Source organism: Arachis ipaensis, chromosome B9 (assembly GCF_059453495.1).
Source record: "Arachis ipaensis isolate K30076 ecotype BB chromosome B9, ASM5945349v1, whole genome shotgun sequence".
NCBI classification, from domain to species: domain Eukaryota; kingdom Viridiplantae; phylum Streptophyta; class Magnoliopsida; order Fabales; family Fabaceae; genus Arachis; species Arachis ipaensis.
The window spans coordinates 26,824,445-26,968,623 of NC_142444.1; the positions used below are offsets into that span (position 1 = coordinate 26,824,445).

General features: G+C 35.6%; 6 protein-coding genes, 1 long non-coding RNA gene, 2 other non-coding genes and 1 pseudogene across 10 annotated transcripts in view; 7 read left to right on the forward strand and 3 right to left on the reverse strand.

Moving 5' to 3' along the window:
• LOC107617680 (uncharacterized) overlaps positions 1 to 491 on the forward strand; it is a 5,913-nt gene extending 5,422 nt beyond the window's left edge. Inside the window, exon 3 of the transcript XR_001615031.3 lies at positions 131 to 491. The gene's annotated coding sequence lies outside the window, so the exon portion shown is untranslated. The remainder of the gene's footprint in view (positions 1 to 130) is intronic.
• A 6,277-nt stretch (positions 492 to 6,768) lies between these two features.
• On the forward strand, positions 6,769 to 9,796 carry LOC107617682 (germin-like protein subfamily 2 member 4). Of its 2 annotated transcripts, XR_015899027.1 has the most exons (3): positions 6,769 to 7,213; positions 8,915 to 9,650; positions 9,754 to 9,796. XR_015899027.1 is itself a non-coding variant. In XM_016319508.3 (2 exons), the coding sequence occupies exons 1-2, from the start codon at positions 7,096 to 7,098 to the stop codon at positions 9,460 to 9,462; spliced, it is 666 nt and encodes a 221-aa protein (XP_016174994.1). In that variant the 5' UTR covers positions 6,769 to 7,095; the 3' UTR covers positions 9,463 to 9,796. The 2 variants fall into 2 exon arrangements, 1 of the variants encoding a protein (XP_016174994.1); XM_016319508.3 differs by having other exon boundaries at positions 8,915 to 9,796.
• Positions 9,797 to 14,080: 4,284 nt separating this feature from the next.
• On the forward strand, positions 14,081 to 18,715 carry LOC107617905 (integrator complex subunit-like protein). The gene is made up of 7 exons (XM_016319783.3): positions 14,081 to 14,491; positions 15,882 to 16,030; positions 16,180 to 16,395; positions 16,673 to 16,796; positions 16,954 to 17,027; positions 17,756 to 17,913; positions 18,079 to 18,715. Exons 2-7 carry the CDS (start codon positions 15,912 to 15,914, stop codon positions 18,246 to 18,248), a joined length of 861 nt encoding a protein of 286 aa, XP_016175269.1. The 5' UTR covers positions 14,081 to 14,491; positions 15,882 to 15,911; the 3' UTR covers positions 18,249 to 18,715.
• Positions 18,716 to 20,652: 1,937 nt separating this feature from the next.
• On the reverse strand, positions 20,653 to 22,938 carry EXPA17 (expansin A17). The gene is made up of 3 exons (XM_016319784.3): positions 22,761 to 22,938; positions 21,831 to 22,152; positions 20,653 to 21,170 (listed from the first exon to the last, which is right to left on the reverse strand). Exons 1-3 carry the CDS (start codon positions 22,894 to 22,896, stop codon positions 20,861 to 20,863), a joined length of 768 nt encoding a protein of 255 aa, XP_016175270.1. The 5' UTR covers positions 22,897 to 22,938; the 3' UTR covers positions 20,653 to 20,860.
• Positions 22,939 to 27,160: 4,222 nt separating this feature from the next.
• On the forward strand, positions 27,161 to 28,021 carry LOC107617908 (putative serine/threonine-protein kinase At1g01540; annotated as a pseudogene).
• A 384-nt stretch (positions 28,022 to 28,405) lies between these two features.
• On the reverse strand, positions 28,406 to 31,446 carry LOC110266679 (uncharacterized). The gene is made up of 4 exons (XR_002354158.2): positions 30,936 to 31,446; positions 29,314 to 29,514; positions 28,903 to 29,013; positions 28,406 to 28,767 (listed from the first exon to the last, which is right to left on the reverse strand). It is a non-coding gene; the product is annotated as an uncharacterized LOC110266679 (long non-coding RNA).
• A 2,134-nt stretch (positions 31,447 to 33,580) lies between these two features.
• On the forward strand, positions 33,581 to 40,686 carry LOC148544087 (uncharacterized). Its single transcript, XM_088498860.1, has 8 exons — positions 33,581 to 33,617; positions 37,430 to 37,569; positions 39,377 to 39,520; positions 39,609 to 39,615; positions 39,958 to 40,054; positions 40,161 to 40,288; positions 40,382 to 40,466; positions 40,548 to 40,686. Exons 1-8 carry the CDS (start codon positions 33,581 to 33,583, stop codon positions 40,684 to 40,686), a joined length of 777 nt encoding a protein of 258 aa, XP_088354986.1.
• Positions 40,687 to 71,770: 31,084 nt separating this feature from the next.
• Positions 71,771 to 71,878, reverse strand: LOC148544088 (small nucleolar RNA R71). Its single transcript, XR_015900547.1, has one exon. It is a non-coding gene; the product is annotated as a small nucleolar RNA R71 (small nucleolar RNA).
• An 8,566-nt stretch (positions 71,879 to 80,444) lies between these two features.
• On the forward strand, positions 80,445 to 80,552 carry LOC148544089 (small nucleolar RNA R71). Its single transcript, XR_015900394.1, has one exon. It is a non-coding gene; the product is annotated as a small nucleolar RNA R71 (small nucleolar RNA).
• Positions 80,553 to 120,227: 39,675 nt separating this feature from the next.
• LOC107615242 (uncharacterized) lies at positions 120,228 to 123,597 on the forward strand. The gene is made up of 7 exons (XM_016317340.1): positions 120,228 to 120,699; positions 120,807 to 121,786; positions 121,961 to 122,024; positions 122,132 to 122,227; positions 122,441 to 122,564; positions 122,983 to 123,427; positions 123,547 to 123,597. Exons 1-7 carry the CDS (start codon positions 120,228 to 120,230, stop codon positions 123,595 to 123,597), a joined length of 2,232 nt encoding a protein of 743 aa, XP_016172826.1.
• Positions 123,598 to 144,179: the final 20,582 nt, after the last annotated feature.

Below are 144,179 nucleotides of genomic sequence, written 5' to 3' on the forward strand. Positions count from 1 at the left end.
CTCCCTTGTATGCTTACAAATCATGCTCTTTTGTTATTCTATCTTGCTTTCTAATTTCTGCAGAATTCTGGTTTTCAAATTTGTTATTGCATTGACCTTCTTTGGTTAATTGTTTGATACCTTTTTTCAGGTTAATGGTTTGAAACTTGTTGATCTTTGGTTCCGCCTGATTTATTGAACCACGTTGTATTGTGCACTTGTTTCTATTTTCTATATTCTGCCGTATAGCAAGGTTTAGTTTGTTGTTCTTTCTACGTTCTGCTGTATTGGGTTGAATATCAATTCCATATTTGAATATTTCAACTCTGCATCATGAAGTTTCTTTATACTGTGATGTGCAATGTTATTTTACTGTTAATGTAACAAAATCTTCAGCATTATTACGAAGACTTTGATGCTGAGGGTCTAATGTGTTGCTTTTCTAAAGCATAATGTTTCTTGATTAGGAACCAAAGTTGCTGCTACAAGCAATGTTCATTGTTCTTCTTTCAGCCATGTGTATTTTTGTTTATTTAATTTCAAGTAATTGAGTATATTGTCTTGCTGCTAAAGGGCGTGCCTGGTGCTCTGTGAAAGTTACTATCTCGTCTCCCCATCTTCCTGAAGACCTAGAAATTGCTTTTCGAGAGGGGAATAGGATTAAATTTAAGTGTTTAAAAATGTGATGAATTTAAATGTATAAATAATATTATGCTACTTATATATATAAGAAAGCAATGGTATAATTATACATTATTTCTCTCAACAAACCTCACCTCCTACTGTATAAGATCGTGTTTGAAGATTATAAGATACTAGATTGTTCTCATGTCAGCCTGTCACATTTTCATTGTTTTCAGTTTTTCTTAAAACATACATTCTCATTGTTTTGTTGTATTTTCAACAATAATTTAGAAAATATATAAAATCTCAGACTAGACAGGATATACATCATTGAAAGTAACAATCGAACTGAAGCGGTGGTGTCACCGCTTGATTGTTCAGATAGTCAGATTTAGTAGTTGATGTCAACCATTAGGAGTCACCCTAATTCTCATTTAGAGAAAAATTCTACAATCAAACAAAATAATTACTCAAGTTCAACCAAGTTATTAACTTGTTTCATATTCCACACGGCATCCTCTTTTTACTTTTTTTTTTGTCTTTGTATGCTGCTGCTGCTTCTTACATACATCATTATTGCTGTGGTTATTTCTTTTTCTTCTTTTCTTTTTTTTTTTTAACTATGATTGTCGTTGTCACTACCACTACCACCTCTTCTTCTTCATTTTTAATTTGAATTTTTTCTTTTTCTTCCTTTTTCTCCTCCACATCTTCCATCTTCTTCATCATCATTATCATCATTATTATCGATATTGTCGTCATCGATGTCTTCTTCTTATAAGTAAATAACATTGTTCATTCTCTTTTTAATTTTTACACCTGTTCTGTTTACTTTCACTACTTATCTACAAGTATTTTCACTTGTTTTTATTTTTATCAAAATTTATAAATCTGCAAATAAAATCTTCATGAGATAAATTCTTAACTCTATCACATCATTTAGTTGAAAATTTTAGTGTTAGAATGAAGATATTTAGGTGTTATTTTTTAAAAATTTATGTATTATTTTATATATCAGATATACTGTTCATTATTTTTCGAAATTTTTCGTTTGTTCTGCTTAATTTCGCTGCTTTATTTACAGATTTTTTTCACTTATTCTCTTATTCTATTAAAATTTGTAAATCTGTAACTCAAGTCTTCATGAAATAAATTTAGTTCTATCACATTATTTAGTTGAAATTTTCGGTATTAAAGTGAAGAGATTTCGATATTAGAGTGAAGACATTTCGGTGTTATTTTTTAGGAATTTATGTGTTATTTTATATATCAGATACGTTATCTTTTTCTTATACGTAAATGGCATTGTTCATTTTCTTTCGAATTGTTGTACTTGTTCTACTTAATTTCGATGCGTTATATAATAAATTTCTATGCTATTTTTGTTTCTAGCAAGAATTTAATCCAATAAGTGTGAACCTACATTTATCAACTAAATAAGATTGCAAAACAATATAGACCTGTTTATTCAAGTCTAATATAAGAAACAATTCACCTAAAAGAAGAACTAAGAGCAACAAAAAAAAAAAGAAAGAAAGAAGAATAAGAAGTAAACAAATTTCTGTGTTTTGTAGCAAAATTTCAGTGTCAAAATTAAGTAATTTCTGTGTTATTGTTAAGAAATTTCGGTGTTATTTTTCTGATAATTTCTGCAGAATTCAAAACTCTTCCTCTTTCTCCTTATGACATATTCTGCTTCTTCTTCTTTTTCGTCATTTTCTTCCTCGTCTTCTTATTTCATTTTCTCATAATTCTTCTTGTTTTACTTTCTTAAAAGGAATAAAATCAAGAAAAAGAGAAAAAAAAAAATCAAAATGACTATAATAACGCATGAGGAAGAGGATACAAAGAAATAAATAAATAAAAAAAGCAGCAAAAACAACACCAATAAAAGAAGGAGCAGACGACAGAAATAACGCTAGAAAAAACATACACAAAAAAGCGGTATAAATAACGCGCAAAAAAAAAGAGATATGAAGAAAAAAAGAATTTACTAGTTGTGTGAGTGAGTTTTGTTGAATTTGTACCAATTTAATTAGACTTAATTATAAAAAAGACTTGAATATATAGTGAGAGGTTTTATTTATTTCATCGATGAGTCATTGTATTTGTTTGGGCGCCATTATTTTGATAAAAAAATATATTTTTCAATGAAAAAAGATCTTTTTTTTAATTATTTTTTAGTGTGTTTGGCAAATTTCTAGTAGTAAAAATAAAAGTACTAGAAAAATAAAAAAACATCTTTTTTGAGAAATTGTAATTTACATCTTTTTTTAAAAGATCTTTTTTTTTAAAAAAAATATTTTTTATGTAATAAATAAACAAAAAAAAAGTACTTTTATATTGTTATATCCAAACATAATTGATAAATAAAAATATCTTTTTACATGAGATACCTAAACATAAAATTATTTTTATTTTTCCATAAGATTTTTAAAAAAAAAAATAACTCGAACAAAGATATATTTTTAGAAATTCATCCAAACAAGCCATTATCTTTTTTTAAAGTAATATCTATGATGCATCGCTCGCTAAAAATTTTCACTCTGGATAAAGATAACGTGCAATTCAATTATATTGATTTTGTATGTGTTATTTTTTTTGGTATGAGACTATGTAATTGGACCGTCTGATTATTTTATAAGAAAATTTTTAATATTAAATTAAAGGGTTTGTTTTGTTTGTTATAATTTTTTATTTTAAAGTTCATAAATTGGATGGTCCAACTTTTATCTTTAAAAAATTGAAAAGTTTCATTTTTGTTTTTTATAAACTTGGTGGATCTGATTTTTACACTTTAAATTTGTGATCATGAAAAACACCATCCTCATTTCGATATAAAAAATAAGGGTTAAGTACGATTTTGATTTTTAAGGTATAGATCGAAAATTTTTTCGTCCTCAACTTTTTTTTTTATACAAAATCGTCCCTAATGTTTAACTTGGTTTTAAAATTGTCCTTACCTTAGCGACCAAAATCGTATGGAGGTGACGAAAGAAACAGAAATAAAGGTGGATCGTGTACAATTTCTTCTTCTTCACTTCCCGCTTCTTCTTTCCTTCCCCCCTTCACAAGAGGAGAAACATTTTCTCTCTCTTATTTTTTCTTTTTTTTATTTTGTAATTTTTTTGTTAGGGTAATTTGGTCTAACATTTTAATATTTAAGTAAAAAAAATAATTTTAAATATTGGTTTTAAACTTTAGGAATAATTTGTATACAAAAAAAGATTGGAGACGAAAAAAATTTTTTACCTATACTTTAGGATTAAAATCGTACTTAATCCTAAAAAATAATTTGCGCCATGGACACAACATGACACGGGATACACGAATTTAAAATTCTTATAAGATACAGAGACATGAGATATATATAAAATATAAAGTATTTTTTAGATAAATTATAATAATATTTTAGTATTTTATTGATCTGAAAATATAAATAAATTTTTTAATTATTTTTAATTATATAAAATATTTAAAATATTTTTTGTTGTAACAATTAAGAATATATATTATTTTTAAACTCATTTCAATAATATATGTTGAGAATAAGACTAGACACACTGACACGTGATGATATTTAGGTGTGTCCAAGCGTATCCGGAGAAGAATTTTTTATTTTTTATTAAGATATGATTGAATACAAAAAACATCCGTGTTAAATGAGTGTTTGAAATGTGTTCGATACACGGTACAACAAATCAGAAAAATATTTATACTTCATAAATAATAATTGAACTTGATAATTCATACAAATAGATTTTCTCATTTTTTTTAATTGAAGGTGTAAAGTATAATTTTTTATTTTTTAATATTTTTTTTATTTTTTATTTTTTGAAAGGAAGAGCTCAACACAACAAATGGAGCATAGAAGACAAACCAAAACTACAATTATAAAAGAGTACGCTATAAACGATTAAATGATACCCCCTGTCATCTTCGGCATTGCCATCAACAACAGAAGGGATCTACACCTATCCATTCCTTATAGTTCATGGATGACTGGTAGATGATATCGTCAACCCCTTTTCTTGCATTCTGAAAAAATCCGCCTATTCCTTTCCAACCAGACATTCCAGATAATGGTACAGAAACATATCATCCACATCTTCCGCTCCTGTTTACTAGTTGAAAACTCAGTCCAGCTTTGGAAGTGCTCCTTTAGCGTTCCCGGGCAGGACCATTACCTTCCAACAAACGACAGCCATGCACACCACACCTGCCAAGAAAATCGACAACCAAGAAACAAGTGATATCCAGATTCAACACTATTATTACACAACACACAGACAACATCCTCCTGGTTAACCACTCCCAGTCGACTCAGCCTCTTTTTCGTATTGACCCTCCCAGTCAAGACAAACCATATGAACAATTCAACTCTAGGTGGGACTAAATCCTTCCAAACTGTCCTAGTAAAGCTGTAACTCGCCATATTCTCTGGAAGCATTTCCACCTGCATAACCTGCACAAAGGAGTTGGTAGAAAATACACCCTGTTTATCAAATTTTCACACAACTTTGTCCTCTATCCCATATACTAGATTGACCAGTCTTAGTGTTTCATGCAACTGGTTCACTAAATTCAACTCCCATTGGAATAGCTCTCGCCTGCATTGGAAGTTTCATCTCCACTCTAGTCCGTCCCAAAACCCACAATCCCCTATGACGGATCCTCTTTGGTTTGAAACTGAGAAGAGCCTTGGAAAAAGATCTTTCAGGGTCCCCTCACGCAGCCATACATCCTCCCAGAATCGGGTTCTTCTCCCGTCGCCAATCTCCATAGCCATTCCATTAATCATTTTCTGTTTTAGGCGTTGATCCTTGAACTGCAGCGGGTATATATCCTTCCATGGCCCTCCCGAGTAGGCAGGACCTGGGATGACAGCATCACATTGGGGGTGAGGTTGTTGCAAGAGCATACCAACTTCTTTCATAAGGGGCAATCCTCCTTCGAAAACCGCCACCACCATTTAAAGAAAAGGGCTGTGTTGCACACCATGGCATCTCCGACACCTAGCCCCCTAACTTTTTAGGGGTCTGCACCACCTCCCATCTAACCATTGCCATACCAAGTCTACCATCTTCCTTATTCCATATTTTTTTAGTCTATCTTATAAAAATATATAATAAAAAATAATATTTTATATCCTTAGTGAGAAAAAAAATTAAGAGAATCTGATTTTCTAATTCATCTTTCTATTAGTCATTATTGATCTCCAAACAACAAAACCAAGAAAAAAATTGATTTTTTTATTAAATGATTTGCTATTTTTTCTCCCTGAAATCGGTAAGAATAAAGTTCATTCATTTATAACATAAAATGAATTATTCAATAATTTCTTTTCCACTAACCTGTTCTTAATAATTTTTTATACCCATTTGAATGTTTTGATTTCTAAAAAGATTAAAACAATGTTTTTTTTTTTTTAAGAATTCTTTGAAGAAGTAACATTATTTATGTTTAAATGTGAAAATTATTTGAGTTGCGTAACAATCTGAAATATATTCTTTTATTTTTAAATTTTGTTTATGATACAACGTGTTTTAGAAAAGCTAATAACTTATCTTCTCCAAAAAATGCTATAATTCTAGAAAAAAAAAATCAAAAACATACTAAAAGAATTCAAAGCTCTTTTTTTTTAATCATCAAAATAATTAAGGACACTCTAACAAGCACTTGTATAGAGATTTCAAACTAAAAGTAACTTGGCCAAACTTAAGAAAATAGAAGATATTACAAAAAAAATATTCTCTAAAGGAGTGGAGTAAATAAATAAAAAAAACTTAGATTTTTTAAAGCAAAAAAATTGATAAAACGATAAAATGAGAAATTAATCACTATCAGTTCTGTAATTTTTATCATATATGAGTTCCATTATCTGAATTTAAGAATAATTACTTTTTTATTTTATTAATTTATTAAATTTTTTAATTTTCGAGAAACTTGTTAAAAAAAAAAAGGAATTGTTGGCTACCTCTTTGGTCAGTCATTGAATATGTATGTATCATGTTATGGTCCACCTATCAATCTATCATCTTCAATCTTCCACCAACCATACCTTTCTTCATTGGACAGTTAATAATGTTTCCAACTTCCCATCAATCAACAAATTAATCTCCACTTTGATGTCCATTTAATGACCATTTTCCCTTTTATAGTAAAGGGTAAAGACTCAAAAAAAAAAAAAAGAAAAAAAAAGAGTACAAAGAAGAAAACAAAATGCAAATTAATACTAATACAAATTGAATTCCCATGAGACCTATTTGTTTCTTCTTCCTTTTCTACAATTGCTTTGAATTTAAGTTGAAGGATTTGTTCCTAATGCTTTAGCATCATATCAGTTCCCATCTACTCTGCCCCATAACCATTGCTTGATTACAAATAATTATGCTTATATAAGGAGCACAATGGCACATTTTTTACCATCCAATTCAAACTTCTAATTTTCCATTCATCATTACAGTTAACAATTATATATCTTCCAAAATCATGTCTACTACAAAAGTTTTCTTAATCTTGGTCATTTTAACCGGTGCCATTATTTCTTTTGCCTTGGCTTCTGATCCTGAACCACTACAAGACCTTTGTGTTGCTCTTCCCAATTCAGGTAATGCACATTACCAAGTTCATTTCTCTTCTTTCTCTCTATTCTACCATTTGATTTTCTCTTTGTGGCAGCAACTAAATTATGTCTATAAAATTTGTGTATAAGAATGTGCAGCTGTTAATTTAGGTAACATACATCATCAAATGTAAAAATGATGAATTATTCTAGTGAATGCATAAATACTTCCATTTTTGTCACACAACATATATATATGCCTCAGACACTGCTAACTAATTGTCATATTATGAAAATTCTTAGGTATTGTGAGAGCAAGTCATTTCTCTTACTCTAATCCATTAATTGCCATCTTCTACAGTATTATGGTTCCATTATTATTTTTAATTTAAATGTTAGAAAATTAATAAAATAGAAACTAATTTTAGACGTAACTCATATTGCTGAGATAGAATAAAATGAATGGTGTAAAGCAAGAACATTCATTTACTCTCAAGAGCACACAAGACATTATTGTCATTATTATGTATACCACTTAGTGATAGATATTAAGGTTTTGTTTGATAAATCTTTTTTAAAGAGGTGTGGGTATTTTTTAAAAGTATAAAGACTTCATTTTATATGTGATAAATAAAAAAATTATGTATTTATACTTGTAGTTTTTAAATATTAGAGATATTTTTAAAAATATTTTAATTTTTTTTTTAAAGTTGATTAACTTAACAAAATTAAAAAATTTAATATAACTTCATATTTTAATATGAGAAATATTTAAGAGCCAATAATTTTAGTTTATATTGATTAGCATTTTTAGTCAGTAGTCTAAAATGTTTAGCCCAATAGTCCAATATCATACTTTTAACTAATACTTTTAAAATATTACTGCTGGCCAAAAAAAAAAATTTATGCTAGTCCTCTAAGGCTCTAACATTATTCTTTTAATAAATATCTAAATTTACTTCTATGTTTATGTCAATTATGATGTTTTTAAATTTTAAAGTTATTTTATCAAACAAAATTATTATTATTTATATTTATTAAAAATTATTTTTAATTTAATTTATCAAACATATACAATTTTTTAGAAGATTACGTTTCAATAAACTATTTAAAAAAAGAAAAGTCTAGGGGAAGCAACTTTGTTAAATTTTGGCCAACATATAACCAGCAAAGAAAAGTGAGCCATTGGATAAAATCTCACACCAATCTCACACCATTAAAACCATCATTGATGGCTATTTGATGGCTACAAATTACAAAAGTTGTTAGCCCCTAACATTCTTCTTTAAAAAAGATAAAAACTAAATAATTATATTTGTATCAGTGCAACAAAGTGTGTATGAATAATGAAATATTAGAAAACCATTAAAATTTATTATTTTTAGTCATCATTTGATCAGCAATAATTTATACCCATATTTACAGGTATTTATACATAAGAATCAATACAAATTGCACTCATATTTATTTGTATATATAAATTAATATAATTTACACTTATATTTTACAGAGTTTGTACACATAATTTTGGGCTAGCACTTAACGGCAATAGTTTGCACTCATAGTTACAAGTGTTTACACACAAGAAATATATAATTTGTACATATAAATCAATACAATTTGCATTCATATTTTTTAAAATTTATACACATAAATAATAAATTTAATATTTATGATGACTAAATAATAGTCAAAATTATAAAAAATTGATGGCCGCATAGAGTTTCTGTTTAATTTAAAGTGCAGGTGTGAGGGTGAATGGATTTGCATGCAAGGCAGAGTCAAATGTAACAGAATCTGATTTCTTCTTTAGTGGCATAGGGAAGCCTGGTGTGATCAACAACACAGTGGGGTCTCTAGTTACCACAGCAAATGTAGACAAGATTCCAGGCCTCAACACATTGGGTGTGTCTCTTGCAAGAATAGACTACAAGCCCGGCGGTATTAACCCTCCGCACACGCACCCACGCGCCACCGAGGTTGTGTTTGTTTTGGAAGGTGAGTTAGATGTGGCTTTCATCACCACATCAAACAAGCTCATCTCAAAGAAAATAAAGAAAGGTGAAGTGTTTGTGTTCCCAATTGGGCTGGTTCATTACCAGAAGAACAATGGGGACACGCTTGCGTCCGTGATCGCTGCATTTAACAGCCAACTACCTGGCGCATTGTCTGTTGCTTCCGCCCTCTTCTCGTCAAAACCGGCTGTGCCTGATGATGTTCTTGCAAAGACTTTTCAGATTGATGCCACGGTGGTTGAAACAATTAAGACTAAGTTTGCTCCTAAGACGGGTTAAAAATTCAAAATAATTTGAGTATAGCCGAATGATATATTACATATTAATACTATAAGAGGAGAAAGAAGATTATTTTGGATTTTATAACTTCTTCTCACGGTTATGAACTTATGAGATCAATGTTATTGCTTATGATGAAGTTGAATTTTGACTCTTGTTTTCAAATAATTGTGTTCCAAATCAGAATTGTAGTACTTTTTTTTTACCAAAGATAAGAGATTCGAATCCACAACCTCTTAAATGAGTGAGGGGAGACTATGCCATTTGAGCTATAACTCATTAGCAAATCAGAATTGTAGTACTTGTTTGGAAATAAAGCACAAAGTTAATTGTATTTTACACTCCTAAACTTTAGGTAATGTGAACTTTAATTTTTAAACTTTCATAAATATATGCAATAAAAAATGTTATTTGCACAAAATAATTATTTTACCAAATTAAAAATTATATATTTGTGTATAAATATATGTAATATTTAATTTATTTTTAATATATATTTTATATTTTAACATATATTTTATACAAAAGATTGATTTTATAACTGATTTTTAGTGTTCACGTGGTCTGCATAAGTGACCTATTATAAAAATAGGTGTGCATGCCGTTGTCTTGTATGAGATCTAACTATACATTTATATCAACATTTGAGAACTTTGAAAATCTATATGGAGAATGAAAACTATATAAACTCCTCTGAACATCAACATCAGACTAATAATTATTATGGGGAGTGAAATGAATTGTAAATAATGAGTTCGAAAAATTAAATATAGCATGTCGGTCGATATTATTAACCAAAAAAATGTGTTTTGACAATCTAAATTTTGATAAATTTTAGGTTATTTTTGCTAATAATTGATTAAAAAAGAGGTTTAATGGATCAATATGCACATTTGACAGATTAAGGGATCAATCTATACATTTTTAAAGGTCGAAAAAGCTACAATACACATGGCATAGAAGAAGTAAATTACAATTAACGCTTTTTTTTCGATTAGTTCTAGCAACTCTCGACCACCAAACAGTGGGAGAAAAACAAGTTCAAAATCTTAGTACAAACCGTGACGACCAATAAATACCTAAAAGTCAAGGTGAAAATTCAGATGCTGTTAATTTAATGTAAAGTTCATAGCTAATAGTTATTAGATGATAATTTAGTCAAATCTTTTAAATCATTTAATAATTTTCAACTATCAACTTCACATGAAATTAATTGTACCTGAGTTTTCACCTTAAATAAAACATCCCCGCAAATTTTGTGCTCTTATAAATGAACATATCCAGCAAAGAACTAAATTATCATCAAGTATAAAGCCAAGCCTCCTATAAGAGCTATAAGAGCACCAAGTATAAAGCCAAGCCTCCTACTTTCGAAATTGCTAACAAGGAGCCACTAAATTTTGCCACAAAGAACTATAAGAGCACCAATGAACATATCCAGCAAATTAAACCCAAAGAACTCTATTACAATTGTCCCTGCTGCAAGAAGTTTTTCATTCTATTCCTTTCAAAATTTAGTCTCCACATTGAGCCTCCATCTCCCTTTGTCCAGTTTAAAAAGCATGAGTCATTGGTAATAAACACCATCTGTTCTAACGGAATTGGACAGCAACTTCAACGCCTTTCACTAGAGCTCCCGTTCTTAAACCTACATTCATCAGCTCACACAAAAAAGCCACTAACATATTATTTTTTCTGTATATACTCAACAAAATCCACCAAGATATTTTCTTATGGATCGATGTAGTTGGGATATAATTATTGGCTGCCCCACACACTACACATATTAAACAAATGGTTTCCCAAGCTTCATCCACATGAGTCTTTTTATGTTCAAAAGTTTTTTGGTTTCTAATTTTCCAAGTTACCCAAATAATTGCAAACCAAATATTCAACCACCTTCTCCTACCACACCTCATACCCTCTTGCAATCTATACAGAGTACGAAGCTTTCACTGTCGCCTTTTGTGTGTTGTTCTGTTCTTGGTTATGTGGTTCATTAGTAGTGTAAACACTGAGCAAAGATTAGAACATTCCCATTGCACTTTCTCTTTCATGTTGGTAAGTTGTTACATCAGTATGGTGAGATAAAGATATCTTAAACTTGGAGGGTCCATCATTATGGTAACTGGTGTCTGGTAAGCAAAAGATAGCTATAATTAGAGGTCATCAATCATTTGGTGGAAAATGTGTTTGATTATTAAAGTCCATATCAATGTCAAAAGAGCATTTAGTTGATGGCTTTAGATAGAAAAGAATATTCGGGCACAATAATAAGTAGAATAATTTAATAAAAAATAAAAAAACAAATAAATAAAATAATTTTTTCAAAAAAATGAGTGAAATGTATATTATCATATAAAAAAAGTACATAGTCACCCAAAAAAAATATAAAAAAATGTACATAATTGAGAGATGTGAGAGTTGGAAGGCGAAGCCCGTGACAAAAAAGAGATTACCAAACCTAACCCACTTTATTTTTTGGACTTGGAACCTATCCCACTTAATCCATGGACTTGTTGGACGGGTTGTCCTAGCGAGCCAATATCATTGTTACATGTTTTTGTTTCTTAAGTGTATTTTATTTTTTGCTGGTGTGTTTGTTTATGTCTAAACAGAAAAGGCTTTTAGTCCAAAAAAAAAAGAAGAAAAGGCTTGAATAAATAGAAACTTATGTTTCTGCCAAAACCCCCTTTTATTTTGTTCTTGGTTTTATACTTGGCTGATAAGTGAAAACTAGGAGGCTTCTTCCATGGTGAAAGTATCTTGAGGACTTTTAAGGTCCAGGAAACATTTATAATTAATGAATATTTTAGTTCTTGGTTCATAAATATTTTAAAATGAAAAGAAGCATATTTCTGACAACTAAGTGTCTTAGTTTATGATTTCTTACTTTTCATCATTTCTTTTCTTTTAATAATAAAAATTTTCATCCTTAAAATTGACTTTCTAGTTTCTATAATATTATTTTATGAATATTTTTAAACATTTATATATTTTGTACTATAAACCTTGATTCACCTATTTTTTTCTTTTCTAAAAAAAATTATTTTACAACAAAATTCATTTACTACAATTTTTTTTTTCTTTCAAAATAATATTTGTTCAAACGGAGAAAAAAAATTCGGTTAGCTTTACTCTTCATTTTTTAAGCAATAATCGATTCAAATTAGAAAAATATTATTTGGCTCACTTTTTTTTTTACTTCAAATTAAAAAAAATAATTGCTATTAATTTGATATTTTTTCTCTTCTAATAATTTGACTTTTTTTTTAAATTGTTTATAGTGGTTGAAGCTAAGTTGACAAGTCATCATCATTATTTTTCAAAGAAATAAATTTGAAGCAGAAAAAATATGAATTCACCTCAAACTTTTTATTCTTTAAAAATAATATTTTCATTAAAAAATATCATTATTTCACTTCGATTTTTCCTTCACACAATTATTTTTTGTTAAAATCTTTTTATTTAAATAATTTTATAAAATAATTATTAATTATATACTAAATTTTGTTCTCACTAAATAAATGTAGTCATTATTTTAAAAATTTAATCTTTTAGACTTTTTTCTTTGAATTATAAAAATATTCTTATTCTAAGGAGTAGTATTCTTCAACTATTCATATTTATATTAATGTAATTACTATTATTAGTATTATATTAGGAATTATTACTATTATTATTTTAATATTCACTACGATTATTCTTATTCACATTTTTCTGATAATTATGATCATTTCTTTTTTTATTACGATTGTAATAATAATACTAACTATTATCATTACCATTTATATTTTTTTTGGTGACTATTACCATTTATATTGTTAGTATTCTCAGGATAACAATTGTTATTAATTATTATTAAGTAAAAAATAATTAAATTAAGACAAATAAATATATCAATTTCACATATTTTTTTTGTTTACGGTAAATCGGATCAACTTAATTAATCGAATGTGTCCACTTAAATAATCTACAAATATTTTATCAAGAAAAAATAATCTATAAATAGTCCAGCTACATATAAAAAGCATTACCTCTTATATCATGCTTAGGTCACAAAGTCCAATAAAACCCAACCACTAACTTCTTTTGCAACTAAACCGTTCTCATTTTTCACATTCTCTTTAATCCGATTTGTAATTACATAAATTCTGGGCCAAACATAGTAAAATTATTTTCAACGGTACGGTGCCATTTCTAACCATATATTTCGAATATTTTAATCAGGTGCTTTAAAGATCAGAACCAACTTTCTTTACCATAGACAATTCCTAAAAAGTAATGTTCATGTATACTGGCAAATGTACCAAAATTCAAGTAAAATATCAGAATAAATGGTCTTCTTATGAGAATTAACAAACTGAGACAAGCAACGTCTAATTAAATCTCTAATTAGTTTCATCAAACCTTAGATTATGGAATGTGGATTTTGAAGAAAAGAAAGAACGGTGAAGAAGAGAATGAGAGAATACTTTGAAGTTGGACCATTAATCAGAAAACCGGTGAAAAACTGTTGAACCGGCCGAGAACCGTCCGATCGGACCAAACCGGAACCCAGCCGGTTTACCAAAAACGGAAGCTCCTTCGTTTCTTTCTCCCTTTCTCCCTTTCTTTCTTTCATTCAGAAAGAAATCACACAAACCCAGCCAAAAAAACCCTAGCACTGTAAGCGTACACCACCGCCGCAAGGAGTGGCATACTGCCGCCGTCCGTCGCACTTAAAGTTCGCCATCCGTCCGTCTATCTAGCTTCCCTCGTGCTCCAAGTCTTCAACCCCTGTTCGCTGTCACCGATCGCTTTGTCTTCCCTCGAGCTCGGCGTCCGTCGTCTTTGTCTGCTCAGCCGCGCTTCCGTCGCCGTTTGTTTGCCGTTCACGTTCGCTCGGCGTTCACCGTTCGCGTTCACTCGCTGTTCACTGTTCGAGTTCGCATTCGCGTTCGTCTCGAAGCCACGTTGCTCTGCTTCAAACTCTGCGACCAACCCGCGCGCTCCACCTAGCCTCGAACTGCTCTCTTTTGTCGCCGCCGTGAGTTCCCTAAACCCGCCACCAGACAATACACTCACACAACACCAATACTCTGCATCAAACTCTGCAACTTCTGATTTCTATTACAATAAGTAACTATTTGATTTGGTAGTGGTTTGGATTTTTTCATAGACTGAATTAAAGTTACAATAGTCATGTTCTCTTCTCTATCACATTGATATTAAGCTTTGAATTATCTTATTTCGTTTTGATTTTACCGCACTCAACATGTTTGATGAAATGCTTTAACCATATTTCTGGTTGGTTTTATAATTTCTAGCTTTTAGAAACTTAGTGAGTTGATTGCATGTGAAATTAGAATAACTGGATCTTAGTAATTAGGAAATTTTAGCTGCACAAATAGCATCTTTGCAGAAAACATATTAGCATGATGATTCCACTTGCATTAGTGTTCTTGTAAATTTTAACTGTTATTGTGAACTTGTTAATTTGCTAATTGTTCTTGCGTTGTTGTTCTGTTGTTCTTCTGTTACTTTTAATTTTTTTGTTTTTGTTGTGATTTTTTGTTCTTGAACTTGTTAAGTTGATAATTTGCTAAATTGTTGGGCTGCTGTTGTTTTAATTTGCTAAATTGTTAGGTTGTTGTAATTTAATTTTGTTGGATTTTCTATTTAGGTCTTGTTCTTGTTTATTTGCTAAATTGTTGTTGTGTATTTATTGTTGTCTTTGAGATTATTGCTGGATATTGGTGATCATTGATTTATTATATGCTTCATGTTTTCATTGTTTTCTTTTTCTGAAGGAAAAATATTCTGTTTTCATTGTTTTGTTGATTGTTTCTTTTGTTTCAGAAATCAATTTTTTGTGATCAATGCTCAAACTTTGAATGTTGTTCTGCTGTTTTTGTTTTGTTTTAGAAATCAATTTTTTGTGATCAATGCTCAAACTCTGAATGTCGTTATGTTTTGTTTTAAGGCTGTGTTTGGAAGAGGTGATGATTTCTGAGTGTTGTTTTGTTGTTTTGTTGTTGTTTTAAGGCTGTGTGTTGTGTTCAATTTTCATTTTGTAGGAAATTCTAAGGTATATAAGAATTAAGAAGGAAGACTATTTCAACATTATTACTCTGTTGATTCTGGTCAGCTACAAGCTTGAACATAGAATTGAAGAGAGAAACCCTTTATTATTTCATCATTGGCCTATTTTTGGCATTGCATATCGTTATAGTTTGTTTATTCATAGAACTAGTTGTTTATGATCCCCTTTTGAAGTTAAAAAATGCAGTAGAAGAGTGTTTAGAACCAGTTGCCCTATTCATTGAATTTTTATAAGGTGTTTATTATAAAACGGTTTTTCCGGTTGAACTACGGTTAAACCGGTTGAACGAATGAACCAATAACTAAAGCGGTTTGATAACCGGTCCGGTTTTCAGAACCTTAAGTGCCGCTCAAGAACAGAAACTATGGAGGAACAGCAGCAGCAGCGAAAGAAGAACTACCGGAAGAGGAGTGCTCCAATCGAAGAAGACGAACCCCAACAATCCGAAAACAACAATGAATCCGACGATGAACGAGAAAGAAGGTCATCTTTTCCATTTTTCCTTTTTAACTTTTTCCGTTTAAAAGAAAAACAATATTTTTTTCCCATTATGATTGGTTTAACTCTTGATAGTGTCTCCTCTCAGCGGTTTCAATTATACTGATGAAAGTTTTAAAAAAATGGTGGAACAGAATGGCGCTGGAAGAGATTAAGCTCCTCCAGAAGCAGAGAGAAAGAAAATCTGGAATTCCTGCAAACCCTAGTTTGCAGGTGCAGACCGAAATTGGAAACGGTTTAGCTGCGAAATCTGCCGAAAAGAATGACGGAGATGGCGGCGACAAGGACGAGCTTGTTCTTCAGGATACCTTTGCTCAAGAGACTGCTGTTATGGTTGAAGATCCTAATATGTATGTGTACATTTTTCTATTTATTTATTCAATGTGTTTAATGTGTTATGTATCATGTTGTGTTGTTATTATGTTTGATGTGTTTTTCAAATTTGATTTGGAGGTAGCTGGTTGGTCTTTAGTGCAATTTGATATTAAGGGAAATGTTACACTTTTAACGTAAAGAAAAGTGAATAATTGGTTAGTGTTGGCTCAAATGTAAGGCAAATACAAGAGAAAATGTTAGTAAGTTATTTAACATTTCTCTGATATTGATGAGATTTGGCTAATTGAATAGGGTAAAGTATATTGAGCAAGAATTAGCAAAGAAGAGGGGCAGGAAAATTGATGAAGCTGATCAAGTTGAGAATGAATTGAAACGTGCAGAAGATGAACTGTACAAAATCCCTGAGCATCTGAAAGTGAGTTGCTGCAACGTCCCTTTATTCGGCAATATGCAATGTCCCCATTTTTTGGCTTTGGTTTATTGCAGCTGCAATTATCAAATCGCTTTCATTTAGTGTCTGAACTCCGAATATCTTAATAACAATAACAATTGCAAATATTATTTCTTGTCAGGTTAAAAGGCGAAATTCAGAAGAAAGTTCTACTCAGTGGACTACTGGTATTGCTGAGGTTCAGCTTCCAATCGAGTATGCTTTTTCTCGTATCTATTGCAATCATGAGTGTTTTTGGTGGCTTTGTTATTTTACACATTTCACTAAATAGTGGGTATGCATGATTTATTTATTTAATTGTTTTTGGATAGAAAGTATGCATGATATATCTGCATAATAATTTGATTTTATGAACCTATAGTTGGCATCACATTTTATAACATTGGCTTCGCGATTGGAACTTCCTTTCCTCATGACATATTCCAGATGATCATCTTTGTTCCTTGCTTTTTTAATTGTAAAATGTCTTTTAGTCGTGCTTGGCAGCCTGAATTATACTTGCCAAATGTGTGAATTGTGATCATTGTTTATATGATAAAGAGAGATAAAACTGCACATCAGTGAGAAAATATGAAACTGGCAATAAATGCACTACGTGTGGAGTGGCCATAACAAAGCAATAGCTTCTCTCCTTTTTAGTATATGTTGTTAGTGGCTACTAGGCATAGGAATTGATTCTCTCAATTGTTATTCGCACTTGACTTGTCAAGTGTAATCCCTGACCATACAATCTCTTCTCTCATATATTTCTTCTCTCATATTTTTTCTTTTGGTTCCACTTAAAAGTTGTATGGTGAGATCGCACTTGACCTAGTAGAAATTGAGAGGATCCACTCCCATCTCGCATGTCTTAATGTTTAGTCTATGAATAATTAAGAAAAATAGGTGATGTATGTCTTAATGGCTCGATCTTGTGTTTACAGATATAAGTTAAAAAATATTGAAGAAACAGAGGCTGCCAAAAAGCTTTTGCAGGAGAAAAGGCTCATGGGTCGGACAAAATCAGAATTCAGTATTCCCTCAAGCTACAGTGCTGATTATTTCCAGCGTGGCAGGGATTATGCTGAAAAACTCAGAAGAGGTAGCATTTCAATGTTTCTCAATACATGACTATTTGGTGTCATTTCGGCCTTCATTTTGGTGTCAAAGAATTTGTTTTGAATCCTTTAGTTGATAGAGACAGTCGATTTCCTTTGTATTGCCGAGTTATTTCAGTTTCTGACCAAAAAAGTTGTCTACTTTACAGAACACCCAGAGCTGTACAAAGATAGAACTACACAGGTTGATAGTTCTGGGTCCAAACAAAATGATTCGGGCAATGAAGCTGCAGGAGCAGGACAGAGGCAAGCTGCAACAGATGAATTCATGCTAGAGCGCTTCAGGAAACGAGAACGCCATCGTGTAATGCGGAGATAACACGTGATAATATCAGTGGTGCCATATATATTTTTATAGCAGCATTAATATCAAGAAATTTAAAAGTCCTGCCATGCCATCGATCTGCATTAGTTCCTTGTTGACTCGGTGACAGAAGATCCACCAGCTGTTCATGTTTTCTTATATGCTGCTTCACAATATATTTTTTTTATCCAGAAAAATCGTCAAGAGGTGACGAAATGTATAACCTAGCTACTGCCAGCATCATGTGTCTAAAATCTTACAGCGGCCCATGTTAAGAGTTTGAAGAAGAATTGTGATATTTGGCTTTTCACATTTCTGGTTGGTTGTCCATACCTAGCTTGTTTGTAACAATTAACTGGTGAATGAGTTTGTAGCAATCGACATAAATGATAACGGTGCTAAGAAGTTTAGGCACCTTATTAGTACATCTACTATACTGATTTTCAATTTGTTTTTCATTTGAAAAGTTGCATATTGATCAAGCTGCTGTGTCAAACCTCAGAGCTACTTTATTTTTTGTTTCTATCCTCATAGTAGACATGAGGCATGTTACTTATGTCAGTGTTAATTTGGTGGGTGTTCTTAGGGTTAAGGCTAATTTTTTTATATTGATTAAATATGTGTGTAATACCTTGTTGGAAGTTTGTTTTTTTTGTTTTTTGTTTGATATGGAGTTAATTTTTTTTAAACTGATATTAATCAAATTCGACGATCTGATTTGTTTGAAGAGGAAAAACAAGCTACAAATCGGAGGACGGTCTGATTTGTTTGAAGAGGAAAAACAAGCTACAAATCGGAGGAGGGTCCGATTTGTATTTTTAAATTTTTTATTTTTGAAAACAAAAATCAGGGAGTCCAAATTCAATGATAATTTTTTTTATAAATAATGCTATATATCCAAGTGTTTTTTGTTAATTAAGTCCAACTATGTTGGTTTAATATTAACAAAAATCAATTATAGATAACATTATTCTAAATCTTATTGTTTAATTTGGTTGAACTTGATTCATAAAAAGACTTAGATGTATAGTATTATTCATTTTTTATTTTAAAAAAATATAAATCGGATGATCTAATTTGTGGTTTTTTTTAACACTTTGTTTGGATAGAAGATGGAAAATAAAAGGAAAGAAAATGGGAGGAAAGAAAATGAAAAGAAAAGTTAATTTTTTTTTTTATGTTGTTTGGATGGAGAGAAAATGAATGGAAAGAAAGTTAGAGAAATTTTTTGTTTGGATGGAAAAAAAAGTAAAAAGAGAAAAAATGTGAAATTACATTAACATCCTTATCTATTTTATATATAAATTATAATATATTAATGTATTTAAATTATTTTTTTAACAAAAAAAGTGATTCTAATTGTATTTCAGAATTTTAATGTATTATTTTTGTTAATAATATATTTTTTTAATTTATCTTTTTCTGATGTATTTTAAAGGGCAAATTTTTTTAATGTATTTTTAATTATATTGAAAGGGCAAATTTGTATTTTTACTTAAGTTACCATTCCAATATTAATTTTCTTCGCTACTTTACACATTGTTTGGATTGAGGGATTTTGAAGGGAAAGAAAATGAGAGAAAAGAAAATGAATAGAAAAATAAGTTTTTTATTGTTTGGATGAGAAGAGAAAATAGGGAGGAAAGAAAATATTAGTGTGGGACCCACTAAATTATTTTCTCTCCACAAATGAAAAGAAAATGAAGAGAAATAAAGACAATATGAATAAAATTACACATTTACCCCTTGTCATTAATAACTTATAATTTGCATATAATATATATAAGGGTATTAATGTAATTTTATATTATCATGATTTTCTTTCTTCTCACTTTTCTTTCTATCCAAACAAAAGAAAATTTTCTCTTTATTTTCTTTCCATCCATTTTCTCTTAATCCAAACAACATACAAATAACTCTATTTTTCCTTCTATTTTTTTTTCATTCATTTTCTTTCCTCCTATTTTCTTTCCTCCCATCTTCTTTTCTATATCCAAACAAAGCATTAAAGAGAAAACTTTAAGTTGGGCCCACATGCACTTTTGCATTTTCCATCTAATTTCATCTTTGATCCAAACGAAGGAAAATCACATTTCCTATCCATTTTCTCCTTCCCTATTTTCTTTCCGTCCAAATTCATCAAATCCAAACAAAGTGTAAAAGAAGTTAAACAACATAAATGATTTTTCGAGTCACTGTGCAACTAACCAAGAAACCCGAGGCACCCGTTTCTTTTCTCCATACTATTGAAAAATACATCTCCTAACACATGCTTTTGTGTTACACACTACCATAGAAAAAATAATAAGCGTAGGGTTAAAGCAGAAAAAATTGAACATGGAATATTTGAATAAGTATATTTCATTGTCCAGAAGATATGGCAGAGAGGGATACATGGAATCATGGAATCAGCAAAATATTTCACAATCTTCAATCTTTGGGACAACATAAAAGTGTTTCCCAAGTTCATTTAGCAACCATAAAAACAAAAGAAAATTAATCAGCCAAGTCAATGAGCTTCACAACACCTAAAATTGCTTGCCCATGTGAAGTCACACACTAACCTTAAAACATTCCTTTGAACAAACAGATTAGCACTTAAAATGGATTACATAATTACACAAGATTTAGAACTGAATGTTGCTGGTGAAAGACTGGCCAAAGTTCCAATTTGATGGTGCCACATTGTATGCTGTGCGAATCCTTCCATTGCTGAGTTGGATTTTGAATGACAAGCTCTGGCCATTGAGGTAGCTCAAGCTTTGCCAGTTAGAGCCCCAATTTCTTGACATGGTTTCCCAGTTGTTCATTTTGGACCCTTTGATCCAAACTTTAGAGATATCTCCTGCCCCACCCACGTTGCTTATTAGCACTAGCTCAAAGTAGTCTATTCCATTAATGGTGAATCTAATGCCTCCAGTTCTTTTGCACCCAACTCTGCATAGATGCAGCATAAAATTTGCACTATACTAGTTAGCTTGCTGTGCTCATTAGTGTGACTACTTTGAATAAGTTTAAGGATAAAAGATAAACAATATTAATGCTCATTTGGTGATATTATACATCGATATCAGAAGATGCTAATGTATATTCCTAAATATAAAAATATAATGTTAAACACATTAAACCCATTGATACTCAACAATACTTAGCATATATAGAAAAATATTAGTTAAAAACCTAATAGAAGAAAAAGATAAAGGTTTTATATGTAATATTATCCGACTTTAGTAATTTGCATTAAATTCATCAATAACTACCACATCTAAAAAGATATAACAATTTTTTAGCTGAAAAAATAACAATGGTAATCAAAGAACTAACTATCAACGTCGTATGCTGCTTTATAATAGTAAAATTAACAAAAATGTTTCGTGCACATAGAAAATCACCGACCATATTAATCATTATGTATTTATATATAAATATATATATTTTATTTAACTTATTTTTATTGTATATATTATATTGAACATGTATTTTATACATGTAGCTGATTTGATGACTGATTTTTGACATACACTTGATATGATTGTAAAATTAATGCAAAATCTGGGTTCTGGAACAATTTTGTTTCAATAGTAATGGTTAATATACCTTCTGTAGAAAATAGGAACAATTCCAGCCTTGTACTTGGCAATCTTCTCAAAGGCAGGTTGAGACATGTCAAAGTGGGGCCTTGGAGGATTACACCAACCACCATTGTCATTAGGGAGTGCATAGTTTGGAGGACAGAAATTTGTGGCAGTAATTGTGATGGCAGTGCCCTTTAGGCACCATTGTGGCACTTTTGTTGCATCACAAACTATCTGATAGCAACCACCACATGCCTTGCCATCGTTGAACAAAGCAGTACTCAATGCAGCTGTTTTAACTCCATAACCATCAGTGTATAGATTTCCATACCCACATGCTCCACCTAGTAACAAAACAACACAAATTGAATTACTCATTTCTTTTTATAAGGTATTTATGCTCTTATTTTGTACTTTAATCCAATGTCCTCTAATAGTCTAATTCATGCATTGCCTAATATTAAAGTTGTTATTTGTTTAATGTTATGCACATCTAAAAAAAATGATTCTAATACCTATATTTTTCATTTCTCTATCTCAGTGTCTTGTCTCGTCATATTTTTGTTCTGTTTTTTTTATAGTTCATTTAAGAATCTTGATCCCACATGCAGAGTAGTTTTATGGCACGCTACAATCCCAAAACAATATAACTCACAAAAATACTATGGCCTTTATAAATATAATCACCCACATTCCTAATCCATGAGACACCATAAACAAATGCAATCGTCTCAACAACGAAATTATCTTTCGTCATTGCCACCAAAACAATCAATTGTTATGATGAATATCATGCAATTACAACACTAAACATATCATATAATAGCACCTAATTACATGTATCTCGTTCTAAACACAGTTTAAAGACCAAATCTTATTAGATTATAATGTAAAAATCAAACTGAAAACATAAATAATAAAATAAAATGTAGATGTATTATTATATTGATACCCATTGTATCTGAGGCATCACTTCCACCATAGAATGTTGCATGAGCTTGTTGCCACGATGAGGATGCTACTACTTTATGCTGTGTGGTTAATAAACTCAAAAGCAATATTACAACACTGAAGATTAATTTTTCCATCTCTTACACTCTGTGTCGGCGCAAGAATTAGTTAGTTGCTTAGTTTGCTGCTGAAGATTATGGAAAGCTCCTAAGGGTTATTTATAAGTGTAGTTAACTAACTCATTTTCAAAATATGGACTAAAATATGGAGTTGACCGAAAATTTCTCTTGTTATAAAATGAACCATTATGTGACACATCATAATATCGTATCATATGTGAATATTTTAAGGAAACAAGCAATGGGGTGAGACAAGTGTGAAAAATACTCAACCCTTCCAAATAATGTAACGTTGGGTAGTTGAATCTCAACACTGCCGTCTTGGAAGTTGGCACATATAATCTATAATTAATATTCATCTTCAATAGACTAAAAAATAATCAATAAAACTAAACTTTGTTAAATTTAGATGGTACGATATATGACACTACTATATATATAAAATATGTACTAATAACACTATATTAAAAAAAGGAAAAACCCTTTCATGATTCGCTTTATTGTTAGGTTATAATTAAGAAAAAATCTAAAACCTGAAAAAAATAAATTTAATTCGTACGAAATTTTAGTATAAATTTAAATATTGTTTTGATGGTATTATAAATTCATAACACTACTTTTACACTTTTAGCGGATATAATATAAAAAAAATTTTAAGTGTACGGGTGTACCAAGTATACTCATGTTTCAATAATTTTAACCATTAATTTTAATTATAAAAAATATAATAATATATCTTAATTATAAAAAATATATATAATATATCTTAATTAAATTTAACGGTTAAAATTACTTAAACAATACATTTGAAAACTTTTATATAATATAACTATAAAGTATAAACTCAAATAAATTCCAAATTCTAACATGAAAGATTAATGCTGGTCTTTCTCTAGAAGGAGAAATGCGTGATTCACGAAATGTCATTATGCAGCGAAGAACATGCTTCGTCAATTTTATGATCCGTGGTACGTTAGTGGTACATAATAAACTACAAGTGAAATGTGAATGCAATTTGCACTTCCTGCATTTCCGTATAAGCTAAGTATTAATATAATTCGGTTTAAAATAATTATTATTTTAGCTTTTTAATATATTAAAGGATGATATATTGGGATATAAAATATTTTTAAATATATATTAATTTTTTAATATATCAAGAAAAACAATATGACAATTATTTTAAAACAATAGAGTATTTATTTTGTTAGAATATATTCTATTTGAATGCTTGACTAACCAACCTGACAGATAAGAATATTATAATGTGATATATGTAATGCTAGAAAAAAAAAAAAAGACATCAATTTTTTAAACCAAATTAATGGAATGAGGCTGTTCTAAAATGAGCTGCACTGTCTATTATTATTAGATCAATAAAGTATATCAAAGTTATGGGTTATTAACTACTTAAATAAGTTTTTTATTCTTCTATAAAATATTTATTTTTATTTATATATTTTTTTAATTTGTTACATCAGAATTAAACTTATCACATCAATACTTAACTGAAAAATTTACAAGAATAAAAATAAGAACTCTTTGAACTATAATAGACGAAAACCGAAAAAATATAGAAATTGAATCCAAAAAATTTATTTAAACATTTATTACCTCACTGATGGGTGATGAATACCTCTCCCATTCTGGCATTCTTGGATCATAGGTGAGCTCATCTTAAATAATTCTTCTCTTAAAATTTGTAGTCAATTAGTATAAAATATTAAAACTCTATTAAAGAGTCTGAAGATATTGATTTTGATAGAGTGATTAATATCAAGAATTTGTTTGGGTGTCATTTTTGAAAAAGATTTTTTTAATAATATTTTTTTAAAAGATCTTTTATAAAAGTAAAAGTGATTTTATGTTTGGATAACTCATATAAAAAGATATTTTTATTTATCAAATTATGTTTGGGTAAAATAAGATAAAAATATTTTTTGTTATTTATTATGTGAAAAATATTTTTTTAAAAAAAATCTTTTAAAAAAATGTAAATTATAATTTCTCAAAAAAAAATATTTTTTTGATTTATCTAGTACTTTTATTTTTATTATTAGAAATTTGCCAAACATACTAAAAAATAAAAAAAAATTTTATCGATTTAATAATGTCCAAACAAATACCAAACTTATTTAATTTATACCAAAAAAAAGAAAAAGAAAGAGTAAAAATTGTAATCCTATGCAAAAATTCAATTTTAAGTTGCCACTATATTTGTCAGGGATAAATCAGAAGGACAATTCGTACACGCAAGAGAATTATGAAAATGTATAAAACCATTTGCTTTAATTTAGTGGTAGTTGTATGTTGTAACATGCTATACCTTAATATGTGGAGTGCTTTAGCCTTGATTATAAAGAAATGAAGAGTATTATTATATATTTGATTGTTTGCAATAATCAAATTGATAATCACTAATAAGTCATAAGTCATGTATATAAAAGTACTCATGAATAGATGGCATACATTATGCCACATCTAATGGAACTTCCACAAATATAGCACATGGCTGGTGACATAGTCAAGCGAAACCAACTACTACCTCACCCGTAACTAACACATTGTTCCTAGTTGAATGGGTACTACATAATTTTTCATATATAGAACTTTTTTTAAAAAAGAATAACATAAATAAAAAAATTTCAGGACTGAAAATCTTCTAATGTTCTAAAGATACTGAAATAGCATAGCCTGTTGTTATAATGGTAATTGTATAATGGGCTGTACAAAAAGATGTTTAACGGGTACGATTTTGGGTACGATTTTTTGCTGAATGTGTTTTTTGGGAATTTAAATCCTCTAAATTTTAAATTTTTATTTTAGAAGATAAATTTAAATCTTTTATTATTAAATATTTTTTCTTTCATATTTTTTTGATTCTACCTATAAAATTAATGGTGATAGATCATACTTTACTCTTTAAAATAAATTTTAAAATTGAGAGGAAATCTATTTCTTGGTATGGTATTCAAAAGATGGGTTTGAATAAATTTGAATTCGTTAGGTTAAGGCTTAGGCTTGGTTTGGTAAAATTTTTTGAAGAGGTATTTGTATTTTTTAAAAGCTCAAATTTCTTATTTTGTGTTTGGTAAATAAAAAAGACCATATGTTTAAAAGTTTAAACTCTTTATTTTGTGTTTTGGAGTTTGGTAAATCAAAAAGACCATATGATTAAAAGCTACTCTTTATTTTGTATTTGGTAAATTAAAAAGACCATATACTTATGCTTGCAGTTTTTAAAAGACTTTTACTTTTTAAAAGTAACTTATAAAAACTAATTTTTAAAAGATGTTTTTTTAAAAGTTGTAGCATTATGTTTAGTAAATCAAATTAAAAATAGTTTTCAATAAACACAAGTAACAACAGTTGTATTTGGTAAAATAGCTTTTAAATTTTAAAAATACTATAATAAACATAAATGTAAGCATTAAATTTAAAAATTAGTTAACATGGCCAAGGATTTCTTACTCCTAACTTTATATAGGAGTACGATTCACCATCAGTAAAATATTTACAAAATAAACCCCTTTTTTATTTTTGAAAGAATTAATAATTAAACATTTGCCCTTTGCCTTTTTTTGTTTTACACATTCCTCTTGTTTTTTTTTTTAATCTGAGTTTCAAAGAGGAGATTCCAGAGCTCTGCTAGGGCTTTTGCCTTTCTCTCTGCATCTCATCAACGTCGCCCGTTCCTTATTCCTCCCCCTCCGCGGTAGCTCGCTTCTGATCCTTTCCCTGCGCCGTGGTCGTTCTCTGATCCTCTCCATCTGCGGGATTGCTTGTTCTCCCCTGTATGGTGCTTGTTCTCTGATCGTCGACGCCGCAACACGCTGCCGCCGCCACCGCTACACTCGGGTCCACCACTTCATTGTTTTCTATCGCCTCTCTGTTCCTCTTCTTCACCAGTGACTCTGATCTCTGTCCTTCTCCATCCACCTCTGCCTCTGCCTCTGCAACCTACTCCTTTAAGGTTCCATTTTGTTTTTATTTTTATTGTACTTTATTTTCTTTTTTATGAAAATTTTATGTGAATTTGAATGTTCTTCGTTTGCCAGAGTATTGAATGTTGTTTTTATTTCAAAAGAATTTGATAATAAATCAGTGAAAAGTTTCAAAATGGATTAGGAGTCCTTGATTATACTTGAATGATTGAATTTGATTGTTGTGATTTGGTTGGTAGTAACTCTTTTGATTTCTAATTGAAGAAGGCTCCTACCTTTTTGTGGAAGTAGGGCAATGATTGTGAAGAACTAAAATACAATACATGGTGTCTTGTATGATGGGGACATTTGGGTTAGTATGAGTTAACCAAACATTTTCCCTTATCAATTAGGTTCACTTTCTATACTCAAATATTTCAGGCTTCAAAGTTCATATTCTCTCTTTTCTTGTTCTGTAGTTATGTTGCACCGGAGTATGCATGCACTGGAATGTTGACTGAGAAGAGTGATGTGTATAGCTTTGGGATACTTATTATGGAAATAATTACCAGAAGAAGTCCCGTTGATTATAGTAAACCCCAAGGAGAGGTTAGAGGCTATAACCAATAATAGTATACAGTTTTGGTTTTAATCTTCTTACATTGTTCTATGCTGATTATTTTCTCTCTTTTTCTGTTTTTCTAACTAGAATTTGGTATATTTGCAGGTTAATTTAATTGAGTGGTTGAAAGCTATGGTTGGAAATAGAAAATCAGAGGAACTCATTGATCCGAACCTTTCTGAAAAGTCATTTTCAAAGGCTCTTAAGCTTTGCTCTGTTGGTTGCTCTTAAATGTGTTGATCCAGATGCCACAAAGAGACCTAAAATCGGACACATAATCCACATGCTTGAGGCCGACGAGATACTATTCGGTGATGTTTGTTCTTTCTCTTTCTTGAACTCTGTATTATACATAACTAGAGAGCAAAAGCAAGATGATTCAACATTGCTATAATCTGATTCTCATTTATCACTATTTTATCATTCTTTCATGTAGGAACGGAGGACTGGAGGGGAATCGTTGCGATCCCATGGCAATTATCATCATGAGCAAAAGGACTCTAGCAGAGATAGAAAGCGAATAGGTAGAGAGATCACTGATCGAAGTGAAAATGATAATAGCAGTAAAAATCTTGTCCATCCCACTAGGTTGAGATGATAGTTGTTAAATGGTAAATGTAGCTATGTATTTATTATTTTTGGTTTTACTAGTTTGCCTATATTAATTTCTACCTCAATCTAGACAACATGCAATGAGTGTATTTTTGCTACATAATTTCCCCTCCACCATAATTTGGGATTCATTGTATACTCATTCATTATTACTAAAAATAAAAATTTTGATGTCGTCCTTCTGATTTATAAGACAAAAGTAGCTCAAGTGTTTTACAAAAAATAATAATATTTTCAAGTTGCTCAAACTGTAATATTAAACTACCGTTGTCTCATTCTGGTCCCATCATAAATTAAGTGCTTGTCATTTTATGAGTGTAGTTGTTATAAACACTAAACCTCCCAATGCGAGAGATAAAAAAAAACCCACGGCAAGGTAAAAATTTTCACTATTTTCCAAATCAAAGTTACAAACAAGTCTCAAAAGTAAAAACTTACAAGCACTACTAAGTATACATGCAGAATTCTTGTACAAGAACATAAACGCATAAACTAATTGGTGAAATCAATGATACAATAGAAGGCCGTTGCTTACGAATTTTTTGGCTAGAGAGCTCGGATTGCAATCACACCTCAAAGTTGAAGGACTATGAGTGAAGAACTCTAGGTAAACTAGAAAAGAATTTAACCATCCGATCATTCATTCGTTCAGGTTAATACACTAATTGTGATATAGAGGGACTCTGCAAAAAGTGTTTGCTTGGGCCTCACACAAAGGAAAATGATCATAACCTGTTTGATAAATACACAATGATGTATTATTCCTTTTTAGCTTCAAAAGCAGAACCGAAAGGGACAAATTTAGCTTGAGAAAAGATTGACACAAAATAATAATACCACAATGCAAAATTTTACAAAAGTATTTACATGCTCACCAAGTTGCAACTGCTACACAAGCTGCCTAATGCACGTTTTAATGGTTGAATCCAGAAAGAAAGTAGATTCTCGACTATAGCAATTATCTATTTCTTGATGTCCCTGAAAAATCTATTTGAGTTGGTATTCATATGAAATGATATGAGATAGAGTAGCTTCAAAGGGGAAAAAACTAAAAATCTATTTATAAATGATTTGCAAATTTTGAAAAAGATAATAACTTTCTAAGGGAAAAAAACTAAAAATATAACTAAACTTATACATTCTCAATCAGAGGCTTCAAAACTCAAGAAAGGGAGCAAATTGAGTTTATAGAATTTCTAAGATCATTCCAACTATCGAGTACCAATGCTATATCCTATGGTGCATGGAATATAAGTGATAGTTCGAAGGGTTACTTACAGAATGTTGAATATGGATAATCATGATAGTAAGTACACTTCATTCCTTCATCTTCTCTATAAGGAGGTGAAAGAATGTCTAGCACAGCACAAGGTGTTATTGCTGTGAAACAGTACAGATTTCCACCATACTTTGGATATAAAATTGATATCTCGCATGGTGCAGTCATGACCTTATCAACAGCTAGCTTAGCCAGTCTAACTACAACAAAGATAAATTACAACAAAATCATTTTAAAACATAGATGCAAAATAGAAAGTTTTATAAGCCACTAAATATGATATCATATTGTTTAATAATATTGATAAAAAGATTTCCTGAATGAGATATACAATTATGTAATTTTAAGTCCTCAACATAGTAGCAATTAGCCATAGGAAATTCTATAGAAAATGATTAATCTCCCTAATACTCTTATTAATAATTCCCCCTAACTAATAGATTTAGAAAATCTTGAATGCTTTTTTTGTATATATATATTTACAAGGCATTGAATACCTTTACTTTTTCACTTAATACTTTTTTTTAATTTAATATTAGAAGGACTATTAGGAGTACATGTTAAGAAGATGTATCATTACTCAGTGCTTTTTATATTTACATGCTCTCATACAAAAGTGTGGGACAAAACAAAAATGTGCTACAGCTACAAATTAGCAAAAAAAAAATCTATTGTTCATAAGATTGAGAGTGCAATTCAACTTTGACCTGTTGATTTTATGTTTATTGTATTTTTGCTTTTATGGAAGAATTGTTGGTCATTTTTTGTTTAATTGATCTGCATATATTTTATACTAAAGGCTTCATCTTACTGAGTATATCAAAAAAGGAAATTGGAATAAGTATGAATTTGGTAGTGTACTATTACATGTAAGTGGCAATTATCTGCCTTTGATTTTGCTACTAATCGAAATTCTTTGTTCCTTTAATTGATTATATCATACAGTAGCAATAAGAAAAAGGGAGGTCAACGGGCAGTTGGACCTGATAAAAGTGGCAGAGGGCTCCATCAATTTAGTATGAAAGGTTTTTTATCTATCTTCTTTGATTGATTTGTTCTTCAACAAATTGATTCCAATTAACAATAACCTAGCAATAAAATCAAAATATTTCTGAAGTTTTAACTAACAAGTTTTACAAAATACATCATGAGGCAAAATCAATCAAATCTCTTCGCTTAGTCATCCTTATTTAATTTTATTTTACCCAATAAATCAGCATAATTGGAAACATTATTGACTTCTTAATGATATAATATCTGAAATTTACTCCTAATCGAATGAGTTCCCTCATGCAAGACACCATGTATTGTATTTTAGTTTTTCACAATCATTGCCCTACTTCCACAATAGAGGTTAAACTTCAAACAAGAAAAAAGTAGGAACCTTATTCAATTAGAAATCAAAAGAGTTACTACCAACCAAATCACAACAATCAAATTCAATCATTCAAGCATAATCAAGGACTCCTAATCTATTTTAAAACTTTTCACTGGTTTATTATCAAATTCTTTTGAAATAAAAACAACATTCAATACTCTGGCAAACGAAGAACATTCAAATTCACATAAAATTTCATAGAAAAGAAAATAAAGTACAATAAAAATAAAAACAAAATGGAACCTTAAAGGAGTAGGTCGCAGAGGCAGAGGTGGAGGGAGAAAGACAGAGATCAGAGTTGCTGGTGAAGAAGAAGAACAGAGAGGCGACAGAAAACAATGAAGTGGTGGACCCGAGTGTAGCAGCGGCGGTGGCAGCGTGTTGCGACGTTGACGATCAGAGAACAAGCACCATACAAGGGAGAATGAGCAATCCCACGGATGGAGAGGATCAGAGAATGACCACGGCGCAGGGAGAGGATCAGAGAGCGAGCTACCGTGGAGGGGGAAGAATAAGGAACGGGCGACGTTGATCGGAAGCAGAGAGAAGGGCAAAAGCCCTAGCAGAGCTCTGGACTCTCCTCTTTGAAACTCAGATTAAAAAAAAAACAGGAGAAATGTGTAAAACAAAAAAAGCAGAGGGCAAATGTTTAATTATTAATTCTTTCAAAAATAAAAAAATGGGGCTTATTTTGTAAATATTTTACTGACGGTGAATCATACTCCTATACAAAGTTAGGAGTAAGAAATCCGTGGTCTAGTTAACATATGAAATTATATTAGACTTTTAAATTTTAAAAAGCACAAGCCAACTTTAAAAAGCTCTACCTTAGATACTTTCAAAAGTACACCGATCTTTTAAAAGTTACAAATACAAATTGATTAAAATGTTTTTTATATTTTACTATTTTAAATTGGTTAACGCCTAAAAAATCAAATTGATTTAACCTGTTTATCTATTTTTTAAATGGTTTCTCAATTTTTGACGGCACAATCGACTTTTACTATGATTTTCATGGACAAATATTGCCACTAAATCTCTTGTGATCTCAAATGACATGCCAAACACCAAGGTACGCAGAATGTTCATTGACCAAGGAAGCTTAACAAACATCATCTTCTTGCCAATGTTGTGAGAATACAATATGAGTTTTGATATACTTTGTCGAGTTAAACTCCAAAATGATTCTTGAGATTGGCGTCGTGCACTAAAATTGTTTTTGAGATTCTAATTGCACTAATTACATCTCTGAGATTGATAAAAATGCACTATGTTAGTCTTTGACCTATTTTTCATTAACGACGTGATGACATGAACTGTTAGTGGCACGTGTCACTCCATGGTTTGGCCACGTGTAATGATATGATGATGTGGTGACCAGTGACATGTGGCATGCTGATGTGGATCGTTGTGCCACGTGTCACAATGCTATTTGGCCACGTATCTGTTTGTGCCACGTGTCGCAACATTATTTGTCCATTGTGTCATCATTGTAGATGCACCAAATTAATCCCTCACTTTGTATTAAGTGACTCATTTTAATCTCTGAAATTGAATGTCGTACACCAAACTAGTCCCTTCACCAGTTTTTTTTTCATTTTTGTAAAATTTAAAATTTTCAATATCTTGGATGCACTAATTTCAGTTATATTTTTTCACATATCGTTTAAATACGAGTACTTTCTAAAAATTTTCAAGATTTTAGTTTTAATTATATAATTTTTTCTATCATAATTTAACATTGGTAAATTTTGTAATATATAAGTATGTTATTATAAAAAAAGAATTATATGATTGATTAGACACAATTTTCATAAAAAAAAACGTATTTTTAACAAGAAATCAATAATTAAAACAAACGTTTTTTTGTTCTTATGAAATACACGTTTCTGTTGTGTGTAAATGGGTTAGATTGAAGGCACTTCAAGCACCCTCACTACCATCTCCGACCTCTTTAGTTTAGACGAAAGAGGTCGGAGATGGTAGTGAGGGCGCTTAAAATGCCTTCACGTCAACTTCAAGACGGCAGTTAGGGGTATCTGCAAGAGAAAAAATATTTTATAAAAGCACTGAAAGAGGTCGGAGATGTTAGTGAGAGTACTTGAAATGCCTTCACATCAACTCCAAGACGGTAGTTAGGGATATCCTCAAGAGAAAAATATTTTATAAAAGCACTTTTATTTGAATAACATGTGAAAAAATAGAATTGAAATTAATGCATTCAAAGATATTAAGAATTTTGAATTTATAGAAAAAAAAGAAGAAAAAACTGGTGAAGGGACTAGTTTGGTGCACGACATTCAATTTCAGAGACTAAAATGAGTCACTTAATGCAAATCGATGGGCTAATTTGGTATATTTACAATGATGACACAATGGATGACATGTGAACGAATAATGTTGCAATACGTGGCACAACCATCCACATCAGCATGCCACGTGTTACTGGTCACTACATCATCATACCATTATACGTGGTCAAACCATGGAGTGACATGTGTCACTAACAGCCCACGTCACAAGCCATGTCATCACATCGTTAATGGAAAATGGGTTAAGGATTAATATGGTGCACTTTTGCTAATCTTAGAGACATAATTGGTGCAATTGAAATTTCAGGGATAATTTTAATGCACAACACTAATTTCAGAGACCATTTTGAGGTTTAACTCATACTTTATCAAGTTACAATTTAATTTGTAGTAAAAAATTCATCAAGTAAAAAAATAATGCTTATGCATGTTATCAAATTGGAATTTGATAGAAGGCGCTACTATTTATCTAAGAAAAGCAAAAATAAATCTGATTTTGACTTGAGTAAAAAAAAAAAAAATAATAAGGGCTTATTATAGACAATACTTACAGGTCAAAATAATAAGTGCTTATTGATGGAAGGTGCTAGTGCTAGTGCTACTATGTTACCTGGTATGCATGTTGCCAACATATGCATACAACTTGCAATTTATGGACAGAGTACAAGTTGAAAATGTGCAACTATTATAAAGCTTAGCTAAGATTTTTTTTCATGTTAACCGCCACTACCTTTATATAGATAGTTGGCTGTAGGTTCATGTTTTGTAAAATTTGAGTGAGTGAAAATTAAGATAAAAAATAATAAGTTTTTTTTATATATTGTAATCTCTTTATATAAGTGTTATTTTCATAATATATAAGAAATTATTATAAATTTTTTTTTATATTTTGAGAAATTATCACCATAAAAAAAACGTTGAGTACCATCAGAATTATCGTCGGATTTAGCGTTGATCTGTACTAGTGGATTTATCATCAGTTTTTCCGACAAAAAGGAGAAAAAATTTGTGGCCATAAATAATTACCGTCAGAACAGATTTTTTGTCGCTAAAGCCAATGGTAATTATTGACGTGAAAATATAACTCACCAGCACTAATGTTATCGTGAGATTTTTCGTTGGTATATTCCACCGATATCACAGTTTAATGAAACACATCGTTTTGGTGATTTAATCCGACGGTAAAATTGGGTTAAAATACAGGTGCAAAAGATGATATTTGCATTTTGATGACGTCAACTTAGTCCAAGTCTTGAAGACCTAGAGTGTCTTTCCCTCATTTTTGTAGCCTAGAGAGCGTAGGGAAGTATAGAGTTTAGGCTAGTTCGAGTGTCAGATTAAAAACTTTTTTGATAGATCAGGACCTGGGATATATATATATATATATATATTAACTAGCTACTTTTAGAAGTGTCATAACTGAGTTCTGTATGCTGCTAAGGATTAGATGACTGAATATTGTTAAATGATACGAGATGTATATATGTGTGTGGTTGCTTATAGGACGGATTTACATTTAAGCATGTGGGGGCAAGTGCCCCATTGAATTTTTATAAAGTTTCATGTAGAATATATAAAAAAATATATTTGCCCCCATTCAAAAAATAAATGACTCCAGTAAATTTTTTTTCTTAGTTCACACACTTCTCAATGTATAAGAATGGAAAAAAAAATTCAAAACATAAACATTATTCAATAATGAATATATAAAAACACCAATTCGAAGTATATTAATTCAATTTTAATAGATAAATCTATTGTCATTAAAAATTGATACACTACAGATGATGTTAAAATAAAATTATTTTTTATTTGTTAATTTGGTGCTTAACAAATTAAAAAAATTAAATAAATGTAACGAAGAGCCAAAATTTGACTCTATTAAATATTTTTTTATTATAAAAGATTAAAAATTTATTCATGAAAAATATATTTAATTTGCTTAATATTAATTAAAAATTAATATCTAAATTATTTGAATATTTAAGAATGATTTTAAATTTTTGATATGTTTATCTAATCAATTGTTGAAGAAAGACAAAAAAAAAGAATAAATTAAAAAAAATGTTGTCTAAAATCAAATGGTTTAGTTTCTAAAATAAAAAAAAATATTGTTACAGAGAGATTTGAAAGAATATTATTTTTTTATTAGTGTTTTTTTAAAAATAGTTTTAGGTTTGCCAATAACAACAACAATAGTGGAAGAAACTTCTTTAGCTATAAATATTATAAAGAGTCGATTTCGTAATCATATGGAAGATAAATTTTTAAATAATTATTCAATAACATATATAGAAAGAAAAATATTTGATTGTATTGACAATTGAAAGAAAATTAAAACCTATTTAAATTACTATTTTAGTGTTTAAATTTATTCGTTAGACAATTTGAAAATTAATTATATTTTACAATAACAAAATATAATTATAAAAATTATGGTCATATTATATATACATTGTCTCCACTGACAATTTTTTGAATCCGTCACTGCTTATAACTTTTTGTCTATTATTATTTATGATTTTGTCTGTGTATATTATGTTTGTCAAACATTTTTTTTTAAAAAATTATTCTGCAAAGTAACTATATTTTAACAATAAATCAAGCTCATATATTAAATAACAGTTAATAATGCTTAATCCTGTAACATTCTTATAAAGCAAGGTTTTGAAGTTAGTGGAATTTCAGCGTGTCAATGCTCTCAACTATGAATGTACTATTCATGATATGTATATCATCCAACTCATGTCATGCAATGATTCATACATATATTCTCATTGGCTTATTGGCTTATACCATCCATTACATGCCATGTTTCAGTTGATTCATATACCTTCCTTTTGTATTTACTCTTTTATTTTTTTTCTCTTGCCTTTTTTATTTCTATTAGATTGTAAATTTTTTTTTATTAAATATGTAACTTTTTTATTAAATATGTTGCTTTTATATTTTTTTGTATTTACAAATATCCCTTTATCATTAACTATAATTCACTTTTAAATTCTACCAGATTTTAAATGTCATGTTTAATAAAAAATAAATAACTATATTAGGTGAATACTAACAAGAGTAGCTACATAATTTATCTTAGTTAAAAGGATATTTATAGTAGATACAATTTCTTCTTTGCTGAGAATTATGCAAGCTTGAGTATATTTGCAAAGTAAGGAGAATGTCTGAGTATAAATTTTATTACAGTTATATGAACCATTTACTTATTTCATGTATTGATCCCAATCACACGTGAATAAACTTTTTATCCGGTCATTATATTCATTCCAAGTACTTCATGTACACTGAACCATATAATTTTAAAATTTCATACACGTCTCAGTGTTATCATTTTTAAACTTTTGTCATATTCTCACTTTTGCTTTGCCAATTGGCTACTGTTTTTTCACTTACATTGCAATTAATTTTCTGTTTGTCATGATTGCTCATGTTGATCAATGTCCAATCATCGTTGCTTGCTTTATATTGTTAACATAATTAATTTTCTAGATTGTATGACACTTTCATTGGTTTGTTATTGTAATTTAATTTTTTAATTTTTTAAATATTTGGTTTGATTTTTATTTTCAATACAGAGTAAGTATTTCCATTTAGCCATTTTTTCTATTTATACTACCATACCCTCTCATAGTTCTTTACTGATCAGCGTATTTTTAGTTAATTTTAGTTCCTTTTCACTCCACCATCACATCCTTTTCTTATTATTTACGTTTAGCTCTTCTATCCAGAATGAAGTTTCATGATCAAGGCCCATTATTTTTTCATGGAAGTTAATCCTGTATCAATTGAATAATCTCTTTATTTTAGTTCTTTTTTAACTTTTATTTGTTAAGTCATCTTCATCTTTGGTTTGTTTACGCTGACATAATAAATCATAATTTTTGTTTTACAACAGGAGATGGGTGAATTGCCATCTATTTTTACAAGAGATTCAACGATGAATTATCCACCAACTTATCCTTTTATGATTTCTCTGGCAATGAGCTCCAAGTTATCATTGAGAAGGGTCACCGTACCGCAATAATTGTTGCTGGTTACAGCAATTTTTACATGTTGTATGGGCTTAAACAAGGTGGTTGGTTGAGCATTTGTTATGCCGGGAAGGACAAGTTTCTTATTCTTGAAGTTAAGGACCACAATATGCGTTTTAAAGAGCCCTATTTTCCCCAATTAAGCTTTCTGGTGATATTAAGCCATCTATTTCTGTTAAGGATGTCATAGATCTTTCCGAGTCTACTGATGTTCTTAATTCTGTTTTACACTCTGTAAACTTTCCAAATATAAATGTCTCCCTTAATGAATCTAATCAAAGTTCTTTTCATAACTCATCACCTCTTGAATCACCATTTTCTGTTCATGTTGTTCATTATTTTTTACATAAAGAACTCCCTGTTTATTCTGATTGCATTGCAGATCACATCCAAGACAGTGTTACGGACAACCATATTTCATGTGAAATGGTTATTGGTCCTGCAAATATTTCTGATCCTTTTAAACAAGTTTTGTCATTGGAGGAAGTTTCTTCTTCTTCAATTTGTCCTAATCCTTTGAATGTTAGTTTTTCCAGTTGCTATCATGTATCTAATGATCAACATTCCCTCTCCATATATTCCCACTTATTGCCTGATATCCAGCAACCTATTTCTACTCTGTAGTTTTCTCTTTACCATCAGTTAATATTACTGTTGAACCACCTTCTCCTGTTTTTCCTGTTGTGTACACTTTGAAGAAGCCTGTATCTGCTTCTTATTCTTCAAACTACTCTATGATAATAACATTGCATATTACTCTATTCAAGTTGCTGTTTGTTTATCATCATTATGATTGTATTCATTTTTTTCTAGTTTTTATTTTTTTGAATAAATTTTTTATTCAGCTTTGACTTCAAGATTTCAGGCATTCCCATCTCGATTTGATCATGTTAATGTCATCCAACCTGATAGACCAAATGTTGTGATGAAATTACGCTAGAGAAGCTCAACATCCTCTGAGTCTTTTCTTACAAAAGGCTGGCGTAGATTTTCCTTGAAACATGGACTTGAGGCTGGAAGTCTTCTTTGTTTTACTGTTTCTTCTGATGATGAGATCACCATGTCAATTTCAACTATTAGTATTTAATTTTGTTGCCAATATCATAGTTTAGTTGTTGCCGTCTGAGTTTATGTTATGATTTTCTCTTAATTGTAATGTTTTATTATGTCAACTATGGCTATATTGTAATTTCATCTTCATTATATTAATGCCAAATTTCCTTTTGACTTACTTTAATTTTATGACAACATTCTTTACACTCATTGTATATTTGTATCATACCTCAAGATTGACTTTATTAATCCTTATTTCATCTGAAGTATATGAATACTAAATTTTGCTCTATTTCTTTAATTTCCCATTCCATTTCGAATAATATTATTATTCTACTTAAGCTAATGTAATCAATCCTATTCAAGCCCATGTATTTCTCATAGCAGTTGTTTTAATTATTTGAAAATCACACAATTTGTATCAGAAAAGATGTTGTTAAATTTCTTTGTTACATCTAATATTTTTTTATTGGTTCATTTCATATAATTCAGACATTTAACAATTTTCTTTCTTACTTGATCATACTTTCTAGACAATGAATCCCATATGAAATATGATTTTCAGAAAAGTCTTATCTTAGCTAATATTTAGTCTTATTATGTACTCAGTATATTGGTCTTTCAAATGAAATGCTTAATTAATTATTGATCATGTATCATACTTCAACGTTCTTTTTATTCTGACCAGGTATTCATCCAAAGTATAATTTTGTTTTAAGTATTTCAGGTACACTTGAACAAAAAATAAAAAAATTATTAAGTCATGAATTTCTTTTTATAATGTTGTCATGTAGTCAACAAAACTTAACTTTATACATTTAATTTTTCAGTTGTACTTCATAAGCATACAAGTACAGTTTTCTATCTTTCGTTCACTATCGCTGTCTTTTTCGATGTTTCTAAACTTCAAAATTAATTAATAATGTACATGATCTATTTTTTTTATATAAGATAACATACACTTTTCTCATGCATTATGACTTCATTGAACATAGTTTACAATTACTCTTCATCCACTTCTACAGATTTTTGTCTTTGTCTGATTCATGCACTACTATTTTCTAACATGTTCATCACTTCTTCCTGTCTGATTACTACTGTCCATTTATGGTGTCCTCTTGCCAATTTCTAAGCAGTCACGTTCCAACCTCTATATATTTTGCTTTCTAGGCACTCCCTATACCTCACATCCAACTTATATCCCACTCTTGATTAGTTTTCTAACTCTCTTTTTTCCTGTTCTTTAATTATTTTCTCACTTGAAATGGCATCATAGTTTACTCTCTTGAAGGATATAGACCCCTCAACTGAAAATCAGGTCTATAAAATCAAAGTAAGGCTCATTAAGTCTTGGTTGCTAACTTATTCTGAGCTTAAGTATCAGAAATCGATGATAGAACTGGCCGTGATGGATGAAATGGTTTGTATAGTTTCCTAATTTTCATATAAGATATTTTAGTAGATCACAAAGAATTTGTTATTAACTTTATATCTTTATGCTTTTTTAGGGAGATCGTATTTAACGTACTATAAGGAATCCTCTCAGGAGACTATTTGAGGGTGACTTATCTGATGGCAAAGTATACACAATATCCAACTTCTCATTGTCACTGAATGATCAGAAGTACAAACCAACAACTCATTCTCATCGTATATATTTCAAGAGAGAAACTCAGCTTAGGATTGTTCATGAGCCTGGCTTCATTGATCATAGTTTCCATTTCGTATCTAATGAACTGATACTCAAGCATTCCAACCCTCAGTCCCACTTAATTGGTATAAATTATTTGAACTTTTAAGATCAATTTTTTTTATATTATCCAGCTTTTGTACATGTAATTTTCTATTTTTTGTTAGATGTTATTGGCTTGATTACTGGGAAGGGTGACACAATTGAGTTTACAAGGAATGACAAGAGTTGTGTATACATTGTGGTTGAACTTGATGATATGAAGTATTCCCGACCATTATATATGTTGTTAAACTCTGTTATTTATATTTTATAATTTCATTACTCTTTTTCACCGTCATTAAATTTTTGTTATATGCTTTTTAAATAGGGGTAATGGTAAAACTAGGTGTACTCTGTGGGAAGAGTATGCAAAGATGTTAGTTAAGCATATTGAGGATCAACCCACTTCTGAGTATATAATAATAATTCAATTTGCAAAGTTCAATCTCTTCAAGGGTTAGTATAAATGTTCTATCCAAATCTGCTAATCAACATGTAAAATTTTTACTTTCTTATTTACATTATTATATTTTTTATATCAAATTTTAGGCTCAATGGGTGTATCTAATACAAATTGCAATTCCATTTTGTACATCAACACTGACTTTCCAGAGGTGAAGGATTTTAGAAAGAGGCAACGTTGATTAATTTATATTTTTTCAATCATTATTATTTATTCAAAGCTGATTTTTTTGTTGTTTTATAATTGTTACAGTGTTATAATGGTTGGGGTTCCACCTGCAAACCAGTTGTCTCAATTATCTGATGGATCATCATACTCTCTTGAGGATGATCTTATTAACCAAACAAGTTTCAAGAACATATGTGATGTTAAGGAATCCTCTGAGATTTAATTTTTCTATTTCTCTTATATATATATATATTTCAAATGATCTTAAATCCATTTTTTTTCTAGAATGGTACCTGTCACATATGGGACTGTTGTTGCTATTGACTACAAGAGTGGCTGGTGGTACAAGAGTTGCAAGCATTGTTTCCATGCTCTAAAGGAATCTGAGAATTCATTCCATTGTGTTACCTGTGACACATTCCCAAATTCTCATGTTCCTAGGTATATAGTTCTACATTTATAATTATTTTTTGTTAACCTTCATCAATGCCAAATCTTTTGTTTATTAACTCAAACATGTTCAGTTTCAGTATAAATTTAAGAGTTGCTGATGAATTAGATACCGCCTCCTTTATACTATATGACAAAGAAGCTAGCAAATACCTTGGTGTATCTGCTTCTGATATGCGCATGTCTCATGTCAACAAGGTTGTATCTGATTTTTTAAATCTTTCTCTATTTTCTAATTTATTTTTTTGTTATTAATATGCCAATTTCTGCCTCATTAATTCAATTCATATGTTACATTTTAATCAGGGAAGTTTGAAGGATGAATATCATTATCCTCAGGAGCTCAATGCTTTCGTTGACAAGAATTTCATATTTAAGATTTCAGTTAAGATGGAAGATATCAATGCTTTCCAACCATGCAGAATTGTTGTTCTTAAACTTTGTGCTGATAATTCAATCATCTCAAAATTTCTTGATAAACACAAGATATATAATGCATGTTTACGAAGATTTCAAGTTTCTTTAAATCTATATTATTGGTTCATTCTATATATATTTTTGAATTTTATTTCAGGAAAATTTGGTCCATGAAAATTCTGAACTTATTACTATTCTCTCCGACTCTACTGAAACTCCCAAGGTTACAAATTCTTAATTCCTCATTTTTCCTTACCATTTTAGGCTACTATAATTAACTATATAATTTAACTGCAATTTTGCATTCTATACAGCAAACAGGTTCGCCTTCCATTGAGATAATTGGTGATGATAATACTGATTCATTTTCGACTCCAAAAAGGGGACTCATCGAGGCCGCTTCATGTACCAAAAGTCTTATTGATGTTTATCCAGATACTGAGAACCAGTCCTCTACTAAGTCTCGAAAGATTACCGTTGAAGAAGTTCATAATGTTGCAAAGCTTCATGAAGAATAGCTTTTCAAGAACCTTGCTTATATTTTTGTAGTTTCGTTTTGATTCCTAAATAATGTCTGTTGTGATTTAATCACATCAAGGTTATGTTTTAAGTTAGTCTGAGTGTGTCTTTTATTCCAATAAGAATGTTAGTGCTATGCACACAATTCATAGTCCTTCTATTATAGTAAGTTGTAGACAAATTTCTATGTCATATGTAACTCATGCTTGGTTCTTATGTATTAACTCAATTTTATATATTTAAATTAGGTTTATTATCTTTATTGATTTCATTATTCCTTTATTTACAATTTGTATTCACTCCTTTTTTAAATCTTAATACAATGAGTACTTTTATTTGACATCTTTTTGACAAAATGTCATGTAAATACCTTTTTTTTATTAATTAATAAAATCTAATTACACTTATTTCACAGCTGATGTCAACCAATTCGTACATGGACTAACATATCACAGTTAAAATTGTGTATTAAAAACCCCTAAGTTCTATATATTCTTCTTAATGTATAACCTCTTATTAATCTATATTTATATTCATATTATATTTATATTCTCTTTTTTCTTATCTACCAAACAGTTCTTTATACCATACCTCCTTCTAATTTAATGACTAAAAATTTAATCTTTTTTATTTATTTTTTTATTCCCGTACTAATTTATTATGCAATGAATACACATACAACTATTCTCACTAGACTTGATTCTTTAAGACATTACCCTGACACATTGATATTTTACAAAATGCACTACTTACTATAGCCATTACCATTTTCAAAAAGACTATTACATCTATATAAAGTACATCCACCATTTGCAATTCATTGCCTTTTTTCCAGAGATATTTCAACAACTAATAGGTTCTTCCTCCTTCTTAAGTTTATAGTTTCTTTCTTCTTCGAATTCAATACTGTCTCTTCAATATCATATCTTTTACACAAAGTCAGTTTTTTATACCATTATACGTTTAAATTTGCTTCTTATTTTTGTTAGTTACCAATATCAGAAATGGATACTACTCATTTCATGCCTCCCAAATTTAACCATGATAGAATTTTCTACATGCAAGTGGATCTTCTTGGGGTAATATTCTTAAATGATTGCTCATCAACTTATCTATTGATCAATATTTTGTACTTTTTCAATAATTATTTTGTATATTAGTATCTAAACACTTTTTTATGTATTAGATAATGCATGAGTTGTCTTCAATTTTTTATCGCACCTACAAAGATCATCTCAAGGAGATGATGTTATTTGTTGATCTCAATGATAATCAAATAGAACTGCGTTTGGGGAAAGGCAAAACTTCTGGTTATATTCTATCTGGTTTGGAAAATTTACTGAAGTTCTAGCTACTCTCTTAAGAAAGGTGGTTGGTTGAAGTTAATGTATGTTGGTGAAGATGTATTTGTCTTGCTAAAGGTCAAAGACAATAATATGTGTAAGATGATTGTAGACCACCCTACTGGAGATTTAAACACTGAGTCAGTTGCAAATATCCTTCAAGATATACCATATTCGTTACCTCAAAATACAAACCCTGCTTACTCTTATACTCACATTTCTCACATTATTTCAACTCGACATAGTAACACTAATGGTTCTTTTCCTACACAGAAGGTTGATATTGGTGCTAGCTTTTCTGCTTTTACTCAATATAATGTTCACAACCAGCTAATGACAACAAATCCAAATGCAAACAGCTCTTATCAATTCCAACACTATGAGGATTCATTTCGTTATGGTTCAGTTAATAATAATGTCAACAACTCTACGGATTATCCTTTACCTGTTCTTTATGGTAATGCATTGGGTTTTAACTTTGGCTCTATTAAAAATGGAACTACATTCAACATAGATTTAGGTTCTTCCACCTCCTTAAAGTCAGGTTATGTTCGCCGTGCTAAAACTTTAGATTTTAATACCAAAAGACACCTGCTACTTAATTAATAATGCTTTTTGGTGCATTAAACAAGTTTCATACAACCAGATTCAAAATAGTGGTGTGGTGAGTTTATATTTATTCAGAGTTTATATCTTTTTTCTTAAATTGGTTCACAATTTAGTAGTAACATTTTTTTTAACAGGTCTCTGTCCACCAGATTCACACAGAATGCTTTTCCAAGCAAGCCTGACAATGTGAATGTTGTTCTCGATAATAGATGTTCATACCAACTGGGATTACGCTGGAATAAGAAAAGGAAGATTCAGCTATATCTGACTAGAGGTTTGAAGCATCTTGCAAAGTCTAATGGATTCAGACATGGCACTTTATTGAGATTTTCTGTATACCCCAATAATGAATCTAACATGCATCTCAAGGTCCTTAGTTTATAGAGATATTGTCAATATAAACTATATTGACATGCATTTAGTTAATTACTTATGTTTTAATTTTCTTTCATCATATTCTCGATCAGTTCATTCTCATGATCACTTCTATCTCTAAGTTATGTATTTTCTTGAACCGCGATCATGTATTGTTATGCGTGTTTATTTAATTCCCTTTTTAGCAATGTATTTTACTTTTTTCTTTCACTAAAACGCTTTTCTTTCTTAATTGCTTGAATTCTTCTACAGATCATATCTTTCTATCGTGTGATGTACTATTAGCTATTTTTTCTCAATTTTTTAAATTAAAATTGTCCAAATAAAATCAAGGCAACTAATTTAATTTTTAGTCTCTCAATATCACTAATTGTCATTTTTTCATTTCAGTTTAATTTCCATGAATGGACTTATCAAATGAACTCATTCAACAATATATAAGAAAGTTTAGTTATCTTTCATTGGAATTTTTTCCTTCCTTTTTATTACCTTACCACCTGTATCATTTTATTTTCATAAATGTAGGATATATGAACCAAAATCACGACATTTTAGAATGTTCACCTATAATTACAGTAATGTTGAATCTTTATATACACGTTGCTAATTATGTGATTCATTTAATAATTTTTCTAATATTACATTGTACACATGTAATAGCTAATTTTTCATTACTTACATTTTTTTAACACAGATATTTAGTACTCTAAACATTACCTGTCTAGAATTTGAAAAGAAAAAAAATTATAAGTATGTCTTATAAATTTACATGTATATCTTTACTTATCTTGCTGCTGAATTTTTATTTAATTTGAATGATATGTTAATAAATTTGCTGAATATTATGTATCATGAATTTTTCATTTAGTTCAGAAAAATTGTCCATCTTAACTTGACTTTTTTTTTTTTACAAATTTTTCTTCTTTTTATGAATTGGTTATCATGTACACCTACTAGCCGTGTTTGCAACTTCACTTTCCAACCTGAAGAACTGTAATTGGCCTTTTGCTTCCTTCATTATTTGCTCTGGTTTTTTGTGACTAATGCTTTTCTAAGCTATTACCTTCCACAAGTTACACCCTGTCATGTACTCGTTACTCACATAGTTCCACCAATACTGATCAATTGAGTAAGAGTTAATTTTCATATATTTGTCTTTTATATTTAGTACTTTTTTACATTTTTGATAAAAACACGACATCTGTTTTCCTATCTTTACTTTCTGACATAAGGTAATTAGACAATAATTATCCCTAAGCTACAGTTTGGAAGCTATAATATCCAAAGTATCATAATATTTAAAATAATATTTTTCTTAGTTATTTCTTTTCTTCTATATTCCTATAGAATTTTTTATACGGAGTTATTAAACATGAGCTTCCTACATTGTAACCTAGATAACAGATTGATATTGAATAACAAATCTGAATACCATGTAATGTGAACAAACTATACATTATTTTCTTTATTTTATATTAATTTTCTTTTTCTGTAATAACTCTAATTTTTGCACTAATGCGAGTTTTTCTTAAAATAATATTTTAAAGCGATTAGTTTTATCTTGACGAGTCGACTTCGAACCCGAAGTAAAATAAATAGTAATATAATTTTATTATTATGTTATTTATTTATTTTACTTGTTCTAATTATCATGAAGCCTAGATAATAATATTAATATTATTATTATCAAGTCCGAGTTTTACCGATAAAACTAATTATTGGTATTTCTTGATGAGTTTAGAATTGCTAATGCTTCATCAAATATCTTTCATTTTTCAAGTTACTAATGTCATTTATGTTAGTAACTCATATATATTTGACCTTGTATAATATTATTATTATTATGGTATATTATTCAACCTTATATATTATTTATTTAATTCATCATATGTCTTTAATTAGCATCATTACCTAACAATGTTCATTTTATTTTTCTCTTGGCCGAGCCATTAAGATAATAGAAGAAAAAAAAATATAAACAGGATCCATGTACTTTAATTCATGATTCATCCACCTAGGATTTTATTAGCATGGCTTATATACATATGTATACATATATAAAACATAACACGTCTCCTTCTTTTATTGACCAAAGAAACTTAATAATGAGTTATCATCTAATGCCTTTATCCTTTGATTAATGCCCTTTTATTATGACCGAATGTATTAAGAAAGAAAGAAAACATGACACATAACCCTCTTCTTGACACATATCCTTGTTCAATATTGCTAACACCCTCTAATCTCCTTTCTTTAACTCATAACCGAATTGCATGTAAGAAAGAAAAGAGAGAGACCAAAATCCCCCATCGAAGAACCGTAACCCTCAACCATTCTCCCTTCCCGATTTCTCCTAATCCGTAACTCCAATAAAGTGTTTGTATCCTCCTCCTCTACGTGTTGGCGTTACTTTTGTCCGGTAGAAGTCGACAGTGACGTAGCTCCCCTACCTCTTGAGTTTGGCCAACTGGAGTTTTAGGAAGCACAGAGGATTTCAGACGTTTTTCCTTCAGCAGCTCGGTCAGAAGGTTCCTCCGGAGCTTCGCATATTTTGATTTCATACGAAGGTAGGGTTTTGGTAAATTTTCACCGGTTAAATTGGTATTTGATAAGTGAATTGATGTCGTGATTACTTTTCGATTAAATTTATATTGATAATTGTGATAAGTTTGAGGTTTGGAGGATTTAAGTGCAGCCAGAAACTGAGTTATTCTGATGATTGTGATTTCTGGATTACAGTAGGATAATTTGAAAATGTTAAAAGTTTCCGGTTTGATTTATTGAAAATGATTTGAAAAGAGTGTGGAAAATGGTTTGGATGGAACCCGAGAAGGGTGGCAGAGTCCGGATTTTAGGGGAGGTGCCGCCAAAATTATGTTATAAACCTTAAGAATTTATTTAAAATTTTGTTTAGAAGAAAAAGATTGGATTTGAAAAATTGTATTATTTGATTTTCTATTTATTCAGAAAATAGTTATATGTCGGATTTAAATTATTTAAGAAAAGTACTATGTTTGAGTTTGATTTGAAAATGAAAAGGGGCTGATGTTCTGAATTTGACTCAAGGATTTTATTTGGAGGAGTTTTAGGAAACTTCAAAAGTAATTGAGTTTTTATTGAATGATTCCGTTTGGCAACATCTTGGAAAATGTTAAAGAATTTGTGTTAAAAATCAAAAGGGGATTAGTTTTGGTTTTAAAAGGGAAAGAGAAGACAAACCGGCACGTGTGATTATGAAATAATTAAAAGGTCACAAGAGGGTGACAGAAAGTAAATAATTATAGTGTTGATGTGAACATGTTAAGCCGCGGGCTTTATGTATGAGTAATTATATGGGAATGCCCGTGTATATGGAATGGCTTCCAGGAGAAAGTGGCACATGCTTCAGCTGGAGAACCAGCGCCTGCAAGTACTTACAGAGGTCATGTTTGGCATACTTCAGCTGGAGAATCAGCGCCTGCAAAAGGTGGAGATCTTGCAGAGGTTATGCCGCTGGAATGCCTTATCTGACTTGCGAGTCGGATTGCGTCGGGTGCGGGTCGAAACCGAAAAATGAGCTCATTACCTGCGACAGGACTAGACATGCATCATCCTTGTTGTGCATTTGCATTTTGCTTGATATGGTGAAATTATTTGCGATTGTCTTCTTGTATTTATGCATTCCTTACTGTTACTCTTAATTGTGGTAATTAGATACTTCTCTGTGAATCTTGTATATTTTATTGAGAATTACTTGAACTGTGGTAACCCTTATTAAACTAACTACCCTCGACCCTACTAAGAACTCCCCAGTTCTTACCCCTTTTCTTCCTCCCCTTCAGATGGAGACCGGAGTTATATTTTACGAGATGGACCCTCCCTATATATACGAGGATATAGTACATCATAGGTTTTATGTAGTAGCTGCGAAGATTAGGACTCGTATATACATTGTGCGTGATCATCCTTTCAGCCACCCAATTGACACTCCAGAGTTTAACCTCGACATGCCCTATGAGTTCCCGCTGCAGTGGCTTCACCCAGATGCTCCATTTCACCCGTTTCATGACGGGCCGGTGCCTCACCAGCATCCCGCTCAGCCTGCGGATCAGGCGGACCCTGAGCCTGAGCCCATGGAGGAGCATATTCCAGAGCCTGTACTGGAGGAGGATATCCCAGTGGAGCAGATCTCAGTATCTTCATCCGAGCCATCTTCTAAGGAGCCGCTCACCGCCTCTATTAGTGGACCGGCGAGTGCTGGTCAGACCAATAGCACGAGTGCCAGTGCCCCTCCTGAGGTTATAGAGATTTCTGACGACGAGGACGAGGATCCTGAGGAGTGTTCTGATGTGGTTGTGATCTCCTTTGACGATGATAGCTGAGGCCTGAGAGCTGCGGTTGTGCCTTTTGATAGTTTTTTGCGATAGCCTAGCTTTTGTGTTAGTCTCTCACTTTTGGTTAGACTCACTGAGAGAGTAGGGTGTACATAGTTGACTAGGCTAGTTCGGGCACCAGCTTAGGGGTTTTCTATATGAACCAGGGCCCGGAGTGTTGATTTGTACATAGTAATATTTCTAAAGGATGGTATGCTAACTTATATATATATATATATGTACTTAGCCTTCTCTCCGCATAACTTATTCTTTTTTATCCTCTTAGAGGTTTTTGGAGAAGCAGGATTGCGTTTATGTACCTTTGGATTTTGGATATGTATGTATATATGTGTAAATATTCTCCGGCCGGTCTTGACTTCGCGGGCTGAGCTAGGAGCTTGTTAGTTTATATCTTTGGCACTCTATTCCTACTTTTATTATCTTATGTTTAACAGCTATAGTCTTCTTATCATGCAAGTTAACTCGTTTCTTGAGCGTTGCGCTTTTATTTCGCGATTTTTATTTCCTTTATTCTTCAAGGCTCCTAGCATATTATAATCCTTCTGCTATTATATGTACACATTTTATTTTAGAGGTCGTAATACCACACCACCTCTGTTTTACGACTTAAGCATAAAGCTCAGTGTGGTACAGTGTTACATTATGGTATCAGAGCAGTTCGCTCCTATAGAGCCTGAAAAAAGGACTGATTGTGCTTCTGTGCATTCTCTGTATATGTGTTTATGTGCTATTAGGATATATGAATGATATATATGGCATAAACGTTTGTGAGCATGCATTTGGAACTTAAAGCATTAGACCTGCGATATTGAGACTGATCAACTTAATATCACTTGTTTGGTGTGTATAGGGACCAGATGTCGACTCGCAGACGCAGTCACAGGCGAGGTATAGGTAGGATAGGCACCGTTACTCCTGCCCCCGCAGAGACTGATCCAGTAGACTTTATGGCTGTCCTGGGAAATATGGCTGCAGCTATGCAGGCGACAGCCGAGGCACTGGATAATCAGATAAACCAGGGTAATCACGGGAACAATAATGATGAGGATGGTCCAATGACACTTGCTATATTTCTAAAAGTTCACCCTCCGACCTACAGGGGAACCTCAAATCCCACTTATGCAGACAATTGGATTCAGGCTATGGAACGGGCATTGCAGACCCAACAGGTTCCTGAAGAGCAATGGGTTGAGTTTGGAACATATGAGCTGCAAGGTGAGGCTCAGTATTGGTGGCAGGGGACCCGACGTATCTTGCAGCCTGATGGTGCTGCGATTCCTTGGGAGGTTTTTCAGACAGAATTCTATAAGAAATACTTTCCTAATTCAGCCAGAAATGCCAAGGAACTTGAGTTAATGCAGTTAAAGTAGGGACAGATGACTTTTGCTGAGTATACTAGTAAATTTGAGGAGTTATGTCACTTTTCTCGTTTCTGTCAAGGTGCGCCTGAAGATTTTGCTAAATGGAAGTGTATTAAATATGAGGAAGGTCTTCAGAGTGATATTCTGAGCTTCATTATCCCAAGGGAGATCAGAGTGTTTTCTGAATTGGTGAATAAGAGTAGGGTGGCTGAAGATTGTGTGAGAAATGCAGCAGCAGAGAAAGGAAGTTTGAGGGTGCCTTTTCAGAGGCCTTCAGGGAGGAACTTTGCTTTGAGAGGTAGGAATTTCAAATGTGGAGGTTTTGTTCCGCAGCAGACTCAGGGCCAGGGTAATTATAGAAGGCCGAATGCTAATGTTAATCAGGGAAGAAGGTTTGGGAAGCAGCCACAGCAGGATTCGAATTGTCAGAGGTGCAGAAAGTATCATCCTAGAATTCCGTGCAGGTTAGGACTTGGGGTATGCTATTATTGTGGATAGCCCGAGAATATGGCCAATAGTTGTCCGGAAAAGAAGAAGTATGAGACTGGTAGAGTACAACAGCTGGGGAGAGTGTATACCACTTCTGCAGCAGGTGCTGAAGGATCTGAGACACTGATTAGAGGTAATTGTGAAATGACTGGTAAAATCTTAAATGCATTATTTGATTCAGGAGCAACTCATTCATTTATTGAATTTGAAAAGGCTAATGAGTTAGGATCGAGAATGGTGGTTTTAGGTTATGATTTGAAAGTGTATAATGCTACTCATGAAGCTATGGTGACTAGGATAGGATGTCCACAAGTTCCCTTTCGAGTGCAACAGTGTGAATTTGTGCATGATTTGATTTTTTTACCGATGACTGGTCTTGATCTCATCTTGGGATTGGATTGGTTATCTAAGAATCATGTTTTGCTTGATTGTTCTGAGAAGTCAGTACAATTTATGCTGGAAGGGTCAGAAGCACTGATGAGCGGATATTTTATACGCTTTTTGGGGTTAATTTCATATAGTTTTGAGTATGTTCTAGTTAGTTTTTAGTCTATTTTCATTAGTTTTTAGGAAAAATTCATATTTCTGGACTTTACTATGAGTTGTGTGTTTTTCTGTAATTTCAGGTATTTTTCTGGCTGAAATTGAAGGAGCTGAGCAAAAATCTGATTCAGGCTGAAAAAGGACTGCTGATGCTGTTGGATTCTGACCTCCCTGCACGCAAAGTAGATTTTCTGGAGCTACAGAACTCGAAATGGCATGCTTCCAATTGCGTTGGAAAGTAGACATCCAGGGCTTTCCAGCAATATATAATAGTCCATATTTTGCACAAGGATAGACGACGTAAATTGGCGTTCAACGCCAGTTCTCTGCCCAAGTCTGGCGTCCAGCGCCAGAAAAGGATCAAAAGCTGGAGTTGAACGCCCAAACTGGCACAAAAACTGGCGTTCAACTCCACAAATGGCCTCTGCACGTGAATTTCTTAAATCTCAGCCCCAGCACACACCAAGTGGGCCCCAGAAGTGGATCTCTGCATCATCCATCATAGTTTACTCATTTTTTGTAAACCTAGGCTACTAGTTTAGTATTTAAACAACTTTTAGAGACTTATTTTGCATCTCATGACATTTTAGATCTGAACTTTGTACTCTTTGACGGCATGAGTCTTTAAACTCCATTGTTGGGGGTGAGGAGCTCTGCTGTGTCTCGATGAATTAATGCAAGTATTTCTGTTTTCTATTCAAACACGCTTGTTCCTATCTAAGATGTTCATTCGCGCTTAACTGTGATGAAGGTGATGAGTTGTGACACTCATCACCATTCTCAACCCATGAACGTGTGACTGACAACCACCTCCGTTCTATATCAGATTGAATGAGTATCTCTTAGATCTCTTAATCAGAATCTTTGTGGTATAAGCTAGAATTGATGGCGGCATTCATGAGAATCCGGAAAGTCTAAACTTTGTCTGTGGTATTCCGAGTAGGATTCAAGGATTGAATGACTGTGACGAGCTTCAAACTCTTGAAGGCTGGGCGTTAGTGACAAACGTAAAGGAATCAAGGGATTCTATTCCAACCGGATCGAGAACCAACCGGTGATTAGCCGTGCTGTGACAGAGCGCGTGAGCGTAGTTTTCACTGGAAGGATGGAAGGTAGCCATTGACAACGGTGATCCACCAATACACAGCTTGCCATAGGAGGACGTGCGTGCGTGAACAAGAAGACAGAGGAAAGCAGATATTCAGAAGACAAAGCATCTCCAAAACTCCAACATATTCTCCATTACTGCATAACAAGTAACCTTTAATCCATGCTCTCTTGTTTATTTGCAATTCAACTGATAAACATAATTGACTTCCTGACTAAGATTTACAAGATAACCATAGATTGCTTCAAACCAACAATCTCCGTGGGATTCGACCCTTACTCACGTGAGGTATTACTTGGACGACCCAGTGCACTTGCTGGTCAGTGGTACGAGTTGTGAAACGTGTGATTCACAATTTGTGCACCAAGTTTTTGGCGCCGTTGCCGGGGATTGTTCGAGTATGGACAACTAACGGTTTATTTTGTTGCTTAGATTAGGAAAAATTTCTCTTTTTATTGTTGTGTTAGAATCTTAGAATCCTTATTTTCTTTTTAAAATCTTTTTCAAAAAAAAATAATTTTTCTATTAAATCCTGTGCCAAACTTTAAGTTTGGCGTTTTCTTGTTGATTTTTCTGTGTTTTTCGAAAATTTATTTTGGTTTTCTAAAAATTTTAAGTTTGGTGTTCTTCCTTTGTGTTCTCGTGTTCTTGTGAATCTTCAAAGTGTTCTTAAGTTTTCCTTGTGTCTTGATCTTAAAATTTTTAAGTTTGGTGTTCCTTAGTGTTTTTCCCCCCAAAATTTTCGAAAATAAGGAACCTCAGATCTAAAAAGTTTAAATCCTGTGTTATCTTATTGTTTTTCTCTCTCCTTTAAAAATTCAGATTTTTTTTTCAAAATTTAAAACCTTTTTCAAAAATCATCATATCTTTTTCAAAATCTCCTAACCACTTTCTCTCTCCTCACTTTTTCGAAAATCTTTTACTCATTTTTATTTATTTTATTTTGACTTATTTTATTTTCGAAATAAATTAATAAATAAATAAATAAAAATATTTTTTCTATTTTACATCATCTCCCTTTCTCCATCATGGACCTAAGCGGAAATGAACAGTCCAGGAGGACTCTGGGGTCATATTCTAACCCCTCTACTGCTTCATATGGGAGTAGTATCTGCATACCCTCCATTGGAGTCAGTAGCTTTGAGTTGAATCCTCAGCTCATTATCATGGTGCAGCAAAGCTGCCAGTATTCCAGTCTTCCACACGAAGAACCTACAGAGTTTCTGGCACAATTTTTACAAATTACTGACACAGTACATGATAAGGAAATAGATCAGGATGTCTACAGACTATTACTATTTCCATTTGCTGTAAAAGATCAAGCTAAGAGGTGGTTAAATAACCAACCTAAGGCCAGCATAAAGACATGGAAACAGCTGACAGAAAAATTCCTGAATCAATATTTCCCTCCAAAAAGGATGACACAGCTAAGGCTGGACATCCAAGGCTTCAAGTAAAGAGATAATGAATCTCTTTATGATGCCTGGGAGAGATACAGAGAGATGCTACGAAAATGCCCCTCTGAAATGTTCTCAGAGTGGGTTCAGTTAGACATCTTCTACTATGGGCTTGCAGAAGGAGCTCAGATGTCTCTAGATTACTCAGCTGGTGGATCTATCCACATGAGAAAGACAATTGAAGAGGCTCAAGAGCTCATTGATACAGTTGCCAAGAATCAGCATCTGTATCTAAGCAGTGACCCTTCCATGAAAGAAGAGGTTAAAACAGCAACTGCTGAACTCAGTCCTGTAGAACAAGCTGCTGAATTCAATCAGCAATTGGACTTCCTAACAAGGCAGTTAGCCGAATTCAAAGATAGACTACAAGAGACAAGGATGGCTAATATACATATGGAAGAACAGTTTAAGCAAACAAAGCAGCAGCTGTCAAGGCAAATAACAGAAGAATGCCAAGCAGTTCAATTAAGAAGTGGGAAGACATTAAATATCTCACCTCAAGGCAGAAAAAAGTCAGGAAATGAGAAACCCACCAAAGATTCACCTGAGGATAGTAAGAGCCCAGGGAAAAATAATTCTGGCGCTAAAACGCCAGAAAATTGGTGGAAGGCTGGCGTTGAACGCCCAGACCATGCCCACAACTGGCGTTCAACGCCAGAAACAAGGCAGGATTGGCGTTCAACGCCAGAAATGGGCAAGAATCTGGCGTTGAATGCCCAAAATGGGCAAGACCTGGCGCTGAACGCCCAAAATGGGCACAGTTCTGGCGTTCAGACGCCAGGAGCAGACAAGGAGCTGGCGTCCAGTTTCACTCCAGCTTCTAACTCTGGCACTCAATCGCCAGTGAGGGATCAGACACACACAAATGCTGATAACAACCCCTCTAAAAAGGCTTCTTCAACCACTTCTGTAGGCAATAAACCTGCAGCAACTAAGGTTGAAGAATATAAAGCCAAGATACCTTATCCTCAAAAACTCCGGAAAGAGGAGCAGGATAAGCAATTTGCTCGCTTTGCAGATTATCTCAGGACTCTTGAAATAAAAATTCCATTTGCAGAAGCACTTGAGCAAATACCTTCTTATGCCAAGTTCATGAAGGAGATCTTGAGTCATAAGAAGGATTGGAGAGAAACAGAAAGAGTTCTCCTCACTGAAGAATGCAGTGCAGTCATTCTGAAAAGCTTTCCTGAAAAGCTTAAAGACCCTGGGAGTTTTCTGATACCATGCATATTAGAAGGTAATTGCACCAAGACAGCTTTATGCGATCTTGGGGCAAGCATCAACCTAATACCTGCATCCATTATCAGAAAGCTTGGCTTAACTGAAGAAGTTAAACCAACCCGGATATGTCTCCAACTTGCTGATGGTTCTACTAAATACCCATCAGGCGTGATTGAAGACATGATTGTCAGAGTTGGGCCATTCGCCTTTCCCACTGACTTTGTTGTGCTGGAAATGGAGGAGCACAAGAGTGCTACTCTCATTCTAGGAAGACCCTTCCTAGCAACTGGACGATCCCTCATTGACGTACAACAAGGGGAAATAACCTTGAGAGTCAATGATGATGAGTTCAAGTTGAACGCTGTCAAAGCCATGCAGCATCCAGACACATCAACAGACTGCATGAAAGTTGATCTTATTGACTCCTTGGTAGAAGAGATCAACATGGCTGAGAGTCTCGAATCAGAGTTGGAAGACATCTTTAAAGATGTTCAGCCTGATTTGGAGGATTCAGAGGACATGAAAGAGCCTCTGAAATTTCTTCTGAAAGAGGAAAAACCTCCTAAACCCGAGCTCAAGCCATTACCACCATCCTTGAAATATGCATTTCTAGGAGAAGGTGATACTTTTCCAGTGATCATAAGCTCTGCTTTAAATTCACAGGAAGAGGAAGCACTTATTCAAGTGCTAAGGACACACAAGACAGCTCTTGGGTGGTCCATAGGTGACCTTAAGGGCATAAGCCCAGCTAGATGCATGCACAAAATCCTATTGGAGGATAATGCCAAGCCAGTGGTTCAACTACAGAGGCGGCTAAATCTAGCCATGAAGGAAGTGGTGCAGAAAGAGGTCACCAAATTACTAGAGGCTGGGATTATTTATCCTATTTCTGATAGCCCCTAGGTGAGCCCTGTCCAAGTCGTCCCAAAAAAGGGAGGCATGACAGTGATTCATAATGAAAAGAATGAACTGGTTCCTACAAGAACAGTTACAGGATGGCGCATGTGCATTGACTACAGAAGACTCAATACAGCCACCAGAAAGGATCATTTTCCTTTACCATTCATAGACCATATGCTAGAAAGACTGGCAGGTCATGAGTATTACTGCTTTTTGGACGGCTACTCAGGCTATAACCAGATTGCAGTAGATCCCCAGGATCAAGAGAAAACAACATTCACATGTCCATCTGGAGTGTTTGCTTATAGAAGGATGCCATTTGGGCTGTGTAATGCGCCTGCAACCTTCCAGAGATGCATGCTCTCTATTTTCTCTGATATGGTGGAAAAATTTCTGGAAGTCTTCATGGATGACTTCTCAGTATATGGAGACTCATTCAGCTCCTGTCTTGATCACCTGAAACTTGTTCTGAAGAGATGCCAAGAGACCAACCTAGTTTTAAACTGGGAAAAATGTCACTTCATGGTGACTGAAAGAATTGTCCTTGGGCATAAAATCTCAAATAAGGGAATAGAGGTGGATCAAGCAAAAATAGAGGTAATTGAAAAATTACCACCACCTGCCAATGTTAAGGCAATCAGAAGCTTTCTGGGGCATGCAGGATTCTATAGGAGGTTTATAAAGGATTTTTCAAAAATCGCAAAACCTCTAAGCAATCTGCTAGCTGCGGACACGCCATTTGTGTTTGACACAGAGTGCCTGCAGGCGTTCGAAACGCTGAAAGCTAAGCTGGTCACAGCACCAGTCATTTCTGCACCAGACTGGACATTACCATTTGAGCTAATGTGTGATGCCAGTGATCACGCCATTGGTGCAGTGTTGGGACAGAGGCATGATAAGCTTCTGCATGTCATTTATTACGCCAGTTGCGTTCTAAATGATGCCCAGAAAAATTACACAACCACAAAAAAAGAATTACTTGCAGTGGTTTACGCCATTCACAAGTTCAGATCATACTTAGTAGGATCAAAAGTGATTGTGTATACTGATCATGCTGCTCTTAAATATCTACTCACGAAGCAAGATTCAAAACCCAGGCTCATCAGATGGGTGTTGCTTCTGCAAGAGTTTGATATAGAAATAAGAGACAGAAAAGGGACAGAGAACCAAGTGGCTGATCATCTGTCCCGGATAGAGCCAGTAGAAGGGACGTCCCTCCCCTCTCTTGAGATCTCTGAGACGTTTCCGGATGAGCATTTATTTGCCATTCAGGAAGCACCATGGTTTGCCGATATTGCAAACTATAAAGCTGCAAGGTTCATACCCAAGGAGTACAACAGGATACAAAAGAAGAAATTAATTACTGATGCAAAGTACTACTTGTGGGATGAACCTTATCTCTTTAAGAGATGTGCAGACGGAATAATCCGTAGGTGTGTGTCTAGAGAATAAGCACAGAGGATCCTGTGGCATTGCCATGGATCTCAATATGGAGGCCATTTCGGAGGTGAGCGAACAGCCACTAAGGTCCTCCAATGCGGCTTCTATTGGCCCACACTCTATAAAGATTCCCGAGAGTTTGTACGTAACTGTGACAATTGCCAAAGAGCTGGTAATCTGCCTCATGGTTACGCCATGCCTCAACAAGGAATCTTGGAAATTGAGTTGTTTGACGTATGGGGAATTGACTTCATGGGACCTTTCCCACCATCATACTCAAACACTTATATTCTGGTGGCAGTTGACTATGTATCAAAATGGGTTGAGGCTATTGCCACACCCACCAATGATACTAAAACAGTGCTGAAGTTCCTCCAGAAATATATCTTTAGCAGGTTTGGTGTCCCTAGAGTACTAATCAGTGATGGGGGCACTCACTTCTGCAATAAACAGCTTTACTCTGCCATGGTTCGGTATGGAATTCGCCACAAGGTGGCCACTCCATATCATCCACAAACCAATAGTCAAGCTGAAGTCTCTAATAGAGAATTAAAGAGAATCCTGGAACGGATAGTAAATACCCGTAGAAAGGATTGGGCACGGAGCTTGGATGATGCTCTGTGGGCTTACAGGACAGCATTCAAGACCCCTATAGGGACCTCTCCATACCAACTCGTGTATGGTAAGGCATGTCACCTGCCCGTGGAACTGGAACATAAGGCCTACTGGGCAACCAGATTCCTAAACTTTGATGCCAAACTAGCAGGAGAAAAACGATTGCTCCAGCTAAATGAGCTAGAGGAATTCAGATTCACAGCTTTCGAAAATGCCAAGTTTTATAAAGAAAAATAAAAAAAGTGGCATGACAGAAAGCTATCATCTAGAATCTTTGAACCAGGACAGAAGGTTCTGTTGTTTAACTCTAGACTCAGGCTATTCCCCGGGAAACTGAAATCCCGGTGGAGGAGACCATACGTGATTACAAGTGTATCACCATATGGTTATGTGGAGCTTCAAGATATTGATTCTGATAAGAAGTTCATTGTCAATGGACAGAGAATTAAGCATTATCTTGAAGGCAACATTGGGAAAGAATGCTCAAGGCTGAAGCTAGATTAAAAGCTCAGCAAGGTCTAGCTAAAGACAATAAAGAAGCGCTTGCTGGGAGGCAACCCAGCCATGGGGCAACAATCCTCTAAGCATTTTGCCCTACTTTTATTTTTATTTTTATTTTTATTTGTTTATATAAAATTCACTGACACTAAGGTGAGGAATCATTTACAGAAGACCTCGGCACACAAAACAGAGAAAAAGAGCTCACTGGCAAGAAAACGCCAGTAAAAGTGTATTTTGGGCGTTCAACGCCCAAAATGGGCACCCACTGGGCGTTGAACGCCAGTAATGGCAGCAGCTGGGCGTTGAACGCCCAGGAGAGCAGCATTTGGGCACTGAACGCCCAAAACAGGCAGTGTTTGGGCGTTCAAACGCCAGGATGGCAAGGAGGAGCCAAATTCATTTTTCCACACGTTTTTCCATTCTAATTTTAAATTTTATGTTTCAATGCATGGTTTTTACATAAACATGTCAAGAACCCTGATTTCTAAAATCCTTAATTTCTAAAAATCCCTCTTTCCAAATTCAATCCAACTCTTTTCAAATCTTTTTTAAAAACAAATCTATCTTTTTCACTCTAAAATCTTTTCAACTAATCAATATCTTTTTCAAATATCCATATTATATTTTTCAAAATCTAGATTTATCTTTTTCAAAAATCTATCATATCTTCTCAATTTTAAACTATATCCTCTATCTTATCTTTTTCAAATCAATATTTTTATCCTATCTTTTCCAATTTTTCGAAAACCCACCCCCCATCCCTTTAAATTTGGGTTCGGCCTCCCTCCTCCTCCATCAACAATTGCACCTAGCTCTCCTTCTATCCCTCTCCTTTCTCTTCATTTACCTGAGGACAAGCAAACCTCTAAGTTTGGTGTGTTTATTCGCAATCACTAAGATCATGGCCCCTAAAGGAAAACAACCCACTCCAAGAGGCAAGAAAGAGAGCATTCCAAAACCACTTTGGAATCAAGGGAAGTTCTTATCTAAAGAACATTCGGACCATTATAACAAAATAATGGGTCTGAGATCAGTGATCCCGGAAGTTAGATTCGATCTGAAAGAAGATGAATACCCGGAGATCCAGGAGCAAATTCGAATCAGGAGCTGGGAAGTCCTAGCTAATCCTGAAACGAAAGTGGGAAGGAACATGGTCCAGGAGTTCTATGCTAATATGTGGCAAACTGACAAGCAGAAACTATCTGGGACTGCTCTCTATGACTATCGGACCGTGGTCAGAGGAAAGATTGTTCATACCCACCCTGACAGGATCAGGGAGATCTTAAAGCTACCTCAGCTGAAGGATGATCCAGACTCCTTCAACAGGAGGATGATGAGAGCAGACAAGGGCCTGGATAAGATTCTAGAGGACATATGTATCCCTGGAGCCAGGTGGACCACCAACACAAAGGGTGTCCCAAATCAACTCAAGAGAGAGGATCTCAAACCAGTCGCCAGAGGATGGCTAGACTTCATTGGGCATTCTCTGTTGCCTACTAGCAACCGTTCTGAAGTCACAGTTAAAAGAGCAGTGATGATCCATTGCATCATGATGGGAAAGGAAGTGGAGGTTCATCAGTTGATTTCAACTGAACTCTACAAAATTGCTAACAAAAATTCTAAAGAGGCCAGGTTGGCTTATCCAAGCGTGATTTCTCTGCTCTGCAAGGATGCTGGAGTAAGGATGGGAATAACTGAGTATATCTCAGTTGAGAAGCCAATCACCAAAGCATCCATGGAAAAACAACAAGCACAGGATGATCCCATCAAGAAGAGAGCACAGGAATTCCTCCCATAGATCCCTCAATCTGAATACTGGGAGTATCTTGAGACGTCTGTAACCAAGATACGGGAAGCTATGGAGCAAATAATAAAATAACAGAAGGAACACAGTCAAATGCTGACCTATATGTTTAAAGAACAAGAGGAGCAAGGGCGTGACTTAAGGGAATTGAAGCGCCAAAAGTCTTCTCTTGCAGGACCAAGCACCCCAAGGATCAGAGGAACCCCCGTTCCCCCAGAATAAAGGTTGTTAATTTCCAATTTCTGCCTTAACTCTGTGACAGTGTCCTTATAGAAGTTTACCTTAGGAGTCATATAGTAGTAATTAGTATCTATTTTGATTTTATCTCCAATTAAGCTATAGTTTATTTTTCTCATCATCAGCAAACATGAATAAAGTAGTAGATCTTTTGAATAAGAGGCAATAAAATTTTGAGTTTTAATAAGAAAAATTCTAATTAGTTAAATGTGGTGGCAATGCTTTCTGTCTTCTGAATGAATGCTTGAACAGTGCATATGTCTTTTGAATTTGTTGTTTAAGACTGTTAAATATGTTGGCTCTTGAAAGAATGATGAACATGAGACATGTTATTGATAATCTGAAAAATCATAAAAATGATTCTTGAAGCAAGAAAAAGCAGCAAAGAACAAAGCTTGCAGAAAAAAAAAATATATATATATATGTATATTAGAATAGGCAAAAAAAAAAAAAAAGAAAGAAAAAGAAAAAGCAAGCAGAAAAAGCCAAAAGCTCTTAAAACCAAGAGGCAAGAGCAAAAAGCCAATAACCCTTAAAACCAAAAGGCAAGGGCAAATAAAAAGGATCTCAAGGCTTTGAGCATCAGTGGATAGGAGGGCCTAAAGGAATAAAATCCTGGTCTAAGCGGCTAAACCAAGCTGTCCCTAACCATGTGCTTGTGGCGTGAAGGTGTCAAGTGAAAACTTGAGACTGAGCGGTTAAAGTCAAGGTCCAAGGCAAAAAGAAGAGTGTGCTTAAGAACTCTGGACACCTCTAATTGGGGACTTTAGCAAAGCTGAGTCACAATCTAAAAGGTTCACCCAATTATGTGTCTGTGGCATTTATGTATCCGGTGGTAATACTGGAAAACAAAGTGCTTAGGGCCACGGCCAAGACTCATAAAATAGCTGTGTTCAAGAATCATCACACTGAAATAGGAGAATCAATAACACTATCTGAATTCTAAGTTCCTATAGATGCCAATCACTTTGAGCTTCAATGGATAAAGTGAGATGCCAAAACTGTTCAGAAGCAAAAAGCTACTAGTCCCGCTCATCTAATTAGAATCTGAGCTTCACTCAAAAACTCTGAGATATTATTGCTTCTCAACCTATTAGTCTTCTAGTTTACTTTTCTAGTTGCTTGAGGACAAGCAACAGTTTAAGTTTGGTGTTGTGATGAGCGGATATTTTATACGCTTTTTGGGGTTAATTTCATATAGTTTTGAGTATGTTCTAGTTAGTTTTTAGTCTATTTTCATTAGTTTTTAGGAAAAATTCATATTTCTGGACTTTACTATGAGTTTTGTGTTTTTCTGTAATTTCAGGTATTTTTCTGGCTGAAATTGAAGGAGCTGAGCAAAAATCTGATTCAGGCTGAAAAAGGACTGCTGATGCTGTTGGATTCTGACCTCCCTGCACTCAAAGTAGATTTTCTGGAGCTACAGAACTCGAAATGGCATGCTTTCAATTGCGTTGGAAAGTAGACATCCAGGGCTTTCCAGCAATATATAATAATCCATACTTTGCACAAGGATAGACGACGTAAACTGGCGTTCAACTCCAGTTCTCTGCCCAATTCTGGCGTCCAGCGCCAGAAAAGGATCAAAAGCTGGAGTTGAACGCCCAAACTGGCACAAAAAATGGCGTTCAACTCTACAAATGGCCTCTGCACGTGAATTGCTTAAATCTCAGCCCCAGCACACACCAAGTGAGCCCCAGAAGTGGATCTCTGCATCATCCATCATAGTTTACTCATTTTTTGTAAACCTAGGCTACTAGTTTAGTATTTAAACAACTTTTAGAGACTTATTTTGCATCTCATGACATTTTAGATCTGAACTTTGTACTCTTTGACGGCATGAGTCTCTAAACTCCATTGTTGGGGGTGAGGAGCTCTGCTGTGTCTCGATGAATTAATGCAAGTATTTCTGTTTTCTATTCAAACACGCTTGTTCCTATCTAAGATGTTCATTCGCGCTTAACTGTGATGAAGGTGATGAGTTGTGACACTCATCACCATTCTCAACCCATGAATGTGTGACTGACAACCACCTCCATTCTATATCAGATTGAATGAGTATCTCTTAGATCTCTTAATCAGAATCTTCGTGGTATAAGCTAGAATTGATGGCGGCATTCATGAGAATCCGGAAAGTCTAAACCTTGTCTGTTGTATTCCGAGTAGGATTCAAGGATTGAATGACTGTGACGAGCTTCAAACTCCTAAAGGCTGGGCGTTAGTGACAAACGCAAAGGAATCAAGGGATTCTATTCCAACTGGATCGAGAACCAACCGGTGATTAGCCGTGCTGTGACAGAGCGCGTGAGCGTAGTTTTCACTGGAAGGATGGAAGGTAGCCATTGACAACGGTGATCCACCAATACACAGCTTGCCATAGGAGGACGTGCGTGCGTGAACAAGAAGACAGAGGAAAGCAGAGATTCAGAAGACAAAGCATCTCCAAAACTCCAACATATTCTCCATTACTGCATAACAAGTAACCTTTAATCCATGCTCTCTTGTTTATTTGCAATTCAACTGATAAACATAATTGACTTCCTGACTAAGATTTACAAGATAACCATAGATTGCTTCAAACCAACAATCTCCGTGGGATTCGACCCTTACTCACGTGAGGTATTACTTGGACGACCCAGTGCACTTGCTGGTCAGTGGTACGAGTTGTGAAACGTGTGATTCACAATTTGTGCACCAAGCACCGGTTGTGGTAAATAGTTACTATTTAGACTCTATGATAGTGAACTGTTCTGGAATTGATTATCAGGGCATTATGTTATTAACTGCGGGAGTATCAGGTGTTGATAAGAGTTTAGAGCAGATTCTGGTTGTATGTCAATTTCTAGACGTGTTTCCGGATGATATTAATGAATTTCCACCTAACCGAGAGGTTGAATTTGCTATTGAGTTGGTGCCTGGAGCCGGTCCCATTTTGATTACTCCTTATAGGATGTCACCTTTAGAAATGACTGAACTGAAGGCTCAGCTAGAAGATCTGTTGGGTAAGCATTTTATCTGACCAAGTGTTCTCCACGGGAAGCGCCAGTGTTACTGGTAAAGAAAAAGGACGGAAATATGTGCTTGTGTGTCGATTATCGGCAATTGAATAAGATCACTGTGAAGAATAAATATCCATTACCAAGAATCGATGATCTAATGGATCAGTTACAAGGTGCCATTGTGTTTTCTAAGATTGATCTGCGATCGGGTATCACCAGATAAGGGTTAGAGATGAAGATATTCCAAAAACTGCTTTCAGGACACGTTATGGTCATTATGAGTATACAGTGATGTCTTTTAGATTGACTAATGTGCCGGCAGTATTCATGGATTATATGAATAGGATTTTCCGGCCGCATCTGGACAAGTTTGTTATTGTCTTCATTGATGATATTCTTGTTTATTCTAAGACTGAAGAGGAGCATGCTGATCACTTGCGAACTGTGCTGCAAATTCTGAGAGACAGGAAGTTATATGCTAAGTTATCTAAACGCGAGTTCTGGAAGAGTGAGGTGAAGTTTCTTGGTCACGTAGTGAGTAAGTAAAGAATAGCTGTGGATCCGGCTAAGGTGGAAGCAGTGATGAATTGGGAGCGACCAACTTCAGTGACAGAGATCAGAAGTTTCCTAGGTTTGGCGGGGTATTATCGAAGATTCATTAAGGGATTTTCACAGCTCGCCTTACCTTTAACTAAGTTGACTAGGAATGATACGCCTTTTGTCTGGTCTCCAGAATGTGAAGAGAGCTTTCAATTATTGAAGCATAGATTGACTACTGTACCCGTGTTGGTATTGCCTGAACCAAGTGAACCGTTCTGATGCAGCACCAGAATGTTGTAGCATACGCCTCATGGCAGTTAAAGCCGTATGAGATGAACTATCCGACTCACGATTTAGAACTTGCTGCTGTTATGTTTGCTTTAAAGATTTGGAGGTACTATCTTTATGGCGTTAAGTTTCATGTTTTCTCAGACCATAAGAGTTTGAAGTATCTTTTTGAATAGAAAGAGTTGAATATGCGTCAGAGGAGGTGGATGGAGCTTCTGAAAGATTATGATTTTGAATTGAATTATCATCCAGGAAAAGCGAATGTTGTGGCGGATGCCTTGAGTCGGAATTCTTTATATTCAGCTTGGATGATGCTACGGGAGGAAGAGTTACTGAAGGCATTTCAAGGTTTGAATTTGGGAGTTAAAGAAGAATCTAGAATTCTGTGTTTGAGTCAGTTGCAGATTTCAAGTGATTTTAAATCAGAACTTCTGAAGACTCATCGAGATAGTGAAGCGTTACGTAAGGTATTACCAGCAGTTGAACAGGAAAAATAGTGGAGAGTGTCAGAAGGTCAGGATGGTCTATGGAGGTTCAAGAATCATATTGTTGTGCCAGATGTCGGAGATCTGCGACAGAATATCTTGAAGGAAGCCCATAAGAGCGGGTTCTCAGTTCATCCAAGAAGCACCAAGATGTATCAGGATCTGAAAGCGATGTTCTAGTGGCCTGGGATGAAGAATGATGTGGCATTGCATGTATCTAAATGTTTAACATGTCAGAAGGTTAAGATTGAGCATCAAAGACCATCATGAACCCTTCAGCCTTTGGAGATTCCATAATGAAAATAGGAGAGTATTACAATCGATTTTGTGATAGGTTTGCCTAGAACCCGGTCTGGCTGTGACGCTATTTGGGTGGTTATGGACTGACTAACAAAATCAGCTCACTTTCTTTCTATTCGAATAAGTTGCACAATGGAGGAACTGGCTCGAATGTATATCAAAGAGATTGTCAGGTTGCATGGCGTGCCTTCTACCATTATATCTGACAGAGATCCTCGTTTTACCTCAAGGTTCTGGGGGGCCTTCCAGCGCGCATTTGGGACCGAGTTGAGTTTGAGTACTGCATATCACCCTTAGACAAATGGTCAGTTAGAGAGAACTATTCAAACCTTGGAGGATATGCTAAGGGCTTGTGTTTTGGACCAGCCGGTGAGCTGGGATCGGTATATGCCATTAGTGAAATTTGCTTATAATAATAGCTACCATGCAAGCATCTGTATGGCAGAAAATATCAGTCTCCACTATGTTGGTATGAAACTGGAGAAAGAAGTTTGTTAGGGCCTGAGATGATAGGTGAAACTACTGAACAGATAAAGAAGATTCGTAGTCGAATGCTTATATCCCAGAGCCATCAGAAGAGTTATGCTGATCAGAGGTGGAAGCCTTTGGAATTTGAAGAAGGGGAGCATGTTTTTCTGAAAGTTACACCAACCACTAGAGTGGAAAGAGCTATTAAGACTAAGAAACTGAATCCCCATTATATTGGACCGTTTGAGATCCTGAAGAGAATTGGGCCAGTGGCTTATAGAATTGCCTTACCGTCGTATCTTTCGAATTTGCACGACGTGTTTCATGTGTCATAGCTTCGGAAGTATACTCTTGACACAAGTCATGTTCTAGAAACGGAACCAATCTAAGTAAGAGAAGATCCAACACTTCCAGAAATTTTGGTGAGAATTATGACACCAGTATTAAACGATTACGCGGGAAGGAAGTCTCATTGGTAAAAGTAGCTTGGATTCGAGCTGGTATCAAGGAACATACTTGGGAACTCGAATCAGATATGTGAAATGACTACCCACATCTCTTTTCAGGTAACTGAATTTGAATTTTGAGGGCAAAATTCTTTGTTAGGTGGGTAGGATGTAAATCCTGATAAATTAGTAGATAATTAGGCAATAAATTTGTTTTTAATAAGGAAGATTAGAAATGTGAATATTATATCAAATTAGGATAGAGCTCATCGAAACGAGAATTTTGACACTAATTTCGAAGAAATCGGTCCAAGATTGGACCGAACTAGTTAAAGCGAGTCTAAACCGGGCCGTCGGTCCAACCGGACCAGCCCTTTTAAGTGAGCCCAAAGCCTTTCTTCCCCTTCATTTTAACAAAAATGAAACTGAAGCACACATAGGGGAGAAGAGAACGAAACTTTACCGAAACCCTTAAGGTGAACTCCGAACGTCGAAACTTCTCCGTCCAAGCTTCGATCGCTGCACCGTTTGCGGCCACGTGTTCACCGCGTCGAGCTCTACATCTATACCGGAATAATTTCACTGGTAACTTTTTTAATCACTCTCAGCCTCCTTTTCCCCCAATTTTCAAATTTTGAGTAGGAATGTTGAATTTCTTTGATTTCTGATGTTTTAGGATCCAATTAGTTTGAGAAAAACGTTCACTCTTACTTATGTGAAGCTTGGGTAAGGTGAGAATACGATAATTCTATTTTAATTTCATTGAATTTGAGCTTTGAGTTTTAAATTGGATATATATGTGTTATAAATGTGTATTAGGTTGAAAAATAAATAATTGGAGTTTGAAATTGTGAATATTGGAACTTTGAGGAAGCTGAGCTTAGAGTTTATTGAATTTTGAGGGGCTGCCTTGGTTTTAAATAAATTGATTTGGTCATTACGTGGAAATCGGCCAAGGTATGGTTTAGGTTTCTTGCATTTAATATATAATGTTCTGTGAAAACTTGGGCTAGATGACCATAGGATAAGTTGGAATGCAGGTGTATGTTTAATGTTTAGTAATTTATTATTGAATATACTTAGTTGGTGTTTGTGGATAATTAGTAATTGATTATGGATGGTGGTTGTTGTTATGTTGATTTGGAAGGAAACATGGTTGAATGTTGTTATTGATGATTAAGTTTGGTTAGTGCTTGTTGGATAGTTGGTAATTTAAATATGTGGTGGAGATTGTTATTGATGTTGAAATTGGTAAGAAATGTGGTTGATTGGTTGTTTACATGCTTACAAGAACATTAAAGGGAAGCTTGAGGGGGTTGTTGAGAAATGAAATTGTTTAGTGTAATTGAATGGTAGTTGATAAATGGTGTAAAGTTGTGTTGAGTTTTGTTATTGGTATATGGTGTTAGATTTAGCATATTTAACAAGGAATGGAATGGAGTTTTGATTGAAAATTGAGATTTGAATATTTTTGCAAAGGTTGGTTTTTGGCCAAATTTATGCGAGGCATAAATTGGCTTCTGGACCTTCAATTTGTTCCCAAATTATTTTAAAATAAAAATTGGATTCGTGATGTTTATGTCATCCAAAGAACGGAAGGAAAACGATTTAAAACGATTGAGTTATGCCCGTCGGAAGTTTGGATGATAAATATGTGGTTATGCTGCTATGATTTGCAAGGTTTGCAGCTCTCTGGTGATCTGCTGCTATTTTTAAAAATGACGTATGTCCACCTATACGCATGGCCCACGCGTACGCGTGGAATGTGCATTTTGGTTGTGCGACGCGAGTAGCTCTATGCGTACGCGTGACATGAGGTATCCATCTACGCGTACGCGTGGACCCTATTTCGGCAAACATGATTTTTAATGTTTTAAACTATATTTCAAACCTCTAAACCTCTATTTTCATTCCTTTAGTCATGAATACTAGTATTACACCTGATAATCAGATGAAGTTAGGAAATGGGGATAACTTGGAGGTGAAGTAAAGCTGAAAAGTGATGAATTGATTCTGAAATGTAATGAATGATTATGTATGAAATTTGGCTTGAATGATTTAATGATCTGAGATACGAGATTCCCTGGGTTAAGTGTCGTGGCTTGCCACCATGTGTACCAGGTTGAAAACTCGATACTTTGTTGACCCTACGACGTAAGTGTGACCTGTGATGAGCGGATAATTTATACGCTTTTTGGCATTGTTTTTACATAGTTTTTAGTATTATTTGGTTACTTTTTAGTATATTTTTATTAGTTTTTAATTAAAAATCACATTTCTGGACTTTACTATGAGTTTGTGTGTTTTTTTGTGATTTCAAGTATTTTCTGGCTGAAATTGAGGGACCTGAGCAAAAATCAGATTCAGAGGTTGAAGAAGGACGGCAGATGCTGTTGGATTCTGACCTCCCTGCACTTAAAGTGGATTTTATGGAGCTACAGAACTCCAAATGGCGCGCTTCCAATTGCGTTAGAAAGTAGACATCCAGGGCTTTCCAGCAATATATAATAATCCATACTTTGCCTGCGTTTAGACGATGCAAACTGGCGTTGAACGCAAGTTCCATGTTGCAGTCTGGCGTTCAGCGCCAGAAACAAGTTGCAAAGTGGAGTTCAACGCCAGAAACACGTTACAAACTGGCGTTCAACTCCAAGAATGACCTCTCCACGTGTAAACTTCAAGCTCAGCCCAAGCACACACCAAGTGGGCCCCAGAAGTGGATTTCTGCATCAATTACTTATTTCTGTAAACCCTAGTAGCTAGTCTAGTATATATAGGACATTTTACTATTGTATTAGACATCTTGGGACGTTTAGTTCTTAGATCATGGGGGCTGGCAATTCGGCCATACCTGGACCTTATCACTTATGTATTTTCAATGGTAGAGTTTCTACACACCATAGATTAAGGTGTGGAGCTCTGCTGTTCCTCATGAATTAATACAAAGTACTACTGTTTTTCTATTCAATTCAACTTATTCTGCTTCTAAGATATCCATTCGCACCCAAGAACATGATGAATGTGATGATTATGTGATGCTCATCATCATTCTCACTTATGAACGCGTGCCTGACAAACACGTCCGTTCTACATGCAACAAGCTAGAATGAGTATCTCTTGGATATCTAATACAGAGGACCGAGTCCGAGATATTAGAATCTTCGTGGTATAAGTTAGAACCCATGGATGGCCATTCCTGAGATCCAGAAAGTCTAAACCTTGTCTGTGGTATTCCGAGTAGGATCCGGGAAGGGATGGCTGTGACGAACTTCAAACTCGCGAGTACTGGGCGTAGTAACAGACGCAAAAGGAGGGTGAATCCTATTCCAGTATGATCGAGAACCTTCAGATGATTAGCCATGCAGTGACAGCGCATCGGACCATTTTCACAGAGATGATGGGAAGTAGCCATTGACAACGGTGATGCCCTACATATAGCTTGCCATGGAAAGGAGTAGGAAGGATTGGATGAAGACAGCAGGAAAGCAGAGGTTCAGAGGGACGAAAGCATCTCTATACACTTATCTGAAATTCTCACCAATGAATTACATAAGTACCACTATCCTATTTTATATTTTATTTATTTTCATCCACTATAATTTCTTAAAACAATTTAATCCGCCTGATTGAGATTTACAAGATGACCATAGCTTGCTTCATACCAACAATCTCCGTGGGATTCGACCCTTACTCACGTAAGGTATTACTTGGATGACCCAGTGCACTTGCTGGTTAGTTGCGCGAAGTTGTGAAGTTATGTTTGGACCATGGTATTATGCACACGTTTTTGGAGCCATTTCCAGGGAATCAATTTCGAACAACAATTTCACATCTAGATCACAATTTCGTGCACCAAGTTTTTGGCACCGTTGCCAGGGATTATTCGAGTTTGGACAACTGACGGTTCATCTTGTTGCTCAGATTAGGTAACTTTATTTTAATTTTAACCTTTTTGATTTTATTATTCTTATTTTCGAAAAAAAAAATCAAAAAAATATTTTCTTCTTTTTTGTTTTTCCCAATTAATTCTCGAAAAATACAAAAAAATTTACAAAATCATAAAATAAAAAATATTTTTTGTGTTTCTTGTTTGAGTCTTGAGTTAATTTTTTAAGTTTGGTGTCTTGCATGTATTTCTTTTTCTCAAGAATTTTCGAAAATTCATCATATGTTCTTCATGATCTTCAAGTTGTTCCTGGCCAGTCTTCTTGTTTGATCTTCATATTTTCTTGTTTTGTATCTTTTCTTGTTTTTCATATGCATTCTTGCATTCATATTGTCTAAGCATTGCAAATTTCTAAATTTAGTGTCTTGCATGTTTTTCTTTCATTAAAAATTTTCAAAAATAAGTCTTGATGTTCATCTTGATCTTCAAAGTGTTCTTGGTGTTCATCTTGACATTCATAGTGTTCTTGCATGCATTGTGTGTTTTGATTCATAATTTTTATGTTATGAGTCTTTTTCATGTTTTTCTCTTTCTTCATTAAAAATTCAAAAATTAAAAAAAATATGATAATCTTTTCCTTATTTTACTCAAAATTTTCGAAAATATGATTTGATTTAGTCAAAAAGTTTTAAAATTTAATTGTTTCTTATGAATCAAATCAAATTTTCAATTAAAAAAATCTTATTTTTTCAAAATCTTTTTCAAAAATCAAATCTTTTTCATTTTACCTTCATATTTTCGAAAACTTTTTAAATTTGATTTTCAAAATTTTTTTATTTTATTTCTTAATTTTCAAAATCTTTACTAACATTTAATATGATTGATTGAAAAATTTCAAGTTGTTACTTGCTTATTAAGAAAGATTCAATCTTTAAACTCTAGAATCATATCTCTTTAGTTTCTTGTTAGTCAAGTAATCAACTTTAGTTTTCAAAATCAAATCTTTTTAATTTTCTTTTCAAATCTTTTTCAAATTAAAATTTCAATCATATCTTTTTCAAATTCAATTTCAAAATCTTTTCTAACTTCTTATCTTTTTAAAATTAATTTTCAAATCTTATCTTTTTGTTTCAATCATATCTTTTTAAATTTCAATCATATCTTTTCCAAAAACAAATTTCAAAACTTTTTTTCAACCAATCTTATCTTTTTGTTTCAATCATATCTTTTTCAAAACTACCTAACTAATCCTCTCTCTTATTTTCGAAAATTCCCTCTCTCATTTTTCAAAATTCCTTTTTAATTAACTAATTGTTTTAATTTTAATTTAATTTCAAACTTTAATTTTCAAAATTTAACTTTAAATTTTAATTTTTATTAAATTTCGAAATTCTCTCACCCCTCATCTCCTTCTATTTATTTATTCATCACTAACACATCTCCTCATCTCAAATTACTGCTCCTATCCTCACCCTTGTGTTTGGATTATCCATTCTTCTTCACCCCTATTCCCTTTCTTCTTCTACTAACAATAAGGAACCTCTTTACTGTGACATAGAGGATTCCTCTTCTTTTCTTGTTCTTTTCTCTTTCTTATGAGCAGGAACAAGGAAAAATGCATTCTTGTTGAAGCTGATCCAGAACCTGAAAGGACTCTGAAGAGAAAATTAAGAGAAGCTAAATTACAAAAATCCAGAGACAACCTTATTGAAAATTTCGAACAAGAAAAGGGGATGGCAGCCGAACCTAACAACAATAATGCAAGGAGGATGCTTGGTGATTATACTACACCTACTTCCAAATTTGATGGAAGAAGCATCTCCATCCCTACCATTGGAGCAAACAATTTTTGAGCTGAAACCTCAATTAGTTGCTCTAATGCAACAGAACTGAAAATTCCATGGACTTTCATCAGAAGATCCCTATCAGTTTTTAACTGAGTTCTTGCAGATCTGTGAGACTGTTAAGACTAATGGAGTAGATCCTGAAGTCTACAGGCTCATGCTTTTCCTTTTTGCTGTAAGAGACATAGCTAGAACATGGTTGGACTCACAACCTAAAGATAGCCTGAACTCTTGGGATAAGCTGGTCACGGCCTTCTTGGCTAAGTTCTTTCCCCCTCAAAAGCTGAGCAAGCTTAGAGTGGATGTTCAGACCTTCAAGCAAAAAGATGGTGAATCCCTCTATGAAGCTTGGGAATGATACAAGCAGATGACCAAAAGGTGTCCTCCTGACATGCTTTCAGAATGGACCATTCTGGATATATTCTATTATGGTCTGTCTGAGTTCTCCAAGATGTCACTGGACCATTCTGCAGGTGGATCCATTCACCTAAAAGAAAACGCCTGCAGAAGCTCAAGAACTTATTGACATGGTTACAAATAATCAATTCATGTATACTTCCGAGAGAAATTCTGTAAATAATGGGATGCCTCAGAAGAAGGGAGTTCTTGAAATTGATACTCTGAATGCCATATTGGCTCAGAATAAAATATTGATTCAGCAAGTCAATATGATCTCTCAGAGTCTGAATGGATTGAAGGAATCATCCAACAGTACTCAAGAGGCATCTTCTGAGGAAGAAGCTTATGATCCTGAGAACCCTGCAATAGCAGAGGTGAATTACATGGGTGAACCTTATGGAAACACCTATAATCCCTCATGGAGAAATCATCCAAATCTCTCATGGAAGGATCAACAAAAGCCTTAACAAGGCTTTAATAATGGTGGAAGAAACAGGTTTAGCAATAGCAAGCCTTTTCCATCATCTTCTCAGCAACAGACAGAGAACTCTGAACAAAATACCTCTAATTTAGCAAACTTAGTCTCTGATCTGTCCAAGGCTACTCTAAGTTTCATGAGTGAAACAAGGTCTTCCATAAGAAATTTGGAGGCACAAGTGAGCCAGCTTTGTAAGAAAATCACTGAAACACCTCCTAGTACTCTCCCAAATAATACAGAAGAGAATCCAAAGAGAGAGTGCAAGGCCATTGATATATCAATCATGGCCGAACCCACAAGGGAGGGAGAGGACGTGAATCCCAGTGAGGAAGACCTCCTGGGACGTCCAGTGATCAACAGGGAGTTTCCCCTTGAGGAACCAAAGGAATCTGAGGCTCATCTAGAGACCATAGAGATTCCATTGAACCTCCTTATGCCCTTCATGAGCTCTGATGAGTATTCTTCTTCTGAAGAGAATGAGGATGTTACTGAAGAGCAAGTTGCCAAGTACATTGGTGCAATCATGAAGCTGAATGCCAAATTATTTGGTAATGAGACTTGGGAAGATGAACCTCCCGTGCTCATCAATGAACTGAGTGATCTGGATCAACTGACATTACCTTAGAAGAAACAGGATCCTGGAAAGTTCCTAATACCTTGTACCATATGCACCATGACCTTTGAGAAGGCTCTATGTGACCTTGGGTCAGGGGTAAACCTCATGCCACTCTCTGTAATGGAGAAACTGGGAATCTTTGAGGTACAGGCTTCCAAATTCTTATTAGAGATGGCAGAAAAATCCATGAAACAGGCTTATGGACAAGTAGAGGATGTGTTAGTAAAGGTTGAAGGCCTTTACATCCCTGCTGATTTCATAATCCTAGACACTGGAAAGGATGAGGATGAATACATCATCCTTGGAAGACCTTTCCTAGCCACAGCAAGAGCTGTGATTGATGTAGATAGAGGAGAGTTGGTCCTCCAACTAAATAAGGACAACCTTGTGTTTAAAACTCAAGGATCTCCTTCTGTAACCATGGAGAGAAAGCATGAGAAGCTTCTCTCAGTTCAAAGTCAACTAAAGCCCCCACAGTCAAACTCTAAGTTTGGTGTTGGGAGGCCTCAGCCAAACTCTAAGTATGGTGTTGAACTCCCATATCCAAACTCTAAGTTTGGTGTTAGGAGTCTATAAAATTGACCTGATCACCTGTGTGGCTCCATGAGAGCCCACTGTCAAGCTATTGACATTAAAGAAGCGCTTGTTGGGAGGCAACCCAATTTTTATTTATCTAATTTTATTTTTATTTTCATTGTTCTTTCATGTTTTATTAGGTTCATGATCATGTGGAGTCACAAAATAAATACAAAAATTAAAAACAAAATCAAAAACAGCAAAAGAAAAATCACACCCTGGAGGAAGGACTTACTGGTGTTTAAACGCCAGTAAGGAGCATTGGTGCACGAAATTGTGATCTCAGGCAACGGCGCCAAAAACTCAGTACGCACGTCTTAATAAATCGTTTTTCATTCACAACTTTGATACAACTAACCAGCAAGTGCACTGGGTCGTCCAAGTAATAAAACCTTACGTGAGTAAGGGTCGATCCCACGGAGATTGTTGGTATGAAGCAAGCTATGGTCATCTTGTAAATATCAGTCAGGCGGATATCAAATGGGTATGGAGTTTTGGAGATAATAATAATAAATAAACAGAAAATAAAGATAGAGATACTTATGTAAATCATTGGTGAGAATTTCAGATAAGCGTATAGAGATGCTTTCATTCCTCTGAACCTCTGCTTTCCTGCTGTCTTCATCCAATCATTCCTACTCCTTTCCATGGCAAGCTTTCTGTAAGGCATCACCGTTGTCAATGGCTACATCCCATCCTCTCTGTGAAAAAAGGTCTAAATGCTCTGTCACGGCACGACTAATCATCTGGAGGTTCTCGATCATACTGGAATAGGATTCACCCTCTTTTTGCGTCTGTCACTACGCCCAGCACTCGCGAGTTTGAAGTTCGTCACAGCCATCCCTTCCCAGATCCTATTCGGAATACCACAGACAAGGTTTAGACTTTCCGGATCTCAGGAATGGCCATCCATGGGTTCTAACTTATACCACGAAGATTCTAATATCTCGGACTCGGTCCTCTGTATTAGATATCTAAGAAATACTCATTCTAGCTTGTTTGCATGTAGAACGGAAGTGGTTGTCAGGCACGCGTTCATAAGTGAGAATGATGATGAGCGTCACATAATCATCACATTCATCATGTTCTTGGGTGCGAATGGATATCTTAGAAGTGGAATAAGTTGAATTGAATAGAAAAACAGTAGTACTTTGCATTAAATCATGAGGAACAGCAGAGCTCCACACCTTAATCTATGGAGTGCAGAAACTCTACCGTTGAAAATACATAAGTGATGAAGGTTCAGGCATGGCCGAATGGCCAACCCCCCCAAACGTGATCAATAGATGAAACTAAAGATCATCCGATCATGTAAATACAATAGTAAAAAGTTCTATTTATACTAAACTAGCTACTAGGGTTTACAGAAGTAAGTAATTGATGCATAAATCCACTTCCGGGGCCCACTTGGTGTGTGCTTGGGCTGAGCTTGAAGTTTACACGTGCAGAGGCTTCTTTTGGAGTTGAACGCCAAGTTGTAACGTGTTTTTGGCGTTCAACTCTGGTTCGTGACGTGTTTCTGGCGTTTAACTCTAGACTGCAGCGTAGAACTGGCGTTCAACGCCCTTTTGCGTCATCTAAACTCAGACAAAGTATGGACTATTATATATTTCTGGAAATCCCTGGATGTCTACTTTCCAACGCAATTGGAAGCGCACCATTTGGAGTTCTGTAGCTCCATAAATTCCACTTTGAGTGCAGGGAGGTCAGAATCCAACAGCATCAGCAGTCCTTCTTCAACCTCTGAATCTGATTTTTGCTCAAGTCCCTCAATTTCAGCTAGAAAATACCTGAAATCACAGAAAAATACACAAACTCATAGTAAAGTCCAAAAATGTGAATTTAACATAAAAACTAATAAAAACATCCCTAAAAGTAACTAGATCCTACTAAAAACATACTAAAAACAATGCCAAAAAGCGTATAAATTATCCGCTCATCACAACACCAAACTTAAATTGTTGCTTGTCCCCAAGCAACTGAAAATCAAATAGGATAAAAAGAAGAGAATATACTATAAATTCTAAACTATCAATGAAACTTAGCTCCAATCAGATGAGCGGGACTTGTAGCTTTTTGCCTCTTGAATAGTTTTGGCATCTCACTTTATCTATTGAAGTTCAGAATGATTGGCATCTATAGAAACTCAGAGTTCAGATAGTGTTATTGATTCTCCTAGTTCAGTATGTTGATTCTTGAACACAGCTACTTTATGAGTCTTGGCCGTTGCCCTAAGCACTTTGTTTTCCAGTATTACCACCGGATACATAAATGCCACAGACACATAACTGGGTGAACCTTTTTAGATTGTGACTCAGCTTTGCTAAAGTCCCCAATTAGAGGTGTCCAGGGTTCTTAAGCACACTCTGCTTTTGCTTTGGACCTTGACTTTAACCGCTCAGTCTCAAGTTTTCACTTGACACCTTCACGCCACAAGCACATGGTTAGGGACAGCTTAGTTTAGCCGCTTAGGCCAGGATTTTATTCCTTTAGGCCCTCCTATCCACTGATGCTCAAATCCTCAGATCCTTTTTATTTACCCTTGCCTTTTGGTTTTAAGGGCTATTGGCTTTTTCTGCTTGCTTTTTCTTTTTCTCTTTTTTTTTCGCATTTTTTTTCCTGCAAGCTTTGTATTCACTGCTTTTTCTTGCTTCAAGAATCATTTTTATGATTTTTCAGATTATCAAATAACATGTCTCCTTGTCATCATTCTTTCAAGAGCCATCATATTTAACATTCATAAACAACAACTTCAAAAGACATATGCACTGTTCAAGCATTCATTTAGAAAACAAAAAGTATTGTCACCACATCAATATAATTAAACTAAGTTCAAGGATAAATTCAAAACTCATGTACTTCTTGTTCTTTTGAATTAAAAACATTTTTCATTTAAGAGAGGTGATGGATTCATAGGACATTCATAACTTTAAGACAAAGTTACTAAATACTGATGATCATGTAATAAGACACTAACATAGATAAGCACTTAACATAAAGAAAACGAAAAACAGAAAATTTGAGAACAAGGAATGAGTCCACCTTAGTGATGGTGGCATTTCCTTCTTGAGGAACCAATGATGTCCTTGAGCTCTTCTATGTCTCTTCCTTATCTTTGTTGCTCCTCCCTCATTGCTCTTTGATCTTCTCTAATTTCATGGAGGATGATGGAGTGATCTTGATGTTCCACCCTTAATTGTCCCATGTTGGAACTTAATTCTCCTAGGGAGGTGTTGATTTGCTCCCAAAAATTCTGTGGAGGAAAGTGCATCCCTTGAGGCATCTCAGGGATTTCTTGGTGATGAGCTTCTTCATGCGTCTCTTGAGATCCATGAATAGGCTCTCTTGTTTGCTCCATCATTTTCTTAATGATGGGCTTGTCCTCTTCAATGAGGATATCTCCCTCTATGTTAATCCTAGCCGAATTGCATAGGTGGCAAATGAGGTGAGGAAAGGCTAACCTTGCCATAGTGGAGGACTTGTCAGCCACCTTGTAGAGTTCTTGAGGTATAATCTCATGAACTTCCACTTCTTCTCCAATCATGATGCTATGGATCATGATGGCCCGGTCTATAGTAACTTCAGACCGGTTGCTAGTGGGAATGATTGAGCGTTGAATGAACTCCAACCATCCTCTAGCTACAGGCTTAAGGTCCTGTCTTCTCAGTTGAACTGGTTTGCCTTTTGAGTCAATCTTCCATTGAGCTCCTTCCACACATATGTCCATGAGGACTTGGTCCAACCTTTGATCAAAGTTGACTCTCCTTGTGTAGGGGCGTGCGTTCTCTTCCATCATTGGCAAGTTGAACGCCAACCTCACATTTTTCGGACTAAAATCTAAGTATTTCCCCCGAACCATGGTGAGATAATTCTTTGGGTTTGGGTTCTTACTTTGATCATGGTTCCTAGTGATCCATGCATTAGCATAGAACTCTTGAACCATTAGAATTCCGACTTGTTGGATGGGGTTTGTTAGAACTTCCCAACCTCTTCTTTGGATCTCATGTCGGATCTCCGGATACTCATTTTTCTTGAGTTTGAAAGGGACCTCGGGGATCACCTTCTTCTTGGCCACAACATCATAGAAGTGGTCTTGATGGGCTTTGGAGATGAATCTTTCCATCTCCCATGACTCGGAGGTGGAAGCTTTTGTCTTTCCTTTCCCTTTTCTAGAGAATTCTCCGGTCTTAGGTGCCATCAATGGTAATGAAAAAACAAAAAGCTTATGCTTTTACCACATCAAACTTAGAATATTGCTCGCCCTCGAGCAAGAGAAGAAAGAAAAGAAGAAGAAGAAGAAGATATGGAAGAGAGGGAAAGAGGGTTGTGTTTCGGCCAAGAAGGGGATGAGAGGGTTGTGTTGTGTGATAATGAAGAAGAATGGAGAGGTTTATATAGTGGAGGGAGAGGGGTTAAGGTTCGGCCATATGGGGTGGGAAAGTGATTTTGAATTTTGAAGGTAGGTGGGGTTTATGAGGTAGGTTTATGGGGAAGAGTGGATGGATGTGAGTGGTGAATGGGTAATAGGGAAGAGAGAGATTGAGGTGATTGGTGAAGGGTTTTGGGGAAAGGTGTTTATTGGGAAGAGAGGATGAATGAGAAGAGGGGAGAGTATAAGTGGAGGTAGGTGGAGATCCTGTGGGGTCCACAGATGCTGAGATGATCCCATGGGGTCCACAGATCCTGAGGTGTCAAGGATTTACATTCTTGCACCATTGAGGCATGTAAAATGCCTTTGCATGCAATTCTGGCGTTTAAACGCCGAATTGATGCTTGTTCTGGGCGTTCAACGCCCAGATGCAGCATGTTTCTGGCATTGAATGCCAGTTCTATGCTTGTTTCTGGCGTTCAGCGCCAGCTTTCCTCAGTGTGCATTCCTGGCGTCTGAACGCCAAGATGCTGCTTGTTTCTGGCATTCAACGGCAGATCCATGCTCTGTTCTGGTGTTGAACGCCAGCCAGATGCTCCTTACTGGCGTTTAAACGCCAGTAAGCCCTTCCTCCAGGGTGTGATTTTTCTTCTGCTATTTTTGATTCTGTTTTTGATTTTTCTATTTATTTTGTGACTTCACATGATCATGACCCTAATAAAACATGAAAGAACAATAAGAATAAAAATAAAATTAGATAAATAAAAATTGGGTTGCCTCCCAACAAGCGCTTCTTTAATGTCAATAGCTTGACAGTGAGCTCTCATGGAGCCTCACAGATGTTCAGATCATTGTTGAGACTTCCCAACACCAAACTTAGAGTTTGGATATGGGAGTTCAATACCAAACTTAAAGTTTGGTTGTGGCCTCCCAACACCAAACTTAGAGTTTGACTGTGGGGGCTCTGGTTGACTCTGCAGTGAGAAAAGCCTTTCATGCTTCCTCTCCATGGTTACAGATAGAGATCCTTGAGTTTTAAACACAAGGTTGACCTCATTTAGTTGAAGGATCAATTCTCCTCTGTCCACATCAATCACAGCTCTTGCTGTGGCTATGAAGGGTCTTCCAAGGATGATGGATTCATCCTCATCCTTCCCAGTATCTAGGATTATGAAATCAGCAGGGATGTAAAGGCCTTCAACCTTTACTAACATGTCCTCTGCTTGTCCATAAGCCTGTTTTCTGGAATTGTCTGCCATCTCTAATGAGATTCTAGCAGCTTGTACCTCAAAGATTCCCAGTTTCTCCATTACAGAGAGTGGCATGAGGTTTATTCCTGACCCCAGGTCACATAGATCCTTCTCAAAGGTCATGGTGCCTATGGTACAAGGTATTAGGAACTTTCCAGGATCCTGTTTCTTCTGAGGCAATCTCAGTTGATCCAATGCATTTAGTTCATTGGTGAACAGGGGAGGTTCATCTCCCCAAGTCTCATTACCAAATAGTTTGGTATTCAGCTTCATGATTGCACCAAGGTACTTGGCAACTTGCTCTTCAGTAACATCCTCATTCTCTTCAGAAGAAGAATACTCATCAGAGCTCATGAAGGGCATAAGGAGGTTCAATGGAATCTCTATGGTCTCTAAATGAGCCTTAGATTCCTTTGGTTCCTCAAAGGGAAACTCCTTGTTGATCACTGGACGTCCCAGGAGGTCTTCCTCCTTGGGATTCACATCCTCCGCTTCCTCCTTGGATTCGGCCATGATGGTTATATCAATGGCCTTGCAATCCCTCTTTGGGTTCTCTTCTGTATTGCTTGGGAGAGTACTAGGAGGGGTTTCAGTGATCTTCTTACTCAGCTGGCCCACTTGTGCCTCCAAATTTCTAATGGATGTCCTTGTTTCATTCATGAAACTCAGAGTGGCCTTAGATAGATCAGAGACTAAATTTGCTAAGCTAGATGGATTCTGCTCAGAATTCTCTGTCTGTTGCTGAGTGGATGATGGAAAAGGTGTACTATTGTTAAACCTGTTTCTTCCACCATTATTAAAGCCTTGTTGAGGCTTTTGTTGATCCTTCCATGAGAAATTTGGGTGATTTCTCCATGAGGGGTTATAGGTGTTTTCATAGGATTCACCCATGTAATTTACCTCTGCTATTACAGGGTTCTCAGGATCATAAGCTTCTTCCTCAGAAGATGCCTCTTGAGTACTGTTGGATGCAGTTTGCATTCCATTCAGACTCTGAAAAATTATATTGACTTGTTGAGTCAATATTTTATTCTGAGCCAATATGGCATTCAGAGTATCAATTTCAAGAACTCCCTTCTTCTGAGGCGTCCCATTACTCACAGGATTCCTCTCAGAAGTGTACATGAACTGGTTATTTGCAACCATGTCAATGAGTTCTTGAGCTTCTGCAGGCGTTTTCTTTAGGTAAATGGATCCACCTGCAGAAGTATCCAATGACATCTTAGCTAATTCAGACAGACCATCATAGAATATATCCAGGATGGTCCATTCTGAAAGCATGTCAGAAGGACACTTTTTGGTCAGTTGCTTATATCTCTCCCAAGCTTCATAGAGGGATTCACCTTCTTTCTGTCTGAAGGTTTGAACATCAACTCTAAGCTTACTCAGCTTTTGAGGAGGAAAGAACTTGGCTAAGAAAGCCTTGACCAGCTTATCCCAAGAGTTCAGGCTATCTTTAGGTTGAGAATCCAACCATATTCTAGCTCTGTCTCTCACAGCAAACGGGAAAAGCATGAGCCTGTAGACCTCGGGATCAACCCCATTGGTCTTAACAGTATCACAGATCTGCAAGAATTCAGTTAAAAACTGAAAAGGATCTTCAGATGGAAGTCCATGAAACTTGCAGTTCTGCTGCATCAGAGAAACTAATTGAGGTTTCAGCTCAAAGTTGTTTGCTCTAATGGCAGGGATGGAGATGCTTCTTCCATGTAAATTGGAATTAGGTGCAGTAAAGTCACCAAGCATCCTCCTTGCATTATTATTATTTTCGGCTGCCATCTCCTCTTCGTGATCAAAAATTCCTGTAAGGTTGTCTCTGGATTGTTGTATTTTAACTTCTCTTAGTTTCCTTTTCAGAGTCCTTTCAGGTTCAGGATCTGCTTCAACAAGAATGTTCTTGTCCTTGCTCCTGCTCATATGAAAAAGAAGGGAACAGAAAATAATAATAGGGATCCTTTTTACTACAGTATAGAGGTTCCCTTGTGTGAGTAGAAGAAAAGAAGAAAGAGAACGAAGAAGAGAAGAATTCGAACTCAGAAGAGAGAAGGGGTTCGAAATTTTGGGTGAGGAGAAGTGTTAGTAGATGAATAAATAAATAGAAGGAGATGAGGGAGAGGAAATTTCGAAAATTAATTTTTGAAAAGAAGTTGATGATTTTCAAAAATTAAAGGAGAATTAAAATTAAATTAAAATTTAAACAATTAATTAACTAAAAAGAATTTTTGAAAAAGAGGGAGGTATTTTCGAAAATTAGAGAGGGATAGTTAGTTAGGTAGTTTTGAAAGAGATAAGAAACAAACAAAAAGTTAATTATTTAGTTGAAACAAATTTTAAAAATCAATTTTTAAAAGATAAGAAGATAAGAAGTTAGAAAAGATATTTGAAAAAGATATGATATGAAAAGGTATGATTAAAAAGATATGATTTTGAAAAAGATAAGAAAAAGATATTTTTGAAAGGATATGATTGAAATTAGTTTTGAAAAAGATTTGATTTTTAAAATCACAATTAATGACTTGATTCACAAGAAATCACAAGATATGATTTTAGAACTTAAAGTTTGAATCTTTCTTAACAAGTAAGTAACAAACTTGAAATTTTTGAATCAAAACATTAATTATTGATGATATTTTCGAAAATTATGATATAAAATTAAGAAAAATATTTTTGAAAAATATTTTTAAAATTTTCGAAAATAAATAAGAAAAATGAAAAAGATACGATTTTTGAAAAAGATAAGATTTTTTCAATTTGAAAATTTGATTTGACTCATAAGAAACAACTAGATTTTAAAAATTTTGAAAAAGTCAACTCAAATTTTCGAAAATTTATGAGAGAAAAAGGGAAAGATATATTTTTGATTTTTGAATTTTTAATGATGAGAGAGAAAAACATAAAAAATGACTCACAACATGAAAATTATGAATCAAAACACATGATGCATGCAAGAACACTATGAATGTCAAGATGAACACCAAGAACACTTTGAAGATCATGATGAACATCAAGAACATATTTTTTTGAAAAATTTTTTATGCAAGGAAAACATGCAAGACACCAAACTTAGAAATCTTTAATGCTTAGACACTATGAATGCAAAGATGCACATGAAAAACAACAAAAGACACAAAATAAGAAAACATCAAGATCAAACAAGAAGACTTACCAAGAACAACTTGAAGATCATGAAGAACACTATGAATGCATGAATTTTCGAAAAATGCATAAATTTTTAGAAAAAATGCAATTGACACCAAACGTAAAAATTGACTCAAGACTCAAACAAGAAACAAAAAATATTTTTGATTTTATGATTTTATTAATTTTTTTGGATTTTTGTATATTTTTATTTCTTTTGAAAACCTATAGGAAAAAAGAAGCAATGAATTCAAAGTCCTCAATCAAGATTCCAGGAATCATACCAGGTTAGTCTAAAGCTTAATGGCCAGCCAAACTTCAGCATACCATTTTGAAACTTTAGAATTCATTCTTAAAAATTTTAAAATAATTTTCGAAATCAAAGGGAAAAACTTTTTTGAAAGATTCTTGAAAATTTTTTTTTTTTGAAAATAAAACAAAAAGAAAATTACCTTATCTGAGCAACAAGATGAACCGTCAGTTGTCCAAACTCGAACAATCCCCGGCAACGGCGCCAAAAACTTGGTGCACGAAATTGTGATCTCAGGCAACAGCGCCAAAAACTCAGTACACACGTCTTAATAAATCGTTTTTCATTCACAACTTCGATACAACTAACCAGCAAGTGCACTGGGTCGTCCAAGTAATAAAACCTTACGTGAGTAAGGGTCGATCCCACGGAGATTGTTGGTATGAAGCAAGCTATGGTCATCTTGTAAATCTCAGTCAGGCGGATATCAAATGGGTATGGAGTTTTGGAGATAATAATAAATAAACAGAAAATAAAGATAGAGATACTTATGTAAATCATTGGTGAGAATTTCAGATAAGCGTATAGAGATGCTTTCATTCCTCTGAACCTCTGCTTTCCTGCTGTCTTCATCCAATCATTCCTACTCCTTTCCATGGCAAGCTTTCTGTAAGGCATCACCGTTGTCAATGGCTACATCCCATCCTCTCTGTGAAAAAGGTCTAAATGCTCTGTCACGGCACGACTAATCATCTGGAGGTTCTCGATCATACTGGAATAGGATTCACCCTCTTTTTGCATCTGTCACTATGCCCAGCACTCGCGAGTTTGAAGTTCGTCACAGCCATCCCTTCCCAGATCCTATTCGGAATACCACAGACAAGGTTTAGAATTTCCGGATCTCAGGAATGGCCATCCATGGGTTCTAACTTATACCACGAAGATTCTAATATCTCGGACTCGGTCCTCTGTATTAGATATCTAAGAAATACTCATTCTAGCTTGTTTGCATGTAGAACGGAAGTGGTTGTCAGGCACGCGTTCATAAGTGAGAATGATGATGAGCGTCACATAATCATCATATTCATCATGTTCTTGGGTACGAATGGATATCTTAGAAGCGGAATAAGTTGAATTGAATAGAAAAACAGTAGTACTTTGCATTAAATCATGAGGCACAGCAGAGCTCCACACCTTAATCTATGGAGTGCAGAAACTCTACCGTTGAAAATACATAAGTGATGAAGATTCAGGCATGGTCGAATGGCCAGCCCCCCCAAACGTGATCAATAGATGAAACTAAAGATCATCCGATCATGTAAATACAATAGTAAAAAGTTCTATTTATACTAAACTAGCTACTAGGGTTTATAGAAGTAAGTAATTGATGCATAAATCCACTTCCGGGGCCCACTTGGTGTGTGCTTGGGCTGAGCTTGAAGTTTACACGTGCAGAGGCTTCTTTTGGAGTTGAACGCCAAGTTGTAACGTGTTTTTGGCGTTCAACTCTGGTTCGTGACGTGTTTCTGGCGTTTAACTCCAGACTGCAGCGTAGAACTGGCGTTCAACGCTTTTTTGCATCGTCTAAACTCAAACAAAGTATGGACTATTATATATTTCTGGAAAGCCCTAGATGTCTACTTTCCAACGCAATTGGAAGTGCGCCATTTGGAGTTCTGTAGCTCCAGAAATGTTACTTTGAGTGCAGGGAAGTCAGAATCCAACAACATCAGCAGTCCTTCTTCAACCTCTGAATCTGATTTTTGCTCAAGTCCCTCAATTTCAGCCAGAAAATACCTGAAATCACAGAAAAACACACAAACTCATAGTAAAGTCCAGAAATGTGAATTTAACATAAAAACTAATAAAAACATCCCTAAAAGTAACTAGATCCTACTAAAAACATACTAAAAACAATGCCAGAAAGCGTATAAAGTATCCGCTCATCAAGCATCTGGCTGGCGTTCAACGCCAGAACAGAGCATGGATCTGGTGTTGAACGCCCAAAACAAGCAACATCCTGGTGTTTAAATGCCAGGAATACACCCTGAGAAGAGCTGGCGCTGAACGCTAGAAACAAGCATGAAGCTGGCGTTCAACGCCAGAAACATGCTGCACATGGGCATTGAACGCCCAGAACAAGCATCACTTCGGCGTTTAAACGCCAGAAATGCATGCAAAGACATTTTACATGCCTAATTGGTGCAGGGATGTAAATCCTTGACACCTCAGGATCTGTGGACCCCACAGGATCACCTCAGGATCTGTGGATCCCACAGGATCCCTACATATCTCCACTCACCTTCCCTCCTCATAATCCTATATCACCCTCTCTCTCTCCATTCACAGTCATCCATTCTATTTTCCATTCACCACTCACATCCATACACCCCAGCTACCTTCAAAATTCAAAATCTCTTCCCCACCCAAGCCCACCCATATAGCCGAATACACACATCCCTCTATCTCCTCCATATCTTCTTCTTCTACTACTATTCTTTCTTCTTTTGCTCGAGGGCGAGCAACATTCTAAGTTTGGTGTGGTAAAAGAATAGTTTTTTTTGTTTTTCCATAACCTGATGGCACCTAAGGCCAGAGAAACCTCTAGAAAGAGGAAAGGGAAGACAAAAGCTTCCACCTCCGAGTCATAGGAGATGGAGAGATTCATCTCAAGGGTCTATAGCTCAGTGGTAGAACATTTGACTACAAATCAAGAGATCCCTGAGATACCTCAGGGGATATATTTTCCTCCACACAATCATTGGGAGCAACTAAGGATAGGAGCACCAAGAGCACTCCATCATCCTCCATGAAATTAGAGAAGATCAAAGAGCTATGAGGGAGGAGCAACAAAGACAAGGAAAAGACATAGAAGAGCTCAAGGACATCATTGGTTCCTCAAGAAGAAAACGCCACCATCATTAAGGTGGACTTATTCCTTGTTCTTAAATTTACTGTTTTTCGATTTTTGAGCTTTATGTTTATTTATGTTTGTGTCTTATTACATGATCATTAGTATTTAAGTGTCTATGCCTTAAAGTAGTGAATATGAATCCATCACCTCTCTTGAATGAAAAATGTTTTAATTACAAAAGAACAAGAAGTACATGGTTTCGAATTCATCCTTGAAACTAGTTTAATTATTTTGATGTGGTGACAATACTTTTTATTTTCTGAATGTATGCTTGAATAGTGCATATGTCTTTTGAAGTTGTTGTTTATGAATGTTAAATATGTTGGCTCTTGAAAGAATGATGACAAGGAGACATGTTATTTGATAATCTGAAAAATCATAAAAATGATTCTTGAAGCAAGAAAAAGCAGTGAATACAAAGCTTGCAAAAAAAATAAAATAAAATAAATAATAGCAAAAAAAAAAAGAGAAAAAGAAAAAGTAAGCAGAAAAAGCCAATAACCCTTAAAACCAAAAGGCAAGGGTAAATAAAAAAGATCCAAGGATTTGAGCATCAGTGGATAGGAGGGCCTAAAGGAATAAAATCCTGGCCTAAGCGGCTAAACTAAGCTGTCCCTAACCATGTGCTTGGTGTTGTGATGAGCGGATAATTTATACGCTTTTTGGCATTATTTTTACATAATTTTTAGTATGATTTTGTTAGTTTTTAGTATATTTTTATTAGTTTTTAATTAAAAATCACATTTCTAGAATTTACTATGAGTTTGTGTGTTTTTCTGTGATTTCAGGTATTTTCTGGCTGAAATTGAGGGACCTGAGCAAAAATCAGATTCAGAGGTTGAAGAAGGACTGCAGATGCTGTTGGATTCTGACCTCTAAATGGTGTGCTTCCAATTGCGTTGGAAAGTAGACATCAAGGGCTTTCCAGCAATATATAATAGTCCATACTTTGCCCGAGTTTAGATGACGAAAACTGGCGTTGAACGCCAGTTCCATGTTGCAGTCTGGCGTTCAGCGCCAGAAACAAGTTGCAAAGTGGAGTTCAACGCCAGAAACATGTTACAAACTGGCGTTCAACTCCAAGAATGAGCTCTCCACGTGTAAACTTCAAACTCAGCCCAAGCACACACCAAGTGGGCCCCAGAAGTGGATTTCTGCATCAATTACTTATTTCTATAAACCCTAGTAGCTAGTCTAGTATATATAGGACATTTTACTATTGTATTAGACATGTTGGGACGTTTAGTTCTTAGATCATGGGGGCTGGCCATTCGGCCATGCTTGGACCTTATCACTTATGTATTTTCAATGGTAGAGTTTCTACACACCATAGATTAAGGTGTGGAGCTCTGCTGTTCCTCATGAATTAATACAAAGTACTACTATTTTTCTATTCAATTCAACTTATTCCGCTTCTAAGATATCCATTCTTACCCAAGAACATGATGAATGTGATGATTATGTGACGCTCATCATCATTCTCACTTATGAACGCATGCTTGACAAACACGTCCGTTCTACATGCAACAAGCTAGAATGAGTATCTCTTGGATATCTAATACAGAGGACCAAGTCCGAGATATTGGAATCTTTGTGGTATAAGTTAGAACCCATGGATGGCCATTCCTGAGATCCGGAAAGTCTAAACCTTGTCTGTGGTATTCCGAGTAGGATCCGAGAAGGGATGACTGTGACGAACTTCAAACTCGCGAGTACTGGGCGTAGTGACAGACGCAAAAGGAGGGTGAATCCTATTCCAGTATGATCGAGAACCTCCAAATGATTAGCCATGCAGTGACAGCGCATCGGACTATTTTCACAGAGAGGATGGGAAGTAGCCATTGACAACGGTGATGCCCTACATACAGCTTGCCATGGTAAGGAGTAGGAAGGATTGGATGAAGACAGCAGGAAAGCAGAGGTTCAGAGGGACGAAAGCATCTCTATACACTTATCTGAAATTCTCACCAATGAATTACATAAGTACCACTATCCTATTTTATATTTTATTTATTTTCATCCACTATAATTTCTTAAAACAATTTAATCCGCCTGACTGAGATTTACAAGATGACCATAGCTTGCTTCATACCAACAATCTCCGTGGGATTCGACCCTTACTCACGCAAGGTATTACTTGGACGACCCAGTGCACTTGCTGGTTAGTTGCGCGAAGTTGTGAAGTTATGTTTGGACCATGGTATTATGCACACGTTTTTGGAGCCATTGCCAGGGAATCAATTTCGAATAACAATTTCACATCTAGATCACAATTTCGTGCACCAACCGGGCACTATAAATTCCCGGGAATGTAACCCCCATTGAGCAATATTGATTATTTGAGAAAAAGCTATGCATATACTCTTGGGGATGCACGTCAGGGGACAGTCTAGGGTTTTTGGACTTGTCGGGTTGGCTGGATAATCGACAGATGAGCCTCATCAGCCGTAGGATAGGCATGCATCATATGCATATTACTTGAATTACTTGCTTGTGCTTTAGATGGGTGTGCCTAAATGTACTTACCATGTTAAATGTATATTTGTTACCTGCAGTATTTGTAACCTTCTTGTGCTTGCCTCTATCTGTTTATTTGTCTGTGAAATGCATGATGGAGTTGGAGGTATGGAGGAATGGCAGTATGAGACTTAGATTTAAGATTAATTTAATTTAGGTTTAGATATTCTTAGAGAACCACCTTTTATGGCTTTTGTTTAATAATTTAAGCTCTATAATCTGAGTGTCGGCGTTCTAGGATTGCCTTTGGCGTTTCCAGGACCTTATATATTATGTGTGTGGCACCTTTACCATACTGAGAACCTCCGGTTCTCATTCCATACTATGTTGTTGTTTTTCAGATGCAGGTCGAGAGGCATCTCACTAGGCATCTAGATACCTGAGGCGAAGTGGTTACGTGGTTGTTTTGTTGTGCTATGATATATATATATATGTACTTAGCCTTCTCTCCGCATAACTTATTCTTTTTTATCCTCTTAGAGGTTTATGGAGAGGCAGGATTGCGTTTATGTACCTTTGGATTTTGGATATGTATGTATATATGTGTAAATATTCTCCGGCCAGTCTTGACTTCGCGGGCTAAGTTAGGAGCTTGTTAGTTTATATCTTTGGCACTCTATTCCTACTTTTATTATCTTATGTTTAGCAGCTATAGTCTTCTTAGCATGCAAGTTAACTCGTTTCTTGAGCGTTGCGCTTTTATTTAGCGATTTTTATTTCCTTTATTCTTCAAGGCTCCTAGCATATTATAATTCTTCTACTATTGTATGTACACATTTTATTTTAGAGGTCGTAATACCACATCACCTCTATTTTACGACTTAAGCGTAAAGCTCAGTGTGGTAGGGTGTTACAATGAACAAAAATCTATTATGTTGTTATTAGAAATCATGTGGGACCTTCTCATCATTGGAACCAATATGTTGTTTGCAAAATCTGGTATTAGTATACATAGTATGTTAAAAAAGATTAAGAAAAATATAAAAAACTTAGAAACCATATGAGTATAATGATCATATTACCATTCTCAAAAGCATTCTGCATGGAAGCTTGTATTTTTCTATTTCTCTTCTCCTTGATGATACAAATCCTCCTCAACCTAGCTAACTTAGGACTAAGCTTATATTCTGCTGAATTAATCTATTACCTGATAATACTTAACAAAGTGGAAAGTATGACCATGAGGTATATCTGAAGTATAAATGATGTAAACATTCAAAAATATAAAGGTGGCGGGAGATTGTAAAAATTTATTTAAAATTTCATGTGATTCAAAATGTGAGAAATCATGTAACTAAAAATATAAAAGCTACCTAAAAAATTGGAAAGAAATAACTAATTCTTTAAATAGAGTCAAAATCATATGTATGTTCTAAAACTTGAACATTAGTGAATGAAAAAAGAGTAATGTAACGAAATCTATTGATTGTACATGTGTACTTGAAGATGTTAGCTCCAATGAAAGTGTAAAGAAATACATTATGGTTAAGTAACTGAAAAATGTCCATGAAAAATACGATTTATATAATGTTCCCGTCGCATGACTTCCAATCTTAGTATTCAAAATCAAGCATTTGTTTTTGTCTAAAATATGGTCAATTCATGTTAAAATAATGTTGGTTAACAAAAAAATGTCTGAGTCACAAAAAAAAGGTTAGAACTAAGCTGATGAAAACTTTGAATTAAGTTTCAGCATAGTTTTAGTAACATATTTAAAAACGAAGTTGAGAGGAGAGGTTATCGATGAGCATATTGCTATGTAATTAACAATTGTAAGATTGAATCGAATAATTTAGTAAAAAAATCATGTAAAGATAAATGATAAAATAAATAAATACCAAAATAGAAATTAATAACTTAGGATTAGATATTACACGGAAAGACGAACAAATTTTAAAGTAACTCACTGAACCATAAAACCTCCCTTAAAACCATGACTAAGAATGGCTCGTGAAAGAGGTAAACACTTATAACTATTCAACGAAAGAATGGTTCAGAGGATTACTAAACAAAATACAAAATACTTAACAAACTTGAAATCTAATCCTAATGATCTTATCATCCAAAATAAAGCAAGAATTCAGATCTTCATGATTTCAGCTAGCATAATAGTCTCATCAATTGATTTAACTGTGAGCCTCACTACACTTCCAGGCCTAAGGTGGTTCTCAGTCAAAAATTCTCTCCATCCATTGGTCATGAACACCTCAAATAAACGATTGGAAAATGTCCATCGTAAAGTCATGTTGTATGACCGGCCACCTTCCATAATGAGCCTAACATGAGTACACATATTAGGGAATGCTTTGAAGACAAACTTGATTGGTAGTATCTAAAAGATACAAAATGAAAAAAAAATAAGTAACACATTGTACATATTTAATTAGTTTGAGTTAAATATAATATTTTCAGAATTAAAAAAAAAAAAAAACACATTAACAATGAACCAAAAAGAAATTCTTGTTCTACAATGAAACATACTCATCATCATATGAAGAGTTGGGATCCTTAGTAGGGAGAAACTCAAAAAAAGAATGAGCATTATATCCAGCAGAAGAAGGATGGTGGTTCGTAATAACAATAATCTGTTCCTCACTGGATATATAGCTTAAAGGAATCATAAAACTGCACTGGTATAATCTTTTGATAATTTATAATTGGTTCAAGGTGAGAAATCCCTTTAGAGCTAATCACTGGATCAAAATATGTGACACTTTCAGAGTTGAGTTGGTGATGGTTATCCAGAGGAACAACATTTAGATCAATTAATGTCGATTAACAACTAACTGAATGCATGTTCTGTTTTGGTTGTGATTTTTTAACGAAAGTGGTGGACACTAACTTAGGAGAACTTCTCAATGTAGATGCAGCTTCATATTCTTTTTAGATGAATGCTTGTAACGTTTGTGATTCTTCTTTGATGGCTTATAAGTAGCTTTTTGGTAGTGAACAGACTCAAGTACATAGTGATTTTCTAATATACGATCTTTACCTTTAGACGTAAATATTGAATGTAACAGTAACTTCATATCATAAACACTGGCAGACAATTTATTCATGAACATGTCTCTAACCATGATGACAAAGAAGATGTCCTTGTAGAGATACCTTAGCTTAATGGTACCTTAATTGAATAATCTATAGAGATTAACTAAGTTATCAAGACCTTCGATTATAAAAGCATTCGAATGACCTCTTAGAATACGTAACTGAATCTGGTTATGTTTGGAGTCAATAATCACCATTTTATCCTCAAAGGATTTCTTGTACTCTCTGTATAATATGCTGGGAAGCTCATGGATGTTCTGTGACCATAATATAAAATTAGATTTATGTATGAATATGTATGGAATCAACTAAACATTAGGAACAAACCAGAATTATTAAATAAATAAAAATCAATAACGAAAAGGTTCTTGTTGTGAGGGAGCATATAATACCAAAAATGGGTTGATATATAGGTAAAAAATACGACTCTCTTCCACCAATTTATGAGAGCTTTGTTAGGTCTCCATCTGATATGAGAAAATCTGAATTATTCTAGCAAGATAAGTAGCACAGACTGGTAGTATTGAAGTAAGAACTAAAAAATAAATGAACTGAAGTTGGATATGAAAGTTTAATAAAAGAAAATACAAATATCTTTTGGGGAAATAAATCTTCTAGAGATACACAAATGTAACTATTTTATTAAAAGTAACATGAATGAAACTGGTGAAGAGGACAACAACATTTATAAACTTAACCATATGTGTTTGTAAAAGCAAAAAATCCTTGTAGTGCTGTATTTATAGAATGCAATTGAAAGAAAAAGGAAGGAAAGAGTATTGCGTAAAAAATATAAAATATAATTTTCAAAATGATGATACTATGGATGTCATATCTGTGAAGCTATAGCTTAGAGGTAATTATTGAATGACTTTTTACGGATAGCAAATGAAGATCAAGAAGAAAAGGTTACTATTTCATCGAGAATGTAACAGACTACTATACGTAAATGACAGATACATGATGATAAAGTGTTACTCAATTAATGTTTATTGGTGGAGTAAACTGAGTAATGATTACATGAGAGAGTATAACTTGTGGAATGGTAATGGCCTAGCAAACCATTGGTCATGAAGAAACCATAGCAAACCGTGGAAAGAAACCAAACAATTAATCTTCGTAAAAGCTTATAATACAAAGAAAAGAAGACAACAAAATTTTTAAATAGTAGAAAAAGATTGTGTTCATTTAAAAAGTTGAGAATCACTGAAGATGAAGTAATGTAATGAATTCTCAAAATATATTGAAAAAGGAACTAATGATGCACATATGACACGAAAAATTATGGTTGGAATATGTAACGACCCAGTCCCAGTAAGTCATGATCATACTAGAAATCAAGTGTCACCAACTTGTTCTACTGAAACTTTTACTATTTATTATTAAGCCTGTAATTGGGTTGGCGTGTTATCGAGATTTGAAAAGACTTTTATTTTATAAAAAGATTCGCGAGGACAACTAATTAAACATACACAAGCCATAATAGGAAATTAAACAAATCATATATAAGCCAGCATTATATATACCCACAACACATAGCATAGACCATACATACACATAGCATTATATATTCTGGACAATTGCTTGCTTTATGCCCTGGTTCACCACAGTTGTAGCAGACTCTCATTCCAAGATAACAAGGCCTACCAGGGTGATTCTTTCCACATTGCCTACATGTTGGGCCCTCCTGACTCTGCTGCTGAGGTTGCTTACCGGTATCCTGTCTTGGCCTATTTCCATTCCCAGTTGTAGAGTGCGTAGAAAAGTTTCTAACTTGTTGGTTCCCTCGCATAGGTACTCCTGGTACCTTAAAATCAACTTTCCGCTGTACCGCATGCCTATGAAAATATTAAAGTTTCTTGGCGGTAAGCTTGGATGTCCCATCCTTGACGATGCCATCTTATGTTCACAGTCTTCCATCAGCTGACTCTTATTGTCAAGCTCTGCAAAATTTCGTATCTCCAGCGGGACTAATGAATGCATCAGCTCGTTGCAAAGTCCTCCTTCGTACTTTAAACACTTCCATTCTTCAAAATCATCTGGGTTTCCCTAACAGATCTTAGAGAATTGACACAAATCCTCAAATTTTTGAGTATATTCTGCCACTGACATATTCCCCTGCATCAACTGCATCAGTTCCATTTCTTTAACATCACGAACAGATCTAGGGAAATACTTTTTGTAAAATTCCTCCTTAAAAGTGTCCCAATCAATCTCCTCCACCTCCTGCCTCAACAAGCGTTGCACTCCATGCCACCAATGTTCAGCTTCTCCCTCTAGCATATAGGTCACAAACTCCACGTGTTGTCTTTCTAGTACATGTTGCGCTCGCAGTGACTTCTCAATACTACGGAACCAATTGTCAGCTTCAGTTGCAACAAGTGTCCCCTTAAACTTGGGCGGATTTACCTTCAGAAAGGTTGCCAGTGTCATAGGATTATCGTGGTTTCCAGCGCCTTCATTTTCATTACTGTCTCCACCACGCTCACCATTGCGTCCTCCGTTACAATCTCCATTCCTCTCTCCTAAACGGTCAATTGCTCGCATAGTAGCAGTTGCCGTTTCACGCATAGCCTCAGCCATGGTGTTCATTGCAGCTATGAAAGCATCCGCACCCCTCGTCGGTTCCTCTACAAGATTCGCACCACGCCTACCACGTCCTCGTCCTCGTGCAGCCATCAAGATCCTGTTCACACCCAACGTGCAATATTAAGGTGATCAGTCTTAACATTTCAGGCAAAGTGTGAATAGTCTCTAAAATGGAAACACAGCGACAGTCATACAATTCATATCACAACGATATCCTATATGTATAAGACACAATTCAGAGAATACAATGAAGCATGATTCAGTCCATATCCCCAGGCTTTAATAGGAATGAACTGCTCTGATACCAAGTTGTAACGACCCAGTCCCAGTAAGTCATGATCATACTAGAAATCAAGTGTCACCAACTTGTTCCACTGAAACTTTTACTATTTATTATTAAGCCTGTAATCGGGTTGGCGTGTTATCAAGTTTTGAAAAGACTTTTATTTTATAAAAAGATTCGCGAGGACAGCTAATTAAACATACACAAGCCATAATAGGAAATTAAACAAATCATACACAAGCCAGCATTATATATACCCACAACACATAGCATAGACCATACATACACATACAGGTACTGTTCCGAAGGTTACCTGAAACTGGAGGTCGATCTCGGATGAGATCTTCTATACTGGTCGGAGATGGCGTGTCCGGCTGGCTGGTGGCGGCCGGAGCTGTTGTGTCTGACTTGTTGGACTTTCTGCACTGCTGATCCTTGGTCACTGGAGGGTGGGGGGTACCTGCAAGAGACTCCGATGCTTAAGTTAGCATGGGTATTACACAGGTTTTATGTAGAATCAGAGTATGAGTTATACCTGGGTGCTCCAGTGTATTTATAGTAGTTGTAGAGTGACCTTTTTAGATAAGATAAGTTGGTTATCTTATCTTATCTTATCTTCTGATGAGGTCAGCTTATCTTCAATGGAACTGCCTTTATCTTTATAGGCTTGGATTGCCTTTGGATTTGGGTCGTGTTCCTCTATTTGGGCCCTTTATTGGGCTCTCCTGTTGATTTGGCCGACCTCTTTGAGAAGAGGTCGGTTGCTTTGTCGCCAATCTTCCCAGGTTGGGTAGCTCGACCGAGGGTATGAACAGTGCCCCTACTTGAGCTCGGTCTTTTTGTTGAGGTCGAGTCTTTGACTTCGGTCCTTCTCTGATGAAGCCGAACTAAAGTATTTTGTCGATTTCTTCCTTTTGTAGAATCTTTTGAATGTAGAACATTTTCCTCTAAAAACGCGTGCTTTTATATCAGCGCTTTGTTCTTGGGAACGTGAGAGGGTTTAATACCTTCATTAATTGGTATTAATTGCCCCGTTTTCTTTTGGCTTATTATTTTGAATTTCTCAATCAAAAACGGTTTCTCTTCTTCGTAACTTCTCCCTTTACTCTCTCATTTTCTGATTCTTGCCTGGAGTTCGTAGTTCCTTCCCGCAACGTCTATTCTGCTACTGCTTTCTGTGGAAGAGGGGTGATTTCCAGATTTTTCCTTCCATCTTCGCAGTTTTCCGCTTCGAGGGGTGGCTTTGTTGCTTCTGCTCTTCAGCTTTCTTTCGAGGTTTTCTTCTATTCTCCAGGTTCGATTTTTCTTCCTCTGTTTCTTTATATGTCTTTTTTTTAGAAAGTTTGGTTTTTGCTCAGAGAAAGTTTGGATCTTTCTGCTTTTACTGTGCCTGATTGTTGCGTGTTCTGGAATTTCTTCGTTTTTGGTGTGAATCTTTTGCTTTTCTTGATGCTTGAATATTTTTTAGGGCTTTTGCATGTTGTCACCGTTTTTGCTTGCGCCTTCGATGATGGTTTTTGCTTGATTCTGAAAAAGGTTGCGTCTTTGATGATTTTCTGCTTGGCATTTTTTATGTTTGACAATGCTTTTTGCTGATGGACTGTAGAAAGGTAGTGACTTAGATGACTTTGTGTTTTTACTTCCTTTGTTTCATTTGAAACCTTATTTTCTTGTTTGATGAGTGTCGGGACATAAGCTGTAGAAATTTCCTGAAACCTTGCTTTGTTACTGCCTCCAAAGGATGCCCCAGGACTTTGGTTTGAGTCTTGGAGTTTTCCTTTTCTGTTTGTTCACCTGTATCATATTGGTCGAGTTGTTTTGCCCCTCGTCCGAGATATTTTTGGTAATCCTGTCTTCTTTTCTTATTGTAGGATTAGTTGGTCTCATGTCTTCTCGCAATAACGTTGTAGAGATGTCTTCCCAGGTTCCCGAGGGCATGGCCGATTGGGTGGACTCAATGGTTCTTATGTGTGTCTCTTTGGTTGATTCCGAGTTTTGTGCGCAGCTTAGGCAGTTTCATAGGGTCTGTAGTAATGCTGGTGATAAGAAGAATTATGAACTTGTCCCTCCCTCTTCTGAAGAGAGAGTTTATTTCTCTACTCGGGTTGTTAGAGATCGCCCTTTTTTCTATGCTTATGACTTCTTCTTTGGTCAGCTAGGTATCACCCTTCCTTTCACTGAATTTGAGACCAACCTGTTATGGTCCTGTAATGTTACTCCCTCTCAACTTCACCCTAATTCCTAGGGTTTCATAAAAATTTTTCAATTGTTGTGTCATGGTTTTGGTATTCCCGCCTCGCAATCTCTCTTTTTCTATCTATTTGTCTTGACGAAGCCTGGAGTAGTAAAAAAGAAGGCGGCTTGGGTCTCCTTTCGATCTTCCCAGGGAAAGAAGGTCTTTTCCATGTTTGACGAATCATTTCGTGATTTTAAAAACTACTTTTTCAAGGTCCGAGCTGTTGAAGGAGCTCGGCCCTTTTTTCTGGATGAAAATGATGAGCCCGCCTTTCCCTTGGAATGGCAAAAAGATGTGAGAGTATCCAGATACACGTGGGAAATGTTGGATAAAGCTGAGCGGGCTTTCGTGACTGTCTTGGAAGAACACTGGGGTCAACCTCCCCATCTTGATACAAAGAAATTTTTAACCAATCCCTCTCTTCTTCAAACTGAGCTGGGTATTTTGCATTCCTGATTTTCTCTTTATTATCTGTTTATATTGCTCGTAAATGCCTTTCCAACTTGCAGCTTAATTTCTTACTGTTGTGTTTTATTTGCAGAGGCAATGAAGAATAATGAATCCATGAAGGATTTTAAAAGAGCACAAAAGGCGACTACTGCTAAAAACATCTCGGCCAAGGCGTCCAGGGAGGGATCTTCCCAAGTGCGTGTGAAGCCGTCCATGCCGAGTTCTCCTGGAGTGAGGAAGGTGATCCCCATTCCCCGAGTTCGTCTGGATGACCCTCAGCCAACTTCTGCCGCTCCTCCCAATAAGAAACAAAAAATAGCTGAGCCTTTCAACCTTGATGCTCCCGACTTTAATGCAATTGAATTTGTGGATCAGCAAATCGGTCTCTATAGTGCCCTTTCCATGGATGATGTGTCCATCCTTCATCATTTAGAATTTATGACCCGAAACAGCATTAAGATGGCGTATATGGGGGCTGCTCTGTACCGAACTGCTCAGAATCTTCCTCTCTATGCCACTAAGGAATTTATGGAAGAGGCTAAACAGGAGTTCGACCGGATGAAGGGCATGAAGGAAGAGCTTGAGGTAAAGGTAGCCAAGTTGGAGAAGGATCTGGAGAATGAGAAGGCGAGTTCCCTCTCTCTGGCGGCTTCGGTGAGGCTGGCCGAGGATACGGCTATGAGACATAAGGACAGTTATGTGACATCTTATCGGGAGGTTGTGCGCCTAAGGGAGGAGTTGGAGAATGCCCGAGCTGATTACTCCGAGCTTCAAGGTCATCTTGTTGGCAGCGTAACTGGTGCTTACGAGAACCTGAAGGAACAAGTTCGGGTTATTGCTCCCGAGGCCGACCTTACCCTCTTCAGCCTGGATAACGTTGTCAGGGATGGCAAGATTGTCCCTGATGACGAGGATGATGATGTTGAACCTCCCCCTGTGTCATCTGTCAAAGTGCCGACTTCTTCTGCTCCTCCGGTTGTGTCCGATCCAGACTGCCAGATTCTGAACCGGGAGGATGGAACTGTAGATGCTGTGCCTATTCAAACTCGCCCTCCTTCTCCTTGTCTTGATGATGCCAAGAAGGCTCCTGATGTTTGCTGATCTCTCTCTGGATATTTATGCAGCTGGCCCGGCTTGTGGGCTTTTAAACTTTGTTTTGTTAATTGCTGACATTTTCTAGTTGCTTTCCTAGCAACTTTTACTTTGAAAAACAAAAGTAGCTTGCTAGCCTTTTGAGGTAAATTTTGTTGGCCTCTGAAGCTTTATAACTTTGTAGATTATATCATGCTTTTTACGCTTGACTTGGTATCTCTTCTGTTCTCTGAGAGTGTTGGAACCTTGCAGCTCGACCTCTTTGGATTGCTTTGTACTTTATTGTTTGTAGCTTGGATCCTTTGAGGTTGTGGGTCCAACTTGCTTTTTCGGTTTTCTCGCTCTTGCTTGTATTTTTAGCACTTCATAACCGATTTCTTTACGTTGTTCCTCTTTCCAGTTATTTCTGTAATCCTCTTTCTTGGACCTTTGTCTGGTCTCTTTCAGGGATTACTTTTATAACTTGGTTTTTGTAGGAGGCCGACTTCGTTAGGTCGATCTCTTCTAAGTTATTTTTTGTAATCCTCTTTCTTGGACCTTTGTCAGGTCTCTTTCAGGGATTACTTCTATAACTTTTTTATTGTAGGAGACCGACTTCGTTAGGTCGATCTCTTCTAAGTTATTTTTTGTAATCCTCTTTCTTGGACCTTTGTCAGGTCTCTTTCAGGGATTATTTCTATAACTTTTTTGTTGTAGGAGACCGACTTCGTTAGGTCGATCTCTTCTAAGTTATTTTTTGTAATCCTCTTTCTTGGACCTTTGTCAGATCTCTTTCAGGGATTACTTTATAACTTTTTCATTTTGGGCTGACTTTGTCATGTCGGGCCCTTCTAAGTTAAAGTAATCCTCTTTAATAGGGTTGGCCAGACCTCTTTCCAGGGTTTACTTATAACTTGGGTTGACTTGGTCCGACTTCTTAACGTCGGCCAGTCTTTAAGTTATTATTTAGCAATCCATAAGACCTCGTCAGGTTCTTTTCCGGATTGCTTTCGATAACTTCTTACATTATTCTGTGTTCATCTTTGCCAATTTGTAGAAAGTGGTTGTTACCTTTAGATCGTCTTTGGGGTGAATCGCGTTTTTACCTTTATCGGACGGTTATCTTTATCGTAATTGTGCAGTGAAATTGTTTTTCACTTTCTGCCGATCTGTTGCTTTATAATCGGACGATGAATGCTTCAGATTAATGCGTCTTGAAATCTTGTAGAATATCTAAAATATATTTTTTATTCAAAGGAAAGTGCAAATATATACATGTGGGGATTTTTCATCCCTTTAAGTCGGATAGTGTCTAAGTCTCAACTTGGTGCCTTGTTAAAAAACCTTTTCAGGAAAAAGAGTGCATCCAATAATGAGATCTTTTACTTTTTCTAACTGTAGTACCTTCTTAGGTTGCAGGCGTGCCATGATCTGGGAAGCTCTCGTCCATCGAGTTCGGACAGTCTATAGTAGCCCTTCCCAAGTACTTCTACAACTCGGTATGGTCCTTTCCAGTTAGCTGCCAGCTTTCCTTCTCCTGGTCGAGTTGTTCCAATATCATTTCAGATTAGGATGAGATCATTCTCCGCGAAACTTCTCGGCACTACCCTTTGATTATATCTGGAAGCCATTCGACGCTTTAATGCTTCTTCCCTGATCCGAGCTCTTTCTTGGATTTCAGGTAGTAGGTCGAGCTCTTCCCTCTGAAGTTGGGAGTTTGCTCCCTCATTGTAATGAACCACTCTAGGCGATCCTTCCTCAATCTCAACTGGGATCATTGCTTCTATTCCATATGCTAGCCGGAAGGGGGATTCCTTTGTGGTGGAATGTGGCGTCGTTCGATACGCCCATAGGACTTGTGGAAGCTCTTCTGCCCAAGCTCCTTTTGCATCTTGTAATCTCCATTTTAACCCAGCCAATATAACCTTGTTGGCGGCTTTGGCCTGTCCATTGGCTTGTGGGTGTTTAACGGAGGTGTACTGGTGCTTTATATTTAAGTCGGCTACTAGTTTTCTAAAGCCAGCATCTGTGAATTGAGTGCCATTGTCTGTGGTTATTGAATACGGAATCCCAAACCTTGTGACAATGTTTCTATATAAGAATTTCCGGCTTCTTTGGGCGGTGGTGTTGGCTAGGGGCTCTGCCTCGATCCACTTTGTGAAATAGTCTACTCCTACTATGAGAAATTTAACTTGTCCTATTTTGCAAATGGGGTCGAGAAGATCGAGTCCCCATTTTGCGAACGGCCAAGGCGAAGTCACGCTGATGAGCTCTTCTGGCGGGGGGCGATGTGAAAGTTGGCATGTTTCTGACATGGTGGACATGTCTTTACAAATTTTGTAGCTTCTTTCTGTAGAGTTGGCCAATAAAATCCCGCCCGGAGTACTTTTTTGGCGAGAGCTCGTGCTCCGAGATGATTACCACAAATGCCACCGTGTACTTCTTCTAGCACTTCCCTTGTGTTGGAGGTCGGCACGCATTTTAGTAATGGTATTGAGATCCCTCTTTTGTACAGGATGTTGTTTATGATGGTGTAGTACTGTGCCTCCCTTTTTAACCTCTTTGCCTCCTTTTCTTCTGTGGAGAGTGTTCCTGCTTTGAGGTAGTTGATTATGGGAGTCATCCATCCTTGGTCCTGACTTGTTATGGCTAGGACTTTTTCCTCTTCCGAGATTGACGGGTTCTGTAGCATTTCCTGGATGAGGCTTCTACTGTTGCCCCCTGGTTTGGTGCTGGCTAGTTTCGAGAGTGCGTCAGCTCGGGTATTTTGTTCGTGGGGTATGTGGCAGATCTTATATTCCCTGAGTTGTCCGAGCTATCCCTTGGTTTTATCCAAATACTTTTTCATGGTGGGACCTTTGGCTTGATAGCTCCCTGTTATCTGTGAGGTGACTACTTGTGAGTCGCTGTAAATGTTGAGTTTTTGAGCTCCAACCTCTTTAGCCAGCTTCAAACCAGCTAATAACGCTTCATATTCCGCCTGGTTGTTTGAGGCTGGGAACCCGAACTTGAGGGAGAGCTTAACCTGGGTTCCTTGGTTGCTTTCTATTATCACACCTGCACCGCTTCCAGTTTTATTTGAAGAACCGTCCATATAGAGATTCCATTCTGTGGGAGTTTCCAGGGCATCTGTGAATTCTACGGTAAAGTCGGCCAGATACTGTGATTTGATGGCCGTCCGAGCTTCATATTGGAGGTCAAACTCTGATAACTCAACTGCCCATTGTAAAATTCTACCTACTAAATCTGTTTTTTACAGTATTCCTTTTATGGGCTGGTTAGTTCGAACCTTAATGGTGTGAGCCTAGAAGTATGGGCGAAGTCGTCGAGATGTTAGGATGAGAGTATAGGCAAATTTTTCTATTTTCTGGTAGTTCAGCTCAGATCCCTGTAGCGCTTTGCTAATGAAGTAGACGGGTTGTTGCCCATTTTCGTCTTCTCTGACTAGTGCTGAGGCTATTGCCCAGCTTCCTACTGCGAGATATAATATGAGTGGTTCTCCTTCTCGTGGTCGAGATAAGATAGGCGGCCGTCCTAAGAATTCCTTAAAGTCTTGGAAGGCTCGTTCACATTCTGTCGTCCATTCGAACTGCTTTCCCTTTCTTAAAGTAGCATAGAAGGGGAGAGATCTTATCACTGCCCCTGCTAAGAATCTGGATAGGCGGTCAATCTCCCGTTGAGTTGCTGTACTTCTTTGAAACAGGTGGGGCTCTTCATGTTGAGTATGGCTTGACATTTATCCGGGTTTGCTTCAATTCCTCTTTGTGTGAGCATGAAACCTAAGAATTTGCCTGCTTCTACTGCAAAGGTGCATTTTGCGGGATTGAGTCGCATGTCATGCTTCCTTATAGTGTCGAACGCTTGAGCCAGGTCGGACAATAATGTATCTTCGCTTTGTGTCTTTATCAACATGTCGTCCACATAGACTTCCATGATTTTTCCGATGTGATCTGAGAAGATTTTATTCATTAGCCTTTGATAAGTAGCTCCTGCGTTCTTGAGACCGAAAGGCATTACAATGTAGCAGTAATTTGCTTTCGGCGTTAAAAACGATGTCTTTTCTTGATCTGGTGGATACATGGGAATTTGGTTGTATCCCGAGTATGCGTCCATAAACGAGAGGTATCTATATCTGGAGGAAGCATCTACTAGAGCGTTGATACTTGGGAGTGGGTAAGGATCTTTTGGGCAAGCTTTGTTGAGATCAGTGTAATCGGTGCACATTCGCCACTTCCCATTTGATTTTCTCACCAAGACGACGTTGGCTAGCCATAGTGGGTACTTGACTTCTCTTATGAATCCTGCCTCCAGTAGTGCTTGCACCTGTTCTTCCACAACTTGGGATCGCTCTGGCCCAAGTTTTCTTCGTCTCTGCTGTACCGGCCGAGATCCTGGATAGACCGCCAACTTATGGCACATTAGCTTGGGGTCTATGCCTGGCATGTCTGCGGCTTTCCATGCGAAAAGATCGACATTATCTCGTAAGAATTGTATCAGTAATTCTTTTGAGTCTCCTCTTAGGATCGTTCTGATGTTAGTTGTTTTGTCCGGGGTGTCTCCGATCTGAACCTTCTCTATCTCGCCTTCTGGCTGTGGACGGAGTTCTTCTCGTCGCTGAACTCCGCCAAGCTCAATTGTATGAAACTCTTCTCTTCTGCCCCTGAGGTTTATACTTTCGTTATAACAGCGGCGTGCCATCTTTTGATCTGCTTTTATCGTGGCTATCCCCTCTGTAGTTGGGAATTTTATGCATAGATGTAGAGTCGAGACTATTGCGCCGAGTTGATTGAGAGTTGTCCGACCTATTAGAGCATTGTAGGCTGAATTTACGTCGACCACAATGTAGTCTATTTTGAGGGTCCTGGATTGATTCCATTTTCCGAAGGTTGTGTGTAGAATTTTCGTCTGGGGTGGTCCGAGGAGCTTTTGATTTGATATCGGCTTCTAATTGCTGTAGTTTTTCTTCCGATTCTCGGCGTCGCCGTACCTCTCTTTGTAGATCCTTTCCGATCTCTCGTTGTTGTTGGGTTTCTTTTTCAAGTTGCTTTAAGCGATCTTGAAGTGCTTCTATTACTCCCGGATTTGGTGAGTTTTTGTCCCCGTTGGATTCCGGGGTATCTTTCAGTATAGTGTCCGCGTTTTTGTGCGGCGTTCTATCTTCTAGATCTGAATCGTGGTCGTTGTCATGGTCGTCCGCCATGGTGATGGGATGACTTCCAGGTTCCCCGGCAACGGCGCCAATGTTCCGAAGGTTACCTGAAACTGGAGGTCGATCTCGGATGAGATCTTCTATACTGGTCGGAGATGGTGTGTCCGGCTGGCTGGTGGCGGCTGGAGCTGTTGTGTCCGACTTGTTGGATTTGCTGCACTGCTGATCCTTGGTCACCGGAGGGTGGGGGGTACCTGCAAGAGACTCCGATGCTTAAGTTAGTATGGGTATTACACATGTTTTATGTAGAATCAGAGTATGAGTTATACCTGGGTGCTCCAGTGTATTTATAGTGGTTGTAGAGTGACCTTTCTAGATAAGATAACTTGGTTATCTTATCTTATCTTATCTTCTGGTGAGGTCAGCTTATCTTCAATGGAACCGCCTTTATCTTTATAGGCTTGGATTGCCTTTGGATTTGGGTCGTATTCCTCTATTTGGGCCTTTTATTGGGCTCTCCTATTGATTTGGCCGACCTCTTTGAGAAGAGGTCGGGTAGCCTGACCTGAAGAGGTTGGTCGCTTTGTCGCCAATCATCCCAGGTCGGGTAGCTCGACCCAGGGTATGAGCAGGTACTATCGTTCTCTCTCTCTCTATATATATATATATCACAGCACAATAAAACAACCCCGTAACCACTTCGCCTCAGGTATCCAGACGCCTAGTGAGATGCCTCTCGACCTGCATCTGGAAAACAACAACATAGTATAGAATGAGAACCGGAGGTTCTCAGTATGGTAAAGGTGCTACACACATAATATATAAGGTCCTGGGAATGCCAGAGGCAATCCTAGAACGCCGACACTCAAATTATAGAGAATAAAGTAATAAACAGAAGCCATAAAAGGTGGTTCTCTAAGAGTATCTAAACCTAACTTTACTTAATCTTAAATCTAAGTCTCATACTGCCATTCCTCCATACCTCCAACTCCATCATGCATTTCACAGACAAATAAACAGATAGAGGCAAGCACAAGAAGGTTACAAATACTACAGGTAACAAATATACATTTAACATGGTAAGTACATTTAGGCACACCCAGCTAAAGTACGAGCAAGTAATTCAAGTAATATGCATATGATGCATGCCTGTCCTACGGCTGATGAGGCTTATCTGTCGGTTATCCAGCCAACCCTACAAGTCCAAAAACCTTAGACTGTCCGCCAACGTGCATCCCCAAGAGTCTATGCATAGATTTTTCTCAAATAATCAATATTGCTCAATGGGGGTTACATTCCCGGGAATTTATAGTACCCGGTCACACTTATGTCGTAGGGTCAACAGAGTATCGAGTTTTCAACCTGGTAAATGTGGTGGCAAGCCACGGCACTTAACTCAGGGAATCTCGTATCTCAGATCATTAAATCATTCAAGCCAAATTTCATACATAATCATTCATTACATTTCAGAATCAATTCATCACTTTTCAGCTTTACTTCACCTCAAAGTTATCCCCATTTCCTAACTTCATCTGATTATCAGGTGTAATACTAGTATTCATGACTAAAGGAATGAAAATAGAGGTTTAGAGGTTTGATGTAAGATCCGGTTAATTAACGGCTAATTAACCCATAAATGAGAATTTATTCTAGAAAGCCAAAAATGTTATTTTTATGGCTTAATATGATAGAGGAAATTGAGACGAGAATTTCGGTACCAATTTTATAGAAATCGGACCAAGATTGGACCGAACGGGCCAAACCGGGCCAACCGGACCCAAAGTGGGCCCTTGGCCCAACTAAACTAAACCAAAACCCTAGTTTTCAGCACTCACTCTCCTCACAACACACTAAACACGCTGAAAATGGAGGCTATGGAGGGAAGAACACTCTCTCAAGTTCTTTCTCTCACTTAATCTTCAAACCACCATAACTTTTGATCTAGAGCTCCGATTGCCGCTCCGTTTGCGGCCACGCGTTCACCGCGGAGAGCTCTACAAAACCCATACAATCAATCTTGAGGTAAGCCACGTTTTACTGTTCGAAATTCCAGCCCTTGATTTCGAGTTTCATGAGCAAAAATGTTGAGATTTTGGGTTCTTTGATGTTATAGGACCCAACTCTCTTGAAGGAGAAGGTTAATCTTGTCTCCTTGGACCTTGGGTGTGGTAAGATTCTCAACCCTAGTATAATTTGTTGTTCTATGATGTTTGGGTATTGAGATGTTGTGTATGGGTATGATGATTGTGGCTTAGGTTGTGTATATGTGAATATTGGAGCTTGATTGGTGATTTTGGAAAGCTTGGAAGAGGGTTTTGTGTGATAAAATCTGTTCTTGGAGGTGTTGATACCTTGAGAGCTTGTGGACAAGTGGTTTGGAAGTGCTCCGGTTGAGCTTGGGGAATCGGCTAAGGTATGGTTTTAGTTTCCCGTATCTAATATGTAATGTGGTAGGAAATACTTAGGCTAGAGGCCCTAAGATAGGCATTGAATTGTTGGTGTTGTTGAATGGTTGAAATATATGATGTGTTCATATATGTGATTATGAATATTGATGCCTTGATTGTGTGAAATATGAGAAATGCGTGTTGTGATATATGCTTGATGGATGATTGAGGTTGAATTGATGGGTGGTACCATGTTGATGGTGAGTATGATGTTGATTATGTATAATGATGGTTAATTGGAAATGGTATTATTGGAAATTGGGATGAGGAAGGATGTATGACATGATATTGTGTTTGTCCTTTAGCCATTTGATTGAGAAGTGTTAAAATGGTTGGATGTGGTTTTGGAAACCTTGGTAAAGTGTCAATGTGTGAGTTGAGGATGGCTTGTTGTTGATTTTGGTACATTTTGAATGATTTCAAAGAGAAGGATTGAAATTAGCATGTTTGATTGATTTTGAAAAGAGTTGAAAGTGGCTTGTTTTGAAAATGGTACCTTGTGGTTTTGTATGAAAACATGGTTTTTGGGCATACTTTGACGGGACATAACTTGGACTACGGATCTCTGATTTGTGCCAAATCTGTTTAGAAATGAAATTGGATCCGGGATGTCCATGCCGTTCGAAGAACGAGTGAAAAACGATTTAAAATGAGGAAGTTATGTCCGTCGGAAGATTGGGGTTTGAATCTGTAAATTCTGCAGCTTTTAACTTAGAAAATTTTTAGCAGAATGACCCCTCGCGCATAGGCGCACTTGGTGCGTACGCGCCGTTCTTCGAGAAAGCGCCATCCACGCGTGCGCGTGGAGTGCGCGTACGCGTGGACCTGTTTTCATCCCAAAGTTGATTTTTGAGTTTTAAAAGCCAAATTTCATACTTCTAAGCCTCCGATCTCACCACTTATGTCTTAAATCATTATGATATGCCTAGCATGAGAAAAAGGGCTAGTGAATGTGGTAACTTGCGAGTGAAGCAAGGGAAAAATGAATGATCATTGAGGATCAAAGATGATTATGTGAGATGCGGAGAATGGCGGTGGAAGTGCTTGTTGTGCCATGGGCCGAAGGGCCGTAATTGTTAATAAATTGGCTGGTTATGGATTTAACCGTGAGCCGGATGGCTAGATTATTGCCGTGTTACGGCGGAGCCATGTTTATGGCCAAGTATAAATGCATATATGATGTTGATTGAATTGTGAAGGTTTGCACTTCCACCATTGGAGATGAGGGTTTCCCTGGGTAGTAGCAATGGCTAGCCACCATGTGCTCCAGGTTGAGACTCGAAGCTCTTTTGACCCTATGTCGTAAGTGTGGCCGGGCACTGTGAAAGGCCCGGATGAGCTCGCCCCCATAAATATTCACCAGTGATGGTGATGGATAAATATTCACCAGTGAGGGTGACGGATATGGATCATGATTATGATCAAGTTTATGATGAGTATAACTCGAGTTGGGGATGCACGACAGAGGGACAGTCCAATGGCTAGCTACCAGGACTTGTCGGGTTGGCTCTATAACCGACAGATGATATCATCAGCCACTAGGGACAGGCATGCATCATAAGCATACTACATGAATTGTTTGAGATTGCCTATTTGACTGCATATTACTTGCTAATTGCCTAAATGCCTTATCTGTTCCTATTTGTAAATCTCTTGTCTGATATAACTGTGTTTGCTATATTATACTCCTGCTGGTGGTTGGGAGGTCTGAAGGAATTGGAAAGGGAAGTATTAGTTAGACTGAAGAATCTTTAGTCAGTTGCCACTTACGGTTTAGCTTGTTTATAAGCTTTGATATTATCTGAAGGAAGTTCTAGGATTGCCTTCGGCTTTCCTCTATTATTATGTATTATATATGTGGAAGCTGTTACCGTACTGGGGACCTCTGGTTCTCACCCATGCGGATTTTGTGGTTTTCAGATGCAGGACGCGAGGCTTCTCGTTGAGGCATGCTGGAGACTTCTGGATTAGCGAAGATCCTTTGTTCTCGGGACTCTGTTTTGGGATATATATTTTGTTTAGATACTTTTATCTCCATTAAATAATACAAACTGTGATGACTCCTTCTAGAGGGGATTTTGGAGATTAGGTTTTCGGTATTTATGTCCCTTTGGGTTTTCCTTGGGGTTTTCCTTATTTTATTATATGTATATATTGCTATGCTCGAACCGGTTATCTTCGCAGCCGGATTTTGAGTCTTGATATTCCTGTTTTTGATACTCTTTATATATATGATCTTGCGCTAGCTTATCCTTTGCTTGTTACGTTATCATTCGGAGTGTTGCGTTTTCGAGTTACAGTTTTTGTTTACCCCTTTTTCTTCAAAGGCTCCTAGTTATAATCAATCATTCATAATACTATACGTACTAAATTTTTGTTTTAGAGGTCGTAATACCTTGCCATCTCTGAATTATGACTTAAGCATAAGACTCTGTATGGTAGGGTGTTACATTATGGTATCAGAGCAGTTCGTTCCTGTAGAGCCTGAGGAATGGACTGACTATGCTTCTGTGCATTCTCTGTATGTGTGTTATGTGCTGTTAGTATATCTACTTGATATAGTTGGCATAAACGTTCAGGAGTATGCATTTGGGACTTTGAAGCACTAAACTTCCGATATTGAGACTGATCAACTTAATATCGATTGTTTGGTGTGTATAGGAACCAGATGGCACCTCGTGGACGCGGTAGAGGCCGTGGGAGAGGACATACGAATGCTCGTGCACTGGAGACTAACCCTAATAACCCGGTGAACTTTATGATTGCGTTGGAGAACATGGCTGCTGCTATGCAAGCCACTGCTGAGGCTCTTGGTCAACAGATGAACAACCATGGTAATGACGGAGGTAGAGTTCAGGGCCCGATGACACTGGCAAACTTTTTGAAGGTTAATCCCCCTAAGTTCAAGGGAACCACTAGTCCGACTAAAGCCGATACATGGTTTCAAGCCATGGAACGAGCACTGCAAGCGCAGGTGGTACCTGAAGGGCAGCGTGTGGAGTTCGCTACCTATTTGCTCATTGGCGAAGCGTCGCATTGGTGGCAAGGAATCTGACGCCTCCTACAGCAGGGTGATGATTATATCACCTGGGACATCTTCCAAGAGGAATTCTATAAGAAGTACTTTCCGACTTCTGCTAGGACGGCCAAGGAGCATGAATTGTTGTAGCTGAAGCAGGGTACTATGTCCGTATCTGAGTATACTGACAAGTTTGAGGAGCTGTTCAGATTCTCTCGTATGTGTCAAGGGACTCCGGTGGAATATGAGGAATGGAAGTGTGTTAAGTACGAAGGAGGACTCCGGAGCGATATTTTCGGTTCGGTGGCGCCAATGGAGATTAGGACTTTCTCCGAGTTGGTGAACAAGTGTAGGGTTGCTGAAGAGTGTGTGAAGAGGGCAGCCGCTGAGAAAGGAAGTCACAAAGGATCATTTCCATAGAACCGAGGGAAGAGCTTTGCACCTAGAGGTCCGTCTTTTAAGAGGGGAGGTTCTTTTAGGAGGCCCAACAACAACTACTCCCAAGGGAAAAGGTTTGGGAAGCAGCCTCAGAATGATCAAGCTTGTACTAGGTGTGGAAGTCACCATCCGGGAGCACCATGCAAAGCCGGATGGGGTTTGTGCTACAATTGTGGAAAAGCGGGGCATAAAGCCACAAGTTGTCCGGAGAAGCAAAAGCAAGGTGCTGGAAAAGCACAACAGACTGGTCGGATGTTCACCACCTCAGCTGTGGGTGCAGAGGGATCTGAGACACTCATTCGAGGTAACTGTGAAATGGCTGGTCAAACTTTAAATGCTTTATTTGATTCGGGAGCATCACATTCATTTATTGCATTTGAGAAAGCCCATGAGTTAGGATTGAAGATCGTAACCTTAGGTTATGACTTAAAAGTGTATAATGCTACCCATGAGGCCATGGTAACTAGGCTAGGATGCCCGAAAGTTTCGTTCAGGTTCAAGCAGCGTGATTTTGTCCATAATTTAATCTGCTTACCGATGATCGGTCTTGATCTTATCTTGGGATTGGACTGGTTATCTGAGAACCATGTCCTGCTTGATTGTTCTACAAAGTTGGTGTACTTTATGCCGGAAGATACAGAAGGGCCGGTCGTGGTGAATAATTATTACTTGAATTCGATGATGGTGAACTGTTCTGGAATCGAATGTCAGAGTATCCTGTTGTTAACCGCTGGTGTTTCGGGTGATGATCAAAAGTTGGATCAGATTCCGGTAGTGTGTGAGTTTCCGGAAGTGTTTCCCGATGATATTGAGGAATTTTCACCTAACCGAGAGGTCGAGTTTGCTATTGAGTTGGTGCCTGGGGCGGGACCAATCTCAAGTGCTCCTTATAGGATGTCACCGTTAGAGATGGCCGAGCTAAAGTCTCAGTTAGAGGAATTGTTGGGTAAGAACTTTATCCGACCAAGTGTTTCCCTGTGGGGTGCTCCAGTGTTACTGGTAAAGAAGAAATATGGAAGTATGCGACTCTGTGTGGATTACAGGCAGCTGAACAAGGTCACCATAAAGAATAAGTACCCATTGCCGAGAATTGATGATCTCATGGATCAGTTACAAGGAGCTGGGGTTTTCTCCAAGATCGATTTGCGATCCGGTTATCACCAGATAAGGGTGAGGGGTGAGGATATCCCTAAGACCGCTTTCAGGACTCGTTATGGTCATTATGAGTACACCGTAATGTCTTTTGGGTTGACGAACGCTCCTGCAGTATTCATGGATTACATGAATAGAGTATTCCGTCCGTTTCTGGATAAATTCGTTGTTGTCTTCATTGACGACATACTGATTTACTCCAAGACTGAAGAAGAGCATGCAGAACACTTGAGGACCGTGTTGCAGATTTTAAAGAAGAAGAAACTCTATGCGAAACTGTCTAAGTGTGAGTTTTGGAAGGATGAGGTGAAGTTTTTGGGTCACGTGGTGAGTAAGAAGGGAATAGCCGTAGATCCAACTAAGGTAGAAGCTGTGATGGATTGGAAGCAACCAACCACAGTAACCGAGATAAGGAGTTTTCTGGGTTTAGCTAGCTATTACCGAAGGTTCATCAAAGGCTTTTCGCAATTAGCTTTGCCGTTGACAAAGTTAACTCGCAAAGACACTATGTTTGTTTGGACTCCTGAGTGCGAGGAGAGCTTTCAGGCATTGAAGAAAAAGTTGACCACTGCACCTGTGTTAGTGTTACCTGAGCCGAACGAGTCTTTTGAGGTGTACTGTGATGCATCGTTGAAGGGTCTAGGGTGCGTGCTGATGCAGCATCATAATGTGGTGGCGTATGCCTCACGACAGTTGAGACCTCATGAAGTTAGTTACCCTACGCACGATCTGGAACTCGCTGCGGTCGTATTTGCCTTGAAGGTGTGGAGGCATTATCTCTATGGGGTTAAGTTCCAAGTCTTTTCCGATCACAAGAGTTTGAAATACCTCTTTGATCAGAAAGAGCTTAATATGAGGCAAAGGAGGTGGATGGAATTATTGAAGGACTACGACTTTGAGTTGAATTACCATCCGGGAAAGGCAAATGTAGTGGCGGATGCGTTAAGTCGGAAGTCGTTATATGCGTCTTGGATGATGCTTCAAGAGGAGAAGTTGCTCAAGGGATTCGAGAGTCTAAAAATTGGTGCTCGAGAAGTATCTGGAACCTTGTGTTTAAGCCGATTAGAAATCTCAAGTGACTTTAAGTCCGAACTCCTAAAGGCTCATGAAAATGATGAAGCGTTATGGAAGGTGTTACCGGCTATCGAGCAAGGAAAATAGTGGAGAGTGTCGGAAGAAAAAGATGGGTTATGGAGATTCAAGGGTAGGATCATTGTGCCGGATGTTGGTACTTTGAGGCAAGATATCTTAAAGGAGGCACACAAAAGCGGATTCTCCATTCACCCGGGAAGTACTAAGATGTACCATGATATAAAGGCGATGTTTTGGTGGCTGGGTATGAAGAATGATATGGCGGAATATGTTTCAAAGTGCTTAACTTGTCAAAAGGTAAAGATTGAACATCAAAGACCTTCCGGGATGTTGCAACCTTTAGAGATTCCGCAATGGAAGTGGGAAAGTATTGCAATGGACTTTGTGTCGGGATTGCCAAGGACTGGTTTTGATGCTATCTGGGTGATTGTGGACCGACTGACAAAGTCAGCTCACTTTTTGCCCATTCGGATGACTTACACCCTTGAGGAGCTAGCTCGGTTATACATAAAGGAGATTGTGAGACTCCATGGTGTACCTGCTACTATAATCTCTGATAGAGATCCTCGTTTCACTTCGAGATTCTGGGGTGCATTTCAGAAAGCTTTTGGAACCCGATTAAGCTTGAGTACAGCTTACCATCCTCAAACAGATGGTCAATCTGAGAAGACGATCCAAACACTAGAGGATATGTTGAGAGCTTGTGTTTTGGATCAACCGGCAAGTTGAGATTGGTATATGCTGTTAGTGGAGTTTGCATACAATAATAGTTACCATATGAGCATCGGAATGGCTCCGTATGAGGCATTGTATGGGAGGAAATGTCAATCTCCGCTATGTTGGTATGAAACTGGAGAGAAAGGCTTGTTGGGGCCGGAAATGATAGCTGAGACTACTGAACAAGTTAAGAAAATCCGAGATAGGATGCTTACGGCGCAGAGTCGCCAAAAGAGTTACGCCGATCAGAGGCGGAAGCCCTTGGAATTTGAGGAAGGAGATCATGTTTTCCTTAAGGTTACTCCGACCACAGGAATAGGTAGAGCGATTAAAGCAAAGAAGTTGAATCCTCGATACATTGGTCCATTTCAGATCCTGGAGAGGATTGGGCCGGTGGCGTATCGGGTGGCTCTACCACCTCATCTTTCGAACCTGCATGATGTGTTTCACGTGTCGCAGCTTCGGAAGTACACTCCTGATGCTAGCCATGTGTTAGAACCCGAATCGGTTCAGTTAAGAGAAGATTTGACGCTTCCAGTGGCTCCAGTCAGAATTGATGATACTAGTATCAAACGGTTGCGTGGAAAAGAGGTTTCATTAGTCAAAGTGGCTTGGAGTCGAGGCGGTGTTGAGGAACACACTTGGGAACTTGAGTCGGAGATGCGAACGGATTATCCGCACTTATTCTCAGGTAATTGCATTTGAATTTTGTGGGCAAAATTCCCAATTAGGTGGGTAGAATGTAAGATCCGGTTAATTAACGGCTAATTAACCCATAAATGAGAATTTATTCTAGAAAGCCAAAAATGTTATTTTTATGGCTTAATATGATAGAGGAAATTGAGACGAGAATTTCGGTACCAATTTTATAGAAATCGGACCAAGATTGGACCGAACGGGCCAAACCGGGCCAACCGGACCCAAAGTGGGCCCTTGGCCCAACTAAACTAAACCAAAACCCTAGTTTTCAGCACTCACTCTCCTCACAACACACTAAACACGCTGAAAATGGAGGCTATGGAGGGAAGAACACTCTCTCAAGTTCTTTCTCTCACTTAATCTTCAAACCACCATAACTTTTGATCTAGAGCTCCGATTGCCGCTCCGTTTGCGGCCACGCGTTCACCGCGGAGAGCTCTACAAAACCCATACAATCAATCTTGAGGTAAGCCACGTTTTACTGTTCGAAATTCCAGCCCTTGATTTCGAGTTTCATGAGCAAAAATGTTGAGATTTTGGGTTCTTTGATGTTATAGGACCCAACTCTCTTGAAGGAGAAGGTTAATCTTGTCTCCTTGGACCTTGGGTGTGGTAAGATTCTCAACCCTAGTATAATTTGTTGTTCTATGATGTTTGGGTATTGAGATGTTGTGTATGGGTATGATGATTGTGGCTTAGGTTGTGTATATGTGAATATTGGAGCTTGATTGGTGATTTTGGAAAGCTTGGAAGAGGGTTTTGTGTGATAAAATCTGTTCTTGGAGGTGTTGATACCTTGAGAGCTTGTGGACAAGTGGTTTGGAAGTGCTCCGGTTGAGCTTGGGGAATCGGCTAAGGTATGGTTTTAGTTTCCCGTATCTAATATGTAATGTGGTAGGAAATACTTAGGCTAGAGGCCCTAAGATAGGCATTGAATTGTTGGTGTTGTTGAATGGTTGAAATGTATGATGTGTTCATATATGTGATTATGAATATTGATGCCTTGATTGTGTGAAATATGAGAAATGCGTGTTGTGATATATGCTTGATGGATGATTGAGGTTGAATTGATGGGTGGTACCATGTTGATGGTGAGTATGATGTTGATTATGTATAATGATGGTTAATTGGAAATGGTATTATTGGAAATTGGGATGAGGAAGGATGTATGACATGATATTGTGTTTGTCCTTTAGCCATTTGATTGAGAAGTGTTAAAATGGTTGGATGTGGTTTTGGAAACCTTGGTAAAGTGTCAATGTGTGAGTTGAGGATGGCTTGTTGTTGATTTTGGTACATTTTGAATGATTTCAAAGAGAAGGATTGAAATTAGCATGTTTGATTGATTTTGAAAAGAGTTGAAAGTGGCTTGTTTTGAAAATGGTACCTTGTGGTTTTGTATGAAAACATGATTTTTGGGCATACTTTGACGGGACATAACTTGGACTACGGATCTCTGATTTGTGCCAAATCTGTTTAGAAATGAAATTGGATCCGGGATGTCCATGCCGTTCGAAGAACGAGTGAAAAACGATTTAAAATGAGGAAGTTATGTCCGTCGGAAGATTGGGGTTTGAATCTGTAAATTCTGCAGCTTTTAACTTAGAAAATTTTTAGCAGAATGACCCCTCGCGCATAGGCGCACTTGGTGCGTACGCGCCGTTCTTCGAGAAAGCGCCATCCACGCGTGCGCGTGGAGTGCGCGTACGCGTGGACCTGTTTTCATCCCAAAGTTGATTTTTGAGTTTTAAAAGCCAAATTTCATACTTCTAAGCCTCCGATCTCACCACTTATGTCTTAAATCATTATGATATGCCTAGCATGAGAAAAAAGGCTAGTGAATGTGGTAACTTGCGAGTGAAGCAAGGGAAAAATGAATGATCATTGAGGATCAAAGATGATTATGTGAGATGCGGAGAATGGCGGTGGAAGTGCTTGTTGTGCCATGGGCCGAAGGGCCGTAATTGTTAATAAATTGGCTGGTTATGGATTTAACCGTGAGCCGGATGGCTAGATTATTGCCGTGTTACGGCGGAGCCATGTTTATGGCCAAGTATAAATGCATATATGATGTTGATTGAATTGTGAAGGTTTGCACTTCCACCATTGGAGATGAGGGTTTCCCTGGGTAGTAGCAATGGCTAGCCACCATGTGCTCCAGGTTGAGACTCGAAGCTCTTTTGACCCTATGTCGTAAGTGTGGCCGGGCACTGTGAAAGGCCCGGATGAGCTCGCCCCCATAAATATTCACCAGTGATGGTGATGGATAAATATTCACCAGTGAGGGTGACGGATATGGATCATGATTATGATCAAGTTTATGATGAGTATAACTCGAGTTGGGGATGCACGACAGAGGGACAGTCCAATGGCTAGCTACCAGGACTTGTCGGGTTGGCTCTATAACCGACAGATGATATCATCAGCCACTAGGGACAGGCATGCATCATAAGCATACTACATGAATTGTTTGAGATTGCCTATTTGACTGCATATTACTTGCTAATTGCCTAAATGCCTTATCTGTTCCTATTTGTAAATCTCTTGTCTGATATAACTGTGTTTGCTATATTATACTCCTGCTGGTGGTTGGGAGGTCTGAAGGAATTGGAAAGGGAAGTATTAGTTAGACTGAAGAATCTTTAGTCAGTTGCCACTTACGGTTTAGCTTGTTTATAAGCTTTGATATTATCTGAAGGAAGTTCTAGGATTGCCTTCGGCTTTCCTCTATTATTATGTATTATATATGTGGAAGCTGTTACCGTACTGGGGACCTCTGGTTCTCACCCATGCGGATTTTGTGGTTTTCAGATGCAGGACGCGAGGCTTCTCGTTGAGGCATGCTGGAGACTTCTGGATTAGCGAAGATCCTTTGTTCTCGGGACTCTGTTTTGGGATATATATTTTGTTTAGATACTTTTATCTCCATTAAATAATACAAACTGTGATGACTCCTTCTAGAGGGGATTTTGGAGATTAGGTTTTCGGTATTTATGTCCCTTTGGGTTTTCCTTGGGGTTTTCCTTATTTTATTATATGTATATATTGCTATGCTCGAACCGGTTATCTTCGCAGCCGGATTTTGAGTCTTGATATTCCTGTTTTTGATACTCTTTATATATATGATCTTGCGCTAGCTTATCCTTTGCTTGTTACGTTATCATTCGGAGTGTTGCGTTTTCGAGTTACAGTTTTTGTTTACCCCTTTTTCTTCAAAGGCTCCTAGTTATAATCAATCATTCATAATACTATACGTACTAAATTTTTGTTTTAGAGGTCGTAATACCTTGCCATCTCTGAATTATGACTTAAGCATAAGACTCTGTATGGTAGGGTGTTACATTTGAAATATAGTTTAAAACATCAAAAATCATGTTTGCCAAAATAGGGTACACGCGTGCGCGTGGCTCACGCGAACGCGTACGCGTGGGAATGCACAAGTGCAGCTTGCATGTGCGCGTCCCCTTGTCACACGTACGTGTAGATGGATACCTCGCGTACGCGTGGGCATGCTTGTTGGTCCATCACGCGTACGCATATAGCTACTCGCGTCGCGCAACCAAAATTTACATTCCACGCGTACGCGCGGGCCACGCGTATGCGTGGATGTACGTCCTTTTTAAAAGCAGCAGCAGATCACCAGAGAGCTGCAAACCTTGCAAATCTCAGCAGCATAACCACATATTTATCATCTAAACTTTCGACGGGTATAACTCAATCGTTTTAAATCGTTTTCCTTTCGTTCTTCGAACGGCATAAACATCACGAGCTCAATTTTCATTTTAAAACAAGTTGGGACCAAATTGAAGGTCCGGAAGCCAAGTTATGCCTCGCCGAAATTCGGCCAAAAGCCAACCTTTGCAAAAATATTCAAACCTCAATTTTCAATCAAAACTCCATTCCATTCCTTGTTAAATATGCTAAATCTAACACCATATACCAATAAAAAGCCTCAACACAACTTTACACCATTTATCAACTACCATTCAATATCACTAAATAATTTCATTTCTCAACAATCCCTTCAAGCTTCCCTTCAATGTTCTTGTAAGCATGTAAACAAACAATCAACCACATTTCTTACCAATTTCAACATCAATAATAATCTCCACCACATATTTAAATTACCAACTCTCCAACAAGCACTAACCAAACTTAATCATCAATAACAACATTCAACCATGTTTCCTTCCAAATCAACATAACAACAACCACCATCCATAATCAATTACTAATTATCCACAAACACCAACCAAGTATATTCAATAACAAATTACTAAACATTAAACATATACCTGCATTCCAACTTATCCTATGGTCATCTAGCCTAAGTTTTCACAGAATATTATATATTAAATGTAAGAAACCTAAACCATACCTTGACCGATTTCCACGTAATGACCAAATCAATTTATTTAAAACCAAGGCAGCCCCTCAAAATTCAACAAACTCTAAGCTCAGCTTCCTCCAAGTTCCAATATTCACAATTTCAAGCTCCAAATATTTATTTTCCAACCTAATACACACACACACACACACACACATATATATATATATATATATATATATATATATATATATATATATATATATATATATATCCAATTTAAAACTCAAAGCTCAAATTCAATGAAATTAAAATAGAATTATCCTATCCTCACCTTACCCAAGCTTCACATAAGCAAGTGTGAACGTTTTTCTCAAACTAATTGGATCCTAAAACATCAGAAATCAAAGAAATTCAACATTCCTACTCAAAATTCGAAAATTGGGGGAAAAGGAGGCTGAGAGTGATTAAACAAGTTACCAGTGAAATTATTCTAATAGAGATGTAGAGCTCAATGCAGTGAACGCGTGGCCGCAAACGGTGCGGCGATCGGAGCTCGGACGGAGAAGTTACGGCGTTCGGAGTTCACCGTAAGGGTTTAGGTAAAGTTTCGTTCTCTTCTCCCCTATGTGTGCTTCAGTTTCATTTCTGTTAAAATGAAGGGGAAGAAAGGCTTTGGGCTCACTTAAAAGGGCTGGTCCAGTTGGACCGATGGCCCGGTTTGGACCCGGTTTAACCGGTTCGGCCTATTTGGTCCAATCTTAGACCGATTTCTTTGAAATTAGTGTCAAAATTCTCGTTTCGATGGGCTCTATCCTAATTTGATATAATATTCACATTTCTAATCTTCTTTATTAAAAAAAAAATTATTAACTAATTATCTACTAATTTATCAGGGTTTACATTCATTAAGTACTGGCTTTGTTTCTCAGTATTTGCTCAATAAGAAAATCAATTCAACGTTATGTATCAATCAAGTATATTCAACTGGTGATGGAGTTTCTCAGAATAATAGCTTTCAACATTCCAGAACTCCTCTGTCCAATATATCAAATGGTAAGACCTCTCATTCATATTTATTATACAACCAAATATTTATATATATCATTACTCAACATTTTCTTATTCCTTTAGTTGACCAGGCAGTGCTCAAGTTATCAGATACATTCTCAAAAAATAAGGGAAAAGAGAATTACAATGAGCAATTGGCTAACACATCAAGGTCAAATTTAATTAATCCTCACGTTACTAACAACAAACACATTATCCTAGATTCCTGGTATGATTTCTTTTTCATCTTTGTAGTTATTCTTATATAATTTTAGTGTTTTTTTAAGTAACAAAAAAAATTCAATAGTTTTTTTAAGGTTATCACTTTGTAGTTATTTTTATATTTATATCTTAGATATAGTGATTTCATGAAAAAGTTTTATTCATTTTTTCTTAATTTTTTATTTAAATGCATTAATAATGTAATGTTCATTTGTTATATATTTAGTGGATTCATACGTCATATGCTACAAAAGTAACTTATATTTAAAGCTACTACATTTATTCACATATTATTGTTTCTATATTTTTACTTTCTTCGACATCTTTAGTATTTTATCTATCTTTTTCGTGCTCTATAAATAATTCAAGCTAATATTTAATTATTAATAACTATTTTCGTACTCTATACATAATTCAAGCTAACATTTAATTATTGATAACTTTTTTTTGTACTCTATACATAATTCAATGTAATATTTAAATAGATTATATTTAATACAATTATTTTTTTTGTTTAGCATAATTTTTTTTAATTTTTATATTTCAGATTTAATTACTATATATTCAGAGTATTTATTAAGTTCACTATAAATGGATAATTATAAACATTTAAATATACATGGCAGTACACAAATACTCCCAAATAAGAGTACAGTGCTTAGGGAGAAATCAATCATCGAATCATTACGTAGAAGTAGCAAAGAGTTGTTTAATTCTTCTCAATTCTTCAATGGTGAGAGCTCTAAGTAAGTTCTCTACAATAAGAAACCGGTATCACATGTTAACAATGGACATTATGAAGGTAAATTATTTTCACATATATTTAACGTGTTATAAAGTTTTATTTAATTATTATTCTTTGTATAATGCTAACAATTGTTGGATATTTTTGTTGAATATTTTTATTTAATTCAGGTCTTGATGCCTTTGATGATATAGTGATTGACTCAGATTATATTCAATAAGAAATTCATGATAATAATACAGGTTTTTTTTTTTAAACTATCATCTTTTTCGTTTAAATCTTCTTCCTTTTTTCATTTGTTTAATTTTCACATTTTTAATTAATACTATATTTTTTAGGGTCATCTAGCTTAAACACATTATCCAATTGCAATTTGACATGCAAAACAGGTAGATATTAATATAATAATATATTTTACATATATTTATTGTTGCCTTTTTTAAAAAAGTATCTGTATATGATTTTTTTTAAATATTTTTTTAATGAATTTAGTTACCTGGGATGCTGGGGATCCAATTCATGTATGTCGATATTGCAAAGCTGTGATGTGGGACGGTGAAAGGCTATCTAAGAGCAAAGGAAGTAATATCCCTATATTCCGCACATGTTGCATGAGTGGGAAGGTTGAGCTTCCCTTTCTTAGGGAGGCACCCCAAATTCTACAAGATTTGTATTTTGAGAATGATGAACGTGGTAGATACTTTCGCAAGAATATACATTCTTTTAATTCCATGTTTTGTTTCACATCTGTGGCTGGTAAAATAATCACAATATAAACAATGGATATGCACCTCCTACGTTCTCTCTTAGTGGTCAAAATTACCATTCAATTGGAAGTTTTCTTCCGTCACCAAGTGATATTCCAAAGTTTGCACAGCTATACATATACGGCATTGAAAATGAGATTCAAAATCGCATATCTGCCATCAGGCACATTAATTTTTTCCAACATATACTATGTTATTTACTATAGAATATTTCCTAATAGTTTAATGAAAATATTATATTTTTAAAAGTTTGAGTAGTAATAATTTTTTTGTTTAAACAGATCTTCCAATTCGAATAATGTTATTGGACGACCAATTGTTAATGAGTTGAAACAAATAATAGATCTTCATAATCCTCTTACAAAGTCATTTCGATATGCACACGATCGCTTCAAAGAAGATTCAAAAACTAATATGAAGCTCAAACTAATTAGAAAAAGGGAAAAGGATGGCAGGAGGTATAACCTCCCAACAGCTTCTGAGGTTGCAATACTTATTGTTGGTGATATTGATGAGTCAAGTTTGCAGAGAGATATCATTCTTGAGACTACCTCAAACAGGCTGAAAAGGATAGATGTCCTTCACCCGTCTTACCTGTCTCTATAGTATCCTTTGATTTTTCCCTATGGGGAGGATGGTTTTAGTCCAGGTATTGAGAACTCTTCCATGTTTGATATTTCTGGTACTAAGAAGAGAAAGACTACAAGCATAAGAGAATTCTTTTCATACAGAATACAAATGCGTTTGGAAGGATCATCTATACTATTACATTCAAGAAGATTATTTCAGCAGTTCTTAGTTGATTCATATACTATGATTGAGTCTGAGCATCTTAGATATTTACGCAACAACCAACCTAAGCTCAGGGTTAACAAGTACAACTCATTGCACGAATCTTTAGTTAGGGGAGAAGCTAATGCGATTCTTTCTGGTCAAAGAATAATTCTTCCAAGCAGTTTCACTGGTGGTCCTAGATACATGTTCAACAATTGTAAAGATGCATTTGCCATTTGCAAGTATTTTGGATACCCCAGTTATTTTATCACAATTACTTGCAATCCTAAATGGGACGAGATCAAACGCCTTTTACATGGCACTGTCCTTAAGGCCGAGGATCGTCTTGATATTGCCTCAAGAATCTTTAGTATTAAGTTAGATGAGTTGATATCTGATTTCAAGAATGAGAGGTTCTTTGGCAATATTTTTGCATGTAAGTTATATATATATATATATATATATATATATATATATATATATATATATATATATTATTCTTATACTATTTTGTTTGTATTCTGATGTCAATTATTTATACAGATGTGTGCACAGTTGAATTTCAGAAACGAGGTCTACCACATGCTCACATTCTATTGTTCATGCAACCACAATATAAGCCTAAATCACCCGATGATATTGACCGTGTGATATCAGCTGAAATCCCTGATAAGACTAACATGCCTAGACTTTATGCAGCTGTTGAGAAGTTCATGGTTCATGGTCCATGTGGGAGGCACAACATCAGTAGTCCATGCATGATAAATGGAAGGTGTTCTAAGTTTTTTCCAAAGCCATTCAGTAATAGAACGATTATTGATGAGGGTGGTTTCCCAAAGTATAAAAGGCTGGATAATGGTCATACAATAACTAAGAAGAATGCAGTTTTGGATAATTCTTATATTGTACCTTACAATCCTGATCTACTCTTAAAGTATGGTTGTCACATTAATGTGGAGCATACATGTCAGACTTCTTCTATTAAATATTTATTCAAGTACGTCCGTAAGGGTAATGATAGGGTTACTGCCTCATTTTACCAAACATCTGGTGATGGGTCTCTTCAACAAGTTGTTGATGAGATACGTAACTACTATAATTGTCGTTACATTTCTGCATGTGAGGCAGCTTGGTGGATATTTGGTTATGAGATTCAGCTTAAAGAACCTGCAGTAATTCGTCTACCATTCCACCTACCTGATGAGCAACCAGTTGTTTTCAAGGACCATGAAAACATTGCTGATGTTATTCAACGTGTAGATGGTAAGGTTACTAAGTTAGCTGCTTGGATGTTGGCTAATCGTGAGTATCCTTTTGCTAGATCTTTAACATACAGCGAATTTCCTACAAAATTTGTATGGAATGATGATTCATGCATGTGGTTTCCTCGCAAACAAGGCTTTTCTATTGGACGGCTGACTCATGTTCCACGTGGTAACGGTGAGGATTATTACATGAGAATATTGTTAAACATACAAAGAGGATGCATGAGTTTTACTGATTTACGTACTGTGGATGGTGTGGTATACAACTCATTCAAGGAAACATGCTATGGTTTGGGACTCCTACAAGATAACAAGGAATTTGTTGATGCAATTCTAGAAGCAAGCACTTAGGCATCTGGAAACTACTTACAAAATCTGTTTGTTGTGTTGTTGATTTCTAATAACATATCTAGACCTGAATTGGTATGGCAGCAGTGCTACCAACAATTATCTGAATATTTGTTATATTCACATAGAATTTCAACACTTAATCCAGGTATATCATTCAACATGTTAAATCAATTTCGCTTATAGGATTAAATAATATTTTTTATCTTAAAATACCTCATTAATTGCTTAACAACTTTTTCATCTTCATTTTAGACATTCAGCTTAGTGATGATCAACTACTAAATATGACTCTTTCAAAGGTTGAGATGATGTTGCAAGCTAATGGTAGGTCACTTCGAGAGTTTAATGGTATTCCTCTCCCTGATTTAGATATCATTGATGGCTTGGATGATTAGATAATAGCTGACGAGCTAACTTTTGATATTGTTGCCTTAAGGGACGAATTAGAAGTTATGTTGTCCCCAATGAACTGTGAATAACAAAATACTTTTCATAGAATAAGCGAAGCCGTGAATAATAACCTTGGTGGTTTTTTCTTCATATATGGTTATGGTGGAACAGGTAAGACATTTCTATATAGGGCACTTTCTGCAGCTATTCGTGCCAAAGGAGAAATTGTTCTTAATGTTGCCTCAAGTGGAATTGCATCTCTTTTGCTTCCAAAAGGCCGTACAGCTCATTCTAGGTTTAAGATACCTTTGGAACTTCATGAAGATTCTGTATGTAGTATAAAACAAGGGGTTTCCGCTTGCTAAGTTGATTTTCAAAGCAAAGCTTATTATATGGGATGAGGCTCTGACGCTAAACAAGATTTGTTATGAAGCACTCGACAAGTCTTTCAAAGACATACTTAGATCTTCATCATCATACAATAAAGACTTACCCTTTGGTGGTAAGGTAGTCGTACTTGGAGGTGACTTTAGACAGATTCTACCTGTAATACCTATGGGATCTAGACAAGATATTGTACAAGCTACAGTTAACTCATCTTATCTGTGGTCAACATGCAAAGTAATTACGCTTTCTCAAAATATGCATCTTACAGTTGGCGTGCCTGAATCTGATTCTATTGAAATCAAATAATTCGCTCAATGGCTTTTTAGAATTGGTGATGGTCTTGAAGGAGATTCAATTGATGGTGAGTCTGAGGTAAATATTCCAGAAGAAATTCTAATCAAGGACAATGCTGATGGCTTTGACAATATCATTAGATTTGTATATCCTGGTATACTTACTAATTTGCAGCAGTCAACTTTTTTCAAGGAGAGAACCATTCTTGCTCCTACACTAGATGTTGTGCACGAGATAAATAATCATATAATGAAGCATATTGAAGCAGACGAGAAGGTTTATCTGAGTTCTGACTCCATGTACGTTGAAGAAGGTAGCATGGAGTCAGAACTTGATACATTTACTCCTAACGTACTAAATGCCATTAACTGCTCAGGTTTACGACCTCATGAACTTATATTAAAAGTAGGTGTTCCTGTTATGTTACTAAGAAATATTGACCAATTTAATGGACTTTGCAATGGTACAAGATTACAGGTAAGGAGATTAGGTAATCATGTAATAGAGTGTGTTATTTAGACCGAGAATAAAGCAGGAGATGTTGTTCTAATACCTTGCATGAACATAATTCCTAATAATCCAATGTTACCTTTTAGATTCCAAAGAAGGCAATTTTCATTGGTCATCTCATTTGCAATGGCCATTAACAAGTCACAAGGACAAACTCTCAGCACAGTTGGGTTGTATTTATCCAAGCCGGTTTTTACACACGCGCAACTACTAGAAATAGAGCTTTTTCGGACGAAAATTTCAAACGAAATTTATTCTGTCTGAATGACTTTTTTATTTCAGACAAATTTGAGACAAATGTTGAATAACTTTTAGTGGAGACATTGGAATAATATATTCCGTCCTAAATTTGTCTAAATTTTGTCCCAAATTTTGGCGTCAATTTTTTTTTTGGATAGCGCCAAAATTTTCATACAGATTAGCAATACATTTTGGACAAAAACTATAATTCGTCCATATTTCATCTGAATATGCACAATAACTTCAGACGGATTTAGGACACATTTTGAAAAATGTTAATTCTATCCCAAATTTGTCTATAATTAGTCTTAAATACTTTTACTATAGCTTACCCTTCAAAGTAGCTAAAATTTTTTTCCGCAAATTTGGGATGAAAATAACATCATTTGTAAATTCTGTTTGAAAGTGCATCAGTTTTCAAACGAATTTCAAATGTTTATAAAAAAATTTTAACATTTCGTATAAAAATATTGTTTATATTTTAAATTAGTCTATTATTTTTAATTTATTTTTTAATTATTTATGTTATAATAATTCAAAATTTAAGAAAAAATGTATCTAAAAGAATCACATATATAAAAAATTAAAAATAAATTATATCCAATCTTTTAAAAAAATAATACAAATAATAAATAAAAATTAAAAAATTACGTAAAATAAAAAAATCATATACTTTTTTATATAAGATTAAAGTATATTAAAAAAAAATACAAATGAATACATCACTACAAGAAAAAAGGCTTTTCGGCACTTAGCCCTTCATCTTCATCACTACTATGAGAACTGTCGCACCAGCCTTCTCTCTGAGCCCTTCATCTTTATCACTGTTGAGAACCTTTATTACTACTGAGAACCTTTGCACCCATCCCTCTCTCCGAGCCCTATCTTGCAGCCCTTCGTCGCACCCTCTCTTTCGCACCCTCTCTGTCGCAACCCTCGTACCGTAACCACAAGCCTCCTCCTTAGATTCGTAACCTCGCACCCTCTCCCGCAACCCTCCATCGGTGCTACTCCGTCAGCACTACTCTGTCGTCACTGCTCCGTCGGTGCACCCTGCATCGGCGTGCCCTTCCTCGATTGGTGCTGTCTGTCGTAAACCCTAAACACCAAAGACATTGCTGCTCATCCCTCAATCGGCGCTCAACCGTCAGTGCCTATCCCTTAATCGGCGCTCAACCCTCACCATGAATAGTACAAGGTAACTATTTCTTCCCTCTGTTTCTTTGTTCTTATGATAAGGGCCATTATTTTGGTTCCCTGGCTGTGAATCTGTTCCTGTGTTTCAGATGTGAAAATGAAAGTTTAAATTTTGGCATATTAAATTTAGGAATATGTTAGGATCCAATATTTTTACCGAAAAAAATTGAGAGAATTGGCTTGTTGTGAATCTGTTCCTGTGAATCTGTTCCTGTATTGCAGATTGTGTATTATCAAGTTTAATTGTGCTTGCTTCCTATGCTGTTGTGTATTATCAAGGTATTCGTTTATCTAATCTAATCTAATATAATTGATTCAATATAATTGAGTTTGTTGAGTGCTATCAATGCTGTCATTTACGTTGTTGCTGCTAAGTGGTACGTTTACAAAGAGAAAAGGTTTGCTGAGGTTGGTATCAAATTGGAAGAACAAGAAAACTTTGGTAACTTCCATTAATTAATTAATAGGAATTAATATATATCACAACGTAACTTTCTCTCCAAATTCAACTGTCTTCTTTTTTCTTTTTCTCCTCCCCCCCCTGCTGGTGCTTGTATTACTATGCTGAAAACAAGAATATCTTCAAGTTAAATTTAAGTGCCAGCGTTATTGTTTGCCATGTACGTAAGCTTGTAACCATAGTTTCTATGTGTATATATAAAGCATGTGGGATAGAGAAAATAGAAAGAAAGAAATGGTGAATAGTTTGCTCTGGAATTAAAGAATCTTGTTTAATTTGTACTCATCTAGCATTTTGTATTTTGTTTTCTTTCAAATGCATTAGTGAGCCTCACCAAAATTTATTGGATAATGCCTAGCAGAGAATCATATATACACCATGTGATATAATAGGACGAAAACGTTATTGTATATTAACTTCTATTACTAGTACAACATCATTAGACAAGATAGATAAGATACACACACTTCTGTCTTCGTAATGATAGATAAGATACACACACTTCTGTCTTTGTATTAGAAATTGATAGGAGCGGTTGAAGCATTTGACTTTTCATAGTATTATTTAGGCGTCCAAGTGCTTATCTTGATGGTATCTAATATAATTGGTATTCATTCATGGTATCTTGTAGTTACTTGATCATATTGTTATTCAAGGGGAAAACTCTTAAATATATTTATATGTTTTTTTCCCACCTTCACGTTGGATATTCCATAAAGATTGCTGAACATTTATGTGATTTCTTCAGGAGGAAGATAAAGTAAGGCTGGTGCAGGAAACTGGTCTGTAATTAAAGCAGATCAGAGGAAGAGGAATTGGCACAATAATCCTTCTTCTACTATCTTGAAGAGCAAGTGCAAAAGGTATTTTCTTAATTTGAGTCAAGAGCTATGGTCTAACTTAGTTGGTGCATCTTATTATGGTAAGCTTTTACGAAAAATAAGCTCTATATATATATATATATATATATATATATATATAGCTCAAAATAAATCCAATTTTGATGCGAGTAAGATAATCTAAAATTTTTACACAGTTGCTCAATTACAACTGTTCTCATTCATACAATCAATGTAAAAAAAGTAGTTTACTTTTGCTAGGTGAATTTACCTAATTGAATGCATGTCTAAAATTGCTTAACCTGAAAGTGTATAAAGTAGTTAAACTTTATAAATATGTCCTTGTGTGAGAGATTTTATTTCTGGTACTAAAATTTTATAAGAGCAATATTTATACAATACGTTCTTTCTAGATCGCATCCGCAATGCCACAAAATAAATTAAGAGGATACAAATGAAGTGAAATGATTGGCTCACTTGTAACAGAATCGATCTTGTGGATTGTAATGTTATTATTATCTATCTTGTTTTATATTTTGCTGATTGGACTTGAGTTCAATTTGATTTCTTTTAAATTAAGAGGATACAAAACTCTTACCACTAATGCTTTCTTTTATTGTCACAATTTGATTGGAAGATAGCAACAATGATAGCAAAGGGTTGCAGTGAAGGCAAAGCGTCTCGAATTTTATATGTGTCTAGTGAAGAGGTTAGCTTTTATTGGGTTTCTTTCTGGCATCCTGGTATTGTAGTTTAGGATAATATTTGATTTCCCTGATGTGGGCACTAAAGTTTAACATTTGATTTGTGACTGTACTTTGGGTTTAGAGTCAGTTAACCTTCTCTAATTTGGTTGTATTTATTTTGTTTTGTGTCATGTGACAGAGCCTTGAGCAAATTGGTAACAGAGCAGAACGCCTTAGGATTGAATCAGATATATATTTATATTCAAGTACTGATATTGAGGTGGAAATCTGGATTTCTTCTGATTAGTTTTGCTACTAGCATTCTTCTTGCTACATTATTTTCTGTTTTATACATGGCTTTTTATTGAAGTTATTGTCTGGTCCTATTAAGCGATTATTTCATGTAATATCCTTAACTTGCGAGAACTGTATGGTGAAATCTAGATACTTGTATGCTTTTTTATCTTAATTTAGTTTTCAGGATATATTGAAGAAAGCTAAGCTTCTTTCCCCTCATGCTATGTTTGTTGATTCAATACAAACTATTGATCCTATTAACACTGTTATTAGTTTTCCTTCAACTCTATTAACACTTTTCTTTTTTTATCATTTGCCAATGTCTTTGAATTTAACATTTTGTTTTTATTTATGTATTCTCCAGTAGTCAGAGCAAAAGGTTAAGTTGAATGATGCTGAGCACAAGTTAAAAGATCAAAGACGTCAACTAAAGGTTCAACAGAAAAAAATTGGTTCTACTAAAAATTACAATTCATGCTTTGTATAAAAAGTTGAATCTCCCACTTCCTTTAACCTTGTCTGATCCTGCAAAAGATGAGCTTGGGACAAGCTCTAGTGATGATGAGGATGATAACATAAGTGATTGATGTCAGGAGTATATGTTTTTTCTGATTTAAATTAAGGAATTTTTAGGTGAATTAGTTAGTACATTTTATTTTATTTATTCATGATATTTGACCTTTTTAAAGGCTTTCTTTGTTTTAGTTTAAGTATTTTTTTTTCTTATTTTAGTTTGATTACATTTATAGACAAAAGTATTTTAATAATAAATATTTTTTTAACTCTTTTATGGTAATTAACTTTTTCATGACTTTATTATGTGTTTATAATTTCGATGATGTAATATGAAAAAATGATTATGATGGTCTTAATATAGAAAGCAGATCGAATACAATTTATTTTCTAAAATATTTATATATTAAATAGCAAATTATTTTGTAAGAAAATTGTTTGAAATATTATATTAAATTTGTAGAAAATTTGTGCGAAAATAATTTTTTGTTTTGTATGAAATTTGTTTCAAATACGTAAATTCTTTTAAATTAAATTTGTCTGATATTTAATTGAAAAGAAATATTTGATTTGTATAAAATTTGTTCGAAAAAAATTTGTCTAAAATGAAATATTTTTACGTTTGAAATTTGTCTGAAATATATTGTCTTTATGTTAACTAATCTGTCTAAAATTCGTCTAAAATACATCATAATAGTTAGAAATCTAGCAGATAAATGCCTATTCGAAATTTGTCACAAAATCATCTGAAAAAAATTTCAGACGAAATTTTAGACAAAATGTAAATTAGCAACAAGACTTTTTAGGACAAAAAAATTCGTCCCAATTTTATTTGAAAGAAAAATTTTATCTCTAATTTGTTCGAAATTTCATTTCAAAATTCGTCCGAAAAAATCCTATTTTTAGTAGTTGCAACTATATGTTGCTTTATCAAAGATTAAATCTAAGCTAGGTTTAAGAGTGTTGATTCAAAATAACACATGTATATCTACTTCAGCAACAATAAATGTTGTGTACAAAGAAATCTTTCAAAATGTATCTTAAAGTTGTATAATACTTTATTATTGAATTATATCATTAATAAAATTATATTAGATTAACTATTCATTTTTTTATTATTCAATTCACATATTGGTTTAGAACGTCATAAAAATATATATACATAAAAAAATTTATTTCTCATCATTATTTTAAAATTTTTTTTTTTGAAATAAAAAGCTGAACACAACAAGGAGGAGCATCAACGTCTCAATAGAAAAGTAGTAAACAGATAAAATAAATTAATTCCTAATCATCTTCGACAAAAGCTATCAACAACCTAAAAGATCAAATATCACTCCACTCTTTGTAACTCTTAATCGACCTGTTAATTACTTCTACAACACCTGATTCTTGATTCCTGAAAATTCTGTCATTCTTTTTCAACCAAGTGCTCCAAATGATAACAATGAAACCAAACTCACTAATATTCTAGTAATTTGACTGCATGATTGACCTCCTGAACCACGTAAACTTACGATCATTCAGCTCTATATCCACCAGTTAGATAAAGCTGTTAACACACTAGCACCTTTTCTTTCTTCCAACTGCACAACCTCATTGAAGACACCCATATAGCAAAGAGGAACCTGGCATATTTTCGATAAAAAACTCAACTCTTCTCACACAGCAAGCTTCTCTTCCCTTGTATGTGCACCATACACCAAGCAAACAGTACATATAAAATTATTGTTTGTCAATTCCCCTTCTATACACAACCATCTCTCCCCTTTGTAACAATTACTAAACCTAAACATCATAACATCCCACATTATTAATAAACCTCCAGAAGCACCTTCCGATCCCACAAATTCCAAACTCACCGCATCATTACCCCAAAATTGCACTACATCAAACTTAGAAATCACCTCCTTCTTTGTCTCTATCAATCCTAATATATTCACATTATTTTTACTCTTAAATTTTTTACCATTTTCCACTTTCCAACACCCCCTAAACCCCTCATATTCTACAAACTAAAATCATTTAAAAACTTTATTACACACCTTATTTCGGTTTTTAGGGTGGCACCTTCTTACTTTCTCTTTCTGTTTTGCTTGCCTTCTTTTTTGTGCCAATACTTCATTCTGAGCTTGGAGAATAGTCATAATGTCATCATCCTCGTCATATAAAACAGCTCCTGATTCGACAGCCAAATCCCAAGTAACCCTATTTTCAGCCATATCTTTATCCCCACTTCCTCCGTGTTCATCTTGATTGTAAATCATGTTGCTTGTATGCGAAGTTTGTATTCGTAGGTTTTGATGAATGACAAACCAACAAACGACATGAAAGACAAACCAACAAATAACTTGAATGAACAAGCATGTTGAAAGATCAACCAACATTCAACGTTGAGGAATGAAGAGTTGAAAGCAACACAACAACAACAAGAAACTCAAGTCCACAACATTTGAAGACAAGTATAGTGTCTTAGGACTTAGGTAACTTCTTGTTAAGAACCAATTGCTAAATCTCTCAACACACACTCACAAAATGTTTTGATGCACATCTTGTAATTCGATGCTAGCCAAATGGTTTAAAAACTTGTTTTCAAAGGTACAAAAGCATAGGAATTGACTCCAACAAAGTTTGAGATCAATCCTAAGTATTTTGAAGTGATTTTAAGCCATTCTTTAAGGTTTGCATCGATGCACACTCATCTTGCATCGATGCAACCTAGCTGAAAATTCAAGTTTCAGCTTCAAAGACACATTTGCATCGATGCAAAGTGTTATGCATCGATGCAAATGATTCAAAAACATAAAAAACGGCTAGTTTTGACAAAACGGCTCCATCCCATTAACTCCCCAACGTTTCTAAGGTTTGGGGAGTCTATAAATAGATGGATTGAAGCCTTATTTCATACACGTGAGTATTTGCAAACTATCTTGTTCATATTCTTTCATTCTACACATTTTTAAGGTGTTATAATACACAATTTGAGAGAGCAATATCAATTGGTTCAATAGTGCTAAACTTGTAATCATACACTCTTCTAGAGAGTACTCATTTCATCTCAACAATTCTTTGAGAATTGTTTTCTTGTAACACTTTGTAAATTGGAGTGTGATCTCCAAGGTTGAGTCAAGAGTTATAAACACTATAGTCGGTGAGGATACCAAAGAAGTATACTAAGTACTCAAGGCAAATCTTAGAGAAGGAATCTCTAAGTGGAGTGGGTTAGTATACGAGTGGTGATCATATACCGTGAGGTGTTAGAAACTAAGGACTCGGATTGTAAAAGGTTTTGCGCGAGCACCTTGAAGCTTGGCAATAGTGGAACTTCTCAATAGCGATTGAGAAAGAAAGTGGACGTAGGACAAGGATTGTGCCGAACCACTCTAAATAGCGTTTGCATCTCTCCAAACTCATCTCTTCTATATTATTGTCTTTTACCTTTGAGCAAATAAATTGTGATCGAAAAGTAGCTTCGTAAGTACTTAAGGAATAGCTTAAGTCCGATTGGTGAAAAGCTTGATCAATTTATTTGAGTTGGTGTCTATTGGAAAGTAAAAGCTCCTTATAAATGCTTAGCAATTGAGTTAAGCTCTTGGAAAAATACTAGTACAATAACACTTTTGTATATTGTCTTTAACTTTCGCAAAAAGATTCATTGTTGTTGCAATACTCAATTCACCCCCCCCTCTTGAGTAATTGTGCATAGGTTCTACAAGTGGTATCAGAGCTTAACCCTTTGAAAGACTTAACCGTTTAAGGGAAAAGATCATGGCAAGCACAAGCTTTAACAACAACAACACTAGTGAAGGTAACTCAACCGCTAGACCTCCTCTTTTTAGCGGAACAAATTACTCTTATTGGAAAAATAAGATGAGAATTTGGATCCGTTCTCAAGATGTGAGAATTTGGAAAGTGATTGAGAATGGAAATCACATTCCTACAAAGACAACAAGCGCTAAAGAAGGAGAAGTCTCCGTCTTAAAGCAAGTACCGAAAGGAGAAAATGAATATAGTGACGATGATTGGAAGAAAGTGGCAATGAATGATAAAGCCATCAACTTCATTCATTGTGCACTTAACGAGCATGATTATATGAAGATCTCTACATGTGAAACCGCTAAAGAGATTTGGGACAAACTCCAAATCACTTACGAAGGAACCGACCACGTTAAAGAATCAAAGGTATTTATGTTGGTTCATGAATGGGAAAATTTTAAAATGAAAGATGAAGAGAGCATTGAAGAAGCTCTTGAAAGACTCTCCAAGATCTTCAACAACCTAAGCATGCTTGGCACAAAATACAATGATAAACAAATTGTGACCAAGGTGCTTACAAGCCTTACACCAAAATGGAACTCCAAAGTGAACGCCATTGTGGAAGGAAGGCTCTATGATCAACTTACATTTGATCAACTACGAGGTAATCTTCTCACCTATGAAATGACTATGCTAAATAGACAAAAAGGTGAAGAAAGCAAGAAGAAAAGTCTCGCCCTTAAAACAACATCACTACAAGAAGAGAGTGATGATAATGAAGAAGAAGGAGATGAAGAATTTGCACTCTTATTAAAAAGATTCAATAAGTTTGCAATGAAGAAAAACTTCAAGAGCAAAACAAAGGTACCAAAATGCTATGAGTGTGGAGAAGTTGGACACATTAAACCCAATTGTCCAAAACTTCAAAAGGAGGACAAAAACAAGAAATTTAAGAAGAAGGAGAAAGCATACATATCATGGGAGAACGAGGATGAATCCGACTCCGATGACGACGAGGTTGCAAATCTTTGCTTAATGGCAAGTGAAGAAAAGGTTAGTAATGACAACTCCACTTCTTTTAATTTACAAGATGAATATGATGCCTTACTTGAGGTGTACACAAAACTTACCCAAGATTATTCTCTCCTGAAGAAAAAGAATATGGATCTTTTAAAACAAAATGAGATGTTGAAAAACGAGAATATCAATCTTGGAAAAGATAAGTGTAGCACAAGTAGTGATCCATACAAATCTTGTAAAATGCATGAAAATGAAATTACAAATCTTAAGAACACTTTAGCTAAGTTCAATGAATCTTCAAAGAACTTAAATAAAATGTTGAAAAACCAAAAGCATGTTCATAATAAGGAAGGTTTAGGTTTTGAAAAAGGAAAATTTAAAAATACTAAAACTCCTATTAGGCAACCGCAAGCCCAAAAGGCAAGCATGCCTAAAAGGAATGAAGCCTTTAAACATCCTCCTCAACATGCTTCATTTAGAAATTATAATCACAATGCATATAGATCAAAAGATGTTGCATTTAGGAAACAACCTAGGCAACCATTTAGAAACATGCATAGGATGCATAATCCAAATGTCATATGTCATTATTGTAATAAAGTAGGTCATATAGCACCCGTATGCTTTACTAGAATTAAACATATAAACTTTCGTAGTCAAGATACGAGATGGGCACCTTATGGGCATTATGCTCATACTAACCTTCAAGGACCCAAATTCACTTGGGTACCTAAATCCCAATTTTAATTGTTTTGTAGGTACGTGTTGGAGCTAAGGATACAAATTGGTATGTTGATAGTGGATGCTCCAAACACATGACCGGCGATGAATCAAAGTTCACCGCAATAGAGCCTACAAACGGAGGAAACGTGATCTATGGAGACAACAACACCGGCAAAGTAATCGGCGTTGGAAAAGTTGGTAAAAATTCTTCTACCTCCATAGATAATGTTATACTTGTCAAAGGTCTCAAACATAATCTCATTAGTGTTAGCCAACTTTGTGACAAAGGAAACTTAGTCACCTTTGATTCAAAATGTTGTTTGATAAAAAGGCAAGACACTAATGAAATTGTGCTAATTGGGCACCGTGTTGACAATGTATACATGATTAATCTAGATGAAGTTTTCTCAAATGATGTGAAATGCCTTGTTAGTAAAAATGATGAAACTTGGTTATGGCATCGTAGAGTAGCTCATGCTAACATGGATCATCTTGGCAAGTTGGTCTCTAAAGAGTTAGTAATTGGCTTACCAAAGCTACGTTTTGAAAAAGACGTCCTTTGCGACGCATGTCAAAAGGGAAAACAAGTAAAGGCCTCTTTTAAATCCAAAAACATTGTTTCAACAACAAGGCCATTACAACTTTTGCACATGGATTTATTTGGTCCTTCTAGGATTATGAGCTTTGGTGGCAATTACTATGCTTTAGTTATTGTTGATGATTACTCTCGATTTACATGGACCTTGTTCCTAGCAAACAAGAGTGATGCATTTCGAGCATTCAAAAGATTAGCCAAAGTTATTCAAAATGAAAAGAATTTGCATATATCATCTATTAGAAGTGATCATGGTGGAGAATTTGAAAACAATCTTTTTGAAACTTTTTGTGAAGAAAATGGCATTGAGCATAATTTTTCCTCTCCTAGAACACCACAACAAAATGGTGTGGTTGAAAGGAAAAATCGTCATTTAGAAGAAATGGCGAGAACCATGCTCAATGAGGCTAATATTCCTAAGTACTTTTGGGCGGATGCGGTTAGTACCGCATGTTATGTTATGAATAGGATTATCATTCGACCTATTCTTAAGAAAACACCGTACGAATTGTACAAAGGAAGAAAGCCAAATATTTCTCACCTTCACGTCTTTGGCTGTAAATGCTTTATTCTAAATAATGGAAAAGATAACTTAGGAAAATTTGATGCTAAGGCTGATGAAGGAATCTTCTTAGGCTACTCTTTAACTAGCAAAGCTTTCAGAGTATATAATAAACGCATCATGACTATGGAAGAAAGTATTCATGTCGCTTTTGATGAAACTAACCGTTGTTGTGCTAGAAAAGATTTTGATGAAAATGTAGAAAACTTTGATTCACTAAATTTGAATGGTGAAGACAAAGAAAAAGATTTAAATGAAGCCTCTACAACAAAGGATATTGTTCAAGTTGAAGAAATTGAACCATCACAAGCACAAATAAATGCACTTCCAAAGGACTGGCGTACTTCAAAGGATCATCCTCTAGACAACGTCATTGGTGATGTTTCGAAAGGGGAAAAGAAGGAACTTTCGTTGGCCAAACCAAATATTGCAAGGAATTGCTCAAAAGATTTGGAATGGACAATGCTAAGGCAATGGACACACCAATGAGCACTACTTGCTACCTTGACAAAGATGAACAAGGTAAAAACATAGATGTAAAGAAGTATAGAGGCATGATAGGATCATTACTTTATCTAACGGCAAGTAGGCCAGATATCATGTTTAGTGTATGCATGTGTGCGAGATACCAAGCTAATCCTAAGGAATCTCACTTAAGTGCGGTGAAAAGGATTATGAAGTATCTCATAGGAACATTAAATGTTGGATTGTGGTATCCAAAAGGATCCACTTGTGATTTGATTGGTTATTCCGATTCCGATTTTGCCGGTTGCAAATTGGATAGGAAAAGCACTAGCGGCACTTGTCACTTGCTAGGAAACTCTCTTGTTTCATGGCATAGTAAGAAACAAGTAAGTGTAGCCTTGTCTACCGCCGAAGCCGAGTATGTAGCCGCCGGTAGTTGTTGCGCCCAAATTTTATGGATGAAACAACAACTTGTGGACTATGGACTCATGCTTGATCACATTCCTATCAAATGTGATAATACTAGTGCAATAAATTTAACCAAGAATCCGGTTCAACATTCAAGAACCAAGCATATTGAGATTAGACATCACTTCATAAGAGACCATGTTGAAAAGGGTGATGTGGTTATTGAATTTGTCGAAACTAGTAAACAACTAGCGGACATCTTCACTAAACCTTTATGTAAAGAAAGTTTTTTTAACATCCGAAATGAACTTGGTATCTTGGATTCTAATCTAATATGATTTGTTTGAATTCATTGCATTTATATTACTATTTTTGTATCTCTTACTAACTTAAGCATTGGAGATATCCAATTAGCCATTGTTTTGTAGGTTTATGAGTTGATGAATGAGTGATTAATCTTGAGGTAGATTGAAGAATTTGAAGATTATAAACAATGGAGGATCAACAAATCGAAGTTTATAATAGTTTAAGTGAGTATATACATGATGGAACTCAAAGGATTAAAGAAAGAACCACCAAAGGATGAAAATTTGGTGTTTTTGGGCAAAATGATGCATGTTGCATCGATGCAAAGCCTATTGCATCGATGCAAACACGACCAAATTGCACAAAAATACGTGAATTTGGCATTTTTGAGCAACAAAACCCCACTTTTTCATCATCTTCAACCTCACAACTCATATCCCCACATTCAAACCTCCATAACCTCCAAAACAAGCTCACATATAGCTTCATACAACTCACAAAACTTAGATACCCACTACAAACAAATTACATATTTGAAGTCCCCACATTCTCCTCTACAAAACCCATAAAACAAAATCATCCACAATGCCTAGAATCAAGAGAACCATCAAGAAGTCAAAAGGCTCTTCAAGTGTGGTTCCACCTCCAAATAATCATCCTTTGGCAAGGTACTTTGCTTCTAATGAAGATCTTCAATTCTATGAGGTAAGGCTCGCCGGAAGAAAGGAAATTCCTCCAAGGTATTTGGATCCGACCCTTCTTGTCATTCATAACTTTGATACTCTTAAGGCTATTCTAGTTCATCAAGGCCTCATGAATTTTTGTTCAAATTAAGAGTAAATTTTATCCGGATTTAGTTGCCATAGCCTATAGTACACTCATGATTGAGATTGATGAGGAAGATGAATCAAGTTTCATATTATTCTTCAAGATAGGAAGAAAGGATTATAGGCTAGATGGTGATGAGTTAGCCACCATTTGGGAGTTGCCAAATCAAGGTGACTTGTTTCAAGGTGGTAAAACCCCAATTGATGAATGGGATTATTCAAAGGACAATGCCATGCATTTGTTCAATCTTGTACAAGGAGCTCATTCCAAAATTAGTTGCAATTCAATGAGTGCGGAACATAGAACTTTGTTATATCTAGTCACCTATGTATTGCAACCTAGAATATCCGGGCATGCGAATGTAAATGATGAAGATTTGATTGTCATGTGGGCTATGATGAATGGGATTAAGATTAATTGGCCATACTTTATAGTACAACATATGATTAGGCTCAAGATGAAGGATAGGAATGGTGGATTAGGATTCCTTTGCCTATGGTCTAAAGTCTTTGATTATGTTGGTATTGATGTATCAAATGAGATTGCCAAGGAAGTACCACCTCAATCTTGTATCAACACTCATATTCTCAACAAAATGGGAAGAAGAAATGTTGATGAACAAGGTCCTCAAGAGCAAGCTCCTCCACAAGCACCTCAAGCTCAAGAACCACCCTCCTTGGTTGATGTAATGAGAGAATTACAATCCATCAACCAAAACATCCAAAGGATTGACGTAGAGCATGGTAGGTAACTTGAAGCACTTAATCGTCGTGTGTCTCGTGTAGATCATCGCACGAGTCGCTTGGATCGTCGTATTGATGACTTATATGAGCATTTCGAGATCCACCTACCATATGAAGAGGATACTGATGATGATGAAGACCAAGATTGATTGTCTCCTCTTCATCAAGTCATTTTTTATTGCTTTATGTTTATTTGATTATATGAACTGTTAAACTAACTCCTAGTAAGCTAAGGATTTCTATTATGGTTTAAATACTTTGATATTTCCTTCATAAATTTGTTTAATGATTAATGCTTGTATGCTTATTTGGTGAATAACTCAAAATAGGATTGGTACCCCTATTTTAAGTTAATGTGCATGCTTTAATATATTTCACTTATTTAGGGGGAATTATGCATGCTTTAATATATCTCATCCTTGAAATTAATAAAGAAATTGAACTTAAAAAAAAAAAATTCATTGTTTTATGCATGCTTCTATGACTCATTTCAAACTCCTTTCTTTTTGATAATGTCAAAAGGGGGAAGAGAAGTTTGAGGATATTTGAAGTTTTGAACTTTTGAAAAAGAAGAAGTTTGAGGATATTTGAAGTTTTGAACTTTTGAAAAAGAAGAAGTTTGAGGATTTGAAAAGAAGAAATAAGTTTGCGAAACAATGATTTCAAAAAGACTTCCGCTAAGCAAAAACTTTTGATATCTAAATCGTCTTCTTTGATAAACGCCCTTTAAGGGAACAAATGCACATATTTAGGGGGAACTCCTGCAAAAAATTTTTTTGTGAAGTCTTCTCCAAAGCTTTCTATAAAACAAATTGCATTATTGTTGCTTTCAAAATCATTTATAAATGCATATCCTCAAAATTGGTTTGTCATTATCAAAAAGGGGGAAATTGTAAATCATGTTGCTTGTATGCGAAGTTTGTATTCGTAGGTTTTGATGAATGACAAACCAACAAACGACATGAAAGACAAACCAACAAATAACTTGAATGAACAAGCATGTTGAAAGATCAACCAACATTCAACGTTGAGGAATGAAGAGTTGAAAGCAACACAACAACAACAAGAAACTCAAGTCCACAACATTTGAAGACAAGTATAGTGTCTTAGGACTTAGGTAACTTCTTGTTAAGAACCAATTGCTAAATCTCTCAACACACACTCACAAAATGTTTTGATGCACATCTTGCAATTCGATGCTAGCCAAATGGTTTAAAAACTTGTTTTCAAAGGTACAAAAGCATAGGAATTGACTCCAACAAAGTTTGAGATCAATCCTAAGTATTTTGAAGTGATTTTAAGCCATTCTTTAAGGTTTGCATCGATGCACACTCATCTTGCATCGATGCAACCTAGCTGAAAATTCAAGTTTCAGCTTCAAAGACACATTTGCATCGATGCAAAGTGTTATGCATCGATGCAAATGATTCAAAAACATAAAAAACGGCTAGTTTTGACAAAACGGCTCCATCCCATTAACTCCCCAACGTTTCTAAGGTTTGGGGAGTCTATAAATAGATGGATTGAAGCCTTATTTCATACACGTGAGTATTTGCAAACTATCTTGTTCATATTCTTTCATTCTACACATTTTTAAGGTGTTATAATACACAATTTGAGAGAGCAATATCAATTGGTTCAATAGTGCTAAACTTGTAATCATACACTCTTCTAGAGAGTACTCATTTCATCTCAACAATTCTTTGAGAATTGTTTTCTTGTAACACTTTGTAAATTGGAGTGTGATCTCCAAGGTTGAGTCAAGAGTTATAAACACTATAGTCGGTGAGGATACCAAAGAAGTATACTAAGTACTCAAGGCAAATCTTAGAGAAGGAATCTCTAAGTGGAGTGGGTTAGTATACGAGTGGTGATCATATACCGTGAGGTGTTAGAAACTAAGGACTCGGATTGTAAAAGGTTTTGCGCGAGCACCTTGAAGCTTGGCAATAGTGGAACTTCTCAATAGCGATTGAGAAAGAAAGTGGACGTAGGACAAGGATTGTGCCGAACCACTCTAAATAGCGTTTGCATCTCTCCAAACTCATCTCTTCTATATTATTGTCTTTTACCTTTGAGCAAATAAATTGTGATCGAAAAGTAGCTTCGTAAGTACTTAAGGAATAGCTTAAGTCCGATTGGTGAAAAGCTTGATCAATTTATTTGAGTTGGTGTCTATTGGAAAGTAAAAGCTCCTTATAAATGCTTAGCAATTGAGTTAAGCTCTTGGAAAAATACTAGTACAATAACACTTTTGTATATTGTCTTTAACTTTCGCAAAAAGATTCATTGTTGTTGCAATACTCAATTCACCCCCCCCCCCTCTTGAGTAATTGTGCATAGGTTCTACATTGATTAGTTTCACCGTCTGCATCCTGCTCTAAGTCCTCCAAATCTTCGAAGTTTCTTACAGCCCTTTCATCATCCAACCCAATTTCCTACACCATTGTATTCTCATTCTCTAAATCTGAATCTTATACTGCATCACCCCTCATCAGACATATGCCAACATGCTGCTTACCACTCTCGTTCAAACTAGCGTAGATCTCATTAACTACACCTGGTAGAATATTTTTCTCCGCTGTGTTGTTCGAACAATTCTCCGCACCTCCGCCAATCTCTTTTCCGGCTTGATTCTGCTCGTCGGGTGTATAAGGGGCTTCACGCTCCTCCTTGCCCTCCACGCCATCAAGTTCAGCATGGACATTATCACCTCCGCCACTAGCAGCTGACTTCCACACTGCTCCCAGATCTGCCTCGTCGCCGCTGTTCACCGTGGCATTAACCCCGCAAACTCCATGACTAGCCACGCCCTCTCATCACCGTCGCCCACAGCAGCCAACAAGGAGGCCCTTTTAAAATGCATAATGACGTACTCTTCGTCGCACCACACAGCCACTTCGTCGCTACACCCCACTAACATATTGGGCCTTATATGCTTCAACTCAGCCCTAACTAAACTTTTGTTCAACACCAGATCAACCCCTTCTTTCCGTTTATCCCTGTATTCCCAAGTCTCTATTCTTTCAGAGATTGCTTCATTGCTGATTGTTTGAGATTCCATAGATTTCTCACTCACCATAACTGCCGGATACATCAAAGGATTATCCGTTCGCGTTTTCAAAAAACCCTCATGCCACTCATCCAAATCCTCAACAGCAAATACCTTTCTATCCTTGTCATGCTCTGCCTCCCGTAGTCCATGTGGCATCATTACTACCGCATCTCATCCCACCTCCAACGGTTCCTTCTGAATTTCTAGTTCTTCACTTCTATGGTGTTCCAAGACAACTCTCTCTTTCTCGTTCACCTCAATATTCTTTTTTTTATTATTATTTTTTTTCATCAGGAGACTCCCTGACATCTTCATCGTGTGTAGTGGTTTTTCCCTGGACATCAATCCTCCTCCTGTACTTAGCCTCACCCACAAAGATCTCTTTGCTCCTTAATCGCATTCCATTCATCTCCTTGATGGCCTTTAAAGAACCTCCTTTGGTAGTATACCTAATAAAAGCAAACAGATGGATCCGGCCATACTTCTCCTTACGTGCTAAATAGAAGTCATTTATCCTTTCTGTCCACTTGAACATATGAAACAATTCATTCTTTGAAACATTGCTAGGTAAATTATCCACAAAAATTGTGAATGATTCACTCTCCAATCGGAGATACGCTTCCCAATTCCAAATTCGTGGATCTTTTTCAACATGAGGTTGTCTAACTTTATCCCGCCTTATATTAGACATAGATAGATTATAGAGTATTAGGAGTACTTACTCTCATACTTTTATTGAAGCACCATTCTACCAGTCTTTTTCTCTGATTGTACATAAATTAATTTCTTCCCATTATATATAAACATTTAACAACAATTTGTTAGGAAATTATTTTAATATTCAAATTTATTTGTGGGCAATACATATATTAATTGTAATCACAAATTATGCTATTTTAAATTAAATGATTTATATAATGATGGTCTCATTTATTGTTATAAATGCTAAATTGAATAAGTCATTATTACTTTTGATTTGGAATTAAATGAGAATAAAATCAGATATTATCTTTTGTTCCTTAGATAATTATCTTTTTGGATTTTAGATATATTATCTTTTGGGCTTTAGATACTATTTTATTTAGCTTTAAGGGTTTAATAGGTGTCATGCTCAAATATAAATAGACCTTCAGTCCCCAATATACCAAAGCCGCCTTTGTTGCTCTTTCCCCATCAAAAGAGTTACAGTTTAGCCACCTAGAAATACAGAAGGTTTTGGTTGAAGAAGATCGAAAGAACCACAAGATCCAAATTCTTTCATCAATTTCTAACTCTTATGAGTAAAGGTACGCTTTCGCATTATGTTATATTTTTAATGATTCAATATAGATGATCTAGGATATTGAAATTAATTTATTCTAACAAGTGGTATTAGAGCCATCCATAATTTAGTCATCGAAAATATTCAATTTTATTTTTCTTTTGCTGGATTAACATATATATGCACGTTCCTGTTACATTATGATATTGAGTAAAGGAATATACATATAGGAAGTATTTCAAGTGCACCGGGAGTATCGGTGCACCAATTATTTTAACCGTTGATCTAAATTATAAAAAAAAATATAAAATATATTAATTGAAATCAACGGTTAAAACAACTGGTGTACCAGTAGTACTCTCTGATGCACTTAAAATATTTCCAATACATATATATGTATCATATACGTGTCCGTTAGTAACTTAGTATATATGCCTTTAAGCATTGTCCCACATATATATAATGTGTTGTTGTTTCAGCTGCCTTTTGGTATACATTACTATTTGGTCATAGACACATATATATATTTTATATGAGACGGTCTTTTTTTTTATTCAATGTATATAATATCATTCCAATAATAAATATTGAAATCTGCTCTTACGCAAGAAAATAGAAACATCATAGATTTATCTAAATCGAAAACATCGAACACGAACAAAAATAAATTTATTAATTTTTTAATGATTCAATTATAGATGATTCAGATACCATTTGTTGAAATAAATTATTTTATTAACTCATATCATCCATATTAAATCACTAAAAAAATATAACATAATTAAAACTGAGATAATTATAACTTAATAACACGAAATATATATATTAATTGTGATGCTTCACGTGACAAGATAAAAAATTCATAAAATTTCGTTGAAAAACTCCTAATATACATATGTCCACAATCTTGCGTCAATGTCCAAAGGATAATAAGAATGAAAGATTTCATATAATTGAATGATAATTATAATAATAATAATAAAAATACTGTTGTCCATTCTAAGAGACAGTAGAGAATGGGCCACAAATATCAGTATGTATCAGTTCTAAGACATTTTTAGCTCTCTCGGCACTTAATTTTCTTTCGTTTGTCTTTTTCTCCTTTATGCACTCAATGCAGACTTCAAAATTCGCCAAATTTAGGGGTCCAAGAATTCCATCCGACACGAGCCTTTGAATTTTCTGTTTAGAGATATGACCTAGGCATTTATGCCATAATGATGCCGAATTCTCATTTAGTTTTTGTTTTGTACTCGTTTGCAGTATTTCATTATTATAGGAATTTAAGTCCAGTCTATATAGATTATCCACCAAATGACCAGAGCAAATATTATTCGAATTATAGAAGAGACTGACTTTATTGTCTCCCGAACGAACAAAATATAACCTGATTTGTCCAAACAAGAAACAGAAACCAAATTCCGTCTAAATGACGGTACATAAAATGTCTCTAATAAATCCAAGTAAAATCCACTCGTGGAACATAATCTAAAGGTTCCTATAGCTTCGACTGCAACTATATTGCCGTCTACCACTAGATGTATCTTTCAGCATAACTTGGTGGACGGCTCCATAGGCAACCCTGCATAGTAACATTTACATGAGTAGTAGCAGCAGAATCTACCCACCAAGTATCAACATGTGCATAACTTAAACTAGCCTCAGAACAAACGAAAGTAAGAATTATACCCTTCTTTACATGTCAGGTGGCATATTTGGTACAATCCTTCTTCATGTGTCTCACCTTCTTACAGAAGAAACAGGTTGAAACTTGATCCTGTTTCTTAGCCTTTTTCTGCTGAGAAGGCACATCCGCAGTAGTATTACGCTTTCTTTTATACTGAGAAGATGAAGCCATGTGAGCACTTTCAGTCTTATCTTACTGTAGCTTCTCTTCTTCTTGCACACAGTGAGATATAAGCTCATTTAAGGACCAAATATCCTTCAGAGTGTTATAATTCACTTTGAATTGCCCAAAGTGTGCAGGAAGAAAAATCAAAATGAAATGTACGAGTAAATCTTCAGACAACTCTAACTTTAGTGCTTTCAATTTTAAAGCAAGATGAAACATTTCCATAATGTACTCTCTTATGTTCCCTTTACCTTTATACCTCATGGAGACAAGTTTGCTCAAAAGGCTACTTGCCTTCACCTTTTCATTCTTAGTAAAGAATTTTTTAACATCTTTTGGGAACTGTTTGGCCTCTTTATCCTCAGTAATTGAGCCCCGAAATGCCTCAGGAATTGAGCGTTTCATGATCATAATGCTCATTCGATTGGATCTCTCCCACTTCTCTATTTTAACCTCATTGAGGTTTTCCGAAGTGGAAGTGGGTTTCTGCTCTCGAAATATCTAGATCCATACAACCGAGGACAATCTCCACGATATCCTTCCAAACTTTAAAGTTTGAACCATTCAGCATAGAAATACTGCTAATTTGTGCAGAAATATTGGTAGTTAAAGCCATAGTTTCTGGTTTAGAACAAATAAACATGCAGTAAATATTAGTCAAATAATGGGAAAAATTCATATTGAGATATCTAGAACAACATTAATTTTCAATCTTTGGATAGAAAAATTAACTGTAAGTGATACTCTCATTGCAGTAATCAAATATTGTCAAAATTCCTGTCACACATTAAGCCTTTCTTTGGACCGACTCAATGCGCACATGGAAACTTAAATTTCGCAATCTATTTATTACCGCATATATTTTCTATTAATTGGCCAAACAATAACCTTCCTTTGGGCCGATTATTGACCG

Excerpts from the sequence above, each read along its gene's own strand:
- LOC107615242 (XM_016317340.1), top strand. The coding sequence starts at position 120,228 with ATGCGTTTGGAAGGATCATCTATACTATTACATTCAAGAAGATTATTT. Across the intron at positions 122,228-122,440 it reads GTCACTTCGAGAGTTTAATG|GTAAGACATTTCTATATAGG; the intron begins GTATTCCTCTCC and ends ATGGTGGAACAG. Across the intron at positions 123,428-123,546 it reads GCAATGGTACAAGATTACAG|ATTCCAAAGAAGGCAATTTT; the intron begins GTAAGGAGATTA and ends GTTACCTTTTAG.
- LOC107617682 (XM_016319508.3), top strand. The coding sequence starts at position 7,096 with ATGTCTACTACAAAAGTTTTCTTAATCTTGGTCATTTTAACCGGTGCC. Across the intron at positions 7,214-8,914 it reads TGTTGCTCTTCCCAATTCAG|GTGTGAGGGTGAATGGATTT; the intron begins GTAATGCACATT and ends TTTAAAGTGCAG.
- EXPA17 (XM_016319784.3), bottom strand. The coding sequence starts at position 22,896 with ATGGAAAAATTAATCTTCAGTGTTGTAATATTGCTTTTGAGTTTATTA. Across the intron at positions 22,153-22,760 it reads TGATGCCTCAGATACAATGG|GTGGAGCATGTGGGTATGGA; the intron begins GTATCAATATAA and ends TTTTGTTACTAG. Across the intron at positions 21,171-21,830 it reads GTTCCTATTTTCTACAGAAG|AGTTGGGTGCAAAAGAACTG; the intron begins GTATATTAACCA and ends GCATCTATGCAG.
- LOC148544087 (XM_088498860.1), top strand. The coding sequence starts at position 33,581 with ATGGAAGGTGCTAGTGCTAGTGCTACTATGTTACCTG. Across the intron at positions 33,618-37,429 it reads TAGTGCTACTATGTTACCTG|ATCACATCCAAGACAGTGTT; the intron begins GTATGCATGTTG and ends ATTGCATTGCAG. Across the intron at positions 40,467-40,547 it reads GTGAAGGATTTTAGAAAGAG|TGTTATAATGGTTGGGGTTC; the intron begins GCAACGTTGATT and ends TAATTGTTACAG.
- LOC107617905 (XM_016319783.3), top strand. The coding sequence starts at position 15,912 with ATGGAGGAACAGCAGCAGCAGCGAAAGAAGAACTACCGGAAGAGGAGT. Across the intron at positions 16,396-16,672 it reads ATGGTTGAAGATCCTAATAT|GGTAAAGTATATTGAGCAAG; the intron begins GTATGTGTACAT and ends CTAATTGAATAG. Across the intron at positions 17,914-18,078 it reads TGCTGAAAAACTCAGAAGAG|AACACCCAGAGCTGTACAAA; the intron begins GTAGCATTTCAA and ends TCTACTTTACAG.